This window comes from Pinus tabuliformis, chromosome 9 (genome assembly GCF_031772625.1).
Source record: "Pinus tabuliformis cultivar Carrire ecotype Pingquan chromosome 9, CPIR1, whole genome shotgun sequence".
Classification (NCBI taxonomy): Eukaryota; Viridiplantae; Streptophyta; class Pinopsida; order Pinales; family Pinaceae; genus Pinus; species Pinus tabuliformis.
Window position 1 is genome coordinate 307,907,649 of NC_142307.1, and position 144,179 is coordinate 308,051,827.

The 144,179-nt window shown below is 39.5% G+C and overlaps 1 protein-coding gene across 1 annotated transcript; it reads right to left on the bottom strand.

Moving 5' to 3' along the window:
• Window positions 1–10,700: 10,700 nt before the first annotated feature.
• LOC149148456 (transmembrane 9 superfamily member 1-like) lies at window positions 10,701–106,828 on the bottom strand. Its single transcript, XM_089440780.1, has 13 exons — window positions 106,522–106,828; window positions 104,914–105,106; window positions 104,468–104,572; window positions 104,304–104,321; window positions 104,104–104,198; window positions 103,815–103,967; window positions 85,177–85,311; window positions 84,487–84,653; window positions 12,540–12,634; window positions 12,261–12,391; window positions 11,930–12,172; window positions 11,335–11,608; window positions 10,701–11,226 (listed from the first exon to the last, which is right to left on the bottom strand). The coding sequence occupies exons 1-13, from the start codon at window positions 106,618–106,620 to the stop codon at window positions 11,159–11,161; spliced, it is 1,776 nt and encodes a 591-aa protein (XP_089296906.1). The 5' UTR covers window positions 106,621–106,828; the 3' UTR covers window positions 10,701–11,158.
• Window positions 106,829–144,179: the final 37,351 nt, after the last annotated feature.

The following is a 144,179-nucleotide window of genomic DNA, read 5'->3' on the forward strand; positions in this document are numbered from 1 at the left end:
CTCTGTTTCTCATGTTCTTTCATCGATTGATGTGATTGAACCCTCATCTCCTGTATCAATGATTCAATGCCCCCTCAGATCTGCTCCCTCTACCTCTGTGGATCCTATCACCACCACTCATCCCCTCTCGGATTGCCCTACCCCGTTTCCATCCTCCCCTCCGCACCCATACTTCCTTCGTCCTCGGCAACCTGCTAAGGACCCCCCTATTAAGTCATCCGGGTTGGGCATTGTTGTTTCAGAAGGGGGGGGGACGTGCACCAGGGGGAGGAAATCTCACCTATCTAAAGCCATTAAGATTGCTGGGGCCGAGGTAGTCTCTGGCAGACAATCGACCATAGATGGGGTCCTTAGAGCAGGGCACACCCCGAGAGGTGTCCCCCCATGAAGTGCCTCTCATTTAATTGTAGAGGACTGGCTAGTTCCTCCAAGAAACTAGCCTTGAAGAGGCTCATCGAATCAGAGCCCTGTGACATTATCATGCTTCAAGAAACGCTCTGTTCAGCTGATCAATGTTCTCTTATTCTGTTGTCTCTGATCCCTGGATGGATTATCTCTGCTAATGATGCCATTGGTCGATCTGGGGGAATAGCCATTGGCATAACCCCCGAACCATTAAAGTATCTGCTAGCTGGGGGGGGGCTGGCTTTATTGGACTGGACATCTTCTCGGCCGACCTTGGCTTGGACCTTAGAATTGTCAATATCTATGCTCCGTGTTCCCAGCGAGAAGCTTTCTGGCAGAACCTTCTTCATCTCCCCATGTTGAGCGAAGATCATATCATATTGGGAGGTGACCTAAACTTCTCGTTAGGCTTCAGGGAATCATGGGGTTCGGATGGCCATATTGACCCCATCACTGATTTCATGTTCAACCTGCTTGAGCAATCTAACTATATAGATGTCCCAATGCAGCGTCCCCTCCCCACCTGGAGGAATAGAAGAATAGGGGAAGCTGCTCTGGCTCGTAGACTTGACAGATTCCTTCTTAAAGGGTCTCTCATCCAGCGTGTCCATCTGTATCGTCAATGGGTTGGATCGGGGGGCAATCGGACCATAACCCCATTTATCTTGAGATTCAGGGCCTACTAAGAAGCCCAAAGCTCCCTTCAAATTCAATCATACCTGGCTGAAGGATCCCTCGTATATCAAGCTGGTGCAGGATTACTGGACAGCCCACCCCATCAATGATAATGAATCTTTTGCTAGGAGTTTCTGCAGAAATCTTGCAGAGCTAAAGCATCTCTCCATCCTGTGGGCCAAGGAAAAGCTCGAAAGGGAAAATTCGCAGCTTACCCAAATAGAAGCCGATATCTGTAACCTTACAGACGATCGGGGTTTGGGTTTCACCTCATTGGCTGAAAAGAGCAGACTTATTAACCTGGAAGGACAAAAAGCCAGGATCCTCAAAGAGAGGGAGGAGTCTATCCGGCTGAGAAGCAGAGCTCTATGGATTCAAGCGGGGGATGATAACACAAAGTTTTTCCATAGCTATGCTAAGAGCAGGAAGGTGTCTAATACTATATGGAAACTTCCCTTCCCAAATGGTGAGTCTGCAGACAACTTTCAAAAGCTTGCACACCTCGGCACCACCCACTTCAGGAATTTATACAAGAGTCCAAGGGAAGTCGGACTCCTGGACATCATCCATGTAGCTAACCACTTCCCTAGATTTGTGGAGGATGATGATGTGGCGGATCTCACTGGGCCTGTAACAGCTGATGAACTTGAAGGGGTTATGAAGTGGTTCAAGAAAGACAAAAGTCCCGGCCCAGATGGATGGACAATTGAATTCTATCTTGCTTTCTATGAGGTGCTGGGACAGGATCTGCTGAGGGTGGTGGAGGAGAGTCGTACATCTGGATCTATTTATCATGCTATTAACTCCACATTCATCGCCCTCATCCCCAAATCTGATTCCCCTGAATCCTTTGATGATTACCGACCCATATCGCTTTGCAACTGCTTGTATAAAATCATCTCCAAGACCATAGCAAATCGACTCAGACCTATCCTCTCCAAGGCTATTGCTCCCCAGCAATTTGCGTTCTTAGACTCTCATCAGATACATGAGGCCATTGGACTCGCCCAAGAGGCCCTTCATTCCATTTGGTCCAAAAATCTGAAAGCCATCCTTCTCAAAATTGACCTCTCCAAAGCTTTCGATCGGGTCAGTTGGCTCTATCTTAAGATGATTCTGATCCATCTGGGGTTTCCACACTCCTATATTACATGGATAATGGCTTGTATCACTTCTCCCTCGTTCAGTGTTCTCATCAATGGCTCGGCATCCTCTTTTTTTCACTCTGAGAGAGGTCTGCGACAGGGATGCCCTCTATCACCACTACTATTTCTCTTAGTTATGGAAGGACTCAGTCGTCTCATGGAAGCTGCAAAGAGGAATGGGGATATTGGTGGGCTTGGGATATCAGATTTGTGCTATCTTACACATCTACTATTTGTAGATGATGTTCTTATTCTGCTTGATGGAAGTGTCAGAGACTCCCGGAACTTCTTGAAAATCTTGCAAAGATTTTCTGCGGCCACAAGTATGATGCCTAACCAATCGAAATCCACCATCACATGTGCTCGCACCTCGGTCCAAGAGACCAGGATTGCACTACAGGCTTTTCCCTTCTTGGTGCACTCTTTGGATAGAGGTCTAAAATACCTCGGTTTCAATCTGAAACCCTCATGCCAAAGGATTGCTGATTGGGCCTGGTTGATTGCCAAACTTGAAAAGAGGCTACTGGGTTGGAGCCACAGATATCTATCTAGAGCTGGCAGACTGGTGCTCATAAAATCAGTGCTAGAAGCTACCCCAGTCTTCTGGATGGCACTAGCATGGATTCCTAGGACTATCCTGGGGAGGATACAGCAGCTTTGTAACCGTTATCTTTGGAATGGGAATCAGGAGAAACGTACTTTTGCTTGGATCAGCTGGAAGAAAATATCATTACCTAAGAAGTGGGGTGGATGGGGCCTCAAGGAGCTCCCTGACTTCGCTAAAGCACTTGCTGCCAAGATGGGATGGATCTTGCTCACTAGTCAAAATCTGTGGACTCATGTCACATACCACAAATACATCTGGCCTCAAAATATGATGGACTGGGCACGTCTTCCATCCTGGTCTTCGAAGGGGGGCTCATCTGTTTGGAAGGCCTTGATTGACTCCCTCCCTCTCATTCGGGACAACTTGGCATGGCGAATCAATGATGGAATGACAGGCAGGATTGGCCTGGACCCTTGGAGCAACAGTGGAGGCAGACATATATTAAACCAGGAGATTATAGATTATTTACAAGGCCGGGGGATACTACATTTTGCACAGATCGCTGATCCACTTCACACTGATATTTTTTCACAGGCGTGGAAAACTGCCCACTCTTTGGATCTACCTAACCAATGGCACCAGGAATGGGATCAATACATCATGGCACTATCTGAATCCCATATTCGTATTAAGCAAGGGCCTGATGAATTGATCTGGTGCCCGGCCGACCATGGTACATATGTCCCAAAACAAGGCTACTGTGCCCTCATTGCTCACAGATCTCCGGATCAGGTTCACCCTTGGTGGCACTCCATTTGGAAGTTAAGGGCCACTCCTCGATCTAAGCTTTTCTTCTGGTGTGCGCTTCATGGTATCGTTCCTACCGGTGAACAGTTAACCCGCAGAGCCATCCAGGGACCCTCATGGTGCATATTCTGCAAAAATGCATCTGAATACACAGACCACATATTCTTGTTTTGCCCGACGTTTCAAAGCATTTGGAGGAATATCTGTCAACAGTTGGGAATTACGGGAGATTGGAGCGGCGCTGACCTTCAGGAGGCTTGGTGCTCATGGGCCCGTAGCCACCCGGAATCCAAACTATTAAACCTCCCCCCTGTGGCCATTTGGTATGCATGGCTTGCTCGAAACAGAGCCATTTTCGATGATAAACCTTTCTCGGGAAGCCACATTGAAATAGCAGTCATAGCAGCATACCAGGAACTCCCAGAACCGACCCCAACCAGAACCCGTGTTATACAGCCTATGCCTGAGATTGACAGATCAATCCCTTGGGCTTTTTTCGATGGTGCATCGAATCAAACAGGGTGTGGCGGTGGATTTGTCTTGCACATTAACGGAAATCATAGATATCTAGCAAAATTGGGTTTTGGTTTTGGAACGAACAATTTTGCTGAGCTCTCTGCATTATATAATCTACTTCATTTTGCTTTATCTCATCATATTACACAGCTCAACATATTCGGGGACTCAATGGTGGTTGTAAATTGGATTAATAATGTGACAAATTGCCATGTACACATGCTCAGCAATTTATTTCAAAATACTCTTACTCTCAAAGCAGCATTTGAACATTTTACATGTGTGCATATTTACAGAGAACACAATAGCGAGGCTGACAAACTATCCAAAGAGGCCTCGTCACTTCCCCGAGGCAATGGACAAATAGTGGAGCAGAATGGGTCGGAGGAACATCAGTTTTACCACCGGCCATATATAGATCAGAGGATGCAGCGGGACAACAGTCCCAACAGCTAAATAGTGAACAGAGAACAATATGAACTGCTGATATATTTATGAACAGAAACTTTTTGTAATAGTAAATAGGCTGTAAAGCACAGATCATGGATGTAACTAGAATTTTTATTATGACTCTGAGAACTACCTGAAAAGGTGAATTTTGTATGAACTATGACAGTAATGCCGCGGCATCTGCTTATGTAATTTTCAAAATATTAATGAAAGTTACTGATTTTCCCAGGGGAAAAAAATAGCTTGCTTAAAATTTTGCATCTCTTTTTAAAACCCTAAAATTGTTCTTCTCACATAATGATATGTATAGCTACTAGCCTCAACACAACCATTTTGATAATACAAATTTTGTGGTAAAATCAAAAAAAAAAATCCACTTATACTCTACATAATTAAAAGATCATATACTAATGATAACATAGGAATGTTTCATTTGGTTGATAAATGTAAACCATGCAAAAGTCTGTGTGTGGTAATCATATACAAGTGATCTTTAAATGTGGTTTATAGCTACGAAACATAAAATGATTGAACAACTAATGTTAATCATGAGATCAGATATAATATGTAACCATTTATGAATCTTCAATTCAAACATGATTGTAACTAGTTGCAACAGAATTGATAAGGTAGTCATATATATTATGTAACTAATTATTAAGTCTTCATTTAAACATTATTATATAAAATTGATGTTTGAATGTTTAAATGTAATTACATGTCATTGATCTTTGAATGTTTAAACATAATTATAAATTGATTTTCAAATGCAATTTAAAGTTATTTAACATAGGACCTTCAAGCAACAAATATATGTTTAGGGATGTAATACATAATGTAATTAAAATAAGTCTTCATTCATATATAATTGCTCTAAGAGGTGTTTTCCAAATGTTGTAATGTTACGTAAATATTTTGACTCGATCAAATTACTAATGGTTTTCGAACTCCAAGTTTTGACAATATATGTACGATAAAATAATTATAATTTTGGTTTATAATAAAATAATTATAATTTTATGTACGATAAAATAATTATAAATAATAAATTATGTTGACTTGGTCAAATTAAAAAATAATTATAATTATTCTTTTTATTAATAATTGTTGGGTAGTTGGGGGAGGTTGGAGTGGGAGGGATCATTTTTTATCTTGAAGGAAAAATGGTGTCAGTTTGCGTGGGGATTGGGGAGAACCACCAACAATCAAGTAGAGATTTTGGCATTCTGGAAAGGTGTCGAGATTGCAAGGGTCATAAAATTCCTAAACTAAATGTTTTCGAATACTCTATTGGTCATCCAACAATTTACAAAAAGAACTTTAATCGTCAATTTGAAGGCATGCATTTTTTCCATATCCTACACCTCTTGAACTCGGAGATTGATTCACTAGCAAAAAAAGGTTCCTTTGTGGCTCAAGGAACAATTAATTTGAATCAAAGGACCTTCCATATCCCAATCCCTTAACATACAAATATCCCAATCACTTAACATGCAAAGAAGGAACATCTCATACTCCAAGACTAACGGGATGCAAATGTTAACACCAGTTGACAAAATGAGTCATCAGGATCCTCCTATCGGGATCCGCTCTCTCCTTTCCTAACAATGCAATTCAATCCTAGTATACAAGTGTTTAATGATCAAGGACATGTGGTTGCCTTGTGTTTAATGTACTACCTTCAGACAGGGGCACCAAGAGATGGATTGATACCAGTACGTATCCAGAGTCTAGATCAGTGAGGATCCATGGGACCTCACCGTGCCACACGAAATCTCAGCAACAGTGTCGTCTCAGATCCGTTCCTAGGAGACAGACTAAGTCCTCCAGCGTTCAGCAGCGTGTGAACCCTCTCTAGGATACGATTTAGTAGACAATCTGCACTTGCCATTGGCTCTTTATCGGACCAACAGACTTTGTTGAGTTTCTTCAGTGTTATTCATTCAGCCTCAGATGTTAGGAGAGATGGGTCTGATCCTCAAACCTATTAGCTCCCGAATTTTCTCCGCTAGGGCCAGATGTTGATTTACTTCATGCATTGTATCTTTGATTTACTTCATGCATTGCATCTTTTATAGGAGACCGTTTAGTTCTCCCACTTTGTATATACATCAGTGTACTCAACAATCCCTTTGACCTACTTTGTGGTCATTAGTTGGACATAAATATAATTATCTTATCTTATCTTATAACCACCTTAGTCGCATCTTAATCAAGGAAAGCCAAATTTTAATCATATTTCACTAGAACAGTGGGGAGGTTGGAGCTTCCTGGCTGGGCAAGAATTTATTTCCCTCACTTCAATCCGCCCCAAATGCTTAGAGACAAAGTAAGTGACTTCAATATGGGGAAGGCAGTCATTTCATTGCAGGGTGACTCATGCAAGGCTCAACATCGACTTGATTTATCAATGGCCCTACTCATCAGTTTGTGGATGGATTTTAGAGAAATCTCTTTGTAAGAGTCGCGGGTTTCTCTTGGGTCGTTGCAATTTCAGTTTCCCTTCTCTCCACAAGATGGTAAATCCTCAGGACATTTTGGACATTACTGAGGTTATAGAAATAAATTTTAATGCAACTCACACTTTGTTAGCCTCCATTGAAGGGATCGAAGTTTTGGTGGAACGACGGTGACACTCATTTCAACTTTTCCTGGAGACGAAAATTCTCATGCACCGCGTAAATACAAAGGACTCACTAGATGATATAAGGGAAGAAGTTCTCTCGAAGAGGGTGGCAGCTCCATAGGTCTTTGCATCAACGTTTGGAGGCAGCTTGAGTAGAGCAAGTTGTGGGTACTTAACCCCTAGGTGTGAAAAGAGTTCGTCGTCCCCGTGGCCCTGGTGAAGGCAGTCCCAGTGTCTGTTGACTATGGAAAACTTCACGTTTTTTTGCAGCAAGCTTGGTTGTTCTCCTTCCTTAGTTTATAATGAATTTTTGTGGATGCATGACTTAGGGACTTTTTGTAAGATATACAGTTGTAAAATGTTATGTATTAACTAGTTTACTCCTCTCCCCCGAAGTGAACTCTCAGTTTACTTGGACAAATCTACACATCATGTATCCCACTTCCTATGAAGTGAACTCTCAGTTTACTTGGACAAATCTACACATGATGTATCTCAGTTCCTATGTAAGGGTGTTGGCCCTCTCCAGATTTTGTTTTTTCTAATATAAATATATATATATTCGCTCCTTAAAAAAAATGTTGGGTAGTTCAGGTTTATTAAATATTCGTTACTTCAAAAAAAAATTGTTGGGAAATATTCATTCCATAAAAAAAAATTATTGGGTAGTTCAAGTAAATTTGTATTGGTCACTTGACCAACCATTGTTATATGTTTTGGTGGATAATCTTTTAACAATAATAATTTTTTCCATGTCATATATTTAAATACAAAAATTATTGTTTTAACTTTACACTTTATTTATAGAAATTAAATCAGCCTAAATCCATCTTAACCCCAAAACTATCAAGTGCATAGAGGTATCAAATATTTCCACAAGTTTTGCATTCAAAAAAAAGGTGCAAATATTTCCTCAAGTTTTGCATTCAAAAAAGAGTTTCACAACTTGAAAGGTTTGATCTCTCTTTGCATTCAAAAAAGAGGTGCAAATATTTCCTCATTTTACATTCAAAAAAAGGTTTACAACTTGAAAGGTTTGATGTCTCTTTGAGCTTGATAGATCTAGAGCTAAAATGGATCTAGGCTCATTATATAAGAACCTAATCTTCAAATGTTTAAACCTAATTAATACCACTGATTTGCAAATGTAATTTGCAAATGTAATTCACAATTATTAAACACAATTATATATGACTGATCTTCAAATGTTTAAACATAATTACATACAACTGACTTTCAAATATAATTTATAGTTACTAAATATATGATTAATGATATAATGCACAATGTAAACAAGTACATGTCAAAAAGGATTCATGACATGATAGAGGTATTTGCCAACAAGTTTTCAACAATGCCAGATCTAAAGAATGGAAACCTGGAATTTGGAATGGAAACTCATAAGGTATCTATGAAATCAAGAAGGAAAGTTGTTACCCACAAAGTTCGCTGATGGAAGCAATTTCTTTGCATTAGGTCAAATTTCTCAACATTTCTTTCCTAGTATCATGCTTCACAATACTTAATTGCTTAAATTGTGGCATCTTGATTCTTGGTCATATGATCTTAGGTTGTGAATAAGTAAATCCAGCTTACTTCTTTCTATGAACTTCAGAGCATCTCATGTTTTAGCCACTCGAATAGAGTCCAATTTATAATGTGTAGAAGTTGTTATTTACAATGATTAAATTTACATTATATTTGGTGATACTAAACAATATTTTTATGTCTTAACTACTTTAGAGTCTAGACCAAGATACGTTGCAACATACTATTTAGAAAGTCAAATTCACTATGTTCATATGTGTTAGTGTTGTCAAATTCATTAGAAAAATATATAATTTCATAAAGTATGATGTGACTATGAAACTGATCTCATATTCCTTTAAACTGTGAGTGGGTATTGAAATTTTAATAAAGATGCCAAATTGAATGTTATAATAATCATTGATGATGATGATGATGATGACAATGTTTATACTGAATTGATGATGATGATTTGTATATGTTGATTTCATGACGATGATTATAACAATGTTTATACTGAATTGATGATGATGATTTGTTTATGTTGAATTCATGATGATGATTATGTATTTTTAAATATAGAATCTAGATTCTAAACACTAAAAGATGAATGATAATATGAAATTTTTATTTTATCATATGTGTGTGTGTGTGTGTGTCATTTCTTTGTCGTATTGTATCTAGATTTTTTGAAAATTTGTTGTATCCGTTTCAACCCTATATCCCTATCCATATCCATTTCAGTGCAACTTAGGGGCATGTAGGTCATTAGCAACTATACCAAAACATGGGCTTGATTCCTAGCCTAGTATCACAACAAGGTAGGCTCAATGTTGGGTGGCTTGGGCTAAATTGTGGCTAATTGTGGTTTGGGAGGGCAGTTGGAGGTAGAAATCCACAATTTTAAATTATACCGTTGAGGGTGTGATTTTGGAGGTAGCAATCCACACCTTTGGACTCTACTGTTAAGGGTGCCCGGTATGAAGAGGCATGTAGCTCAGTGACATCTATACCAAGTCCTGGGTGCCGGTATGAAGAGGCATGTAGCTCAGTGACATCTATACCAAGTCCTGGGCTTGATTCCTAACATGGTATCACAACAAAGTAGGCTCAATGTGGTTGGGTGGCTTGGGCCAAATTGTGGTTAATTTTGGTTTGTGAGGACAGTTGGGGGTAGCAATCCACAAATTTTAAATTATACCGTTAAGGGTGTGCATCATGAAGCCTGGGATTTTTGAGGTAACAACCCACACCTTTAGACTTATTTTAATTACATTATGTATTACATCCCTAAACATATATTTGTTGCTTAAAGGTCCTATGTTAAATAACTATAAATTGCATTTGCAAAGCAATTTATATTTATGTTTAAACAATCAAAGATCAGTGATATGTAATTACATTTAAGCATTCAGCTCAGTGGCAATGATACCAAGTCCTGGGTTTAATTCCTACGCTAGATTTTGGAGGTAGCAATCCACACCTTTAGATTGTTATGTTAAGGGTCCTGTCAAAAAGGGGCACATAAGTCAGTGACAACTACACCAAATCCTGGTTTTGACTCCTAGCCTGGTATCACAACAAAGTAGGCCAATGTGGTTGGGTGGCTTAGGCCAAATTGTGGTTAATCATGGTTTGAGGGGGCTGTTGGGGGTAGCAATCCACTATTTTTAATTATACCATTTAGGGTGCGCATCATGAATTGGACACGTAGCTTAGCCGTAGAGAAGCCCATTGGCCAGGGACCTTGTCCTGGTTTCAATCCAGTTTTCAACAAATACAGATCCACAGAACAAGGGTTTTGTTCCAACAAATCGTTTATGGAACCCAAAGTATATATTGATGCATTAAAACATATGAACCTGGGATTTCAAATCAATGCTAGATGAATCAGAAAAATACTAAAGAATTTGTAGAGTACACGACAGTTAACAAGAACTCACTTGCGAATTCTAAGCTGCAAAGAAGTGAATACTGTGAACAGATCCACTAACAGAACACATGCTCAAATAAATGGTCATTCATTTGTGTGAAAAATATTTCTTAGATGAATATTTTTTACCATTATCCTCCCATATTTGAGGATGAACGGAACATGCATTGAGGTCACCATTGCCCACTGATTAAAACTGGGTAATTGATTTCAAGGAATGAGAACTTGACCAGCTAAGAAGTCACTCCAGATTCTGTGAAAGAATTCATTTTCTACTAGCTGTTAAAGCATTCAAAGCATTCAAATTCCAATAACTACTCCAGAGTCCAAATACAGCATTGAAATAATTATACCTTGAATGCAAATGTAGACTACAATAATTAGGAAGGCTGTAAAAGATCCTGCAAAAACTATAATAAATTGGAACTCCACACGGAGAATTTTGACCTTTCTACCATCGGCTCAGGATGACATCATTGTGCAACTTGATGAAATTTGTTTGTCGTTCGAACTCTACCATCTTATCCTCAGTCACATTTGATGTTAGTATAAATTCTTCTAACAAACAATGAGGAGCCCAAATAACCAACAGCTCCTGCAAGTTCCAAAAGAAGATTCACAAAATTATTTTCCATTAAGAAGTGCAGAAGAACATTCAGTTTTCTGATTTGAAAATTCAAACAAAGGAGAAATGTACACTCACCACAGAGTATTCCCAAACCAAGACAGAACATAAGTGTGTAGCCAAAATAGAAAGTTGTCTGGAAAAATCCCGACATCTTTGTTTTCATATAGTAGTAATATATGGAATAGAGATACACATAGGCAGCTGTTGATGCGGCAGAGAAAAATGATGTCCATTGCCAATGATAGTTTTCAGCATTTAGCAAGAAGTATGTTCCAACTATAGTGACGCAAATGGTGACAATAAGGAGAATCACAACAACCAGCAACATAAATCCATATACATAGTAAACCTTCAGGATAAAACCACAGGAGTCACATTAGATAGTTGTGGCTAAAACCTCGAAGCAATCAAAAAGGTAAACAAAAAATAATACAGTTCACTGTCAGTCGAAAAGGAAGAACTTAAAGCGATCAACTAGTTCTTAGAATGCTAAGCCACCCCTCGTTTATTAGCTAAGCTACCCCACTTTTATTAGTATGCAATTGGAACAGCACCACCCAACATTATGATACAGCCAGAGACAGATGTCCAATGAAATAATGGAAAACAATAATGATTAATCTGCACCTTTAAAATGCACAGAATATCATATTCACCAATAATCTCTTACCTTGTAGTTCCAAAATGAGGTAAAAACAAAATACATCTCGATGAAAATACTCCCAAATGGAAGCAGACCCCCCATCACTGACACTACCGATGGAGTAAGATACCACTTTTTCTCAGGAATTGGCCGAGGAATACTCTTCACACGGCATGGATTATCTGAAGCCCTACTCCAGTTCCTTCCAACAACTGTTCCCAAAAGTGCTAAAGGGAATGAAATAAAAGCCCATATTATAAATACCACCACCTGCATTAGATGAAGGAAAATAAAAATCAACCAAAAAACTCAAAGAACACAACCATTTTAAATTGTTCTTGATAGAAGGGTACTGTACCATAGTGCCAAAAGGGATAGCAGCCAGGGATCGATAAAATATAGCCACTATGTTCAAAGTGAAGCCAATTCCAAAGCATAAAAATGGAAAGAGTGAGGCTGTAAGTATCATTGACTTGACCCAATGCTTACCTGTAAAAGATGCATATAAAGAAAGAAAGTTGAACATCACAAAACTCCTGCAAATGCTTGAAAAATGTTCCACAATCCACCTGAAATCATAATATTGAACTTGAAATTTGCATATCAAAATATAGTTCAGTGTCAGAATAACATTTACCATCATTGCGTGAGTACAGCCCTCCACTCACGTAACCAGAGATAAATGACGTAAGGGCATAGCAGACAATAAATGTTGTGACAATTGCTCCACGACTGAACCAACATCAACAGATAAAGTGTAGAGATTAAATTTAGGGCCTTGAAAACAAGAAGCATGAACAAAATCAAAGTTCAGCTCCACACCAAACCCAGACTTTACATCAGCTGTGGTAGACGCACAAATACAAAGGCAAGCAGAACCCATACCTAAAAAAACATATCCTGGAAAGTTCCAGACCATTTTAATTCAGTTATTAAAACAAAATTTTGTTTCCACCTTGGATAGTTTAGCAGCTTCAAACTATACTAGAGGCATACCTCAAAAGATCATATTTTTGCAACACAAATTATAAAGGGAGATATTACTCCAATGTTGTTATTGAGTCTTGATTCTATTCTGTCTCCATATTCAAATTTATTAGGCACTTTAACTAACCACCTTGTCACAAAAGATATCAAACTCTCCCAATTTCATCTATAATATAGCTTTGGAAAAGATGTATGATATATTTATTTTGAGAAATGTATCATATATCACTTCACGAAACAAAGAGTTACATCAACCTAACAAGGTTACCAGGAAATTCCCCTTCTTAAAAGAGCCAGGAATGCCAACATACAAACCTGTGCCCTTGCATAAAAAACTGCATTTGGCTTTTACAAGAAAAGCCAATTTCTGCTAATTAGCTTCAACCGCCCAAGTTAAGAGGAGATGATTCCTCATGAAAGTAGTCTTATATTTGACCCACAGAAATCCACTAACGAGCAGCTGAACTGTGCGCCACAAAAATTTGCAACTGTCCCTAATCATCCAAGTATCTCCAAGGAGAGGATCTTTTCATGAACATGAAACTGTGAAAATATAGTTAAATTCAGCCCGAAATCATAACCCAAAAAGTCATGGCAGATAGGCATCTTCAAATGACATGCATATGAACCTGTGCCCTTACCAGAAAAACAGAATTTGGATTTTACAAGCAATCCAATTCCTGCTTAAAAATCCTCAGTCTCCCACCAGCCCCCTCCAAGCTAGGAGGGGATGCTTCCTCATGAAATTAGCTTTACATTTGCATTTCCACAAAAAACCAGTAGCAGCCAGCTGAACTGTCCACCGCAAAACTTTGCAGTTGTCCCTAATCATCGAAGTGTCTCCAAGGAAAGAGGATATTTCCATGAAAATGGCAGTGTGTTACTCCCAAGGGGTAACTGTTGATGTTTGTGCCCCGGGCAGCTACTTCTACACAGGCCTAAGTGTCTAGGCATGCAGAAATCACCGAGGATCTCCTTGGAACACTTGCTTTAGTGTTAGCAAGCTACTATTGTAACTTAGCCTAAGTTAGACTTAATAAAAGCACATAGTTGTTATGTTGGCTTACTGAGTTGAAGTAAACTTAGGAAAAATAAATTTACTTTAGGGAATATTTTTTATCTCGGCCCTTGATCTCAAGTGAGGCAAGATCTAATCTCAGCCATCAATCACTTTGGCAATTAGGGTTTGGGATTTAGCTCAATGTAAAGTTATAAAAGCACGGCTAGGGAGAAGGAGAAGACACAATACAACAGCACAAGATTGAGAGAAGCTTCTCAGTAAGTGTGTTGGGTCTGAGGAAGGGGCAGCAAGGAGATCCAGATCAACCAAGGAGGGTTGATCAGCTAGATCATATCTAGTGTTAAATGTAATTCCTCAGTTGGCCATTTTCCCAGGAAGGGAGCCCAAGCAAGCTTAGAGATTAATGAAAAGCTCAGATTGAGTAGAATCTGTGAGTCATTTATGTTATTGAGATTGGTATAATTTGCATTCCGCTGAATTTTTGAGTTAGGAACCTAGCTGTGCATTTAAATCAATAGATCATTTTTTCTGCTAGGAATCTAAGTGTCAGATGCTAAGTTTACATAAATCTAACAGTAACTACATGAAGAGGCACCCAAGGTGACAGTGGGTGGCTTGCCCGGTAGTTTCCCTCTTGGTTCTAGGACCAGCTTTCACTTAGCAAGAGTTTGAACAGAAACACAGTGAAATACAATTAAATTCAGCCCGAAACCATGCCCAAAAAGTCTTTCCCAGACAACCATCTCCAAAGACATGCTTAATCATTTCATCTCTACAACAGATCTTGCATGCAGCATTTGTAACACCAACTCTTTGAAGCTTTGTCTTGACAAAAAACCATGGTGGAGTATAAACCACCCTAATACTCTATGCTTGAAAGGAAATTGAGACTTCCAGATAGATTTGCACCTCCTTAGCCAGTGTGCTTCAGGTTTCCTCACCCCCCACCTTTTGTTCAAGCATGAAGCAAGTTCGGAGGTTTGTCTTATAAACATACATCCATCTTAATTCTAGATCTATTATGCACTAAGAGGGATCAGAAAGAAATTGTGATTCAAATCTCTTAGTGTGTAAAAAATCCAGAGTTAAGATGGATCTAAGTTGGGGAATGTATATTAATTAATGCTTGGTATTGTCTTTTTTATATTATGAGTTTTATTTTATTTTTTCTTTTGATTTATAAGCACAATTGTTACACTAATACATCACATCCATATGGGTTGCTTAGTTGCATTAAACACGGAAATGTGTACTAGTTTTTTAAACAGAAACCCCTGGAAATGATACATAAATGATATTTTAGAAGGAAAACCATGTCTACATTGGCTAATGTAATTTGGCTCAGCTAAGACTCACAAGCCTTGCGGATTCTTGGATGGGCAAGTACTCACTCTTGAAATTCGCCACTCAATGGACTCATTGGAAACTCTCCATACTCACCAAGACTCACCACAAACTCACCATCAAACTTGCCATATTGTGCACAAAACTTACTATAATTTAAGGTATTTTTGTATTTCTCGAGTCTTTCCTGAGTCACCAAGCCTTTCCAAGTCCTGTGCCGGCCGATTCTTTCTCAAGTCCCAGTCTGACAACATTGATATTAACTCCTGTAGATGATTACATGATGCAAAATCCAAAATCATCCTTTATGGATGAGGCTATACATCCAGGGTCAGCCTTTATATAGGAGGTTATATATGCTAAAAATGAAAAACAAACATGAGAAAAGACAAATACTATTACATATCCACACCATCTTCATCCTCATCAACGAGAATAAAACAAGATGCTTATTTAGCGGAATGGCAGCATGGATTGGAAGAAGAGGCAGCTCCATTTCTACTTGCATCACCACCAACATCAAGAGTGGCGAAAGCAATTTCCAAGTCTAGGCATTCTAGAACCACATCTCCATCTTTATGATGCCTAGTTGCAAGCTATTTTTTAAGGATTCAAATATTATACCTATGTATAGTATTATAGGCGACTATTCTAGTTTGAAAATCATGCATATAGAATGTAGGTGAATATTCAACAAAAAACATGTAATTTACTATTAAATTTGGATAATTTTTAGGCAAATATCATGAATTAATCATGTGTAAAAAATAGACACATTTTTAACCAAATGGGCAAAATATTTTTTCAAAAAAATGTCCAAAAATAGCCAATTGGTGAAATTTTGCCTATAAAAAATTCCCTGCTTAGTTGTATATTCTTCACCCCTACGAGACACACAAAGCATATGTCTGAATGCATATATACAAGATACTCAACCTTTTGTTATCCCAACCTATTGCACTTCATGGAAGGAATGAACCACAAGTGCTCCAATTCCTTTCCACTAATGAAGAGCTTGCCACTTTTCATATAGTATGAGTGGAAAGGTTTTGCAAAAATACAACGTTTGCCCCATGAAATGTCCACCATGTAAACAAGTCCATGGGCCCCCGCAATACATATGCAAAATCCTTCAATACAACAAAACAAGAAACAACCACACTTAGTTTCTATAGGAATTGGAAATTGTTGGAAACATAATCCTATTGGGTTGTGTAAACTTGGCTTATTCACTTGTGAGGAAGGTGAAAAGCCTCAAGTGAATGCCAATAGTCATAAGAAGTCCAAGAGACCTCTTGAAAGTTGAAAACCAAGGGTCACTAAAATGTATTTATAGGTATATCCTATGAATAAGAATGTATCTCGCCTTATTCAAATCTCTTGTCTATTTTTGTGAGTTTGACATGGTACCGGAGCTCAGTTGGTCCTACTCAGAAATCTAACTCTCCCAAGTGCAGACTAGTCCTCCTCAAGCTAGGCATTCCTCAACCTTGTATGCTCTACCATTTTGGGCACTCTCTACACATGTCTATGTTGTTATCCATCCCTACCATCCTTGTCAATCAAGGCTGCAACCAAGTCTACCATCCCTGACGTGCAATGAAATTGTCCCTTTGTCTGTGTCTTAGTGCCTACGTCAATCTTGGAACCCTAGCGCTCCCTAGCAGCCTAACACACCTAACACTCCTATCATCATCCTTCAGGAGTTGATAGTTGTGCTCATGTCCTATGCACTCTACCTATGACAAGCCATTCTCTTTTCCATCACGAGCTCAACCCTGCTTCTAGTCTAGTTGCCTTACAAGGTCATGCGTGTTGAATTTTGTAGTTATGGTCAGTCTCCTAATTATTATTTTAGTCATTGATGTATCTATAAAGCATGCCCTTCATGCTGTTCTCAAAAGATAAAATTCCAAAGGCGTGTTCTTCATGTCCTTTTTAAAAGAGGAAAATTTGAATTCTTGAAAAATAATTTTTGGCTCCAAAGAAGCCAAGTCGACCCCAATCTAAGAAGCACCCATTCGACTCAAAAAAAGACTATATAAAGCGTTCAACCTACAACTCCAACGTGTACTTTTATTTTGTTCATCTAGCGAAGAAATAAAGGAAGAAAGAAGGGCAAAGTTAGCCCAAAGAAGCAGTTCTCTCTCTCTCGCACGTGTGATCTTCTCCCTACTACAATCCTCGCACGTGTGGATCAGAAGGGCCAAACTTTTCTGAGTTATGATAGGCTACAGGACCAAAATCTCTAAGGAAAGGTGTAGGACCGAAATTTCTGAGGCCATGCTACAGGACCGAATTCTTAAGATGGTACAGGACCCAACCCAAAAGGAAAGGCAGCAAATCAGATCAAGATTGTTAGGCACCCTTATGACTTGACAAAGTAAAAGGTCAATCTTACACTTTGTAAAAGGTCAATCTTGTCTATGTAAAGTATCCTTCAAGAACTTGTCACCTATCCTCTTCAAGTCGGCCTACAATGATGAAATAACGTGCTAGAAGAAGTCGGCCTAACCTCCAACAGTCTTGTCGGCCTAAAGGACATGTGTGGAGGTGTATAAATAGTCACACTCGGCCTCCATTCGGAGAAAGAAACTCAACTTGCATTTAGACAAGAAGAAGTGCAAAGAAAAGGGCTAATAGAAGTCCAAAGAAGAGAAGAAGCAAAAGTGTGAAGAAGGAGAAGAACAAAAGTGTGAAGGAGGGAGAAAGAGGATTCTTCTGGGTAATGCAAAGTTAGGGTTTCTTCTGGATCAGCAAAAAGACTTTCGTCTGGGGCAACGAAGTTTCTTCTGGAACAAGAAAAGGGTTCTTCTGTGAGGACGAAATAAGAGATCTAGAGACCGAGTTTCTTTAGAGGAAACTAGTGGGAACCTTGAGACCGAGATTCTCTAGGGAAGTCGAAAAGTAGTGTGAAGGATAGAGACCGAGTTTCTATAGAAGGAACAGAGGAGAGCAGTTCAAGATCAAGAAGAAAGGCGAGGAAGAGAAGAGGCGAAGCATCAAAGTTAGTGACAAGGTTCTTGGGAGGATACTAGAGTCAAGGGTTTGTGTCATGGTCTTGGTACTTATCAATTGAAGATCTAGAAGAAGAATTTTGATCAGGTTTTTCTCTCAAAGGGAGAGATGTTTTGGCCCTGGCTGAGAAGCCTACATACTGTGTCACTTGTCTTTTATTGTGCATATTGGTAATTGTCTTGATGAATAGAACACAATAATAACATAACGAAGAAAAGATTACAAGCTAAGAAGTAAAAATGTATCACAAGCAATTATCACGCAAAGAAATTGTTAACTTTGAATGCCCTAGGTTTCTCAACATGGTTTCAGAGCTTAGGTGTTGAAGACAAGAATGGGCAATCAAAGCAAGTAGACACATGAGAATCAAACTTTAAAGAAGGATCAAAGCAAGTCAAAGAACACCAACCAAGAGATCTAGATCTTCATCAGACTGAAACCTGGGATCGAAGAATACTCCAAGCAAGAGTCTTGAAATTATCTTCAAGAAGGAAGCAGGAAGAAAGACCGAAACCCTAGAAGCACTCCAGAAATCATACATCACCAAGGAAGTGGAAGCTCAAAAGGCAATCTTCTCAAAGATCTCAAAGGAGGCAGTCCTCCCTCACCGAAGTAAGAATCTACTTAAAGATTCATAGTAAGAAGCAACAAGTTTGTCATCAAGTTGAAGATTTGATCTTCACAAGTAAGTACCTTTTTATTATAATCTAATCTAGTAAAAATGACTTCATGTTTCAAGGAGAACCAAAATTTGGTTGGGGTATCAAACTTCCTTGAATGGAAAATAAGGACAAACATAGTCCTCGAAGTGAATTAAGTCATTGATCATGTCCATGCAAAGGTCTCCAAGCCATCCGAAGAACAAGCATTATCTGATTACACGGAAAGGGATCACAAGGCTCAAAAGATTCTTAAGGAGTCTATCAAAGAACCACTCATTTCCTATGTAGCCAAGCCGAAGACATCTATGGGAGAACTTTTCTCTAAAAGCACGATAGAAAAGATCATATCACTTAGATCTGATCTACATAAATTGAAGGTGTGTTGACGGTGTTGGACCCACCAACATGTAAGGGGATCTCCCGGTAAGAAGTCCCAATTACGTCTCAGATCGTTTGGTGTAGGAGTCCCAGCAGTGGGTCGTACGGTAATGCCTTGACCGTGATTTCACACAGAAGCAAGTAAGATAACTCTATTGGTAGCAAGGGTGTGATAGTTGTAGTGAGGCAAGGAAGGTGCATGAGAGGTTCTAACACACGGGGGTTGAGATGAGTGCGCCCCTTGGAAACCTGTGATAGCACGCAGTTAAGAAGGGAACACACGAGCAAAGATGCATCACAACATGGAAGACAAGTTAGCTAGCAATCCAAAGTGATGGTTAAACCAACAGCACATTTCAAAAAGATTCATAGATACATACATAGATAGCTATACGTGCATGCATAAGTAAACAGATACATATCTCATTTAGAGTAAACCAAATAGCATAGAATACAATACAACATATGCATAAAACGTGTTGGCTCTTGTTGTATTAAGAAGTGTAGGTTCCAGTCCTACAATACATCCATATCAAACAACTAGTTCGATAGCAGAACTTTACAGCCACAATAGCCTGCTCCTCCAAAGAAATGTACTAGCTCTGTGCAGTGGAGAAGCCAAGGCTCGTTACAATACTGTCCAAGCTCTCTCCAAGATAGTCTTATTGGAAGCTTGGCTGACCAAATGCCTTTACAATGAGTTATGAGGTTCTATTTATAGTAAAGGGTGGGGTGACCCTTGACATTCCCCTTTGTGACAGTTCATCGACCCTCATGACTCTTCATCTACTCTATGATTGTTACATCCAATTATCAACACTTGAACTTCCACTTGACAAGACGTTACATTACAATGCACATGTGCCCATGTGAGACGAAATGGTTTGACAAAGCCATGCAAGGCATCACTGACACTCGGTCCATTGTGGTGAGACCAACTCTTTGTCCTGCTTGTGATGGTGAAGGTGGTGAGTTGATGCCAAGCTTCGTCGTCCATGATGGTGTGCATGCGCTCCATGGTGACATCTTGCTGAAGTGAACTCTTGCCTTCGTTGCATCTGGTTGCATTGGTGTGGCTCCTCCATCCAACTCGTCTGCTAGCATGCGCATGGTCATCTTGGGTGCAGTCGAACCGGCAAGACAGCTGCAGTGAGGCAAGGAAGGTGCATGAGAGGTTTGAACAGTACATATTTTCCATTGATGTATCATCGACTGAAGACAACAAGTTCTTGCATAAGAGAGCGAACAACAGATAACCAAATGTTGATAGTTGTACAAGTCCTCTTGTACTTTACCCAGCTTGTTTCAAGAGTCATACATGGTTTCATGCGAAACTAACCTACAAACAAAACAAGCAAACAAACAACAAAGCAAACTAGAAGTGAAAGCAAAGCGAGTAAGCAAACAAGCAAGCAGACAAACAAATCAACAAAGCAAGTAAGCAAATAAACATGCAAGCAAACAAACTAAAAGCAAACACTATTCCTACTCCTAGGTTAATGATACATGGGCCTGATCACGTGAGGTGATACTTCCAATGCAGCCATCGGCGCATTGATTGACCCATGTTGGTAAAGGCACGATCCATGAGCAACACGGTCGTGCGGACCAATAGCTATGAAAGATACAACAATGAAGACAGACACACTCCGAGCTTACAAGCGTCCACAGAACAAAAATGAGTGAAAGTGCATGACATGCAGTCTGTGGACATACCATGATGCTGTGTGACACTACGTGCAGATGTTAAGCATACACACACTCTTGACTGTGATATGCAAGCATACGTGAGGAAGGTAGACCACCTATGTTGCGCAAGTGTGCTTGCTGAGTAAGATTCCTCCAATGCATGAGCAATGGGATCATGTAGTTCGAGTGGAGGAAGTGAAATCTGAGTGTTAGATTGATCTTCAATGCATACAGATGAGTGATGAGGAGCCTTGCATGTTTGAACAATTTCCTAATCAGAAGTGAAACCAACCTCAGGACAGCGAGGGCCTAACATAACCATCAGCTCGGGCTGAAGTGCCTCGACAATCTGGGGGGTTTCATCTTTGTTGACAGATGGATCATCGTAGACCAGTTGTCTTAGACAGATTAACAACGATTGAATCAACATCGTGATCAGATGAAGAAGTGAAGAGTTCATGACAACTAAGATCAGAAACTGTAGGATGTTGGTTGGCATCATCATGATTCGATGAATCGCACAGAGGGGTAGATGAGAAGCAAGAATGCTCATAAATTCATCCTCTGCATTTCCGGAAAAGATAGATGAAAAACCAAGTGAATGTTCAAAGAATGATCGGTCCTCTCCGTTGTCAGATGATGGACTGACATCCGGTGTGTCCTGGGAATGATCAACAATAGGTGCTTCCATGGACGGAAATACACATGAAAAATCAAGGATGGCAAGATCGCCAAGGAGGTCAGGAAAAAACGGAGGAGGTACGATAGGCAGGGATGGTCCTCTGTTGTTAGTGGATGTTCAAGCTCCCAATCATGCTCTTCGTGAATGTCAGCGCATATTGGTTGTGCAACACCAACTCCGTCGATAGATCGATCCTTGTTCAAAATAGGTGTAGAGTCCAGAACGGAAGAACACAAGACAATGTCATCCGGAGGATTATCCCAGTTCGAAGATGGAGGTTGAGGTACAAAATACATGTGACGAGGTATGGGACTCACAACCAAATCTGCGCAAAAATTGGAAGGAGCGATGTCGAGAGGATGTGATGGTTGAACAGATGTGTGTGCATGCTCTCCCACATCACTCTGCGATGGTGGAGTTATTTGATGAGGGGACAGTGAACAGTCACTTGTGACAACGACCATGTTCGTCTGTGATTGCGCAGCGCCATCGCCGAAGTATGCTAAGCGGGGTTTAAGCTTGAACTTCTTCTTAGTATTGACAGATTGGACAAGGTAATATTTGAATCTGTCCATGAGATACTGAAATTTCATCTGACTTTTCGAGGCTTCAAACATGAATAGATGGAAGCACTCCGAAAACTCCATAAGTGATTCGTGCGGGGCCTTCCATTGTTTTAACAATTTTTTATCAAACACTTCAGGATCAAAATGGTGGAAAACAGATCCAATTAGATCGTTGAACTGCTTGAATGAGTGCACAGAGTTATGAGGTAATGTGCCACACCATTGTGATGGGTGGTCGCGAAGTATGTGTGCGAGCAGCGAACAGACCTCTATTTCCCTAAAATCTTCCATGCCCAGCATGAGCGCATGCAAGTCATCTAAGTGCTCAGGCCAGGCCACTTCGCCTTCACCATCATAAGTGAGTTGTGATAAGTGATCCCAGAACTCCCTCTCAACGTGAAAGATATGTCCGTTGGACAGACAATTCGGAGGGCGAACTGTAACAAACTCCATGATAGATGTGTGAAAATTCAAAACAGATGATAAGGGCACAGCTCGTCATCTGGCCCTCCTAGCGCCAAAATGTTGATAGTGTTGGACCCGCCAACATGTAAGGGGATCTCCCCGGTAAGAAGTCCCAATTAGACCTCAGACCGTTTGGTGTAGGAGTCCCAGCAGTGGGTCGTACGGTAATGCCTTGACCGCGATTTCACACAGAGGCAAGTAAGATAACTCTATTGGTAGCAAGGGTGTGACAATTGCAGTGAGCCAAGGAAGGTGCATGAGAGGTTCTAACACACAGGGGTTGAGATGAGTGCGCCCCTTGGAAACCTGTGATAGCACACAGTTAAGAAGGGAACACACAAGCAAAGATGCATCACAACATGGAAGGCAAGTTAGCTAGCAATCCAAAGTGATGGTTAAACCAACAGCACATTTCAGAAAGATTCATACATACATACACAGATAGCTATACATGCATGCGTAAGTAAACAGATACATATATCATTTAGAGTAAACCAAATAGCATAAAATACAATACAACATATGCATGAAACGTGTTGGCTCTTGTTATATTAAGAAGTGTAAGTTCCAGTCATACAATACATCCATGTCCAACCACTAGTTCCGATAGCAGAACGTTACAACCACAACCGCCTGCTCCTCCAAAGAGATGTACTAGCTCTGCATAGTGGAGAAGCCAAGGGTCGTCCAAGCTCTCTCCAAGATAGTCTTATTGAAAGCTTGGCTGACCAAAAGCCTTTACAATGAGTTATGAGGTTCTATTTATAGCAAAGGGTGGGGTGACCCTTGACATTCCCCTTTGTGACAGTTCATCTACCCTCATGACTCTTCATCTACTCTATGACTGTTACATCCAACTATTGACACTTGAACTTCCACTTGACAAGACGTTACATTACAATGCACATGTGCCCATGTGAGACAAAATGGCTTGAGAAATCCATGCAAGACATCACTGACACTTAGTCCGTTGTGGTGAGACCAACTCTTTGACATGCTTGTGATGGTGAAGGTGGTGAGTTGATGCCAAGCTTGGTCGTCCGTGATGGTGTGCATGCGCTCCATGGTGACATCTTGCTGAAGTGAACTCTTGCCTCCATTACATCCGGGTGCATTAGTGTGGCTCCTCCATCCAACTCGTCTGCTAGAATGCGCATGGTCTTCTTGGGTGCAGCCGTACCGGCAACACTGATGCATAGTGTCCGTGTTGATCTTCCAGTGTGTGCTAGTGGTCATGCGCATCAACTGTCAACTACATGTTCAGCTCCAGTTGGACTTGCTTCTTGTCTTTGCCTCGGTGAGTGTGCCAAATGGGTTAGATCGCATGCATGCACATAATGACATGCATGCTACTGAATTCCATTGCATGCGATCAACAACACCACTCACCATGTCTACTCCGTGCCAGATGCTGGGATGAATCTATAACTTGTACGAGCGCAGTTTCATCTGTCTGTGCATGTTGCACCCCCTATTGTACCTATTCATGTTGCAACTCATTCTCTCGTTTGTGCAGCTCTTGTTCTTCCTTGAGTTGTTGCTTGAGCACATGCAACTCCTTCTCTGTTCCGTTCTCTACCTTTGTGTGATCTTCATGTCGCATCGTCACCTCATAGCCTGAGTCTCCAAAGTTGCTTTCACCACAAGTAGATCTGCTTGAGCTTGCAACTTTGTTCCGCCTCTGTGTTGTCAACAACCTTCCTCTTGCATTCGTTGCATCCGGTATGCTGCCTTCAGCTGTTGTTCATGGTGTTGCTTGTTGTGATGTTGTTGTCGTCATATCTTGATGTCCTTGTCTACGAACAACTTGATGTCTTCGTGGGTAGGCAAGTTCATAGACACTTGATCGACTGCATCCCCAAGTGTGCTCTGAACAGTGTCTTCGACTCTGCTCTCTTGGAAACCATTGTACCTGTGTTGCTGAGAGGCAAATGAACACCTGTGATACCTGGAGACATGGCAACACTCATGGAAAGAAATCTGTCAGTCGAAAACCAAAATGAACTTGAGAACTGACTTGCAACATACCTGTGTGACTGATCATGAAGGTTGCGCAATTTCCACCGGGAGGTCGGGAGACTAACTGCCAAGACTGCGCAAGGCACAATCTGAACTGTCAAGATGCTGACTGCTTGCTGGAACTGCACAATGCACAGTCTAGCGCGGCTACTGACTGCTGGAATAGCGCAATGCGCAATCTCAGCTAGCAATGGTTGCAGGCCCATTGATTGCATTGCGCAATTTTCTGGGCCAGCAGTCACTATCCCTCATAATTGCGCAATGCAAGACTGGAGGACAGTCACTGGGTAGAAATGCACATTTCCTGAGAGGAAGACAGAGCCTTCCCTTTCAGGATTGCGCAATGCTGTCTTGGTGAGGTAGAGTCCGGGCCAAGGCTGCCCAGACCCGCCGACGGGCAACTAAAAGCGAATGTGAATGTGAATGCATGGTGATACTGAGTGTAAGCATAAGTGAATGATCATGCATGCAAACGGTGAATGACAGATTCAGAAAATGGAACAACATGCATGTGGGTGTTCGGCGACCATTCATGAAAACAGTTTCATGCATGCGACAGTAATGAGATGTTAATGAAAACTAAAACGGTGCTCGTACAAGCTAGTATGTATCAAAACGACGACAAGCGCTCACTGAAATCAAGCAGACCGCATTCATATGAAGCGAAACACAAAAAGCGCCAGAAATGCAACACAAGACATGGAAGGCGAGCTTACCCCAAAATAGTTGAGTTGAATGTGCCGACGACTCCTAGATGCAATGTGGGATGTCAAAGCTACAAGGTTGATGTGAGGAATGAGATCTACAACGTCCAATTCATGAGTTTTGATAAAATCGAAGATGTGACGTGCATGCCACAAATCTAGGAAGAGCGACACTTGGTGGGAGGTTTCCGAAATGATCTTTGCCTGCAACCTCTAGCTGCTAAAAGTAGATCCCTGAATCAAGGGATGCCTTTGCATGCTACCTTGGGAGAAGCAGCCCGTGCATGCAAATCAGTTTTGCTCGGTCCCGGAGGGAACCGGTCAACTCAACTGCACATGCAACAATCTGCTCAGCTAGAAGGAAAAAATGTGCATTTCTGAAAGGGAGTTGGGTTGGCTGCCCAGAGGGATTGCGCAATTTTTGGGCAGAACAGCTGACTGTTGCCAAGAATTACGCAATTTCTGGGCTGAGTTGCCCTGCTAGGAGGAATTGCGCAATTTTCTATGTGAACCTTGGCTGGCCAATTTGCGCAATTCTGGAGCCTAGCAAGCTGCTAGACAGAATTGCGCAATTTCTTGAGGGAGCTGCTCAGCCTGCAGCTGGACCAAGTCTGGAAGAACAGCCTGTGAGGGGAATGTAACAAGCTCTGATGGGCAAGCTCTCATTCTACAAGAAAAACACTGAAGCTTGTGTACTTGACGAAGCAAGACATGCTCCTGTAAAAGGTTGGTTGGGAGGCTTCTAAATGAAGCTAAGGCAAAATTTTGGAGGGTGCTTGTAGCCGCTACAACAAGGTGTCAAAGGATGAAGGGATATCGTCATGCCTCTCAAAGGCATCTCAAATAAAAGGTCAATTACAGGTTCGAGGAGAGATAGTACCTAATAACGAAATGATCTTCGTTATTCTGAATGAATTCACTGATGAACAAGGTAATCTCATATCTACCAGTGAAGAGGAAGCTATCCCATTCATCAAATTATGGTCTCTCTGCAAGGCAGAGGAAGACAGATGAAGAAATAAAGTGACAAAAGATCAGATAGAAGGGAACAATTAGTGACAAGACGAAAAGGAAAATTTGGAAAGTTTGGTATTCCAAAGAAGAAAAGGAAGAACATGGCTAAGGAAAGATGTTATGGTTGTCAAAATCTTGGGCACTATAGAAGAGATTGTCCTAAACATAAGAGGGATAGGGAAGAAGACTATACGACTAAGGAAGTGAAAGAACCTGAGTCAAAGAAGCTTAAGAAGGAAGAAGCAAAAATATCTCTACTATGACTGAGATGATCTTCTTCACTAGGAGGTACCTTTCACTTGTAAAGTTATAGATAGGATGCAGTACAAATAAGATAGAATGCATCAGATTAGAAATAGCATTGTGATAGTAGCATTAGAAGTAAGAGCTCGTGACATGGGAAGCAGAAAATATGTCTAGTACAAATTCTACTGATTACAAAGAATGGGAGCTCTTGGAAACCTCATTAAATACTTATAGAAAGAAGCAGAGGTCATCATCGACTGGGATCATCATAGTCAATAAAGGAAACATTTACCAGGTGAGGATATGAAAGATCCTCAAGTTTCTCTAATGGAATCCTTGTCAAAGGATTCATCGATCTAGAAAGGAAGCAAATGTTTCATCAAGAATTCCAACTCATGGGATTCAAGGGATGATGGTATGATGACATAACAGGAAAGCATGTCTAAAGGATAAAGTTCTTTCGAATGAAGCTGCTACAGGAAGTCTGGATGACCGAAAGAAAGATGAGGTATGTATGCTTACATGGATATTATGAAATTCATGTCATATGGTTGCAAATAATATGGATCACTATTTCCATCTTGGGAAATATGATCAAGAGAAGAAAGGATCTCCTCCTCTAAAAGATTGCAAAAAGGCATAAGTCACACTAGATGAAATCAACATAATATGTTCTCATATGAATCATAAGGAAGTTGACTACAATTAAAGAACTTTGATTGGAAGCTCCTGGGAATGAAGTGTGAAAAGATAGGAAGAGATCGTGATAATATGCAACGAAAGTAGAAGGCATTCAACATTCGAAGTCCAAGAAGATTTGACTAGAAGATCTCCCGGAAAGATGTGAAGGCTCTGACGGAAGTCGGAAAAGGAAAGAGACCCTTGACAATGGATATTAGTAGGAGATGTGTCAATCTGCATGTAGGATGTTGATACCTACAAGATGTCATGATGAAAGACCATCACAAAGGGAATTTTGATTTAAGAGTTCATTGCTTTTTTTTGAACTAACATCTGCATGGGCTTATGTAGGACTACCAAAGGGAATATTTGTGGATGACTTCCAAGAAGACCATATTGAAGGACATAAGACCCTTTCGAAAATATGGCATGAAGAAAGCAGTGTGATATAAAGCAAAGTCAGATGGAAACCTAATGGATCACTTTCTAATGAGTTGAGGACATGACTAACTCATGGATGAAAGTGATGGATGGTTTGTGCCCTATGATAAAGGTTCCCAAAAGATGAAGACTCCTTAACAGAGAAGAAATTCATGACATCGAAGGAAGGAGCTCTTCAAGCAGCTAATTGTTCCAGGATCTGAACATGGGAGCTGCAGTAGGTCCCTAGTTAAGAAGAAGCCTGAAAAAAAGTTTCTTACTTTGAAGAAACTTGGAAAATTCCTAAGGGAGCTTAGTTACATTCCTTTATGATAGGAATGAGTACATTCCTTTAATGGAATATGTCCTCCAGGGTTGAAAATGAGCGATAGACATGTTGTTCTGGTCTTCACTTGGGAAGACAGAATGCAGGTTTGTGTAATCATTTGGCATCTGAAACTTTTTGGGGATGAGATAGGGCATCCCATGAAAGAGTAGTCATGGACGACTGATATTCTTTGAGGACGAGGGAGTCCAAGATAAAATAGTCCTCATGGAACACATCCTAAGAGAACCCAGGAGAGACAACGATGAGTGTGTCTATAAATCATTGGTCTTGCCAGCATTGAGCTCAGACCTTGTGGAGAGATGGAGTTGTTACTCAAGCCCTTCCTATGTAACATTCTTGGTGGATATGATGCTATACAAATGAGTTACAAATCCGAATTCTTCTTATGAGGGATTCTTCAAATTGAGAAATTCCAAGTACTATTATGATTACCTCCCTAGTTAAGAGGGAGTGTTGAAAAGTGTAACTAGGTTCGGTCTTCATAATGACATGTAAATATGATTTTATGTAATGAAATGTAAATAAGAAAAATAAAATTATTTTATTGACTTGCTTCATGGATTTCATGAGCAAGGGACTTTGTTTTTGAGTCAAGACTCCCATTTTGAGTCTTTAGGATTTATTTGCCATCTAGTCATAAAATGTTAGATTCATTCTCATGTAATGAAGTCATGTTACACTTTGTAAAAGGTCAATCTTGTCTATGTAAAGTATCCTCCAAGAACTTGTCACCTATCCTCTTCAAGTCGGCCTACAACGATGAAGGAACATGCTAGAAGAAATCGGCCTAACGTCCAATAGTCATGTCAGCCTAAAGGACATGTGTGGAGGTGTATAAATAGTCACACTCGGCCTCCATTCGGAGAAAGAAACTCGACTTGCATTTAGACAAGAAGAAGTGCGAAGAAAAGGGCTAATAGAAGTGCGTAGAAGAGAAGCAGTAGAAGTGTGAAGAAGGGAGAAAGAGGATTCTTCTGGGTAATGCGAAGTTAGGGTTTCTTCTGGATCAACGAAAAGACTTTCTTCTAGGGCAACAAAGTTTCTTATGGGTAATCGAAGGTGAAATTTCTTTTGTAGCAAGAAAAGGGTTCTTCTGTGAGGACGAAATAAGAGATCTAGAGACCAAGTTTCTCTAGAGGAAACTAGTGGGAACCTAGAGACCGAGATTCCCTAGGGAATTCGAAAAGAAGCAGTGTGAAGGATAGAGACCGAGTTTCTCTAGAAGGAATCAAGGAGAGTAGTTCAAAATCAAGGCGAAAGGCGAGGAAGGGAAGAGGCAAAACATCAAGGTTAGTGACAAGGTTCTTGGGAGGATACTAGAGTCAAGGGTATGTGTCATGGTCTTCGTACTTATCAATTGAAGATCTAGAACAAGAATTTTGATCGGGTTTTTCTCTCAAAAGGTGAGAGGTTTTGGCCCTGGCTGAGAAGCCTGCATACTGTGTCACTTGTCTTTTATTGTGCATATTGGTAATTGTCTTGATGAATAGAACACAATAATAAGATAACGAAGAAAAGATAATAAGCTAAGAAGTAAGTGTATCACAAACAATTATCAAGCAAAGAAATTGTTAACTTTAAACGCCCTAGATTTCTCAACATTTTCTAGCAACTTCGACTATGTAGCAGCTTCTGGCATCAGGCAGCAATGAAACTTGGAAGACTTCTATCTCCCAAACTAGGGCACGAAACATAGAGAGAGAAGCACCAAAAGTTCGATTTTTCTTCTTCTCTTTAGACTCCACACAACTCGCACTTCCTTTAGCTTTCTTAGACCCACTTCGCACTTCTCCAACTTCCTTAGAGATATTGAACTAGCTTGAGATACGATGTTCGAAATAAATTCGACTTGCTTCTATTTATAGGCTTCAAGGGACGTCAAATTGGTGTCCTTAGGCCAGCTTGGTGTGGAGAACACATAAATTATATTTGACTCTATACTAAACCTTTTTACATGATTCAAAAGCCCAAGAAGGATCTCTTTGAATATACAATGACTCTATAAACTCGATATTAATCCTAGGAGTCCACAATGGGGACTTTGACTAATATAATGATGACCCAAGCATGAAACCCATGCTTTAATAAGTCATGGTTACAATGATAGAAATTATTTTCTTTATTCTTTTGACAAGCACATTTCATGATGACTCAATACATTCATGAAGACCGAATCTAGTTACATTTTCCAACAACTATGGGACAATGGACCAGGTTTGACCAAGCATTCTTAATGACTAGATGATCCAGGTGTGCCTCTTGTTGAACTAAAGAATTTCTCTAAGAAAAAGGTTGTTGGCTTTTTCCCCTGTGTGGGTTTTCCTAGGGTAAATGTTTGTGTTCTTGTGGGGTTATCCCTTTATGATCTTATTGGTATTTTTGTTCTAATGTCGATATCCTCGATGCAATTGCTTTTTGATGAATAAGAATGCATCAAAGAATTAACCTAAGAAGAAATCATAAGAAGTAATTATCAGTTTAGAGGATACTTGAAAAATCAACATGGTATCATAGTGTGGGTGAATGAGCGGCCTCAAGAAGAAGCCTAGATCTGCCCTATTGTCTATGATTTGAAAGTTAAGAAAAAAGACCTAACCTCAGATGGACTGAGTTTCATCTATAATATCCCTACCGATGAAGCCAGGATTCATATTGATATAAGGTAGAAGCCCTAGTCTGAAACTCTCAAGAGGTCGAAAGGCCTCAGTCCCAATTTCAACAAGGTTGAAAGGGCCTCAAAAACTAGTCGCAGGGGGGTGGAAGTCTTGGAAAGCCTGATCAAGAATCGAAGCCCTAATTTAAGAATGAATTTCGTCAAACTACCTCAAGAAGGTTGGATAGAACTTTAAGGAACAGGTTCAAGGCCTGTGAAGGCTAAAGAAGACCAGTGTTCCACGGGGACGCATCCCCCAGGGTCGGGTGCACGCAACCCTCGCACCCCCACGCACTTGGGACAGGGGACGTCTGGGGAAACGTTTCCCCACGTCCCCCTTTTGGGGAGACGCGGGGGGGACATTTCCCTAGTGTGGGGGACGTGACTCCCCAAAAGGGGGACGCCTGGGTGTCCCCCTCAAAATGGGTTATGCATCCCCCCTTAAATTTGCTTGTAAACAATGATTTATGACAGGGAAAACCTAGTATTTGACCATAATTACCTACTAATGCTATGCAATTCATGGTCCTTTTACTTAAATTTTTAACATTACAATGAAATGACTCTGAATGTTTGACAGTGGTTCCGACCTCATTGGATTTCATATGGAGAAAGTAGAAATTTAGATCTCACTCAAAATCCAACAGACTTAGTAGTTTTTCAGGAATTCAGGATTGCAATGTTTCCATTGCATTTTGTCATGTACAAGGGTACGGAATTAGTCTCTAATCAAGCGCACCAAGCCCTCTGTGTATTTTAGAGTGACTTTTAGACTCATCGCTCCACTGTTTTTGAGTTTTATATATATCAATTTACTATTCCAAACTTTAGATTTCAGTATATATTATAGTCTATTTTTCTTAGTACTAATTAGATTCTAGAATGATGAATGATGAATTTAAATTTTAAATCAATTTAGAATCTAGAATGATGAATTTAATTTTTAAATCAATGTAGATTCTAGAATGGTGAATAATGAATAATGAATATGGATCAGAGTATTTCATTATTGAATCTCGTGGTCTATGGATGAATCATGTATGTATTAGTAAGGATGATGAGTATGGATCAATGTATTTCATTATTTAATTCAAATATGTATGTATTATTGTATTTATGCTTTCATTATAGAATATGAATTTGATATATATATATATATATATATATAGATAGATAGATATATATATATTAAAAAGGAAAAAAAGTATATAACCCGACGTCCCCCCGTCCCCCCTAAATTTCCCTAAAATTTGAGGGTACTCTCACATGTCCCCTTTTGTGCGTCTCCCCACACCCGAGTCTCCCCGTCCCGAAGTCTTGGTGGAACATTGAAGAAGACAAATAGAGTATCTAGATTGTGTCAAAAAAAGTAACTAAGACTTTGCAAAAGGAGAACTTAACACTAAGAACCTTGAAAAACATTTTAAAGATCATTAAAGTCACCTATAATGAACATTGGATACATTTTGACATCATTGGAGTAATCTCTAAAATGAAAAGTCTCAATTGTGTTATGCTTTGAGATCAAAGATAAAAACCTAAATTTTGAAGATCTTTGAGCTAGAGAGATCAATCTGTTGTTTTCAAACAAGTACAGATAGAAGATGCTAATGACCATTGCAAAGAAAGATTACTTCTCACAAGCCAAGGTTATTTGGTCTGCTACAAGGTCGAAAAGACTTCGGGGGAAAGGTTCCAAGATCGAGGAATCTCATAAAATAATTCAAAAATGGTATAAAATTGCCTCAGTCAATGTCAAAGCAGGGAAGGTGTCTTTCAAGAAATCTTCTAATATCTGCTTGCATTACAAGGTATCTATTATGCTCTGAGTGATTTTGGTCAAAGTCAAAATTCTTTTGGGCAACAATTACAAGGTTGAAAATACAAAATATATCTCCATCAAGTTTGTGAATACAAACTCAAGATAAGAATGTGCCAAAGTATTGTTCCTCTACTCACAAATCAAAGACAATATAGTTGAACCTGTTTGAGCTTATCCTAAAAATTCATTCAAAAGGGATGAATAGAGACAGGTTCAAAGTATTACCTGAAAAGGACCTTGATTGCTTGCCTCGATCAATAGAGTAAAGACCTCTATGAAAACTATTGAAACATCGCATTTTATTAACATGATACTAGTCAACAAAAGGGTAGTATTCATTAAGCTCTTATGCTCTGTATGACTACAATAAAAAATTCTACAATTAGCTAACCCTTGAAGACCTAAACGATATGTGTAAAAGTAAGTTCTTTGCTAGAGATTGAACATCTGCCAACATATAAATTGTCCTAAGATAACTTCTTTACAATATGGTTCAAGATTCATAAGCTTAAAAGGAAAAATAAGAAGGATGGACCAAATGCACTTGTGACAAAAATGTTTGTCATCCTGAAATCGAATTGAATTAAAGTTTTGTACAGACTTGTATAACATACAAAATCTAAGAATATGTCACATTTGTAGTATGCAGAGGATGTCTTGCAAAGGAAGTTAAGAAAATAATTTGCAAGTTATTAGTTATCAGATCTGAAGCAAATTCCTTGAAGGCTCTTATTAAGGTAGAATGCATCCGAGATGGTAAAATGATATTTTGGAATTAGGTAATTCAAGGGGAAGAAACGATGGAGCTCTGCAGCCCTAGTCCTACTCCCGTCGATGACCCTGGATAATCCTGAGCAGCAACCGTAGCGGTCAACCCGACAGCCCTCAACACCGGTCCTTACCTGCACCTGTCATTTTCCACAGTTAACCATGGACGATATGGACCTCGATGTTGTTGATTATTCGCCGGATCCTTTTGTCGATTAGGTAATTTTCCACAACCCTGCACAAAACCCGGCTACCGCAACAACTGCCCCGTCCAGCGCGCAAACGGCGCCGATTGTCTCCTTGCTAGGGCATATTGACAGCTCTCCCCGCCTCAGAACCCTCTCCATAGACTCTCCCGGTCTGGACTGCCCACCCCTATCACCCTCTACCCTCAACCTCCTTGCCTCCTGCTCATCCCCGCTCTTCGATCCCACTCCACCCGCCGACCTCTGCTACCAACAAAACCCTAAACCTAACTCCTGACCAAGTACGAACAAATCCACACCCTCGCAGCAAGCAATTAATACTCCAGGAACTGGTGGCACACCTCAGGAATCTGTGATCCCTTCGGGATGTTTTGACACACCAGTGGTTAGGGTAAGAACAGAAGATACATCTGCAGCGACAAACACCCTGGTTGATCACCTGCATTCACACCCCACAGCATCGCGGACGGGGAAGAAGAAGACCAAGTGTATCAAGGCCTCTGGAAAATATTACACTATAAAGTTCGGTGAAGGCCTCAAAGTTCGGTGAAGGCCTCGCCATGGGGGATATTGCAGACAACGCTAGCAAGGTTTTAGTGGATAGGGTTCGCGGCCGAACCTACACTACAGAGCGTTTAGGGCTTTGGGTAAAGGAGATTTGGGGGTAGACCTTCCAGCAACTGCCAGAGGTCCAAACCCTGGCTCGCGGATGGTTCGCACTCCATTTTGCACATGAAGAATACACAAATTTGGCCCTGGCACGTTTCTGGCACATTGAAATGGCACCTGTCTTACTCAAGCGATGGAGTCCTCTCTTTGACCCTGAGAGAGAGCACATTGGAGCAGGGCCACTATGGGTGAGGCTGCCAGGGTTACCCTTGCAGTACTGGTCAGAAGAGGTGTTTATAAAAATTGGTAACACCCTTGGCACATTCCTGGACTACGACAAAACCATTGTACAATCCAAAAATCGCTCATTAGCTCGCATATTGGTGCACCTGGACACGAGGGAGGGATTGGAAGAAAGGATTACACTACAGTGGAGGAATTTTACCCGGGTACAGATCCTGGATTATGAAGGAGTGCCATTTCGATGTCGCAGATACCACAAGGTTGGGCATATCTTCAAAGAATGCCCTCTGGTAACAAAACCACAGGAGACAGCAGCAGTGCAAGGCTCGGCCAAAGATAAAGGAACTCTGGTCCACAACAGGAAGATCACAGAATCAGGCCCTGATCCTCCTCACAAGGCGACTCCGTCCAAGCCAGTGAAACATGCAGTTAATACATCCTCTGGTTCTCCATCCCCACCACTGACTCAAGCATGAACAGCAGCGGAAGCGGCTCGATCAACGGGCACTCCTCTTCCCTCATCTCCATCACTTTCTTATGTTACTATATCTTTTGCACTTCATCAATTTATGTTTCATTCTCATAACAGCTCCATCTCGGCATCCATTTTTTGCACATCTCCCCCCCATCATCTGGTCGACTCCACCACCCCCCCTCCATCTACCCTGTGATTCTCCCTTCCCCCCCCCCCATCTCCATTGGAACCCCCACACCCCTACAATCTCAGATCGAGAACTCCATCTGGGGTTACACTACCCCTCTTAGGACTGGGTCTGATTCCCTCCACTTCCTCGGCTAGACCACCTAGAGGTCGCAAATCATACCTCACCCATGCTATCCTTCGTGCAGGGGCAAAGGTCCTCTCGGGTAGACAATCATCTATTGAACGGGTTCTTAGAGCAAAGCCAACCCCTGCTATGGTTCCCCCATGAAATGCCTCTCTTTCAATTGTAGGGGACTGGCTAGTTCTCCCAAAAAACTAGCCCTTCGCAGACTATTCTTTGTGGAACCGATTGACATAATCCTACTACAAGAAATCCTGGGGGAAGCTCAGCGTGTCTCTAAAACGTTACAGACTACAGTGTTTCTGCCCTGGATGGGGGTTTGGCTATTGGCTATAATCCCCTCGGCTTGGCTATTGGCTATAATCCCCTCACTATTAAATCCCTGGCAACCTGGGGCGGCAAGGGTTATATGGGAATAGATCTCTACTCTACTGATTTGGGCATGGAGCTCAGGGTCTTGAATGTTTATGGGCCATGCCATGGAAGAGAGGCCTTCTGGCAACACCTCCTTAATCTATCTCTGTCCTCGGTCGACAATCTTATATTAGGAGGGGATCTCAATTTCTCAATTGGATACAGTGAGTCGTGGGGCTCTGCAGCTCAGGTTGATCCCCTCTCAGAAGTTATGGAAACCCTTCTTGACCAGGCACAGCTTCTTGATGTTCCTATGAACAAGCCCCTACCTACTTGGAGGAATAGAAGAGTTGGGGAGGCAGCTTTAGCTAGAAGACTAGACAAGTTTGTCATTAAGACCCAATTACACTAGCTCCTATCTCATTATAAGCAATGGGTCGGGTCGGGAGGCATATCCGACCACTCTCCTATCTACCTGGAAGTCACTGGTCCTCCCATCAAACCTCGGGCACCCTTCAAATTCAACTTTGTTTGGTTAAAGGACCCGGGATTCATTGAGATGGTAAAGATTCACTGGGCACATAATCCACCCTCTCAACACCATTCTAAGGCAAAAGGCTTCTGCCAAAAGCTTCTACAGCTTAAGAAGCTCACCATCAAGTGGGCCAAAGACAAAAATATGAAGGATAACCGGACCCTCTTAGCTGTGGAAGCTACCCTTGTTGGCCTTAATGATGACAATAATAGGGGATATCTGAGTCTAAAGACAAAGCCCACTTGATTGAACTAGAGAACAAAAGAGCAAAGATCTTAAAGGAACGGGAGGAAACATGGAGGCTAAAGAGCCGGGCCATTTGGCTCAAAGCTGGAGATGACAACACTAAGTACTTCCAAAATTTCGCCAAAGGAAGGAAAGTTGCCAACACCATCTGGCAAATGCCCACTCTGGAGGGAGGCACTGCTCATACCTTCCACCAACTCTCACAGATGGGCATTGCACATTTTCAACACCTCTTCAAAGAACCTCCTGGATGTAATTTGGCAGAGATCATCTGTGTTGCAGGGCACTTCCCCTAATTTGTAGACCAAGATACTGCAGACGAGATCACAACCCCTGTCTCTCTTGAAGAGTTGGAAGGAACACTCAAGTGGTTCCAAAAGGACAAGAGCCCTGGGCCGGACGGATGGCCTATTGAATTTTATCTTGCCTTCTTTGACATCATTGGAAATGACCTCCTCAGCGTTGTTGAAGAGTGCAGACTGTCAGGAAGAATGTATGAGGCCATCAACACCACATTCATTGCTCTTATCCCGAAATCGGACTCCCCGAGCTCCTTCAATGATTTTCGGCCTATATCCCTCTGCAATACTCTATACAAAATCATTGCCAAAATAATAGCTAACCGGCTCCGCCCCATCCTATCCCATCACATCTCCCCTGAACAGTTTGCCTTCCTCCATAAAAGGTAGATTCATGAAGCTATTGGAATAGCTCAGGAAGCCATCCACTCTATTAAATCAAAAGCCCTGAAATGCATTATTCTCAAGATTGACCTTGCAAAATCTTTTGACCGTGTATCATGGCTCTTCATTAAGATGATCCTCATTCACTTAGGCTTTCCTATAGAATTCATTAACTAGATCATCTGCTGTATCAACACCGTCACCTATAGCATTCTAATCAATGGATCAGCATCACACTTCTTTCATGCTGAGCGAGGACTGAGGCAGGGTTGTCCTTTGTCTCCCCTCTTATTCCTCTTGGTGATGGAGGGCCTCAGCAGACTCATCGCCTCGGCAAAGAGAGGGGGTAGATTAAAGGGCCTTAAAATGACTGATCTCTTATACATCACCCACCTGCTCTTCGTCGACAATGTTCTGAACTTCTTAGATGGCAGTATCAAGGACTCGGCCACTTTCCAAGAGATCAACCTCTTTGAAACAGCAACTGGAATGATAGTGAATCAAACCAAGTCCACTATCACTTTGTCTCACACCACTCCTCTTGAAGCTAGATCTGCCAATCTTCATTTTCAGTACTCCCCCCACAATCTCTCGGATGGACTCAAATATCTGGGTTTCCGGATCAAACCAAACAGCTATAGGATCGCTGACTGGATCTGGCTAGTAGTCAAATTGGAAAAGAGATTAAAAAGCTGAAATCACAGGCTGCTCTCAAGAGCAGGGCGACTTGTCATGATCAAATCAGTCCTGTAAGCCACCCCGGTATACTGGTTGTCCCTTGGTTAGATTCCCCGGGGAATACTTAGCTGATTACAACAGTTCTACAGCCGATACCTTTGGAACGGGCACAAGGAAGGTAAAACATTTGCTTGGGTGTCCTGGAAAAACATTGCCTTACCTAAGAAATGGGGGGGTTGGGGGATTAAAGAGTTGCCTTACTTTGCAAAAGCACTAGCAGCAAAGATGAGTTGGACTCTCCTCACTGCTAGCAATCTCTGGACAACTGTGTCGTTTCATAAGTACATCTGGCCGCTCCAAATCATGGACTGGGCTCAGCAACAAACCTGGCCTAGTGGAGGAATTTCCATTGTCTGGAAATCCATTTTACAAACAATGCCTTTCATCAGAGCAGATCTGGCTTGGCGCATTAATAATGGTCTTTCGGTAAGAATTGGTATCGACCCGTGGATAGGGGGGGGCAAACGATACATTCTTCCTCCGGAGCTCATACAATTCCTTAATCGCAGAGAGGTCAAGATGATAGCCCACATTGCAGATCAAGACTTTCGAACCTATCTCATACAGAACTGGAGATCAACACATGATCTGGATATCCCTGTACAGTGGCAGCAATCATGGGATTTATACATAAGGGCTCTACAGGAGGTGCATATCATCCTTAATCAGGAACCTGATGCCCTCATTTGGACCCCTGCTGAGCATGGGATATACAGCCCTAAGCTTGGATACTTGCACCTTATGCAGGCCCGAAAGCCCCATCATCCCCATAACTGGTGGCAGCAACTATGGAGGCTTAAAGCTCCCCCTCGAACCCGGTTATTCATGTGGTCTATCCTAAATAGCAAAACCCCCACGGGAGAGGCGCTCATGCATAGATCTGTATATGGGCCGAGCAGGTGCGTCCTCTGCCAACAGGCATCCGAATCAAACGAACATCTGTTCCTGCACTGTCCACAAGTCTCTCATTTCTGGCAAGCCATCACTCAGCAGCTCTCTATCAAGAACACATGGCAGGGACCTTCTCTTATACAAGCCTGGAATAGCTGGACCTCTGCCCATCAAAAGCAAAAAGAACAGAGCCTTCCTCTTATACTCTGTTGGACTATTTGGCTTGGGCACAACCACTACATCTTCAAAAACCAGCCAGCCAATTGGCCACTGCTCTTTGTTCAGGCACTGTCTGCCTTCCATGATGTTCCTGAGGATGTGCCTCCTCGCACCCACACTATATCAAGCCCTGGAAATATTGATAAATCCCGGCCATGGGCCTTCTTCGACGGGGCAGCACAGCCTCATGGATGTGGGGGGGGGGGGGGGGGGATTCTGCCTATATATCACCGAACAACACTTCTACAATGTCAAGCTTGGCCTGGGCGAAGGAACTAACAATTTTGTTGAGCTCCTTACACTCAGACACTTGTTGCATTTTACCCTTGAACACATATTTCATTAAAATTGGAAAATTTTTATTACAAGGACATCAGTAGAAATGAGTTTTGTAGTTATTTTGAAATTTTAAATCCACTATTTAATTCCAAATTTAATGAAACATGTGTTCTTGCGCATAACTGCATTTCTGTTCAGATCTTTGGAGACTCACAAATCATCATAAACTGGTTCAATGCATAAATCAATGCCATGCCATTTCTCTTCAAAATATTCTAAATGACATGCTCAATCTCAAGTCAGGTTTTAATTTGATCTCTTGTCAACATATTCACAGGGAATACAATGAGGACGCTGACAAGCTTTCCAAGGAGGGTTGGTTACTTCCCAGAGGCATGTGGATAATCAGTGAACAGGTGGACACAGAGGTCTATCAATAACACCACAGACCGTACATAGACCAGGACTATCACAGGGTGGATCGGCCATAGACTACTATGTAGATATAGCCAATGTTTTTTGTTTTATATATAGAATCTGAACTTGTATATTTATTTTTTGCCATGACAAAGCAGACAGTATTTTTCTGAAAATGACCGACAAGGTCAAGTTTTTGCAAACGCGAAATATGTATAAAGCACTTGAATGATCATATAGATAACGCATATGCCACAGGCATCTACTACATGTAATTTTTCTCACATAAATGAAAGATTATGATTTTCTCTTCGGAAAAAAAAAAAAAAAAAAAAAAAAAAAAAGGTAGAATGCATCCTTAATACACTTACTTTAAGTGTCATGAACAGACAAGACAGTTGGATGATTTGAATGCTCAAGGAAGTCAAGTTACTTGATTTAGAAAAATCGAGACATGAAGACCTTATGGCCTCAAACATTTTGTTACTAATGTTGCTATTGTTTGGGTGAAACTTTTGAGCTCACAATAACAAAAAAAAGAGGCCAAGTTCCTTTTTAAGATTGGAGATCGAAGAAAAATGAGTCATTTGCAAAACCTCTTATTATTATCACTGGCAGGCTACTTAGGTTGAAAGGATAGCAATCAATGTTTATCTGAGAATATTAAAACACTAACTAAGTATGTTGTGGCAATTCTGACCTTGTCTGGAATATTCTTGATTGTTTGCTAAAGCATGGGGATTGTATGGATTTTGGAATATAACAATTTGTTGGGCTTGTAAGAGGTGCAAAATGGATCTTTGAAAAACTAGGGTTTGGAACACTAAAAGTCTTGGGTATGAAAAATGCTAGGGTTTTAGACATTTGGATATCTAGGGTCTGTAAACCCTAGCAAGCAAAAAGGGATTGAATAAGAAATCTCTATAGCTTATGTTCAAAACCCTAGGATTGGATGTAGATCAATGTTTATGTTGAAAGTAGAAACCCTAATTCACGCAAGGAAGGAATGACATAATGACGACGATATGTATAAGGTTAATAAAGTCGGAAGATGGATGCAAGGAAGCTAATACCAAGAGGGAGCTAACATTCCCTATAATCCTCAAAAGATAAGTATTCCATGTCTCTCTTGTCTGTGTATCCTTTGTTTGGTTGTAATTGTTCTTCCATGGCCTCCTAGTGAGAATTATATGTACATAGTAAACGTTATCAAGAATCTAGCAAGCAGATGGAAGAAGTGGAAGAACAAAGCAAAGCAAGAGGACTTTCCCAAAATCATTATTTGTGTTGAGAGATATTGTACTAGATGAGATCAAGCTGAGAGACAGTAGGCAGACCAGCTAGTTTGAAGTATACCTTGATTGTGCCAAAGAGAAGTCAATGGACTAGCATGCAGCAGTTAACATTATAGACAAGCACAAAGCGAGAGTTGAGAATAGAAGGTTCTCCTAGAAAGGGGGAGAGGATCATGAAAATATGTTTGCTCTAGTTACCAGGTACACTTTTGTTAGAACTATTATCATTGCTTTGAAATTGCACCAGGTGGATGCAGAGATCATTTTTCTTAATGAAATAATTGAAGAGGAAGTGTACATAAAGCTACCTCAAGGCTTTGAGGTACATGAGAAGAAGTCTCATGATTGAAGAAGGCTTTTTACGAATCACAAGTAGACACATTGGGCTTGATATTCTTGGATTGATGAATATTTGATGAGTCTTGGTTGATCCTATTTGATTTGTCTCTAACAGAAGCAGAAAGACTCGAGTGTCAGAGGAAGCAGCTATGGTAGAATGAATTGCTTTTGTAACAGAGGGAGCAGTCAAAGACCCATTGTTTTTAGATTAAGAGGGAGTTGACCTCTGAATTCGAGATGATGATCTAACAAGCTAAGGGAGCAACAAGGATTACCAAAGTAGGATATGTTTTAGTGAGAGGGCACACCCAGTTAGGGTGACAAGAAAGCAGTTGTGGTGATGGACCCAGTAGATCAATTTATGGTTGAGCCAAGGCATGTTGCTCAACATGGGTTGGAGTACCAGCATCATACAGTTGGTCATGGCAAAGTCAGTTATGATTTGAAATTTGTCTCAAACAGTGAAGTACAACTACAGATACAAATTGGGCAGAGAGTGTTGAAGACAGAAAAAGTTCATCTAAATAATGCTTCAGTTTGGGCTCCATTATAATTTCTTGGATGAGCATGAAGTAAACATCTATCGCACTCAGTGTTGCAGAAGTCAAGTATATTGCAGCGGGATTAATAAGTTGAGTAGTATGGCTTCAAAGACTACTTGCAGAACGGTCCTGATCAGGTGCACGTGATGACCATGATGACAAGTCGAAGCACAACGATATCCAATATCAAGACACAGTACAGAAGGACGCAGTATGGCTCCAATATTATTCTAAAGAATATCAAATTGTTGTCAAAGCCTCTGTCCCAAGGTGAAGTTTGTATACTTCAAGGACAAGCTTCGACTTGTTGAGAATGCCTCTCTCAGTAAGAGGGAGCGCCAATGAGATAGCATCGTGGATTTACATTCTCCTTGTGCCAAACATATTGCCCTGAACTAGGGAGAATGATCCAGCAGAGAACAGTCATTCTTCTTGTGTCTAATATGTTGTCCCGAATGAGGAAGAATGGTCCTAGAGCATCAGATTTGTTTTGCATCATGCCCCAATTTACTTGGTTAGAGTGTGGATTTTGGAGATTCACCATGTGTTATAGATATTAACTCGAATGATGGTGAACCAAGACTAGTTTGGATACCATGTGTTAGTTACCAACCCAAATTATGGTGACTAGTTGATGCTAAATGATGTACCATGTGTCTAAAGTACTAATCCGGATTATGGTGAGGATATACCATAGGTCTGAGGTACCAACTCGAATTACGGTAACTTGTTGATGTTGTTGGTTTACCATGTGTCATAGTTGTTGACCATATTATGGTAACCTGTGGATGCAATTGATTTACCATGTGTAACAATTGTTGACCAAATTATAGTAACTTATTTTACCATGTGTCACAATTGTTGACCCGATTATGGTAATTGGATTTGTGTTGAAATTGGCAACTAGGGCCAACACATTTGATGAAGATGATTATTGCACTGAATTCCTCTCTTCGAGAGGACCAAAATCAACCAAAAGATCATCAAATATGGATAAGCAGAAATGTGTTTTTGAATTTATACCCACTCATATGCAAATTATGAAGGTCGGCCTCAACTCCATTAAGCCCAATGGTCATGTCACTTCACCCACACAAATTTGTATGTAAAGAGGTGTCCTCCTACCTCATTACTCACATCAAAGGGGCTTAAATGTATGTCTGAGGTAGCCAAGTTCTAGAAGGAAGCCAAGGGTTGTTTTGTTATGAGTTTTTCTTTTGCAACAGGGTCAAGATTCTTCTAAGAGACAGTCGCAGATCTTAAAGGAAATTTTGGACAGTTTGTATGGGTGATTTGTCACTACATAAACAAATTCAAGAGCAGAATTTCAGGTTGAGTCTAAGTAACTATTTCTGGGTTGGTTTGTGATCAACTCAAGGTAGAAACTCTCTCCTAGTAAAGTCTCACATCTGAACTGTTGTCTTGGGTGGGGCCACAGTAGCCTAGACCAAGAGGTCGAAATGCCTAATCCAGGTTCAGCCCAGCCCTAAGGGCCAGCGAAGGGCAGCACCTTCCATATCAAGCAAAGTCACAGCTAAGAGGAGCTTTGGTGCAGTTCGAAGCATCTACCGTGATCTGAAAGCAACCCTAACCAAACCAACCTACTTCAGTGTTACATCACCAGCTCATGCTAGGATTGCAGTTTTGAATAGACCATCTATTCGTCCAAGGGTTGTGATGTTAGATCTTCAAATTGGCAAGTCATTTTTGACTTCGAATCATTGTACCTTATCTCTCTCTCTGCTAATCATTTGATAATTGATAATAAGAAGATTTGTTCAAGGGTTTTCCCCATCTTGGAGTTTTTCCCTGGCTTGAGCCAATTTCATGTGTTCTCTTGTCTTGACTTGTCTTATGCATCTTTTGTTTATGTTCTTTCTTCAATTACTATCAAGGTGATTAAGATTCATGTGATTGCTAATGGAAATAAATGGACTGGACTTGTAAATGGGCTAATGTTGAACTCTGAAGTAATTGTTCTAAGCAAAGAACATGCTCACCTAAAATTAACATGGTATTAGAGCTTAGGTGAGGAGAAGCCCAAGCAAGAGAAGAAAGCAATCACTAAGAAACTTGTTGACAAGTCTCCATTCAATGCTTAATCTCTTCAAAAAAATCAGAAGCATTCTCAGGACCGAGCTCCTTGAGGCCTTAAATCAAATTTTGGGCATGATCTCTATGTCTATGTTGAAACCCTAGTCCAGCGGTTCATATCAACAGTTTTGTGCTTATTTTGGAGGTTTAATTCTCTTTTCTTTTGCCCGAGTTTATAAAGGGAGTTATAGACAAGGTCTAATCTGTGCACATAAGAAATCTGAGTCTTGTGTGTCAAAGAATCCAAGATCATCTTCAGAAATCTCTGTGTGTTTTGTGAACCAACAAAGAGTCTTCTTGAAGAACTAAGAACGGCCCTAGACAACATTATCTTTGTGGTATGAATTGACAAGGTTTTGTGTATATATATATAAGAGATCTAAGCCACATCAATAACCTAGAAGCCGACTTTGAAAGATAAAAGGATCTTTATGCATATAGGTATAGTGTGAAAGTTCTACTTCATTGATTAAAGAAACCCTATTCAAGGGAACATACTCAAGACTGTGTATATCTATGACAAGCCCTGTAGCAGCCTCTCTATCACACAAGTTGTGACACCTTGAGAGAAAATCTACTCCTCATCTATTGAAAGAGAATTAAATCTGCATGAGAAACATTTCTTGTGTTTGATGAAAGCCCTAGTTTATGCCAAGTTTGCAAAGAGAAAACCTGCATGTGTCTTAGCAACATAAGGAGAATACTAAGAATCGTAGTCCAAATAAAAAGTGACATCCTGAAGGAATTCAAGTTCTTGATTCTTGAACAAGTCCTATTACACACCATTTTGTGGGTGGTATCCCTAGGAGAAAAAATTTCTCAAAGATGGTCCTCACCTGGCAGCTAGTAGCCCATCAGCTAGTTCATTATAGCTTTTCTCTATCACCTAAGCCAGCCATGTGGTCCCTCGCCATCTGCCATGATCGTATGTTTGAAGGTGGGCCTTGTCAATTGGTAATTAAGTATTGTAGTTTACTTATCATGGACACTTTTGGGCATGGATTAATGGAGGGATTCGGTGGAAATAATGGGTTAGGTATGTGCCCTTGTCCCCTAGCCTCCTTTTGGATATTAACCTTGCATCCTAGACCCATGGGATCTCCTTTACTGACCGTTTGGCTTTAGGGATGGTATTTCATGGGAAACCCCGATTTTGGTTGTGTGGTCCTGCTCCCTTATCCGCTTATATTACCCTCTTTCCACTCATTATTACCACATTCATCATTTCTCCCACCTGGATCCACATTCCTCCATTGGGTCCACATAGGGTTAGCTTGCCCCTTCCCCTTAATCATACCTTGGGTCATGGCCTAGAATGAAGCCCAGAGGTTGATGCAGCTAAAAAGAAAGATAAAAGCATATTTGGCCACATTCAACAGGAAAATGTACCACAAAATGCAAAAGATGGTCAGGACAAACACATTTAGCACGTGAGCAAAAGCCAATACATGAGCTCTACCCCATCCTCATGGCCATCACCCTGGTTCCTACAGGTTTTATGAACCTCCTTCATCATATAGGAACCCATGGTTGTACCAACCCCTGGTGGCCATGAACTACCCTACCTTTTAAAAGGGGTATTCATTGTTATATCTTATACATCATGCTCTTACCCCTTGAGCCCCAAGCAGTTAATCAAATAAAATCATAAAAAGACAAAAAGAATATAAAGAAGGGTGGAAAAATCGAGGCCAAGGCACCTCATGTACCATGATTGCTCTCTCCTATACATTATAAATCCAAGTGTGGGCTTCCCTCTTAATAGCTACCCTTGTACCCCAGCGCGTGACCTAGGGCTGCCCCTTCTCATTCCTTGCTTCATTCACCTATCAGTCACATGCCACCACCTTTTAAAGGATGTACCTTGAATATATTATCCCCTTTAGAAGTAGAAACCACCTAACATGATTCTTGGTTAACCCCATTTGGAGTTTAGGAGACCTTGGCACATGTCGAAGCCCATTATGTAAGGGCAGGCCATTATGAAGTCCCCACCCGTGGTCCATGATTGGTAAGCTCATTTACTCGATTTCTTTAATGACTTCTTGTACTGGAAGGCTAGGGGGTACATTGGATCTTATGCAAGATTGCAGATCGTCTCCATCTTGGGTTTGGTCTCCCTATATGGGGTCCTAATCCTCCAGAGGGCTACATTGGCACATGTAGGGTGTGCGTTGAGAGCCATGGGCCTCCACAGCAGCAGATAGCACTCTGTGGATGTTGAAAAGTGTAACTATGTTTGGTCTTTTTGAAGCATAAAAAATATGGCTAAAGCAAGAACACTGATAGCTTAGAAACTTGAATGTAAAAATACGCACAGTTATTTAATAATAATAATTTATTAATATATATAATTGTAAGACGATTTGAATGTTACAATAAGGCCCTGCTTTTATACCTCAGCAGGTGACCCTTTTCACCTAACTTAATGACTATTTAACCTAATTAGTATTTAATTATTTAATATTTATATTTATTTTATTTATTTAATTGTTATGAATTATATTCATAACATAGCCTCTTCCTTTGGAAGCTTTGTCCTCAAAGCTTTAACGCTGGGGGTTTTCTTCTCTTAGTGTCTGTCGTCTCGTCATCGATTCGTCATGTAGCTTATCAGTACTCTTTCCTTGTATTTTTTTTGTTTTAAATAATAATTTAATTAATTAAAATATATTAATTAATTAAATTATAATTATAATATATATGTTATATAATTATGTGATATATAAATAACTATACATATATATATAAATATATTTATATAATTATGTTATATATATAAATAACTATAATGTATATATATATATATATAGATATATATATATATATATGGGCCAAAAACTCTAACGCAACAGTTTGATTGTTGACACGCCTACTGAGCGAGATGTCTGTTGATCGAGGGGTTATGCCTCTTGGCAGCGGAGCACATATAAGTGAATTTTTTGTTGGCCGACAGAGAGAATGGGGATGAACGGGGAAAGTTGAGGTAGCGTCGGGCGGAAATGGAGAGTGGGTCGAGGCCTGCCTGTTGACTTGCGGCAACACAAAAGTTGCTGGCACTTGCGTGGTGACGCGGACGAGGTCGAACAATGGCATGAGGGCGTTGATAGGGCATTGACGTGGGATGTCAACGAGGAAGTTCCTAAGTTTGAAAACGACAGCACTGGCGAGGATGGAATTGATCCAGATGCCCGTCTTTGCCACCCTACCGTCGCCATCATCATCATCGAGCAAGTGATGCACAGGTGGCCAATGGCCTAAAGGTTGAAGGAAAAATTGAGGTGGCCAATGCCACCAAGGGACAGCAGTTTCTCCATATGGCCACAAGCAGAAAGTAAAGTGTTTGCCAATGACAATGTCGTCATCATCAGAGTGTCCTTCCTCAATAGGACTCATGTGAGATTTGTCACTGCTGCTGCATACGAGGCCTTCGGTTGTCTCGTCTCTTGCAGATTCAATAAATTTACTGCAACAACATCCTCGTCCAACTCGTCCCATCCACAGTCCTCGTCTTGAGCATGTGACAGTTGTGCTCCACATGTTTTGATATCAATTACTTCTCCAACATATTCCATCAAGAATTCTCTAGCCATAATATCTTCGCTTGCATTCACTTCCCAGCCACATTTTTCAGTCTTTGACAGTTTCAAGCTTTTAGGTTTTCGAAGCCGAAATGGCTTATTTACGCAGGAATTCCCACAATGACAGCTTGAGGAACAGATGACATTTGTCATTCTGCAATGACAATTTTCATAACAGACTCCTTCCAAACCAGAGGAAGATGGCCTACAAGAGCACTCTGCAGCATCATCTTCTACACGCTTTTCCTTGGTCGAATAAACATTGCGCTTGATACGAGTATATTGTGGCACCTTCCTCTTCTCCAAGGAATCTGGATGTTGACAATCAGGTGGGGCCTCACGTACAGACAACTTTTCCTTACTTTTTCTGCTCTCGGTCTCCTCCTTGATTTTTTTTTCCATTATCAATTTTCATAGTTTTTTCATCGTATGCAAATGCCCACGGTACCAGAAATCTCAGTGCCAACTTTCTTATATCAGAACAATTAGAAGCACCAGTTGTAATCTTTGTGATGCATTTGCCCGTAAAAATGCTACTGATATTGATCGTCAACATTTCTGATCGTGACGGCTCATACATATTTACTTGGTCATGGCAAACAGATATAACAATATCCTGCGCATTTGTAATGTACGAACCGAAGTAGAGGTTGGGCATACATATTCGGTGGTCTTGAAATGTGAGCAAAATCTCACCTTCTAAATTAAAAACATTAAGGCTTATCACGCCTCTCATCTGGGTGTGGCAAATGAACAACTTTCTCTTGTATAAATAATAAGGGCAACCCAATATTTCAATATTGGTTGTTTTTATTATTTTGGCTACTTCACCAGATATATCCAGGATCTGCATTCCGGAATTCAATTGTTGCCAAATAATTCTATCAGTGCCGCAGAGTTCCACGCAGCCAATTAGCTGTCGTGGATAAACATGTATGTAAATTCGCTTGCGTAGCTTTCCCGTGTGTTTGGAATAAATTCTCAATAATGCTTCTTCCCTTGCCATGCTTGCACATCCCCTTGTCATGAAGTTGTTGCTTTCATCTTCCATGTCGCTGTCCACATCACTCGTTACATGATCAAGATTAATGCTACCCACATCACTATCCTCATCACTGTCACCGTCATCACTATACTCATGACAATCTCCACCGAAGACATAACTTTCAAACTTCTCATTTCCAGTTTTCATATAACTACTTTTACTATCTTCCTCATCACAACCGTTGTTGAGATTTTCTTCATGTGGATCTCTGTCACTACGACCAAGTTTATTTTCACCTTTATTAAAAGTAGTGTTTTGTGCCTTATTCTCATCATTTTGATCATGGTTTTCTTTAATGTTCCACCAAGACTCCAGGACGGGGAGACACAGGTGCGGGGAGACGCACAAGGGGGATGTGTGGGAGTACCCTCAAATTTGGGGAAATTTAGGGGGGACGGGGGGACATTGGGGTATGCAATTTTTTTCCTTTTTAATATAAATATATATATATAGAAAGCATAAATACAATAATACATACATATTTGAATTAAATAATGAAATGCATTGATCCATACTCATCACCCATACTAATACATACATGATTCATCCATAGACCACGAGATTCAATAATGAAATACTCTTATCCATATTCACTATTCACCATTCTAGAATCTACATTGATTTAAAAATTAAATTCATCGTTATAGATTCTAAATTGATTTAAAATGAAAATTCATCATTCATCATTCTAGAATCTAATTAGTACTAAGAAAAATAGACTATAATAGATACTGAAATCTAAAGTCTGGAATAGTAAATTGATATAGCTAAAACTCAAAAACAGTGGAGTGATGAGTCTAAAAGTCACTCTAAAGTACACAGAGCGCTTGGTGCTCTTGATTAAATACTAATTCCATACCCTTGTACATGACAAAATGCAATGGAAACATTGCAATCCATCGAATCCTGAATTCCTGAAAAACTGTTAAGTCTGCTGAATTTTGAGTTAAATCAAAAATTCTACTTTCTCCATATGAAATCCAATGAGGTCGGAACCACTCCCAAACATCCTGAGTCATTTCATGGTAATGTTAAAAATTTAAGTAAAAGGATGAAAATGAAAGATAAAGGAGAATGTCACTTTTACTTTAAGAATTTAACATTACCATGAATTACATAGCATTAGTAGGGAAATATGGTCAAATACTAGGTTTCCCCTGTCATAAATCATTGTTTACAAGCAAATTTAAGGGGGGACGCATAGCCCATTTCGAGGGGGACGCCCAAGCGTCCCCCTTTTGGGGAGTCATGTCCCCCACATTTGGGAAACGCCCCCCCCTGCGTCTCCCCACGTCTCCCCAAAAGGGGAACGTGGAGAAACGTTTCCCCAGACGTCCCCCCCGTCCCGAGTGCGTGGGGTGCGAGGGGTACGCGCACCTGACCCTCGGGGACGTGTCCCTGTGGAACACTGGTTTTCTTCCTTATTATTGATTTCCTTTCGACATTCTTTAACTTCTGCAATTGATTTTTCTAATCACTAAAATACTTCTTGAATTTCACTAAAATGTTCAATGCATTCAGGACATGAACGTAATGGCATATTGTGTACGAACAACGTTCAAAGACTCACATGATTATATCGTGTGCCATGACTCTGATACCACTGAAGCATAAAAACTATGGCTGAAGCAAGAAAACTGATAGCTTGGAAACTTGAATGTAAAAATACACATAGGTCTTTAATAATAATAATTTATCAATATATATAATTGTATGAGATGATATAAGATGATTTGAATGTTACAATGAGGCCCTGCTTTTATCAGTGTTCCACAGGGATGCGTCCCCGAGGGTCGAGTGCGTGCACCCCTCGCACCCCACACACTTGGGACGGGGGGACGGGGGGACGTCTGGGGAAACGTTTCCCTTTATCTTTCATTTTCATCCTTTTACTTAAATTTTTAACATTACCATGAAATGACTCAGGATGTTTGAGAGTGGTTCCGACCTCATTGGATTTCATATGGAGAGTAGAATTTTAAATTTCACTCAAAATTCAGCATACTTAACAGTTTTTCAGAAATTCAAGATTCGATGGATTGCAATGTTTCCATTGCATTTTGTCATGTACAAGGGTATGGAATTAGTATTTAATCAAGAGCACCAAGCCCTTTGTGTACTTTAGAGTGACTTTTAGACTCATCACTCCATTGTTTTTGAATTTTAGCTATATCAATTTACTATTCCAGACTTCAGATTTCAGTGTCTATTATAGTCTATTTTTCTTAGTACTAATTAGATTCTAGAATGATGAATGATGAATTTTCATTTTAAATCAATTTAGAAGCTAGAATGATGAATTTAATTTTTAAATCAATGTAGATTCTAGAATGGTGAATAATGAATAGTGAATATCGATCAGAGTATTTCATTATTGAATCTCGTGGTCTATGGATGAATCATGTATGTATTAGTATGGGTGATGAGTATGGATCAATGTATTTCATTATTTAATTCAAATATGTAAGTATTATTGTATTTGTGCTTTCTATATATATATATATATATTAAAAAGGAAAAAAATTGTATAGCCCGATGTCCCCCCGTCCCCCCTAAATTTCCCCAAAATTTGAGGGTACTCCCACACGTCCCCCTTGTGCGTCTCCCCGTCCTGGAGTCTTGGTGGAACACTGGCTTGTATAGCTCAGCAGGTGACCTTTCGTGAATGGGCATGTCTTTTAGACATGCTTTTTCACCTAACTTAATGACTATTTAACCTAATTATTATTTAATTATTTAATATTTATATTTATTTTATTTATTTAATAGTTATGAATTATATTCATAACACTTTTCATAATGACATGTAAATATGATTTTATATAACGAGATGTAAATAAGAAAAATGAAATTATTTTACTGACTTGCTTCATGGGTTTCATGAGCAAGGATTTTGTTTTTAAGTCAAGACTCCCATTGAGAGTATTTAGGATTTATTTGTCATCTAATCATAAAATGTAAGAGTCCTTGTCATGTAATGAAGTCATGTTACACTTCGTAAAATGTCATCTTGTCTATGTAAAAGTATCCCCCAAGAACTTGTCACCTAGCCTCTTCAAGTCGGCCTAAAACGATGAAGGAATATGCTAGAACAAGTCGGCCAAAACTCCAGTGGTCAAGTCGGCCTATAGACACAGTGAGGAGGTGTATATATAGGAGAACTCGGCCTCCATTCAAGGTAACCAATTCGATCTGATTTCGGTCTAAGAGAAGTGTGAAGAAGGGTGCATAAGAAAGTGCGAAGTAAAGGCAGTGAAAGGGTTTCCTCTAGAGTTACGAAAGTCACTCTTCTGGGGTAGTGAAGAAGGATCTTCTGGATCAGTGAAAGAGGCAGTAAATAGGATTCTTCTGGGCATACGAAGAAGGATTCTTCTGGGACCTGCGAAGTGGAGTTTCTTATGGGATAGCGAAGGAAGGTATCTTCTGGGTGATCAAAGTAGAGACCGAGTTCATCTATAGAAGACCTAGAGACCGAGATTCTCTAAGGAAGTTGTGAAGGTGCAATAGACCGAGTTTCTCTACAAGGAGCCGAGGTGAAGGAGTTCAAGGTCAAGAAGAAAGGCGAGAAAAGGAAGAGGCAGAGCATCAATGTTAGTGACAAGGTTCTTGGGAGGATACTAGAGTCAAGGGTTTGTGTCGTGGTCTTGGTACTTATCAATTGAAAATCTAGAAGAATAATTTTGATCGGGTTTTGCTCTCAAGAGGTGAGAGGTTTTGGCCCTAGCTACAGAAGCCTACATAATGTGTCACTTGTCTTTTATTATGCATTTTAATAATTGTCTTGATGAAAGAACACATTAATAAGCTAACGAAGAAAAGACTATAAGATAAGAAGTAAAAGTGCATTACAAGCAATTATCAAGCAGCGCAATTGTTAACTTTGAGTGCCCTAGATTTATCAACAATGGATCCCCACAGCCATTCAGAGATTGCTCGTGGTTCACTTATTGGACAAGAAAGATGCACCTGATCCATCATACCCAGCTGGCCCTAGATTTGCACCATACACTTGGTAGATGATCCAGGACTTTCACGATGATGTCGCATCACCTACACCATCATCCTAGCCCTTGCATGTGATCTACAAGCATCTTCAATTTGTTTGGAGACCTATGAGGACACTTGTGTGCCCCCACATGTCATTTGAAGCACCACAGGTTAGTACAAGGGGCCAACCCCTTGTCAACTGCTTTTGAGGGTCGTACTCTTCATTATGGCACCCATGGACCTAGAAGTACGACATTAGGCCTCTTAGAGGGCCCTACGACAAGCATAAAAAATTATTTGACCTCTTGACAGGCTTATTCTTTCATTTATGACCTAGTTTGGCGGGCTTGTCAACAAAAGTTGGATTATTAGAAACATTATTTTATTTTTGGAGCTTATGTAGGCCAAGGAGGCTAATTCGAACTCTTCATTAGTGTATAAATACAAGTGAGATGAGTTCAATCTCATCATCACTTTGGATTGGATCTCTTCTCTCTCATGAGAATTTTGCACTTTTTCTTAGTGGATGAATTGGAGCTTTATGGATAAATTTTGATGTGTGGATATTGGTCTATCTTATCTTGGAGCTTCTCTTTTGTCAATTGTGGATCGTTGGATATATTATGTTACATGTAAGTACATGTTTTTTATTTTATTCTTGTTTTACTTTGTCATATACATTGGACTGGGATTTTCGCTATTTTTAGGGCTAATTGTTGCACGCAGTTACTGCTTTAAATTGTGGAATTTTGTCTCTATTATAGCATCTCTCAATGTATGGGCCATGTAATATGAACGAAATCTCCTAGGGGTAATTCTATCAAAGAATTTGACCTTGATAAGCCATTCCCTTTGTGCATCGAAGTATAAAAGTTGCAAGATTGCTTCTCCTTGACCTAGAAGGCTAGCGAAGTGGTCTTGAGGCCTCCTTGACTGGGAACCAAGAAATCTTACTCATATTCATCATAGACTCCATTCTCCCAAAGACTAAGGCACTGATGAAGGAAGTTATATGAATGATGATGATTAAGAAGGATGGAAGCCATGAAAGATTCTTCGATGTCATAGAAAAGAAGTCGATAAAGAGTATATCTCCTGAGTTGAGAGGGAGGGCATATTATAGTCATTATAGATATCTTGAAGAAATTGGAGAATGCATATTGAGATGTTACTAAATGAACGAAAGCAAGTTTTGGTTGTTACATGAGAAGTAGGAAAGGAAGTTGAATGATTGAGGGATCTTTTGCCAAGGTTTGTTTGGGAAGCCTCAAAGTCCTACTGTAATGAATTATGAGGCAGCATCAAGAATTCAGAAGACCCCAAAGGTTTGTGTTTACTCAAGAGTATTTGAAAGGTTGTTATTGATTAAGGGGTTGTGATTGTTCAGGGAAATCTCTCAAGGTTTTTGAAAATCATGCTTGAGGTCAGAGAGATTTGATGTGTAGAGGCAATGAGTGTGTAAAATGCCTGGGAGGCCATCCGGTCGGCATATGTGTCAATGTCTAGTTCTCTAAGTAGTAGCAAGAAATCTTGATTGTACCTAGAGAGGCTGAAATCTTTAGTCCATCTTAGTCCCACCTGGATAGATTTCCCTAGTCAGGAATCTAGTCTGTGGCACCATAAGTGCCTAAACTCTTCATGATTCATGTGTTTTAAGATCTTCCATGTACTTGTATATGTAAGTGTGAATACCTCCCTAGTTAAGAGGGAGTGTTCAAGAATGTAACTAGGTTCGGTCTTCATAAACTGTATTTGAGTCACAATGAAATGTATTTATCAGAAGAATGAAAAAGAAATTTGTATTTTTCTTAATATGACTTATTAAAGCATGGGGTTCATGCTTGGGTCATTATGTTTTAGGTCAAAGTCCCCATTGATGACTTCTAGGATTTATTCTGAGTCATTAGAGTCATTGTCCATTTAAAGAGACCCTTCTTGGGTTTTTGAATCATGTAAAAAGATTTAGTGTTGAGTCAAATAAGTCATTTGTCACCTCCACGCCAAGTTGGCCTCAAACAGAGTAATTCTGATTTGACCTCACCAGAAGCCTATATATTGAAGTAGTTCGAATTCATTTGGAGCATTCTCACTCACTCAAGTTCGATACTCAAGGAGGCAGAAAAAGTGTGAAATTGCAGAAGGAGGAGGAGATTTGTTGGAAGAAAGAAGATCAAAATTTCTGGGTTTGTCTCTCTCTCACTTGTGTGGATTTACTAGACTATTTGCTGGAAGAATGGAGTTTTGTTGATGGGTTGAATTATTTTCTGGGCTAAATGATAGGTCGAAATACTGTTGGGTCGAAGTTGTTGCTGCTAGGTCGAAGTTGTTGCTGCTAAGTCAAAGTTGTTGTTGAAAGGGTTATCATCTACAGAAGGAAGAAAGCGCTGACTTGGTGTGGAGGAAATATGTGTCTAGGTTAAGAGTCTTGGATTATCTCGTGAAGTTATTAAGGAAGAGTTGTTGATTAGGTTTTCTCCTAGACAGGGGTTTTGCCCTGGCTGTCTGCCTACATCTGGTGTTTGTGATCTATGTGTTATTGTTTTGGTAATAGCTTGATGAAGTAAAGTTAAAAGCAGTGTTGCGAAAATCGTTATCGGGAGTAAATCGGCGAGGGGAAAAAATTAGAAATATAATAATAAAAAAAACAGAAAAATTGGGATAAACTTCATGGAAGTCGGCAAAATTAAAAATTAAAAATTAAAAATTAAACAAAGAATAAAAAATAAAAAAATCAAATCAAATTTTTTTTTCGAAAAAATCGGGATCACGATATTATTGGGAAAATGAAAAAATTGCGATTTTCGCAACACTGGTTAAAAGAAAGACATAAGAAAACATAAGAATATCACAAGTAGTTATCAATATAAACAAAATCTTTCTACCTTTCTAATTTTCTAAAATGGTATCAGAGCTAAGGTGAAGAAGGAAAAAAGGGAGCTCAAAGATCAGGAGAATAAGGAGTTCTAAGAAGCTTTGAACAAGGGTCATCAAAAGGTACATATAAGAAGTCAAGTATATCATCTTCAAGGACAATGTCTAATTCAATGAACAGAGAAAACAAGCTAGAACGAGCATCTACTACAGGGCTTGAAAGAAAAGGATAAACCTCATCCTCGAAAAGAATAAAGTTTTGGATCTAGTCAAAGGAAAGATGAAGAAGCCTACAAATAGGTCAAGTGATGCAGAAAAGGCAAAATTCAAGGAAACAGAAATATTGGCCATGACACTTATGGTGGATGGAATAAAGGATAACCTCATCCCCTATATATCCAACATAGACTCTGCTCAAGAGACGTATGAGGCATTATCAAAATTATTCACTATCAAGAATCTTGGTCAAATAGCAAGTGCTAAGAATGAACTGAGATCTATAAAGATGACAAAGGACACAATGGCATCCTTTTTTGTAAGAATAGTTATATTAAGAGATGAACTCCAAGCAATTGATGAGATAGTACCAGAGAAGGAGCTTGTAATCATTGCACTTCTATGTTTACCAACATCATGGAGTGTCTTCTCATCATGTCTCAACAGTTGGAAGGAGACTCTTACATTCGAGCAACTATGGAAAGCATGCAGTCAGGACGAAGTCAGAATTTCTCTAGTATCCAAGAGGGAGAATGAAGAAGAAAAAGTTTCAAATGTCTACTCCGTTCATCACAAGAACAAAGAATCATTCAAGAAATCTAAAGGGCCTAGAAGGAAGATAGACATATCCAAAATCGAATGCTACAATTGTCACAAGATGGGTCACTACAAAAGTGATTGTCCTGAGAATCCGAGAAATTAAAAGAGAGAAAGGGAATATGCAACTATTATTGATGAAGGACAACCAAAGAAGAACAAGAAAGAAAAATCTGAAATCAAAGACTTATTTGCTAGGGATTCCTAGAGACTTTATCCTTCTACTCTAAGTTCTTTTTGAATTATTTTGTACTTTGATTTCTAGCACTTACAGGTTTAACATTCTTTGGAAAGACATTGCTGAATTGTTTTGTTAAAATTATATGTATCCCTCGAGAATGGATTAAGAGGGAGCCCTCACCATTTTCCAAAGATAAGTATCTTACTCCTTGTCTTATCTTTTATATTTGGTTTTCCTTTTCTTATCTAGATGTGTTTACACTAGATGCTAATCATATTTCGTTTATATTTTCCTTGTTTAGGAAAAGTTGGCTGATATGCTCATGGGCTTTGTAGAAGACCTCACAAGACAAAAGCATAGAAGTTCTATGGGAATTGATGACCTATAAGGTTTGTATAGAAAACAACTCAAAGGTATGTTTTAGATCATAAGTTTTGTTTCTCTTCGTTATAAAGGTATACTCATTCATTTTAAGGAATATGAATTACATTAGTAACAAGTGTTATGTCAAGGTTTGAATCATAGAGATTCTTGTTTGAGAGATTAATCATTAGATCGAATCTACCCTCATTAAAATGTTTGTGGAACCCTAATAGGTTCTTTAACCCTTATGTATCGAGAGTAAGCTCCTAGGAATGAAATCCTAGGTGTATGTTTGTTTGTCTGATCAAAACCCTAACTTAATCAAGATTGTTATGTCTGACTTTAAATGTATTAATATTTGTGTCTTAGGTTTACCTAATGGATATTATTGTGATATGCTTGTGCATGATTATGAAATCCTAGATATATGTGCTAATCAAAATTGTTGATAAAGCTCTAGGGTTTGTAACTAAGCCATAGTTGTAGTTTGATATTCTAGGATATGGTGATGTTGTTTCCATTATGATGATAACTAGGGTTTACAACAAACCTAGTAGAAGTTGGTCACATTGTTGAAACCATGTTATGATTGTTTTTTATTATTGTCATCCAAGGCTTAGTGTCTCATGTATGGAATCTGAGGTTTGCATTAAATCCTAGTAGAAGTCTAACATGTGAATTTTAAAGTTGTTGGATGCACTGTAGAACTATACTTGTTTGAATTGCTTCTAGGGTTTGCAATATATTATAGTAGAGTATGTCATATCTCTAAAAGGAACATTGAAACCCTATATATAATGAAGATTGTTATCCCGATTAAGTTGCTCAAACGTCTTGATGATGAAGTCTAGGGTTTATGACAAAACCTTAGCAAATAGTTGAAGTATAAAAGTATGTGTCTCTTGTTGTTTGTCAACCTAAGTTTAGGTATTGTGATATCTAAAGTCTAATTCTTCCATTGCTATATGATTCTGTTATAGTTAACTTCGTGCTTTTATATATATTTGGTTGTACTTGTTGTCTAAGTTGTGTAGGTACATAATCTTCAAGATGAAGAAGATGTTCGTAATTTGATAAGCATGATGAAGGAAGTTATATGAATGATGATGATCAAGAAGGATGGAAGCCATGAAAGGTTCTCCAATGTCATAGAAAAGAAATTGATAAAGAGTATATCAACCGAGTTGAGAGGGAGGGCATATTATAGTCATAATGGATATCTTGAAGAAATTGGAGAATGCATATTGAGGTGTTGCTAAAAGAAGGAAAGCAAGTTTTGGTTGTTGCATGACAAATAGGAAAGAAAGTTGAATGATTGAGGAATCTTTTGCCAAGGTTTGTTTTGGAAGCCTCGAAGTCCTACTGTAATGAATTATAAGGCAGCATCAAGAAGTCATAAGACCCAAAGGTTTGTGTTTGCTCATGAGTATTTGAAAGGTTGTTATTGATTAAGGGGTTGTCACTGTTCAAGTAAATCTCTCCAGGTTTTTGAAAAGCGTGCTTGAGGTTAGAGAGATGTGATGTGTTGAGGCATTGAGTGCGTACAATGTCTGGGAGGACATCTGGCCAACATATGTCTTGATGTCTAGTTCCCGAAGTAGTAGGGAGGGTGGCGTTGGTCATAAAGCTTTGACCTTGCATTACGCACCTAGATCCCTCGGTTTATGGTTATCAAGTAAGCATGATGGTACCTACAGAGGCTGAAAGCTTTAGTCCATCTAAGTCCCACCCGAATAGATTGCACTGGATAGGTATCTAGTCTGTGGCACCGTAAGTGCCTAAACTCTTCATGATTCATGTGTTTTGAGATCTTTCATGTACTTGTATAAGTATGAATACCTTTGTAGTTAGGAGGGAGTGTTCAAGAATGTAACTAGGTTCAGTCTTCATGAATTGTATTTGAGTCATAATGAAATGTATTTATCAAAAGAATGAAAAAAAAAATTATATAAATATATTATTATTATTATTATTGTTATGACTTATTAAAGCATGGGTTTCATGCTTGGGTCATCATGTTTTAGATCAATGTCACCATTGAGGACTTCTAGGATTTATTCTGAGTCATTAGAGTCATTGTCCATTTTAAGAGACCCTTCTTGGGCTTTTGAATCATGTAAAAAGATTTATTATTGAGTCAAATAAGTCATTTGTCACCTCCACACCAAGCTGGCTTCAAGGAGATCAAGTCGGCCTCAAACAGAGTAATTCGACCTCCCTAGAAGCCTATATATTGAAGCAATTTGAATTCATTTGGAGCATTCTCACTCACTCAAGTTCGATACTCAAGAAGGAGGCAGAAAAAGTGTGAAATTGCAGAAGGAGAAGATTTGTTAGACGAAAGAAGATTGAAGTTTCTATGTTTGTCTCTCTCTCACTCGTGTGGATTTACTAGGCAATTTGTTGGAAGGATGAAGTGTTGCTGCTGGGTCAAAGTATTTGTTGGACTAACTATTGGGTCAAAGTTGCTACTGCTAGGTCAAGGTTGTTGTTGCTAGGTCGAAGTTGTTGTCGCTTGTTCTTGTTGCTAAGTTGAAGTTGTTGTTTAAAGGGTTATCATCTATAGAAGGAAGAAAGGGCTGACTTGGTGTGGAGGGAGTCTGTCTCTAGGTCAAGAGTCTTGGATTATCTCGTGAAGTTATTAAGGAAGAGTTGTTGACTGGGTTTTCCCCTAGATAAGGGTTTTTCCCTGGTTGTCTGCCTACATGTAGTGTATGTGATCTTTGTGCTATTGTTTTGGTAACTGCTTGATGAACTAAAGTTAAAAGAGGAACATAAGAATATCACAAGTAATTATCAATATCAAGAAAATTTGTCTGCCTTTCTAATTTTCTAACACTAATGAAGATTCCAATGGAGGATCTTATTATCCTCATCTTGCAAATGCTCCTTATTGGTAATGGTGTATGATGAATTCTATGCTAGATGACTTTCTTCATGCACACTTCTTATGCTTTCATTGAGTTTACCAAGAGCTACTTCCTTTCTATGTGGACCGCTACCACCATGTAGACTTCTTCATCAACTATTCTTTCAAGCTTCTATAATGATCTCATGAGCTCTTGCTTCAATCGTATGTTTCTAATATGATGCCATCTCCTAATATGGTGCATCCTATCATAATTACAGTAATCTTTTAATCATGGTAGATGTCTTTTCACCTCCTACTTCTCTTTGCTATGTACTTGAGAAAGTTAGAAACCTTAATAGTGGAGGTCTATCCCTTCCTTCTTGTGTTTCTTCTCATCAAGATTTTATGCTTCTTCGATGATATTGGCTTCAATTCTTTCTTTTCTTTTCTTGTTTTCCTTCTTGAGTTTTGGACAATCTCTCTTGAAATGCCCATATTCCCGACATTCATAGCATTGGATCTTTGACATATCAATCTTCTTATTTTTTTGAGGACCAAACTTTCCAAACTTTCCCTTTCTCTTATCCACCGCAACAAATGCTTGAACTTTTTCGCTAGGTTCTACGTCGCTTCTTGCCTTCAACCAGATTTCTTCAATCTTACACAATGACCAGAGTTCGTTGACTAGGGTGGCTTCTTTCTTTCCATAGATGCTTGATACAAAATTGCCCCATTCATCTGGTAGTGCATTGAGCACTACGATGGTCATCTCTATGTCGGGCATTATTTCCCCCAACTCTTGTAGTTGGTCTCTTATTTGTGACAACCTCATAAAGTATGAGGCTATTCCTTCTTCCTTTGGTAACACCATCTTGTATAGCTCAATTCTCAATGATATGACTTCTCCAGCAGTGTTTACAGAGAATAGTTCCACTAGCTTATCATAGATTTATTTTGATGTTTCCAACTTTGCTATATAAGACATGAGGGGATCCTTGGATTCTATAAGAATCCTTTGAGCCCTTATCTCCCCCTTCATATACTTTGATAATGCTTGCTCTTCAAATGGTTTGGAGAGTTTACCATTGACATGACCAATAACTTCATTATCTATGAGGATTAGGTCTATCCTCTTTTTCCATGCAAGGAAGTTTGATCACCCAACCAATTTATTGCTTTCCTTGCAAAGTGATGTCATTTTGATAGATCCAGACATAGATATAAAGATACTTACTCGTCAAGTGAAGATGCTCCTTAATGATGAAATCTTCAACTTCATGCCTTTCGTGATGATGATGATAATTGAAGATGTCTTCTTGATGAAGATGTTTTCCATAAGTATGCTTTTGAAATGTGATCCTTTCTTCAAGGAGATCACCTAGATGATGGAAATGCTTCTTCTTACTTCCTTGGGATGGAGACTTCAAGATGCTTCAAGCGTATAGTCCTTCTTTGAGTGGACGTAAGGTCCTTGAGGTCTTCTTTTCCTTGTGATGAAGATGATTGTGTGAGCATCCCAAGAATGCTTCTAGTGTTGGACCCTTTTTTGAATAAGCTAGGATTTTGAGGTCTCCTTCTTGATGTTGCTTCTAGATTAAGAGATGAGTAGTCTTTCTTAACGCTCATTAGTCCTTCTTAATGACGTACTCGACCCTTGATGTTTTGAATTTCTTGATACTCCTTTTGATGATCCTTCTTCAAGTTGCCTTCTCTTGTCTTGTCACCTTAGCTCTAATTCTTGTTGATTTGGGGTAGCATCGAATGTGCTCTAGCGACAAAAATTGGTGGAGAGGCTAAAGCACATGAGATCTCCAATACCCAGAAATGGTTTGGGCAAAATCTAACTAGTTTGGGAGATATTAAAATAATTAATATTTTTAATAAAGTCCCTAAGTCCAAACTTAGGGAAAATAAAATATTAATGTGAATTAATATAAAATTGAGTTAGAATGGTCCAAAAGTCATGGATCAAGCCAAATCTACTCTTAGCGGTTGATTAAGGACTTAATCTCGATTGTTGAATTGTCAACAAGAAAAGTATAAGAGGAGGCTTGAGGGTCACTTGGAGAACACACCGAGTTGATCAAGAATTCGATTTTCTAGGGCAGGGCTTGCTGAGGAAATCAAAGGAGTGATCAGAGTTGCAGCTGAGGGGCAGTGAATGCAGTAGCAGAGAGGCAGAGATAGTACCGGGAGCATCAGCACAGAAGCTGGGAGAGGGTTGACGCAGAGCTAGCTAGAGGCCACGCAGAAGCAACGAGAGGCCACGCAGAGGCAACCAGAGGCCACGCAGAGGCAACCAGGAGCTGCGCAAAGCCTGAGGAGGGTCAGCGTGGGAGACATAGAGGCTACAGAGGCTGACACAGGGCCCAGAGACGCTGACGCTATGCAGACATTGGGCCAGAGATGCTGACGCAGACCCTAGAGGTTAACGCTAGGAGATTTTGTGGGGCAGATTGGGGTTGATATTTGTCTCCGACTGAAACATGCTACTGTCGAGGGCATTCTCTGTTCGGTGAGCCATTTCTGGCACCCAAATTGTATTCTGAAACTGCTTAATAATAAAAACCTGAGATAGCTGCATCGGTTTTCCCGCATTGAGTTTTTCTGGGGACATTAGTCCAAAAATAACGGTGTCACTTGTGTGCTTTTCTTTCCTTCAGTTGATGATCTGTATGTGTTGAGACTGTACTTGTATTTATTTTCAGTATTTACATGTTAAATAACTTGTTAATTAATAGAACAAGTAGGAAGAAATAAATCAGAAAGTACAGGAAGGATTTATAACAGATAGACTTAGAAATTCCAACAATTACATGTTGAGAAATTTGGGGGCAGCTCTCTTAATTTCATAGCTACTTGTGATGTATTTTTACTTTGATTAGCTTCTTCTTTCACTTGATTATTATTAGAGTTATTTATTATCAAACAGCTACCAAACAATAAAATCAATGAGACAATACGACACAAGATGTAGGCGATCAGCCAGGGCCAAAACCTCTCCTCTTGAGAGGAAAACCCACAAGAATTCCTCTCTTCTTATAGAACTTCAAGTGACGAATTCCAAGTCCTATGACCCTTGACCAAGACCCTCCAAGACCAAGTCAAATCTTTTCTTGATGAAGTCCTGTTTCACAAAGTCAATGCTAGTTGTTGTCGCCTATCATGCACACCTAAGTTAGTGAGAAAAGCCCCTAACCCCACAAGGTGTGGTTGGTGGCAAATTAAAGAGATGGGGCTATCATCAATTCCCAACTCTCTTCGTTTAAGCTCTCTCCTAGGTCAGCTAAGGGGGGTGATCCCTAAAGGAAAACTAAGTTAAAAGGTTTCTAGGAGATGTTAGAGTGAAATAGATTATTTTTAATATTATGAGAAAATATAATAATGTGAGCAATATGAAATAAAATGAACTTCAATAACCATCAACACATGAGATAACTATGAGCATATATAAAACTAGTGCCTTCAAATATTGCTTTAAGAATAAATAATACTTGCTCAAAATAAAATGAAGTGTTTCAAATTGAAACACAAGCAATCTTGTCAGTCAAACAAAAGATGTTAGCACAATATGATACCAATGCAAGCTATAAAATATGCTTTCAAGAAACATTTTTAAAATATATGATCATCCATAAATTCAAAGCATGCAAGGAAGCAATATGGAAATGAGTTGCAAAGGAAACAAGTTAGAACTTTTCTTGCAAAAATAAATAAGATGATACTTGCCCAAATAAAGTACTCAATTCAAAACAAATTCATCAATGACAAGTACATAGATAATTTGCAAGCAAAATATTAAAATGCATTAGCATGAAATGCACCTATACTAAAATTAAATGCAATTATCTTGGTTACTTTTAATCTAAATGTTTATTCTAGATGTGATCTTTCTTCTTACTATTTTGAAACAAGTCTCTTATGTGAGTTGTGGAAGGGGTCCAAGAGAAAGACAACGACGACTATATTAACGATAACTTCTTTGGATTACTCAACGCACTCGATGCCTTCGGCACTGCAAAGAATGTGGCTTTGATGACTGCAAGGTCATCATGTTAGCCACATAAGAGGGTCTATGTCCCTCAAGCTGATGGAAGAAAGGGGTCCCTAAAAATGTCTTTCAACCAAGCTTATGCGTGGAGGTAAATTAAGTTAAGATGCAACTACACTAAAATGTCTAATATGATATGCAAGTAAGTTTTCCAAATAAATATTTGCAATGCTTTTAATATAATGGAAATAGCCCTCAAAGTAAATTGCAAAATGTAAACTCAATTGGAAAAGTAAATTAGCTTGCACATGAAGTAAGTAAGATTACTAAATGTTTTGCTTCAAGTAAATGGAATTGTGCCCAAAGAAAGATAGTTGTTCAAGATAATGCAAGATACATAAGCTTCATGAACATATAAGATTTGTGAGTTGCTCAAAATAATTGCTTTGACAAAGGATAAACTAATAACAAACTAAAGCAATGAAGCTTGAAATTTATATGCTTGTAAAATGAGCAAATAACATAAATGAGCATATAAATAATGAGTCTGTTGTCAGGCCAACATGAAGCAAATTGTTAGAGTAACTAAATCGACTTTGCTACTTGAAATGAGATGCCTTGCATAAAATAAATTGCTTCCAAAAGTAAGATCTAGAATTGTGTTTGAAAAGTAAACTTGAAATGGCAAAGTATGAAAAATAGTAACAAAAGCAAATTCAAAAAATTAAATTGTGAAAGTGATGTTGTGTTAATTTTAAGGCATGCAAGATGAAAAACTAAGAAAACTAGCTCAAAATCAAACCACCCACATGTTCCTCATTTTGCAAAAGGAGAAAATGATGCCTTGGGTGAAAACCCAAGCTCCCACAAGAAAAACTAAACTTTTATTAGATGTTACAAGATGAGGAACCTTCAAGAGGTCTCAAGTAAATCTTCAAGAGGAGTCTTTACAATTCAATGATGCTTCTCAAGCTCTAGATCTCCTTCTTGAAAGTCAAATTCAGAAAATGAAGTAAGTACAATGAGAAAAACTCTCAAGATTGAAGAAGTTAAGTGTCTCTTGATGCCCCAAGGCTTGGCCTCCAAAGGTGAATGCAATGTTGCACAAAACAAGGAGCCAATCCTCTTCAAAAAATATCACGGCCTTGTCAAATAGCAGCCCTCCTCTTTATCCACGACCTCCTCAAAAAATTCGACTTTGAAAGGGGTTGAGAGGTCCTACAAGAAAAATGTTAGAGTTTGTGTGATCCTTTCTTGATGCTCTTATCACCAACACTCTACCTATGGGCTGCAAGATCAAGAAACAAATTAGTGTAGAGAGAATATGAAAACAATTAAATAAAATATAAATAATATACAAGAAACCAAATCAAGTGATGGGAGTGAACCCCATCACTTGGTTTAGCTTAGAAAAGCTCTCAAATAGCTAATATGAATCAATGAAGCAATATTTTAAAGATTTTAAATTTTAAAATAATTGTTTGTATACAAGTTATGCCCAAATGAATCCCTGCAAGAAACTTTTCGTAAGATAAATTAATTGAATCCAAATAACAAATGAGAGTTTCTTTGAAGGTACTCCAAGGGTGGGTTGTTCTCCCAAAGAATTCCCCTCGCGCTTGATCCAACAAAAATTCTTCTACAATACTCAAATCAAACATTAGTCTATATAGATTTAGATAAGAAAACAATGAATTGAAACTTGTAGAAATTTATTTGAAAATAAACTAGAACTTTCAAACTCTAGAACCTACTTTCAAATCAAATGTTAATACAAGATAGCTTTGCACTAGCAAGTTTACAAAAATATATGAAAATAAAATGATTCAAAGCATAAAGAAGATTATACCAATAGCTCACAATGCACCATGCTCCAAAGGAAGAACACCCATGAATGGACCCCCAAAGTCCTTTTATTGATATTCTTGAAAAGTATACAAAGTAGCAGCGCTTCCGCAAGCACAATAGCTAGTAAACAATGGATCTATAAGTGAGAGCACAAAGCTCTTATTATATAGAAGCTTGAGAGCCAATCCCAAGGCAAATGGTGACAATCCCAAAGCAAATGGGTGACAATCCCAAAGCACCTTCATGCAAATTCGAATTTCCCAAGTGGCATCAAGAATCCCTCAAGCAAAATCGAATTCCATGATGAAATGACAAGTGTATATGGGTGGGAACCAATGTGGGGACAATTTCCCATAAAAATCTCTGCCAAATATTCTCCCAAATCCTCCCAAATGTGCATTAACTCCACAAATTCGAATTTCTCAGTCAAAAGTTGTTGCATTTATGTCAAGAAATTTGATTTCCTTGAGTGGGCTATGCATTTATGATATAGCGTGCCAAATCATCCTCCAACTTGTCCTTTGACTCATTTCTTTGACTTGGGATAATTTGCAAGTCAATCCCATGCCATTTTGTCACATGGAGCAATTTATTTCTCTACATTTGATTTATCTTTGGTTTAATTTATTAACAGATTTCCACCTAAACTTGGGAAAAGTGGGTTTTGAGGGTCTAGAACACATTTTTAACCCCTCAAAGTGTGTCATAGTAGAAAGTTGAGGGTGAGAGGTGTAATTTTTATTACTCATACCCCATACAACTTCTCTAGACATCACTTATTACATTTCATATACAAATTTTATTCCAATTTCCGCCCTGCAGGAAATTTTAAAAATTAAAAAATGACCCCCTAGACCTAACCAAATTCCACGAAATTTTACAATGATCTAGTATGGTAATATACAATGACTCTAGACACTAGGACTCACCTAAGGCCTCGCCATCAAATCGTACACTGGCTTTGGGGGTATGCTTGGAGGAAAAAACTCAATTAATTATTAAACACTTTGAGGAAAATGATAATTAACTAAGTGAAAAAAACCTCCCATAGTAGACTCACTTGATGACAAGGTCTCAAGCTACCTAGGGCTGTTGCATGACTCAAATTCATCATACAAGCATCACTTTACATCATCCTCATAGGGCTTGTGGAATTTGGGTACAATGGAAGAAGTAGAGCTGAAAAAATATAGTGATATGATGATTTCTGATGGAACAAGCAGCCTTTGGTACATCCTTGGGCATGGAGTCTTCGGAAAAACTTTAAGTACAACTCCAGTGGTCAACACTAGTCAAACTTGCCTTCCAATAGCAGTAGCTTCTTCTTTGACCTCCTTTTCGGACTTGCAACTTCTTGACTGCAACTAGGCCTTACTGAAGAAACCCTACGCCACACGTGTGAGAGAGAATATGGAGGAATAGTCCTTTCTTCTTTGCTTGGTGAGAAGCTTTTTCTCCAACAATTCAGCTTGAACTTTGATCTCTTTAAAGACAAATTTGGTCTCTTGTGTGACTACAATTTTGGTCTCTACTGCAGCAAAATGATGCCCTAATCATCGCATACGAGGAATATAGCCCAAAAATAGACCCAACAGTACTTCGCTCTTCTTTCTTTTATCTCTTATTTATTTCGCTAGGTATAAGGCTTCTTCTTCTTGGCTTGATTGAACTTCTTGTGTGTTGAATGAATGATCTCCTCAAGTGAGGTCAATTGATTTATATATAGGCTTCTTAAGAGACTAATAGGCCGACTTGTCCTTCTAGATAGGCCAACTGCTCGTTTTGAAGGCCGGCTTGATTGCTAGCACATGACAAGGTCTTAGAGGGTCTTTTGACTCTAAATTTGACTCACATAATTTTCTTTATAACATGCAACATGCCCAAATGGGTCTTCAATACATGACAATGACTCATTTGACTTGTACACTAAATGACAAGCTGTAGAAGCACTCAATGGGTACTTTGACCTAAAAATAAATTTCCCTTGAGCTTGAGACCCATGCCTCAAGAATAACGATAATAAATTTATTTTTCACTTCACATCAAAATCATGATTACATATGTCATTATGAAGACTGAACCTAGTTACATATTTCAACACGTACCACCAGAAACATCTCGTCGAGGAGAATCTATCTAGAAGGATCCTAACATGAGATTCCATGAATTGCCACATCATATTGAGTGACAAAGGCCGTAGAAACATCGGTGTTGCTTGGGTTGACATCAATGACAACCACTTATCAACAATTGATTTGCTACGTAAAATCTTTTTTGGGGGTAAAATAGCTGCAAAAAAAGAAAAATCTAAAACCAGTACTTAAAAATTAACATGGTATCAAAGCTCTATATACTATGAAGAAGAGAAAATCAGTAGTGTAAGGGCTATAACAACAAAGTTTATTCAGCAAACTTTTATTTTCAGCAAGGGTTTTGTAGCTAAAAGTTTGATATGGACAAAATGACCTCAAGCAGGTTGACATTTGAAGACCAGCTAAAAGGGGCTTCTAATTTCAGTCCATGGAAGGAGAGGATCATGCTAATTCTAATTGAGAACAGCTTGTGGGAGTTTGTTAGGACTGGTATCCTACCTCCTTTAGATGTTACAGCACAAGCCACCATAACTTGAAGGATGTGAAGGTTAGACAAATCATTTTGGATGTTGGGAAGGATCATGTCATCCCTCACATATTAGAGATGAAGAAAACCCATAGCATGGGCATAGCTTTGACAACGTTCTACCAAAGCAATAACCAAAATCAAAAGATGGTGTTAAGAGAGAAGTTGAGAAACACTAAAATGAATAGATCAGACACAGTGGCTTCATACTGCACCAGGATTTAGTGAGTTCGAGATGAATTTGCAATTGTTGACGAAGTTGTGCAAGAGCATGAGCTTGTTAAGATAGCCTTAAGTTGTTTCTCTAAACAATCCACTACTTTTGTGACAAGAATCCTCGCACGCGACAAGCTTCCAGATTGGACTAAGGGAAGAATTCACCCAAAAGGAGATTAGGGAGGAGTCATTAATTGTGGACAACATAAGGGTGGGGATGAGGAGAACCTTGCTCTTGTTGGGAAAGCAAAGAAGGGCAAGGCGAAGGCCAAGCAGAACTCAAGTGGAGATGCATCTTCAAACAAGGACATGAGCAAAGTCAAGTGCTTTGCATGTCATAAATATGGACATTATGCGAGTCAATGTCCAAACAAGAAGAAGGGCAAGGGGAAGAAACTTATAGTTGCACCTACGCAAAATGTAAATGGATGAGTAGCCAATAAGTTTGAAAGGAGTTTGTTAATTTTAGCTAACAATGGTATTTTCTATTGTTAGCACAATTACTTCGATGTACTTTAAGCAGCCCAATGACAATTTCCAAACTAGTTTCCAATAGCAATCACATTAACCATAAATCACATTGACAATAGCTATAGATAGAACATAAAATAAAACGCAGAAGACAAGCCAAGACAAGAGGGCACCAGATTTGGTGGATGCCAGGGAAAAACCCCAATGTGGGGAAGACCCTTTAATCAATTCTTCTTATTATTATATCAAATGTTCGGCAGAGAGAGAGTACAAAAAGTCAAAATTGACCTACCAAATCAAAGACAAAACAGCACTGTAAAATCTATAGTGAAATTCAGCCCTAACCAGAATGTCAACGATGGTCAATGCAACAATCAAATTTGCCTCCTTGAGCTCAGTGAACCTTAGTCAAACTAAACCTTACTAGTTGGTCAAAGTCATCCCAAAACAGCCCTTCAAAGTCTAGTCAAATTCAGTGAAAAGAGGGAGAGTCTACTGTGATTTTCTGTGGTCAAAGTTGTAGTCAACGCTGGTCAAAGTGCCCAAATTTCTTGATTTCTATGCCCAATAATGTGGCCTAGAGAAACAAAAATAATCCTAAGAAAAATGCAGTCAAACACAGTCAAATACTCCTTGGTCAATGCTAGTCAAAACCCTGCAACAATCCTGAAATTCAACACTGCAATCTAGCCACAGAAAATTCGTCCTCCTTGCCACACGTGTGAGAGGGAAGATTTGCCCAATAATTGTACAAATCAATGAGAAAAGGAGAGAGAAGAATGTGTGAGTGATGATGATGCCAAATGAGGTGAGAGGTCACTTGTATTTATACAATTCGTTGAGGGTGAAGTGACATGTCTCTTGGGCTTCATGAGCCTACATGATGATGTGGCCGACCTGAACAATTTACACATGTGGGGGCATAAATTCAAAAACACATTTTTGCTATTCCAAATTTGATGATCTTTAGATCAAATTTGGTCCTCTCGAAAATAGGAATTCAATGCAATCATCGTCTCCATCAAATGAGCTGCCCAAAGTGGAAATTGGCCCTAGTTGCCAATTTTAACAATCCCTCTCAACTAGAGAGAATTCCACCTATCAATCCATCCATCATCATCGATCATCATGCCATCCTGTCGCCATGAACCATCTTTGTATCTCATCTCATCTCAGCTCTGCTGAACACTGATATGAATAATGAAGAAGAATCGATCGAGAGTGAGTCACAAGACGTTACCACCCTCCACTAACAAAAGTCAGTCCAGATGTAGAACTTCAATCAGACTTGATCCCAGATCAAGTTGTTAAACACTATGCATCCTAGACATAGGGAGTACGGCAGTACACAATGCATCCATCGATAGTGCTATGGTCCCTATCCACTTTTCCCAACTCATTGGCCAGATATGTTGGGGCATTAGCGGGAGAAGGTGAACCACTCATCCTGCTCATATACCATAGTAGAAGGTGAACCACTCATCCTATGCATATGTCAATCGCAGAGAAAGGTCAACCATTCACCCTACACGTGTCATCAATCGTAGGGGAAGGTGAACCACTCATCCTATGCACATGTCAACCATCATGGGGTATCACAGAGGAAGGTGAACCACTCACCCTATGCACATGTCAACCATCATCGGGTATCACAGAGGAAGGTGAACCACTCACCCTACGGTCGCTCATAGCTCTAAGAAGTACCCCAAGCCCCCAGTTGCTCCCAGAGCTCAATGTCCAACTCAAGCGGGACCCTCATGGGAGGGTCTTTCCACGACTCCAAGTCTCTCTCGGGAGGCTCAGTATTTCACCTTCTCTCAGGGATCCGTGAGAATGCCTATGACCTACTCATCAATCTTGATGTGTTGGAGCCTTAATGCTCCCCGTTGTACCATATCCCGAATAAAGTGGTACCTGATATCAATGTGCTTGGAGCGGTTGTGGAACACGAGATTCTCTGAAAGGCGAATCCCACTCTGGTTGTCCCAAAAATTCACAGTGGTATCCAGCACGTGCTCAAATAGCTCACTAAATAGCTTCCTCAACCAAACAGCCTCACAACAGGCCATACTAGATGTAATGTATTCGGTCTCAACGGTGCTTAGCGCAACCGATTTCTGCTTCCTAATCATCCAAGAAATTGAAGCAGACCCCAATGAAAAGTGTTGTCGCACAGAATGTCTAGGCACCGCAACAACGACTCAAATCAGGGGTTGCCACATTGATCCCCAATCACTCTATTTGAGTTGTCTCCCAATAGCAGATTAAGGGGCTAGACCCTATGGAAATGGAAAGAGGAAATATTAGTTGGGAACCAACCAACCTAGGAGACACAGCTAAGCAACCAATACTTGTTTTAGATTGTGCAAGATTTTGAAGATTCAAAATGATTTGAGGAAAGTGATACCAGTGCCTTGTGGAGTCAACTATCTTGCGGAGGAAATAAAGTCCAAGTAAAGGATGTGAAACTGCTGCTAAATGACTTGACTGTCTCATATGCAAATGCAAAACTTAAAGCTATGTGAAATGCAGGGACTTGGTTAATTTTAGTTAAATGAGGGCCTAAAATTATTTCTGGAATATGTCTTAAATGTTATTTAACTTAAGGCTCAGAAAAATGGTGATCTTAATGTGAAAACAGGTACTTATACCAACAATGTAAAATGTAAAATCTGCACAAGTAATTACTGAAATGTAAAATTTTGGGAATAAAACACTTTAAATTCAAAAATCCATTTGCATGAAGTACTCAATCAAAGATCATTGGATACATAAGTACAACTAAATTAGTCCTACTTGCATGAGCATGTAAAAACAAATGTACTTTAGAATTTAGACTAAGTGCTTAAACTCATATTACATCAATAAAATATTAATCTAGTAATCTGATCTTAAATCAAGTGTTAATGCGAGCAATATATTCTAAAACAACAGTCTTGTAACCATGCAATATTCAGATTTTTCTATGTATAACAGCAGAAACTTCTATATGACAAACTGGTAACTACAATTCAGAAAATTTCTCTTTAATTATTTCTGATCTACTGATGTATTTGATCTAAAAACTCGTAAATAAATTACTGAACAGCAGTGAAACAATTTTTATAAATTTGTATGCAAAAAGTTACTTTAGATAACTTCTATTTCTGCAATTGTATAGCACTATAAATATAAATTAAATTTGTTGTTGAACTTCAACTAATTGCAAATCTATGTCAATATTAACCTTGCTTTCAAAATGAAATGATGAAAGGCTAGAGGGTGTGCACCAATCAGCCCTTAGGGGCTTGAAGACACCTTGAAGATATGTTATCTGAATCACTGAAAACCCTCAACTCGGAATTTTTTTGTGAAAAACTTTGTTAAAAATTTGTTAAAATCTTTTGGGAAATTTTTAGAAAAAAATTGTGAGAGGATTTTAGTGAAAGAGGGAAGGCCACAAGGCTGAAAGGGATGTCGAGAAAGAGGTTGGAGATGACCAGCACAAGGCCTCAAGGCCCTAAAAAAAATTGTCCACGATCTTCTTGACATTTATCTTCAACGTGCAAACAAAATGGAGATGCCCTCCGAGGCTTAGATCTCTCTCCAGAATCCACAAAAATCACCTAGAATCTTCAAATATGTTCTTGCACAAACAAAAGACGGAAAAAATCATAACCATAGAGCGTGTATATACAAAAATATGAAATACCCAAAATCCCAATAAATTAAAAAATTGATATTTACAAATCTACAATAATATTCTACATATCTAACAGATCTGCAGATCAAAGCCCTCTATTTGCCAAATTTAAACAATTTTGCACAAATTTAGAAATAAATTAGAAATTTTAAAGAGGCACAAGCCCAAGAAAAACCCTGCAAGTAAAATATTTTATAAAATGACTTCATAAATTAAAAATTGTGGGCTCTTTATATTTTGCAAACTAAGGGTCAGTCAGTCCAGCTGAGGACTTCCCCAAACACCCAAATCCTGAATGATAACTTCTGCACATTTAGATCTGATTGTTAGATTAATAGAGATTCAAAAAGGATCATAAAATCATCAAGAAATAGAGATACCTGCTACTTCTATCAAATAAAAATGATATTATAAAAACCCAGAAATTTGTGCAAGATATATGTACACAAATCAATCCTCAAAGGCTATTAACCAAAAATGCAAATAAAAACAGCAGAGTATTAAGAACAATATTATCACATAAATCTGAAAGAGGAACACCACGGTCTGAAACCCAAAAGTCTTTGTGTTTTATTAACCAGAAAAGGTTACAAGAGCTTTCTAAGAGCAAGTACACAATTCAAAAATCGGATCCAAATAATGGAGAGAGGCCTCTAATTTATAGAAAAAATTTCCAACAGCTAATTGGCTTGATCCTCGTCAAAGCAATCTCAACCGTTAATGAAGATCAAATGATCTTTTAATCATTACCGTTGAAATAAAGTTATTTTTTGAAGAAATTCGAATTTCACATTTTTCCTTTTAATCAACTCAAAAATGATTATTTTGATTTAATTGCCACAAAAAGTTGACTTTGACTTAATTACTATGGCCCAAGGGTTCAAAATATCTTAAAATTTTTAATATTCCTTTGGCCAGGGACCTCCAAAAATTAAAAACTTTAAAACCCACGAATTTTAAATGCTGGAGAATTTAAATTTTCTTAGGACCTAAATTAATTAAATTCCTGCCTTTAGCATTTTAATTTATTTTACCCAGAAATTTTAATTAATTGACTCATGAAGGGATTATTAATTTTTCCAACCCTCTAGTACTTAGCCATGGTGTCTAACTATGAGGGACCATGCACTAAATATTTTTTACATGAACTATTACATTTCTAACCCATGAAAGGGGAACATCAATTCATTATAGACCATCAACATTTATCCATTTCTGCGACACAAAATATGATCTAGTAGACTAAGTGACTTGTAATAAAATAATCTAACCAAATAGTTAGAATTATTCTGTACTCCCTTTTACAAAGACTCGATAGATAACACTAGGACTCATTTAAAATCCTGACGACAAAATCCACCCTAGCTTTGGGGTGAGGCTGGAGGGAAAACTTTGCCGATCATCTGTGTTTAGAAACACACATGAATCGGTGAGACTAAAAACCTCCTAGGATAGAAATCATCATCAGAAAAAATAAATTCACCTAGGTTGTTACATACATTTGTCTTACTAGGATCATTTATATTACAAAATGCAGAATGGGTTTACAAAAACTCCAATGTACATATAGCTAATAATGATGAATCTGTGGATCATCTGATTGCTCGGACATGATAGAAATCCATGCGCGAAAAAAATGTACAGCTATGGGGTAGTTGACATGGAGTAGTCAACAAGAAGCAACATCCAAACGTGCTTTTTTGATCCACCACACTGCCAACCCAGTCAACATCAGTATATCCATGTAGCCTCAAATTTCTGGTTGTGTATCTTAGTCCCATGTTGATTGTGCCACGGAGATATCTCGAGATTCTTAGCAGTAATCCAATGTATGTGATGAGGCTCGACCATAAATTGACTCAACGTATTTACAGCGAAGCATGTCTTGATGGGAGTTTACCAAGAACATCAGGGCCCCCACAAGTTGTCTATATTCAAAGGGGTTGTCAATTCAAGCCCAACAACACTACCACATAGCTTCTTGTAGTTGAGTTCCATCAGAGTAGACGCAAACTTGCAGTCCACCATTTCCCATCTCTCGAGTAGCTTCACAATGTATTTTCCTTGAGAAAGGAAAATCTCACCTGGCTTTTGCCAAACCTCCAAGCCTAGGAAGTAGTGCATCAGCCCTAGGTTCTTTATCTCTAACTCAGAAGCCAACTCCCTCTTGCATTGATAAATGAGAGGGTATGCACCTATCAGAAAGAGATCATCTACATAAAAGACCAAAATGAGAGGCATGTCTTTTTCAACCTTGAAGTATAGGTTAAGATCACCATCGCTCCTCGTAAATCCCAGCTTCATAAGATAGCTATCAATCCTCTCATCCCAGGCCTTAGAGGCTTGCTTCAATCCATAGAGTGCTTTCTTCAACCTGAATACGTGTGTCCTTCGATCTTGTACTTCGAACCCCTAAATTTGTTCGAAGTAGACTTCCCCCTTAAGAGAGCGATGCAAGAAAGCAGTATTAACGTCCCTCTGATGTAGGCTCCATCCTTGAGTGGCAGCAAGAGCAATAATAGATCGGATAGTGGTATATTAGGCAACTGGTGCAAATACATCATCATAGTCCACTCCTTCCTTTTGAGTGAAGCCTCGAGCAACGAACCTGGCCTTTTATTTCTTAGCATTCCCATCTGCTCCATGTTTGATTTTGTATAGCCATTTTGAGATGAATACGGACTTGTCCTTCCTTAGAATGGGGAGATCTTTGGCTTTCCCAAGGGCAGTGTCTTTATCGAAGATGATATCATGGCTTACTTCCACATCTCTTCGACCAGGCACATAGATTCTATATGCCTTTGAATTTTCACTGTAGCCCACAAATATATCTTTCTTCCCAGATGTTTCCAACTTGTTTCATTTCTCTTTATGCACATGAAAATAAATGGGACAACCAAAAATTCTAAAATGAGCAACATCAGGTTTCTTACCAAAGAAGACCTCTCTTTAAATTCAGTGCTTGATGCAAGCTCCTATTTTGAACATACACAGCAGTGTTGGCGGCTTCTCCCCATCAAAACTTCGATAGACCTTGATCATGGAGCATGGCACGGGTGGCTTCCATAATTGTTTGATTCTTCCTTTGAGCAACTCCATTTTGCTCAAGGGTGTATGGAACGGTTCTCTCTTAATGCCAACCTCTCTGCAAAAATCATTGAATTCATTTGATTCATTTTCGGTTCCATTTTCGGTCCTCAATATTTTGATCTTCTTCCATGTTTGATTCTCCACCAAGGCTTTGAAAGAACAAAACCATTTGAACACTTCATCCTTCTTCAAGAAATAGATCCATGTTTGTGAGAGAAGTCATCCACAAAAACTGCATAGTATAAGTATCCTCCCAATGATGTTACGAGAATATACCAGAGAGGTCAGAATGGACCAATTGAAGAATATCGGTAGTTTGGCTTTCACTTGAAGGGAATGGTCCCCTTGTAAGTTTCCCATCTGCACAACCCCAACAAACTCCTTCATGATTCATGTTGAAAGCAGACATAATGTGACCATCTTCCTTACCCCAGGTAAGGCTTTGTAATGTAAGTGGGTGAACCTTCGGTGCCATCGCTCAAATTGACATGAAGCATCACAAGACAAGGCTCCTAAAGGACTTCCTCCAACTTGATAGAAACCATCAACCCTAAATCCAAATGTGAATGCATCTTTAGGGTTTCTTTACCAAATATGTACCTTTCCATCAATGCATGCTACCTTGAAGCCTTTATTTTCCATCGCAGAAATAGACACTAGGTTCTTCTTCAAATCGGGCACATACAATACTTATTGTAGATGAATGATTTGACCTTGACTTAAGTGAAGGGTGACAGTACCTATCCCTTTCACGGGGCAGGTGGCATTATCTCCAAGTATGATCTCCAAATTAGTCTTCTTTTCAATCAAATTTCAGAGGGCCTCTTTGTACCCAATGAAGTGCCTTGAGGCTCCATTATCAATCAACCAATGATCCAAAGTATCCAAAGAAGAGGCAGTAGATAGAGCGGAAATATGATAAAAGTCCTTTTGTTTTTCTACAACATTACTTTCCTCATACCTGGAATTTCTCGTCCTTTTGGAAGGTCGACCATTTCCCAATCGAGCAGCGGGAGCATTCCTCCTTCCTTTATTGTTGAACTTGTTGTTCCTTTGATTACCATTGCCTTTGAAATTGTTGTTGTTGCTGTCGTCACCCCTTGGAGAATTCTTCTTGTGAGGACATTTTCTAGCATCGTAGCCAAACTTGTTACAATTGTAGCACCTTCATTTCCTTCCTTCTTTGAATCCTTGTTTGAATCCTTGACCCTGTCTCCTTGGACCAGCATTATTTTTCCTCTTAGCATGAGTGGAGAAAATAGTAGGTTTATTTCCTTTTGAAGGCTTGTCTCTCTCCATCATCCTCGTCTCCCCTTGAGTGCATCTAGCCAATAATTCATTGAAACTAGGCTTTGTCTTCACCTGGGCTCTGATACCATGTTAATTTTAGTTAAAAATGTTATGTTCTATGCCTAGCATAATTACTTCAATGTACTTTAAGCAGTCCAATGACAATTTTCAAATTAGTTTTCAATAGCAATCACATTGACCATAAATCACATTGACAATAACTGCAGATAGAACATAAAATAAAATGCAAAAGAAAAGCCAAGACAAGAGGACACCAGATTTGGCGGATGCCATGGAAAAACCCCAATGGGGGGAAAACCCTTTGATCAATTCTTCTTATTATTATATCAAATGTTCAGTAGAGAGAGTACAAAAAGTCAAAATTGACTTGCCAAATCAAAGTCAAAACAACGCTGTCAAATCAGAAGTCAAATTCAGCCCTAACCAGAAAGCCAAAGATGGTCAACGCAGTGGTGAAACTTGCCTCCTTGAGCTTAGTCAACCTTAGTCAAACTCGGCCTTCCTTGTTGGTCAAAGTCGGCCCAAAACATTCATTCAAAGTCCAGTGAAATTCAGTCAAAAGAGAGAGAAAGTATGTTCTAATTTCTGCAATCAAAGTTACAGTCAACGCTGGTCAAAGTGCCCAGATTTTCTCAATTTTTGTGCCCAGCAATGCGGCCTAGAGAAACAAAAATAATCCCAACAAAAATGCAGTCAAACACTCTTTGGTCAATGCTGGTCAAACCCCTACAACAGTTCTAAAATTCAGCCCTGCAATCTGCTCAGAAAATTCATCCTCCTTGCCACACATGTTAGAGAGAAGATTTGCCCAATAGTTGTACAAATGAATGAGAGAAGGAGAGAGAAAAATGTGTGAGTGATGATGATGCCAAATGAGGTGAGAGGTCACCTGTATTTATACAATTCATTGAGGGTGAAGTGACATGTCACTTGGGCTTCATGAGCTTACATGATGATGTGGCCGACCCCATGTTACTTGGGAGCAGGAGCGGGAGTGGGGAGCGGGAGCGAAAACGGGAGCGGGAGCGACCATTTTCAGAAGCTCCCGGTTTGGGAGCGAATCCGGGAGCGATTTTTTAAAAATATATATATTTTTTATATTTTTAATTTTTGATACATATATGTCAACAAAAACATGTAGAATGATGAATTAGACATAAAAAACATAAAAAAACATAGATTGATCATTGAACCATATCACATCAATCATCTAGAAATTATAATCGTCATCAACCATGTCCACAAGTTAGTAAAATACATATTACAACTGCAACATATTGAGTCTTATAAATCATGATTCATCAAATTCAATATTAAAGTTTCAACTTCAAGCTTTCAGAATTGAAAATTCAATAACATTTATCATCATTGATCACCAAAGTTGTACTTGTAAGCTAAGTTTAACCATTACAAGAAGTAATATCGAAGATATTTCTAAGTCCTAATTTCTAACTGTTAACATGATATGAAATGTTAAAAATTTATAAAATGAAACATGAATAATGAGATGAAATGAAACAACTTTAGTCTTTCACAAAGCATCATATTCATAATTCACAATCATTACCAATGAGTTATAATTGCCAAGGCCCAACTTCAAACTTCAAATTTTCATTGTCACAGTGATATAATGTTTACAAAAAATATCATAATGATATGAAAGAGTCAAGAGTCAAGAGTCAAGAGTCAAGGACTCAAAACTCAACAGTTATGAAAACTAAAGTCTAATAGAAACTAAAAAAGACAAGTAAACTGTAAATCTACATGTGGCCCTTGCCACGAGAGTCTCCAGGAGTATAAGCAGGTCGTGGTGGTCTTCTAGGAGTCTCCCGCACAGACCGACGACCAGAACTAGAACCTCCACGCAAGGGTGTAGATGGAGGTGGCAACAGCAAAGGAACAAGACTCGGACCTCGAGCACTGCTACTGGATGGTGGAGGTGGAGGTGGAGGTGGCATGGCTGCTGCTTCATTTTCATCCCTTACAAGTTCCTCTTCTAGTTCTTCAATATGTACAATGCCATCCTCCAAATTGTCATCCTCTGGGTGATTGTCCCAAATTTTATATGTGGGATCCTCATTAGCCCGATCACAGTAATGACTCAACAACCTCAAGTTGTAGTGCACATAAACCAAGCTTTCTGCTCGGTTTTCATTGAGTCTGTTTCTTTTCACATTATGTATATAACTGTAGGTGCTCCAACACCTCTCTGCAGAAGAAGAATTTACAACCTGTGAAAGAACTTTTTTTGCCAATTTTGGCAAAAGTCCGTGGCCGCCATATGTTTCCCACCATGTGAGAGAATCAAATTTATCTTTGTCGTCCATTGCATGGAAGTTACCAAACAAACCAGTGCCACTGAAGTATTTGCCTATTTCAAGGCGCACAGCTGCACATTCCTCCCTGTCAGGTACCAACTTTTCTAATGCTTCCAAATATCCTTTAGTTACCTCTTGATCTAAATGGGGTTTGGTCGGTCCTAACCCCACCCCCCGCTGCATGTTGGCCCAACCAAGATGTAGAGTAGTATTTTGGCGTAAGGATATACGCCAAGCAATGTAGTGGAAGGTTAAGCCTATTCCACCATTCACACACACAATCATGAATCAGTTTGTACAAGTTGGGATCTCTATTATGAACAATGTCTTTTATTTCCCCTAACATGGTATCCATTTGCTCATATACCTCGCCAATCACTGGTTTGTCTGTATCTGCAAACCGAATCATGTGATAAATTGGCTTGATGAAATCCAATACCTGCCTCACACTTGTCCAAAACTGCCCATCAAGAGCGGCCTCCTCCACCATTTCAAAACCTGCCATGTCAGCTACATTTGTAGCCCTTTCGTTTAACACCTGCCAATGTGAACTTGATATCATGCTAGCTAATGCCTCTCTTACCTTCAAAAGGGGTCTGAAGGTGAGGTAATAGCTACCAAATCTAGTCCTCACAATCTTCAGCAACTCTAATCTCGAGTGACTGCGAAAAAGGCCATGGGTATTGCTATGATTTGTAATAAATTTTATCATTTGTTTTCCTTTCTTGTACAAATTACCAATCCATTGGTATTGTTCATTTTTGTTTTTGACAATATCATGCAACAGAAGGTTCAATGTGTGAACCAAACATCCAGACCAAAATATGTTCGGGTATTTATCCTCAATAATTGCTCCCGCTGCCTTACAATTAGGAGCATTATCAGTGATGACTTGGATAACATTGTATGGGCCAATACGCTCAATTGTTTCAAGTAATGCTTCTGCAATGTTGATGGCGGTCTTGAACTTGTCTGAGTAATCATGTGCAGCTAGAAAGATGGGACCACTAACAGACACAGCAAGAACACTTATCAATGGCTTGCCTTTTACATTTTTCCATCCATCAGATACAATGGACACCCCATTGTCAGTCCAAGAACTTGTCATTTTATTCAAAGAATGTGATATTTTTGCTTTTTCATGATCAAGGCCAACGGTTCTTGCCTTGTCATACCCAGGGCTCTTGTATCCTTTAGGGGCATCATTTATGGCAGAAACCATTTCGTGCCAATAAGGTGAGCATAGAACATTGAATGGTATCCCACATGCATAGAGAAACCTGTAAACTTTTGAATCCACATCATTCCTACACCCCTCATCAAGGAAATCTGATATGGTTCTACGCCTTAAAGATGATGACCCTGTGCCTCCATGTCCATATCCACTGCCTTGGGAGGATGCTGAAGGAGTTCTTTGTGATTGTGAGCTTGGTTCAAAGAAACCCCTTGATTTTTTTGTTTTGTATTGGGCTTCCTCCTCTTCCCTTATGTATTTGGCTCTATCTGCTGTTGACACCGCTGTACAAGTTTTGATTCCTATTTGTTTCTCTCCATCCCATGCCCTTTTCCCGCAGAGGTGTCTTCTAGCACGGGTGTGTTGTATGAACCTGTGTAATCAGTGTTGCAATGGGGGCAATGAAATTTAGTGGTTCCACCCCCTCTCCCTGTTTCAGCCCTGTGAACATATTCCACAATGGAGTTTGGTCTTGTTTAGTTTTTTGAGGGTCATGTTCACCCTCCTCCAGCTCCTCCTCACTAGGGTTTTCACCCATTTGACTTTCTCCGGCTTCTTCATCCCCCTCTTCAGTTTGGGGCCCCCTCCGTTTCCTACTCTCCAGCACCATAATAACCATAAAAGGGACCAGGAAGAGGAAAATGCCAATAAATATAGCCAGGTCCATGGTGTTTGATGTTTGTAGGGTTTTGATTCTTGAATCTGCAAATTAATTTAATTTATTGGGATTAATTAATTTAATTTAAATACATGATCTTTAAACTCAAACAACTAAATTAAATTAACTAAATTAACTACCTAACCAGCTAAACTAACTAAATTACTAAGTTACTTACCTCTGCAGGCTTGCTCCTCGCTCCTTGGCACTTGCTCCTCGCTCCTCAGCACTTGCTCTTCGCTCCTTTGCTCTTGCTCCAGCTCCAAACTCAAGCTCAATGAAGTTATAATGAATTTTTTTTGGCCCATTGGGCTTATAAAACTAAAAAAAAATTCTAAATTTTTTATTTTTTTCGGGTCCGGCGGATTTTTTTTCCGCCGAACCGCTCCCGACCCGGCTCGAATCGCTCCCGGAGCGATTTTTAATGTCCGGGAGCGATCAGGGAGCGATCGCTCCCGGGCATTAAAAATCGCTCCGGGAGCGCCGGAGCGATCGCTCCCTGTGTCGCTCCCTAACAGACCAGGGAGCGCAAATATTTTTAAGGGAGCGATTTTGGGAGCACGCTCCCGAGCCGCTCTCGAGCCGCTCCCACCCGGAGCGCGATTCGAGAGCGGGTTCGAGGGGGGGGCGCTCCCCCGCAACACTGGGCCGACCTGAACAATTTACACATGTGAAAGCATAAATTTAAAAACACATTTTTCCTTGTCCAAATTTGATGATCTTTAGATCAATTTTGGTCCTCTCGAAAAGAGGAATTCAATGCAATCATCATCTCCATCAAATAAGCTATCCAAAGTGGAATTTGGCGTTAGTTTCCAATTTTAACAAGTTTTCATTGGTTTCTTGTCTTTTTGGCACCATTACACGTGGGGTCTGGTTTGTGGATAGTGGGGCATCTTGTCACATAACAAGATTTCATGACCTTCTAAAGCTACATGAGGTCTTTTACATAGATTTGTGTCTAGCATGAGGGAGCATTGATTTTGTAGCTTCAAGAGGTCTTTTGCATAGGGTTATGTCCAACATGTGTTGGATATTTGATAGCCATAGTTGGTATTTTCATCAAAAGAAAAAGAAAATTAAATTTGAATTTAATGAATCTCAAGTCGGCCTCCTCCTTGATCAAGTCGGCTAGGCCCCTTTAGAGGGCATCCTTTCAACCCCCTTTGAAGACTATATATAGAAGACCACTTCTCCTCATTTGGCATATGGACTTGTGTCTTGAATCTTGATCATCTATGTTCTAGCGAAAGAAGAAGAAGAAAGGGGAGCGCTTGGCACTTAATCTTGTTACTAGTTAGATGTTATCTTGATGTCTTATTTATGGTTGTATTGATGAACATTGAACTCTCTCTCTCATAAGGAAATCTTACTAGGTTTTCCCCCTTGTGGGGTTTTGCCCTAGCCATGGGCCTAAATTTTTGTGTCTTGTCTCATTGTCTCATGGTTATTTTTACTGCTCTTTCATGTTTAATGGTTGAATTTTTTTCTATATAAAGGCCTAATGATATTGGATGTTATATAAAATTAATGTTAATAAGTCAATGGAAAGAGTTCTGTTGAAGGATATTGTTTATAGTTTTTGTGAACCCTAGAAAAATCAACAGAATGCAGGAGAGGAAGTCCTCTTTCTGTGGTTGTTTGCGAAGAACAACTTATATGATTTATTTCCGAAGTCTAACTTAGGAAAAGCACATTAATTAATTTTACTGATTAAGGTTGGCTAATTGAGAAAAATTCTAAGGATAAATATTTAAGTGACTTAGATCTAATCTCAGCCATTGATGTAAGTGCATTAGGATTTAATCCTAGCCATCTATCACTTTGGAGATTGACGATTAAAGATTTTGCTCAGTTTTAAATTATAAAAGGATCATATGGGAGAGGATGAAGACGCAATTGTTTTTAGAGAAATTCCAACAAATTTGCATGAGCTAATTGCAAGTTTGTGAAGAGGCTAAAGAAATCAGAAAAGGATGCAGTTGGGAGTTCAAGTGAGAACAATTTTTACAGGTGTAGCACACATGCGGAGGGTTGAGATTCACTTAAGGATGAGGCCAAGGTGTGTTGCAAGTTTGGAGAGGCCGAGAGGATCAAGGCCGAGATTGGGGAGTGTTGCCATGAGTGTGGGGAGGCCAAGAAGGTTGATCCCACACTAGTGGAGGAGCCAAGCAGCTTCAAGGTGGCCTGAACTTGTGAGAGACAACCAGCAAAGTGCATGACGAATTTCTAGGGACCAATTTTGCCAGGTTCCATTAGTTGTATTTTCTATGTATTTTCAGAAATTTACGAACCCTTAATTTTCTGAGAAGAATTTAGTGAAGAGAAATTTGGAGGGCAAAATTTGTGTTGTTTGTGTGTGATTTTTACCAAGTATTTCCACTGCAAAATTATTGAGTAAAAAAAAAACAGAGTATTCCTATTTTGTAGTTTTCAGAATTCATTTACTACCAAAAAATAATTTCTTGGGTAAAATATTTTCTGTGGATAAAATAGCTGCAAAGAAACAAAAATCTGAAACTGTTACTTAAAAATTAACATCATCAAAGAACCATTCTGTTGCTATGAATGCACCCAAAACTTTTCCATAGATGGTGAATAGCTCATTGAACAAAGTGTAATGATCCTTAAAGATGGCTTACAATGCCACATGTCCTCATTATATGAAGGGCATCCCATAAAAGAGCCATATAAAAAATGCCAACATGTCAAATCATGCCTCCAAATATGTAGAATATGTCTCATGAGGTATGGAAAGTGCCCATGAAGATAATCATGCCTCAAGGAATGTGAAACATGCAAAAAAGCACAAGTCAAGGTAAGAATATGCATCAACATGCGTAGAAGATGCCCCCAAAGGTGAATCACTCACAGATGTGCAAGATTGCCTCCAAATGTGCAACGTCAATACTCAAGCATGCCTCAAAACACTTGAGCATCTCTAGTCATGTGGAATAAATACAAATCCAAGCGACCAACATAGATATGTCCTGTGCAATGCTTGCCAAAAGTGTTAATGAAAATGCAAATTTGATTTTGCATGTTCTGGTGGTAACACTACTTATATTACTCAAAGCAACAAGTATTAAGAACACAGCCAGAAAATAATATGTAGAGACAATAGAATGTAGAGTCAAGATTCAAAAGGCAGTTACTTTATTGCAGTCAAGACTACAATAAGGTATAAGGATGCAGTCATAGGAACATTTAAATATTAAAAAATATATATGTAAACATTTAAATATTACAAAACAATGCCTGTCTCATAGAGTAAAAACCATAAACAAATAGATGTGAGAAATTATATAAATGGCAACCAAACGCAATGATAACAGTTGAAAGTCCGCATGCAGTATGTCGCACTTCAACACTAAAGACAAGAATGAAGCAACAGATTATTTGTAATTTACATGGTTGTGAATATAACATTGTAATGAAGTATGTTGCTTAGTGTGCAGATAAATCAATAGAAAGAAAGTGTATTAGCGTACCCAACATATAGCATGCCAACCATTGCCAGCACGATGACAAGAAGCACAAGCATAGCAAGTTGTGCACCAGTACCCACCAATGCTGACAGCAAGACCAGATTTTGAGGTGACCGGAAAACATCTCCATGAACAAGCTTCCAGCCTGATTCTTCACTGCCATCTCTTTCCTGTATAAACGAAAGTACTCATTAAACTATAAAGTATGCATGTGGATCTAAGTGACATCCAGGCCAAGAAATTTAACAAAGCTAATATTATGCATGCTTTATAAAAATTCATATTGGACTTTATTTAATGCTGGTTGGCAGAATTTGGTAGCCACAATACATCCATCTCTACACTCGAGTTTCAACAGTGCCCTGTGCAAAGAAACTTCCACTTACTGCTCCTATTTTATATCTCCATCAATTCGAACAACTCGAATATTATTAAACTGAAATTAATATAGAGATAACAAAATTCCAAAGGCTACAATCTAGATGATCATATCAATTAAAATCTTCAGCATGTCAAGGATGCATTCATTATCCCTTCCACAATTCCCACATCAATCCTTAACCAAGTTGAGCCACATGGACTCAAGACCATTATCAAACCCAAAAGTACTAACTATATGGTAGAAATGAATGCGAACCACTGAAGTAAATATCTAAAAAATACAGCATATAACAGAAACAACAAAAAGCTCACCAGGGTTTCTAGATCATCATCTTCACGGGCATATTTTGCATAGTCATTCCTCAAAGTGCGCATCATGATCATTGAGACTAAACCAGCGAGGAAAATAACCATCATAAAGGAATTGAAGATTGAAAACCAATGAATCTGTTTACAATAACAAGAATTACTAATTAGTATCCTTGAAATTATTTTAATTAAGATGAAAATAGGCCATATAGACCCAGTTGGTTGAACTTGCAGCTACATTTTCTTACTGATCGTTGTGTAAAATGCCGCTTTAGATTGTCTTATTATTGTATCACCTACAACAAGAGCTACCAGAATTGCCAAGATGGGGCACCAAACCTGTAATTGATGCAGATCAGAACTGCGGAAGTGGGAATTCATTTCAGAAACACAAGATTTTGAGGGGTTTTGGGTCAGAACCTAAACAGTTTCAATAGGTTGAAATCTATTTCCTGTAACTGTAAATGACTCCCCAAAATCAGGAACCATTTCCAGTTACAGGAAACAAATCCGACCTGTACACAAAAACTCAAAAGGAAAAAAATAAAAAATAAAAACGTAGAATACAGTATTCACAATTCATGAAGCTCTTTTGAAGTCATTTTAAGTAAAAATTGGAAGTTTCTTACTCTGATTCATTTTTGAAGGTTTTGTTTGCTAATCATTGGCAGTTGATGTTTTGACGGTTGACCAATGTTGAGAATGGAACCTCTCATTGTGTGCTGAGTTAGGAATCTTCGATTGGCTGGAATTCATATATTGGTGACTATAATGGCCATGGTCAAGCAAAACAGTATATAAAATTTATCACATTATTAACCATTTTTCAGTGAGTCAATGTATCTTGGGAAGCTTCCTTTAACTCAGTATCCACCACCTATCAAAAGGTGGGAAACCATTTACACAATTTTTGTGGGCAGCCAACCAGTCAGACTTAATGGCCATGACAACTCAACAGCTTATCAACAGCTCCCTTGTGGAAACACACCAGCAACTGTTTTTGAGAATCAAAACCTGCCAGGGGCTTTGATACTGCCCCTCTTTCAGAGACCTGGTTGTCCTTTCGTGGCTAACTTGAGTTCATAAGAAAGAATTTACATTTCACTGGAGAGTAAAAGATGCCCTTATTGGGAAGATTTCTACACAAAGGTGATATCTGGATTGTCATCATTTTACAATAGCTACAGGAGATATCAATAATGATGGTCTTGATTTACATTATCAAAAATACAATGACAAGGTCAACTGTCTTGTGAAATACTTTTTGAATTGCACCGACTCACTGAAATATGGATGAGGTTAACCTACTGTTATATTTATGATGCTAGCAAAAAGGAAAATTATCAAAAGATAGAGAGAAACTGTGGAACTATTGCCAAAAATTGAATATAAATAGTAAATACAAAGTGAAATCTTTTGCTTTGCTTAGAATGTGTTGCCTTGCATTCAGGCAAGTTTATTTGGATCATCAATGCATTACTTCTTTAGACTTCAACATGTGAGTTGACTTTGTCACAAACGAGAGCTTCGAGGAAGGTGTTGGAAATAAACAGTGATACTGAGGGGGGGTTGAATTCGTATCACATAAATTTAGATTATTTTCACTTTATAAATCTTAAAACAGAAGTTATATCACACAATCAACCATTGACACAATGCATGAACATAGATTAAAATGGAAACCCAAACTGGGAGAAAACCACTTGAATGCTTTCTAACTGTCTTCAATTTCTTACAATGTTACAGGAAACCACCTGTGAGAACACCAATCCTTTGCAAGCACCAACTTACAATATTGCAAGCTCCAACCTGTCAAAAAGTTGATGACACAAATCCTCTGTAAGCATCAACTTACAATATTGCAGGCTCCAACATGTCAAGAATATGAGGACACCAATCTTCTATAAGCAACAACTTCAGCTGCTCAGGCTCCAACCTACTGCATAGATGACAACTGCAATTCAACTCAGCCTAGCACCTTGCTGTTAACTGTTCACGTGTCAAATTTTAGGCTTAAACTTAAAGGGAAGATCTGCCCACCTGGCAGCATGTAACACTGCACCCTTTTTTTTGCTATTCCAGCTATTACAAACTTCACAAGTCTGCTGTCACTTCTTTAATATGCCCTGCAGGCCTGCAGCCTAGATTAACTAGAGCTTGGCCCCCTCCAAGATCAACAGGGATAAAAACACAGAGTACCACAAAGGAATAACCAGAAAATTCACCTCTGCAATCCTCCCTTGCTCTCTGTCCCTCGGTTCGGCCCTGTCTCCCTCAGTTCGGCTCTGTCTCTCTTAGCTCAGCCCTGTCTCTTTCAGCTCGGCCCTGTCTCCCTTAGCTCAGCCCTGTCTCTTTCAGCTCGGCCTTGTCTCAGCTCGGCCCTTCGGCTCTGTCTCTTTCAGCTCAGCCCTGTCTCTTTCAGCTCAGCCCTGTCTCTTTCGGCTCGGCCCTGTTCTACCTCAGCTCGGCCCTGTGGACACCTCAGACCTTATTCCTTGCACAGAACTCCGAATTCGTTGATCAAATGACCCACACGAGTGGCATATATATACTAAACTAGGGGGGCTCTAGGGGCTGACATGTCCCCCAACAGTCACCTTAAAAATTGGAATCAGTTAGGCTTTCTGATAGGGACCGAATTGAGGCAGACTTTAGTTTATACATGTATATATTTAAAAAATTCATTTCATTTCAACCGTGAAGAGTTAGGAGACGTGCAACCTATCACCAGAAGGGTCTTTTAATGGGCCATTATTTATGAAGTTTACCCTTCCCATCTGAACTGCCTTTGACATCAATAACAACTTTTTGCAAGAGGGGGATAATTTGAAAAAAAAAAAAAAGTAATTGGCATCTAAATTTTAGAATATAGAATTCTGAACTTTCTGATTTTTCCCTAAATTTTATATTCTTTTGCATATAAAATTTAGATAATTTTAAAAGAGGGAGACACCCTGTTCTTAAAACAGTGACAGCTGACACCCATGCCATTCATGGTTTCTGTAACCTTGCCTACAAGTAATACAGGTTAGTCATTGTATCAGGCTCTTGTTCACTAGGGTTCATGATGGTGATTTTCCAAATTACGAGGAAAATTTGTGCTAAAAATTGGGCCTGAGCTCATAAAATCCATATTAACCTAAGCCATGAGAAGAGCATAAACTCAGGCATTCCCAAGCCATTTGGAATTTAATCTTTCTTTATAACGTTGGTGCTCTAATTGTGAAAAACATTAGATGCCAATGGTTGGGCACTTGGATATAATATTAGATTTCATATTGGCCTTACAGTAGAATATAAATTTACAACAGTTTACAACCATGCAGAATTCATGCTGAACTCCAGATTTTAGGTTGTATAAGTTGATTAATTAGATATTGTACTCCAATCACTAGTTTACTTAGATAACATGAAGAATATGGCACAGCTTCATACAAAGATAGGCATGTCGATTTAAAAGCCGTTACAAATATTTTAACTTGCATGCATTCTTACTAATTATCTCCTTTTTATAATATTATGTCTAAACCAGTGTTGATAATGTTGCCAACAAATTGGTGATGTGCCGAAAAAACATGATTTTTCAGCCTGAAAAAATCGTGATTTTTCCATCAAACTTAAAAGATCAATTTTACAAAAAAATTCCTCAAACTTAACGTCACAGTTTTTACAAAAAATCATAATTTTTCAGGATAAAAATTTCACAACCCAAAAAATCGGCTGCCAGCACAACCCATGACACTTGAAGATATTTTTTATTTTTATTTTCTTCATTTGTGTTTCTTGGCTGTTGAAGAAGGAAGGAGGAGGGCTTGTGGTCATCATCACTTAGTGTGGATATTGTGAAAATTCCACCACCAGGAATCCTATTGCAGCTACTGGAAATTATTCACATAATTGTTATTTTAATTAACAATTTATTTACTGTTTCTTACAGCAAATACTGAATAACTCACATTGCAACCTACACAAATAAAACTGCAGAAGAATAAATGTTGGAAGTAATGCTAGCACACACACATAAATTTATACAGTTATTTTTGGACCAATGTCCCCGGAAAAACCCAACATGGGAAAACCAAGTGCAGCAGTGAGGGTTTTATTTATTATGCAGAAGTGAAAACTGAGTACATCTATGGAAGCCCAACTGACGATCCAAACAGCAAGAAAATCTGAGCTAAATACTGAAAGGAATTACCCTTCTCCCACAGGCAATCTCTGGCATGACTTTCCCTATCAAAAACTCGGCCTCCTAGAGCACTGCGTCAGCGTCTACGCTGCTCTGTGTAACTGGCTGGACGACTTGCTTCAGACTGGGCTCTAATGAAGTCATTCTGCCTCTGAATACTCAGAAAATCATCTCTCATGCTATCTAGGACTCCTTCCCGGCCTCTGGAACTGAGAACGATTTTTCTTCTCTCCAAATCGAACTACCTGACTGAAGCAACTACGTTGCCCCATAGCGCTGCCTCTCTGGGATAATTCGGTCACTTGCTGCTGCATCTCCAGATCTGAAAAATATTTTCTCTGGATCAATGTCTCTGCCTCTCACTCACTGCTTCAATCTTACTGGCCCTCTCTCCAGCCACTAACTGTTGCTGCTCTGGAAATCAATCTGCTAGTAAAATTGAACTCTCCAAGTGTCTTCTCCAAGTGCCCATCAACTTCTTATAATTCTATGTTGGGACTCCAACGGCCAAGATTAAATCTTAATCGATGGCTAGGATTAACTTGAAGTCAATCCGTGTGAGTTTCTAGATCATTCACGCCTTGACTTAATTAATTCTAATTAATAAACCACATTCCCTAGGTTTAGACTTAGGAAATATTTAAAAATTGGTTAAAATTTTAAATTAAGTCATTTCTAGGTGGAATTTCCATAGACGATTTTTGGGTTTTGGAGATCTCCTATATTCTAGCCTCTACACAAAATTTCAAGGCTAGAACTCATCCAATGCTACAAAAACTAACAGATATAGCTAAACAAAGATCATCATCACCATCAAGGGCTTTTTTAGGAGCAAGGGTTCAATTTCATTTGCCAACAGCTGTTGAATCTTCCATTCATCGGTATGTATTTTAAATCCAACCATATTAATGCTATTTTCTTCATATATTTATGCATGTTTCCTTGCCTGGATTTTGCTTCCTTTTTATATCATATTGCCATGATTTTCATGCCCACAAAACAATGTCATGGTTTTTTTAATGGGATAGCAAGCTTGATTTCAAATTTTTATCCACCCCCTTATTGTCATCTTTTATTGCTAATAATCTAATCTAGAGGTCTGAATTTTTAAGCCAATAGGCTATTATTTTTTCCTAATGTTAGAAACACTGAGAGGGGGCGTGAATCAGTATTTCTTATCAATTAGCACTTTATTAATCTTTTCGTAGCATTAGTTAATCTTCGGTTATTATTATTATTGTTCAGTAAGAGCAATAAACAACAATGCAAAGATAGAGACAGTAGGCACAAGATTTTTAGGTGGAAAACCCCCTCCAGGTCAAAAACCACCAAACATTTTTCTAATAAGTTCTTTAATCTTCAACCCCAACTGAAAAGAAAACTACGACTTACTAGAACTCTAGAAAAGCATTCTTCTCCAGCTCCCACTAGAAGGACACCCCAACGCCCTGGTTTTATCAGCAGTCAATGTTTCCAACATTAGGCTGTTATTCTTTCCTAATGTTGAAAACACTGAGAGGGGCGTGAATCAGTGTTTCTTATCGATTAGCACTTTATTAATCTTTTCATAGCATTAGTTAATCTTCAGTTATTATTATTATTATTCAATAAGAGCAATAAACAGCAATGCAAAGATAGAGACAGTAGGCACAAGCTTTTTAGGTGGAAACCCCCTCCAGGTCAAAAACCATCAAGCGTTTTTCTAATAAGTTCTTTAATCTTCAACCCCAACTGAAAAGAAAACTACAACTTCCTAGAACTCTAGAAAAGCATTCTTCTCCAGCTCCCACTAGAAGGATGCCCCAATGCCCTGGTTTTATCAGCAGTCAATTGAATGGATGCCCCAACACCCTAGTGAGCCACAACTCACCCTAGCACCACCCTACCACCCTATAAAGACAAAAATTAAATACAAAAGTGTGGACTCTCATACTAGGGACAATGATCCATGTTACAATGACTTTCAATGACAATTCTTTTACAACAAAACTAAGACCTAAACATAAGTCCCAACAACCAAGAACTTTTGACCCGGACAAATTGCCCACTTCAACTCTAGGCAGTGTTATTGACTTTCCAAATTACAATGATATACAAGGCTTGACTTTAATTTACAAAAGGACTCTCTTGTCAAGAGATACAAGACTTAATACTGCTAGTACTACAGAAGTGATGATGAACTGCTTCTTCAAGGTTCAACTGCTTGAGGTTCTTTAACTTGTCCTTCAACGATGCTTCCCTTCTTTGATGATGAATTGCTCTTAATGATTTTAAATGCTTGGTTGTTTGTCTTTCAAGTTGTTGCCTTGTTGGTTTGTACCTGTAACACACACCATTGAATCTCTCTTTCCCAAACAAAACTGATAATGGTCACCCAAATAGTCACACCTTACCTTGTATACTCCTGCAAGTCAGTAAACATTAATAAAATAAACCAATGACCAAACTTACCTTGTCTTACCTGGGGATGTTGATGTGTTGCCTTATTTGGAATTTTGTAGTATGCTTGATCAACCAGGTGTTAAAATCTGATGACAGACTTTGAACACAACAACAGACCTCCCTTTTGACCTAACAGTTCAAACTCTGGACAGGCTTAACACAGACCTAGTCTCAACGCTTGACAAAAACTTAGACTCAACGTTGGACCTAACTAGACACAAAACTACGTAGAGCTAGACTTAACTAGATAACACTTGACACAAACACAGACAAACTTAGACAGTTCAAGCTCTAGACAGACTTAAGTAGACTAAACACTAGACTTGACGTAGGCTCTAATACAGTCCTGACTAGACATTGTTCTCAACCCAAGGACAACCACAAAGGACTTAGATGTATAGCCCTAAACGAAACAGATCTCAAGACAAATGTAACTACAACATTACCTAAATTTTTAACGTCATTGTTGCAGGTTAAAACTTGTAAATGTTGTCAAGGTGAAGCTGCATAAAAGACTGTAATAGATGTTGAATTCTTCTGTTGCTTGAATTTCCTTCAGTAGCTAGGGTATCTTCCTCAAATTACAGTCCTGTATTGACCAACGAACCACCCAAGGCAGACCACAACCTTCACAAATTTTGCATTGACTTGGCTGGAGTAATCTCGGTCAAATTACATACTAATGAATCATCCAAGGTAGACCACAACCTTCACAAATGCATTGACTTGGCTGGAGTAATTTTGCTCAAATTTCAAACCTGCATATTAAAAGACTGAACCCTAACCACTAGAATCCTACATTAACAAATCATAAGGGTGGCCGAAAAAAATTTAGATCAATTTCCAGATAATCTTTCATTAGAAGCACATGTTGAGGGGATAATATATCTCCTTTTATAAAGCAAGGAGGGGCTTCACAGTTTGAACTTTGAACGTTAGAGAACCTTATGAGGTAGACGTTAGGTAGGCATGTTAGGAATTTAAAAATATTATTTTAAATGTGCCATGTTATCCAAAGGTTTCATACTTTCATAACTTAGTGATTATTAATAAATACTAAGTACTTTAATAATAATAATAAAATTATTAATACCTAGTACTTTAATAATAATATATCCTTAATTTAATTACTACCCCTTATTAATATTTGTCTAGAAAAAATTTCAATTCCACTAAAATTTTAAAATCAATGATGGGTTTTGTGCATATGGTCCCACCTAGATTGTGAAGTCAATGATTAGTTTACTGCCTTTGGTTCTTGAATTTATTCAACTTGTACATGGTGAGATTACGGTGAGAATCCTTGTCATATATTGACAATTGTTGGTGAATAAGGTGTCATGTCTCTAACCCCTGGGGTTTTAGCCCACAAAACTGGGTCTTCAACTTCAACCTCAATTTTCTCTCAAACCAGGAGGAACCACGAGGCATACCATATATCAACAAAAACATCTCGTCGAGGAGAATCTATCTAGAAGGATCTTGACACAAGATTCCATGAATTTCCATGTCAAATTTTCCATGGAAGATTGGGGTAGCTCCTGGTGTTGCTTGGGTTGACATCAATGACAACCACCTATCAACAATCTCCCCCTTTGGCATTGATGGCAACACAAGTACTCCCCCCGTGATCATAACTCCCCCTAACATCATGCTTCTAACCTTCCTAACGCTTTCTCTCCCCCTTTGACATCAATGGCAAAGGGTAACTCCCCCTGACAAGTTGCCTCTCTTGCAGACCTATAACCTGCCTTAACTCCCCCTATCTACTTGACTAGAGAAAAGAATAGTCTAATGGGAACTTGGGAGAATCCCAAGCTTTTGGCGAAGATACTCAAATGCCTCACACGGTAAAGGTTTGGTAAAGATGTCAGCGATTTGTTCTTTCATCCCAATGTATTCAACCTTGATGTTTTTCTCGGCAACCTGTTCTCTAACAAAATGGTACTTGATCAGAATGTGTTTCGTTTTTTAATGCATCATAGGATTCTTGGAGATACTGATGGCATTGGTGTTATCACAGAAGATTGGAATGGGCTCATCAAACTTCACTTGAAGATCGTGCAAAGTTTGTTTCATCCAAAGGACTTGGGTACAACAAGTTGTTGCTGCTATGTATTTTGCTTCCGTTGTGGATAATGAGATTGAAGATTTCTTCTTGCTCAACCACGAAACAAGACAACCACCTAGATAGAAGGCTACTCCACTAGTGCTCTTACAATCATCAACACTTCCTGCCCAATCTGCATCAATATAAGCCTTGATGGTTAGCTCATTTCCTTTAGGATACCATAGTCCATATTCTGTTGTTCCCTTAAGATATCAAAAAATCCTTTTTACCGCAATGACATGGGATTCCTTTGGTGTTGCTTGGAATCTTGCAACTTGCCCAACTGCCTGCATCACATCTAGCCTAGAAGTTGTTACATATAGAAGACTACCAATCATAGATCTATACATCCTCTAATCCACATCTTTGGATGAGTCATCTATGCTCAACTTGCAACCTATCACCATTGGGGTGAGAACTGGCTTGCAATCTTCCATTTGAAATCTCTTCAACATTTCCTTGATATATTTGGTTTGACAGATAAATATTCCCTTGTCTTGCTGAGATATCTGAAGTCCCAAAAAGTATGTCAACTCACCAAGTAGTGACATCTCAAACTCACTCTGCATATTTGTAGCAAACTTTTTACTTAACATGTCATCATCACTCCCAAAGATTATATCATCCACATATACTTCAATAATCATCAGACTATCATGTTCAATCCTTACATAAAGGTTGTTATCCGCACTTCCCTTCTTGAATCCTTGTTGTTGCAAATACCTATCAAGACGGGCATACCATGCTCTGGGTGCCTATTTGAGACCATACAACGCCTTCTTTAACCTACAAACATAATCTTTCTTGTTAGTGAGCAAAAATCCCTCAGGTTGTTCTATATATACTTCTTCTTCTAATTCTCCATTTAGAAATGTTGATTTCACGTCCATTTGATAAACTTTGATCTTTCTCGAACATGCATAAGCCAAGAACATCCTGATAGCTTCCATTCTAGCAACTGTTTCTTCAAAATCAATTCCTTCAACCTGTGCATATCCTTTGCAAACCAACCTTGCCTTGTTCCTGGTAACATGTCCATCCTCATTTAACTTGTTCCTGAAAACCCATTTTGTCCTAATGACATTTTTATCTTTTGGTCGTGGGACCAATTCCCAAGTGTCATTCTTCTCAATTTGATCCAATTCTTCATTCATAGCAGCTACCCAATGTTCATCTTGACTGGCTTCTTCAAAATTGTTTGGCTCAAATGTAGCTAAGAGAGAAAGATGGGCTTGTTGTGGTACACGAAGTTGGTGATTTCTTCTAGTTCCTATTCCTTCATTGAGATCCCCAATGATCTGATTTGATGGATGATTCTTTTGATACCATTCTTTGGGGGCCTTTGGGGGTGTTTCTTGTTCAACCTGTTGTTCGTCTCTTATCTCTTCCTGGTTGGTAGTTGTTTCCTTATTCAATTGTGCTTGCTCTAGGACTTCTTCTTTGACCTTTTCTGGTTCTAACTCATGTATCTTTGGTTTTCTTGAAGAGGAGCTTTCCTCATTAACCTTTGAGCCATAATCTTCATTAAATGTTACATTGATGCTTTCAACTATTCGTTTAAGTCTTTGATTGTAACATTTATAAGCTTTTCTTTTGCGTGAATAACCAACAAAAATACCTTCGTCTACTCGAGAATCAAACTTTCTTGTTTCCTGATCTTCTCTTTTAATGTAGCATTTGCTTCCAAATACCCTAAAATATTTGACATTTGCTGGTCTTCCTTTCCAAAGTTTGTATGGAGTCATATCACAATTGTTTCTAAGCAAACTTCTGTTCAAAATAAATACAGTTGTATCAACTGCTTGAACCCAAAATTTGTCATCTAATTTTGAATCATTTAGCATTGTTCTGGCCATTTCTTGTACAGTTCTATTCTTCCTTTCAACAACTCCATTTTGTTGCGGTGTTCTCGCTGTTGAGAACTACCTTTTTATTCCATTTTCTTCACAAAAATGTTGAAATGCTTTGGAGGTAAATTCGTCGTCGTTATCAGATCTCAAACATTTAATCTTTAAATCAATTTCATTTTCAACCATTTCCTTGTAGATCTTGAAACATTCAAATGCCTCAGACTTTTTCTTCAAGAAACTAACAATCGTCATCCTGGTATAATCATCTATCATTAGCATAAAATATAATTCACCATTCAATCCTTTAGTCCTCATTGGTCCACATAGATTAGTATGTATTAATTCCAATGGTTGTGATGTGAAGTGTTCTTTTGTCTTGAATTCGACTTTTGTCTGCTTGCCATGCCGACAGTGTTCACATACAGCGTTGGTTGGTTTTGAAATCAATGGCATTTCTCTCACAGCTTCCTTTTTGCTAATTCTAACAAGGTTGTCAAAGTTTATATGTCCCATTCGTCTATGCCATAGCCAACTCTCATCTTCTTTTGCCAAGAAACATCCTTTAACGACCTCATCCAAGGTGTATATGTCATTCGGAGTCAAATAACATTGTGCTTCCTTGATCACACATTTGACCTACACTTAGCAAACTGTGATTCATATTTTCAACAAGAAGCACATCTTTTGCTATAGCATCCTTGCTTCCAAGCTTGATAGTACTTGTTCCTATGACATTTGAAGATCCATCATTTCCAAAGGATACTGTTCCATCTTTTCCTTCCTTTAAAGATATAAATTTATTCCTATCTCTAGTCATATGTGTAGAACAACCGCTATCGACATACCAAACATTATTTTTACTTTGAGCCTTTAATGCAAGAGCGCACCTTTCAGTTTTCTTCTTCCAGACTTGTTCATTCCGATTCTGTTGTGATTCCCTTGAGGGGAGCATAAACCTACAATCCTTAGCCAAATGTCCAAAGTTGTTGCATTTATAGCATTCTACTTCATTTCTTAACCAGTCAAATCTGTTATAATTTTGCCTAAAGTTTGCTTGTGGATTTTTGGAATAGATATTCCTAAAAGATCTTCCAAAGTTGCTTTCATAAGTATGACAATCTATAGCTTTATGCCCAAACTTTCTACATGAATAACAAAAACCATAAAAGGTGGGTTGATACCTGGGAGGAAAACTTCTTCGTGGAATCATTTTCCAAGAGCCTTCTTGTCTATCTTGAACCTTTGTTTTCGCTAGGAAACATCCTTGCTTGGTAGATCCTTCAGCATATAGGTTTTATATGCATTTTCCCTTTCGGAGTTTGACCCCTTTTCAAAGATTTCTTTGTAGCCTAGACTAGTCTTGTCATTGTATGACCTTTGGTTGTTGATGAGCTCGTCCAAAGTTTTAGAACTGTCAGCAAAATTTTGCAAAACATTTCCCTTTTTTTACTTCCTTTCAAAGAGATACTATTTGGGCTTCTAGTTCTTCCCTTGCCTTGATGCTTTCTTTTCACTCATCCCTGAGTGATTCTTCAATTCTTTTGGCTTCTTCTAACTTTACTCTGAGGTTGATGATTTCTTCTTCATTCCTTTTGTTGAGATTCTTTACCTCCTTCAATTCGGTTTCTAGAGAATTAACATTTTTCCCTTCTGCGTCGAGTTCTTTTATAATTCTGACAACTTTGTTTTGAAATTAGATTTTAGTCATTTCTTCTTCTTCATCTTCTTCTTTGTCAGATGCTTCCATCTTGTTATGCTTAGCCATAAATAATACTCTTTCTTTGTTTTCTTCATCATTGTCACTTTCTTCTTCAGATGAGGAACTATCTTCCTTGGAGAGGAAGTTTTTCTTAAACTCTTTCTTCTTACCTTGGTTGTTGAAATTTCTTTGACCTTTCTTTCCTTTTGTAAATGTTTTATTCTTATGAGGGCACTTAGCAGCAAAATGACCTATCTCACCACAATCAAAACATACTAATGGAAGTTTGCCTTTATATTTACCTGTTCCTCTTTTCATCTTCCTTGTAATGTACGCAAATTCTTCATCTGAAAGTCCTACTTCTTCTTCTGCTTCCTCTTTGCAACAACTACATCTAGGTTTGGATATATGTTTGCCCTTCCTGGTTTTCTTGTATGCTATGAATGCAGTTTCTATATTAGATGAGCCATCTTCTTCTACAATCCTCATTTCATAAGTTGTAAGTATACCATGTAGTCCGTCCATACTCAAGTTGCTTAAATCTGATATATCTTCTAATCTTAGGATTAAATCTTGATGGAAAAGTTCTGAGGACTTTCCAAACAATGACCTTCTTATCAATTAGTTCTCCTAATCCTTCCAAGGCATTTGTTATTTCATCTACACGTTGAAAGTAAGTTGCGATGTTCTCATCTTCTTTCATCCTTAATTGTTCAAATTGAGCTCTGTAAATTTGAAGTTTTGCTTCCTTGACCTTCAAGTCTTCTGCATATATATTCTGAAGCTTCTCCCATACCTCCTTAGTTGTTTTACAACCCAATACCTTAACATAGACAGATTGAATGAATCCACATATAATAAAATCCTTTGCTTTAGCATCATTTACGATATTTTTCTTACCTTGTTCATATTTTGTTGCTTGGTAGCCAATTTCCCAAACTTCATACCCTTGCGCAAGTAAATGAGCTTGCATCCTTCCACTCCAAAGTGCATAGTTATCTCCATTAAATAGAGGAACTATATTCTTGGTGTACTCCATGATCTCCTTCCAGTTGTTAAATTGTTACTGAAGGAACCAAGCTCTAATACCAATTGTTAGAAATACTGAGAAGGGGGGTGAATCAGTATTTATTAGCAATTAGCACTTTATTAATATTTTTAGAGCATTAGTTAATCTTCAGTTATTATTATTATTGTTCAGTAAGAACAGTAAACAACAATGCAAAGATAGAGAGAGTAGGCACAAGATTTTTAGGTGGAAAACCCCCTCCGACAAAAAATCACCGAATGTTTTTTTAATAAGTTCTTTAATCTTTAACGACAATTGAAAAGAAAGCTACAACTTCCTAAAACTCTAGAAAAGCATTCTTCTCCAGCTCCCACTGGAAGGACGCCCGAGCACCCTGGTTTTATTAGCAGTCAGTTGAATGGATGCCCCAACAACCTAGCGAGCCACAACTCGCCCTAGCACCACCCTACCACTCTGAAGTGTTTACAAGCCCCAACCTGTGATTTCATTCACCTACCTAGCACCACCCTACCACCCTATAAAAACAAAAATTAAATACAAAAGTGTGGACTCCCGTACTAGGGGCAATGATCCACGTTACAATGATTTTCAATGACAATTCTTTGACAACAAAACTAAGACCTAAACCCAAGTCCCAACAACCAAGAACTCTTGACCCGAACAAATTGCCCTCTTCAACTCTGGGTAGTGTTACTGATTTTCCAAATTACAATGATATACAAGGCTTGACTTGATTTACAAAAGGACTCTCTTGTCAAGAGAGACAAGACTTGATACTGCTGGTACTACAGAAGTGATGATGGACTGCTTCTTCACGGTTTAACTGCTCGAGGTTCTTTAACTTGTCCTTCAACGATGCTTCCCTTCTTTGATGATGAATTACTCTTAATGATTTTAAATGCTTGATTTTTTGTCTTTCAAGTTGTTGCCTTGTTGGTTTCTACCTGTAACACAATCTCTCTTTCCCAAACAAAACTGATAATGGTCACCCAAAAGTCACACCTTACCTTGTATACTCCTGCAAGTCAGTAAACATTAGTAAAAGAAATCAACGACCAAACTTACCTTGTCTTACCTAGTGATGCTGATGTGTTGCCTTATTTGGAATTTTCAGTATGCTTGATCAACCTGGTGTCAACATCTGATGACAGACTTTGAACACAACAACAGACCTCCCTTTTGACCTAACAGTTCAAGCTCTGGACAGACTTAACACAAACCTAGTCTCAAAGCTTGACAGAAACTTAGACTCAACGCTGGCCCTAACTAGACACAAAACCACGTAGAGCTAGACTTAACTAGACAACGCTTGACACAAACACAGACAAACTTAGACAGTTCAAGCTCTAGACAGACTTAAGTAGACTAAACACTAGACTTGATGTAGGCTCTAATACAGTCCTGACTAGACACTGTTCTCGACCCAAGGACAACCACAAAGGACTTAGATGTATAGCCCTGAATGAAACAGATCTCAAGACAAATGTAACTACAACATTACCTGGATTTTTAACGTCACTGCTGTAGGTTAAAACTTGTAAATGTTGCTGAGGTGAAGCTGCATAAAAGACTGTAATAGATGCTGAATTCTTCTGCTGCTTGAATTTCCTTTGTTAGCTGGGGTATCTTTGCTCAAATTACAGTCCTGTATTGACCAACGAATCACCCAAGGCAGACCACAACCTTCACAAATTCTGTGTTGACTTGGCTGGAGTAATCTCACTCAAATTACAGACTAATGAATCACCCAAGGCAGACCACAATCTTCACAAATTCTGTTTTGTCTTGGCTGGAATAATTTCACTCAAATTACAGACCTGCATATTAAAAGATGAACCCTAACCACTAGAATCCTGCGTTAACAAATCATAAGGGTGGCCAAAAAAAAATTAGATCAATTTCCTAATAATCTTTCATTAGAAACACACACGTTGAGGGGATAATGGGTCTCCTTTTATAGAGCGAGGAGGGGCTTCATAGTATGAACGTTAGAGAACTTTATGAGGTAGACGTTAGGGAAGCATGTTAGAAATTTAAAAAAATTATTTTAAATGTGCCATGTAAACCAAAGATCTCAGACTTTAATAACTTAGTGATTATTAATAAATATTAAGTACTTTAATAATAATATTATAATAATAATAATAAATTATTAATACTTAGTACTTTAATAATAATATATCCTTAATTTAATTAATTACTACCCCTTATTAATATTTTTCTAGAAAAAATTTCAATTCCACTAAAATTTTGAAATCAATGATTGGCTTAAGTGCATATGGTCCCACCTAGATTTTGAAGTCAATGATTGGCTTAAGTGCATATAGTCCCACTTCAATCTCCTGTCACTGCCCAATGCCCAGCTCTTGTGCCAAATTCAACTGATCTCTCCAACAACCCCTTTCCCTCTTTTATAATTTTATAACCTAATCTCCAAAGTGATGGAGGGATGAGATTGCATCTCCACACTTGAGATCAACAGTCACAATATAATCTTTCATTAACCTCTTAACATTATACAAAAGTGGCTAGTAAAATCAAAAATTTAATTACTGATTCTATACCTAAGGTCCAAACTTGGGAAATATTTAAATAACTCAACTATGAGAGAAAATTGATGATTTATTGCATGTCATAGAACTTGAGCAATGCAGAATCATCTTCCATGCTACATCTTCAACACTCCCTCTTAGCGACAGAAAGTGCTCTGCACCACCCCAAGCTTATCTCTAAAGAATATAAATTTGCCCTTCATCAAAGCCTTGGTCAAGATGTCTGGACTCTGTTGCCTACTCATCTGTTGGTACATAATGTAACTTTATTGTCCCCTTGTGCACACAATCTCAAATGAAGTGGTATATGATCTGATGGTGTTTCAACTTGTCATGAAACACCAGATTCTCTGAGAGCTTGATACAACTATGATTGTCACAGTGAATCAAAGTCGGCTCCATCTCTTGATCAAATAATCCCACGAGAAGTTTCCAAAGCCAGATTGCCTCACAAGTTACAAAGTTGACAACCATGTAGTCATCCTCCGCAGAACTTAGTGCAACTGACTTTTGCTCCTACTGAACCAAGAAACTACCCCTGATCCCAAGTTGAAATGGCACCCAAAATGCTTTTTCTGTCAGTTGTACTGCCTACCCAATCAGCATCGGTGTACCCCTTTAGCTTCACTCCATCGATCTGAGTATATCTCAGTCCATTATCAATTGTTCCTTGAAGGTATCTCAACACATGTTTTGCATCCACCTAAGTGAACTCACTTGGGCTCCACCATAAACTAACTGAGTGTATTAACAGCAAAACATATATCTGGTTTAGTATTGACCAAGTAAATGAGAGTAGGGTCCACTGCCTCTCATCTGGAAGCATCAATCTTTTTCCAATTAGTCACTAGTGGCGTAGACATGGGTCTATAGCCCATCATCCTAGATCGCTTTAAGACCTCAATTATATACTTCCCCTGCCCGAGGAATATCTCTCCATCCTTCTACCACGTCTACAAGCCTAGAAAATAATGAATCAACCCTAAATCCTTCATGTCGAACTTGACAGCTAGGTCCCTCTTGCATTCTTCTATGAGCCTCTCGCAACCTGTGATGAGTCATCGACATATAACACCAAAATGAGAGGCTCAGCCTTGACCTGTATGTAATATAGGTTTGGGTCTACCTCACTCTTGGTGAAGCCCGTGCCTTGCAAGTAGCTATCAATCATGGGATACCACACCTTGGGAACCTAATTGGGTCCATACAGTGGCTCTATTCGATCTGTACACAAGAGAATCCCTCACATGCACCTCAAAACCCTCTGGTTGCTCAATGTAAATCTCTTCCTCAGCCACACCATTGAGGAAAGTCTTCTTCACATCCATCTAGTGAATCCTCCAACCCATCTGCGCTACAATAAAAATTATTGCCCTGATGGATGAGCATCTGGCTACTGGGGTGAAGGTCTCATTGTAGTCAATCCCTTCCTTCTATGAAAACCCCTTAGCCACAAATTGAGCCTTAAACTTTTCCACAGTACCACTGCAGCATGCTTAATCTTGTAGACCCTTCTAAAGCCAGCCACATATTTGTCCTCTAGTCGTGGCACAACCTCCCAAACATTGTTCTTCATGATTGAAGAATACTTTTCCACCATAGCATCCATCAACACCTGATCCTCAAATGCCTCCTAGAAGTTGGAAGGCTCAACCTCAATCAGCTCACTCATCAAAGCCATATAGCCCGAATATCTTCGTGGTGCCTTGCTCTTTTTGATTGAATATCTAGGAGTACCCACATACCCCTGTGCATCTCTCAATGTTTGCTCCGCCCACTTGGCCCTCTTCCTTATGTGTTGGACGTTTGAGCTTGAGTGAGAGTAACCCTCTGCTCCTCATCCTGCTCCTCCTGCTTGGCTTACTCATTCAACTCACCACTCTATGTCACAATATCCATAGGAGTCTGCACTGCTTCTATCTTCGATGTCACCTACTTGTTGAAATTTCGACAGCTTCAGGATGAATTTCCCCAGAGGGAAACCCTCTTGCCCCAAAGGAAGCCCAATTGCCCCAAAGAAGATTTATTTTAGACAAAGGAAAATTCTATTGGATAAAAGAGAAGTATTATTTTGATTATTTAGAAAATATATTAATTCAATTTTTTATGTTTCCCGCCAAAGACCTCATGTCGACCTCAAGTCAGCCTAACCATAAGTCGTGACCATTCGTACAGGGAGACAACTATATATTGGTAATATTCCACCATTATTTGGTGTATCTATTCAATGCTCTGAGGCAAATTAGCCTGCATCTTTATGGTTCGCATATCTCTGTGGTTTGTTCTAATAATCAGTGGCTCATATTGTATTCAAGTTAGCACTCACATCTTTCTCTAGTTCATATATATGATGGTTTGCATGCATGACTAGGCTCACTATATATCTGTGGAATTATCCGTGGCTCAACCTTTATTATAGCTCGCATCTAATAACTACAACACCTCAATTTTTCTTGGCTTCAAAAATAAATGGCACCCACTTAAAGCAATATCATAAATCATAAGCACAAAAAGAATTTTGTCAATTGGATCTAGCTTGGGTGGTTAGGGAAGACAGATGTTATCCTCCCCCCCCCTCTCCCGAGTTCAAATCCCACTTGTAACGTATTTCATCCTTCTTGACCCAATTGTTTTTGACCCTCTAACCCTGAATATCTTACCCTTGCCTATGGGTAGAAGGGTGGGATGCTTGGTTACCTGGAATGAAAAAAAAAAGCACAAAAATAATCAAACAAAAGCCAGTACCATGCTTTTGTACTTGAATTATACCTGGTGCTCGAAAAAAGGATGATCCAAATATATATCAAAACGCCTGGGGAAGGTTATATTAGTCTCAACCCATTTGACAGAATATGTGAACTTCAACCTGCTTCCCGGTAAAAGCTGTTGAGGATTTTCCTGAGTAAGGTTGAGATGTATTATCTGCAATTCACATGTAACAGATTTGATGTCCACCACACCAAGGTAAGATGGTAAGGTTTTATGAAAGAAAAAATCAGTGTCATTTCCAAGTTGCCAAAGGAAATAAACATATTTATAAAGAACACAATTCACTAACCTGGTCCTTATTTGATTTCACAATAAGGTTCTTATGTGTGTAAAGCAAATGCCTTTGATCCTCTTTCCTGTCTGGATGCTGTTCTCCCACAAATCCTGCACATCCCAATCTGCATCAATGCCTTGAATACTTGAGATAACATGATACATATTGTGAAATACAAATCAGCAGATATACATCTTAGAGAAGGGAATGCTTACCCCAGAGTGGCAGATCATCTGAGACAATCCGTCCAACATGGCATACCATTGCCACCAAACCAAACTAAGTCAGTAACCATGGAATCTATTGCAAACACTATTACCATCTTTTTAAGCTTCATTATGGCACAAACAGCTCAATAATATAAACATGGAGAACATACCCATGAAGAATTCAGACCAATACATGTTCTCGATAGCATCCTTGAATTGCTGCACTTTCTCACTGTCAAGTTCGATGCTACAAATTTCGCTTTTATTAACATTTGCTGCCAAAGAATCAAATTGTTTAACACTGGCACAATTGGAGCTCACTTGTGATATAGCTTTAACTTCAGATTACTGTATTAAAGAACAATTATATATATTCCCCTCGTTGCACTCCACATTAGGTAATAGAACGTGTTAATTGTTCAATAATTATCATTATCTCATTGCATAAACAACATAGCCTTCCCCTTAAAGCCTGGATCAAGTTAAATACAGATTACAAAACTCAAAAGTTGGACCTGTGAACTCTGCATATCTTTCCTTTTGAATACTACCATTTATCAAAATCCAAAATCTGAGAATATGAACAGGAAAGAACATCTGAAAAAGTTCAGCTTACTTCCAAATTTAATATCAATCTGACTATCAATGAGCTCATTTCCCTCCAGAACTTCTCCAAGCCCACCCCACTTGTGGGTAGGGTTGTTTCCTGGATGACAGAAAGGTAGACTGTAGTAGTTATACGTTTCTTGAGGATTGTTGTAGGGACCAACCTTGTTCACCCAAAGAGTTACAGAGTCACCTACATTATACTGCCCACAACAGTAAAGATAAATTCAGCAAGTTTGAACAGAGGACACGGTCATAGAAAAAATTGAACTTCACAAAGCTAACAGCTGAAGCCTCAAATATGAAAAATAATAGCGCCTGGCACCAAAGAAAAAACAATGGCATTAAAATGCCTTCGTGTTTTTAGGGAAATAGAAAGGCAACAGTGCTGTTTGACATAAAAAATTGGCTAAAGCCGAATGGCTAGCTGCTACTGTTTTTAGATTACTAATCATATCTTGAAGCTCATGTGCACAGATTCTATAGAATATATAATAAATGCTAACAGTAGACTCTAAGCAGCAAACGGGCATCGGAGCCCCATACACTCCAGGATCTCCACCAATTTTAGCAGTTATATAAGATACATTTCTTGAGTATTATTTTATGACCAAGTAAGTTCTCCCACAGAGAGATGGGGCAGACTATATGATCCTAATTCATGGTTTCCTAGAGTGCAACATAAAATGTTTGAGTGACCTTCCATGCATCCAACATGCGAAATTGCATACATTCAATGCAAGGTATTTCGCCCAAACAGCAATTGCAAGAGATGAAATAGAAACTCCCTAGAGAATGACAAGCTTGGGAGGTAATCGATCGAGGCATTATCCTGTCACCTTGTATATCGGCTCAGGAAGATGAAGCTATGTAAGATAGATAATTGTCTTCATGGAGAGAACCAATTTCATTCTAGGTTTTCAACGGTAAAAGTAAGCCACGATAAGCTAAGCTCTCTATGTCAATGAGTTCCAATGCACCACAATGACTGAATCGACTCCAAAAAGGAAACTATACTAAACCCGTGCAAGTTCTATAGGCATCAACGGGATTGAGATCAATGTGACCTTATGAGCGGAAGCAGTGTGACTCTAGAGGAATTGAATTGGTTTCAAAACATCGGACATGAATCACAATCTTTTGAGATCTATCAGGATAAAAATTAACAGGTTGATTAAGGACCTAACATAATGCAGCAATTGGGTCTATGTAGTCCTATGGCGTAGGAGCAGCATCACTGTACAGCAAACTAACCTGTTACAATCCCATTAGCAAAACCCGGTCATAACCACTAGACACAACAAGTTTCACCGTAGATCTCCGCATCTTACATTGACCTATTTTGCAGATAAGGGCATGAATGTCAAACTTACAAAAAACCCAACTGAAGAAAAATACCCGAGTCCAAAATGTTGAAGTAAACCCATTGATCAACATAAAAACTACCCATATAAATAAATATATGGTCTACAATTCATATATATTTATACATATATATGATAAACCCATGATTGCAAGAAATGTTTACGGGAGAAGATAAACATTGGTAACGGAAGGCCTTAGTTTCATGGATCTGAATAATATAAATTGCGTGCGCTACTGTTTGTTAAATGTGCACCTTGTGGTCATACTCTGAAGCAAGAGATATGGGGAACACCATAGCCTGGAACAGCACCAGAAGCAGCCATGTATGCTGCATTGTGATGAGTTTTCTCATAATAATTCTCCCAACCGGATAATGCTCAGTTTGAATCTGTCAGTTCCGTGGATCCCTTCGCAGCTGATGATATATGAGAGCCCTAATAATATAAGGATAAAGTTTAGAGGTAGAGGTGTTGGTGATAATAAGAGATATCATTAGCAAAGTAGGGAACGGAAATTCTCAGCACATGTGACCACTACAAATGTGATTGCAAATGCCAGAACGAATTAATTGTGTTGAAGTGGATTATATGTATGGTTAGATTTGTTCGGGTATGAATGGGCGGATTTGTTTTTAAATGTAACCAAATTTTAATTATTTAAAAGTTAGTTATGGTTCATGCAATTACAGGGGATTATCAAGTTACTGCAAACAATTTTCTATTAAATTTATTTTGAAAGAAATAATAATAAGATTAAAAAATGCAAGAATGAGTATTTTTAAGTTAAAATTGCTTACGGAAACAAAAATTTTGGTGAAAATAACAAATAACATAATAATTGTTTGGGAGTGTTTGCGGTATTCTTTAAATTTTTATAATCAGAATAATATGTTGTGTTTAATGTTGAAGTATTTCATTCCCTACCAAGGAAAATATAATTGTTCATTTAATATAAATAAGTTATTAAAAAAAAAATGGAAATGGTAATGTTAATAGAACTTTGTTTTGTCAAGTGGGTATAGTTTGGGTAGTAAGGAGCATTGGTTTTTATCTTTCTCATCTGACCATCTGACTGCTCCTTAGATTGACATGATCGTTTCTTGGGAGTAATTTCTACGTGAAAATAAAAAAATATTTGAACATTACAAAATAAAATTTTCAAAAGATTATGAGAAAATTTATAAAACTTATAGGATTAATTTTTTTTTTAAGGAATAAAGGTCTTATCTAGTGCAACTCTCCAAAATTATAGTTGAACATTTTAAAATAGAGTACAATAGAGTAAGTTCATTAGTTAACAAGATTTTAACATATTTTTCATTGAATTATTGTAACAGCCTGTGAAAATTCTATGTAATAAAAGTTAATAAAGGTAAAATTAATAACCACAGTTGATGGAACACTTATTCCAACCTGAATGTTGGGTAAAATCTTAGTGATGGGGATAACTTGTGATTGATTAATGGCTAAGGAATTTGGCAAAGGCAATGGCTAAAGCTTTGGAAAGGCAAATGGCAATTTTGGCACATTTATTTATGAAAATAATGGAAATTAGGAGAAAATGGAGGTGAAAGGTCACAAGTTGCATGTGAAGAGGAAATTTAAGAAAAATAATGGAAAATGAATAAAATAGATGCCTCATTGCTAAAAAGGCTTTTGATGATCAATCGGTAACATTTTGTCAATTCAGTGTTGGAGGAGAGAGCTATCTCTCACTCATACTCTTGGATACTTAGAGTTTTCTTGGAGCACTCTTAGAGGGTGTTGGAATACTTGGATTTTTGGAGCAAGAAGGCAAAGGAAGAGTAGGAAAGCGCAAGAGGACAAAAGGATCAGTAGCTATAACGGGATTTGCTTGCAGGTACCGAGTTGCATGTATGTTTGCCTCACTAGTTTTGGCCTGCATGGCATATGCATGTGGATTATTGGTCATTATCTATCGGTGGCATGGAGGATTGCTTGGATTGACAGTGAATTGCCTAGCCTTGTCATTTCCTCGATAGTGATGGAGATTGTGGGTTTATTTCATTGTTTTGTTTTGGTTGGTTCTCATGTTTCCTTAGCTTGGGTTGAGTTATTAGTTCTTGGAAGCCCTGGTTGAACAAATGCTCTGAAAGCCCTGTAACAACTTGGGTTGAGTTACTAGTCCTGGAAGCCTTGGTTGGACAAATGCTCTAGAATCCCTTGGTGGGTTGAGTTACTAGTCCTAGAAGCCTTGATTGGACAAACGCTCTAGAAGGCCAGCGACAGTCGTGGGTTGAATTACTAGTCCTGGAAGCCTTGGTTGGAACAAATGCTCTGGAAGCTCAGCGACAATTGTGGGTTGAGTTACTAATCCTGGAAACCTTGGTTGAAACAAACGCCCTGGAAGCCCTGGAAGGCTTCAATAGAGACCAATTTGATGATGGTTTTGTGATGTCCGGTCGTGAGGTGGAATCATTGTTCGATGGGTTGAGGTGGATGGCCTATGGAAGCCCTTGATGGTTTTTTATTGATGTGTTCTATGAGATCCCACATGCATGCTTGGAATATGTCACAGGGATGAATGGATGAAGAGAGATTTGGCTCAACCATTCTACGATCGGGTGGAACATGGAAGTCTCATCCCAGGTTTGGATTTTGCGTCATCAATATGAGGTTATTTCTCCTTGTATTTCTATGAGTATTATATTGGTTTATATGTGGATCATATGGTTGTGATTTCATTGGTATTTATGTTGCTATTGTGTTGGTTATATATATGCTTTATGATAGAAGCTATGCATGGCTCTCATCATGTTTTTACTTGTAAATGAATGAACAATATATTCATGACCTAATGGATGAAACGACAGTTGATGTGTTGAGGCATCAATTTTTCTCAACGAGTCTCAGCTAAGTATGAGACACCTATGCTCAGATCTGTTATTTACGCCTGTAGATTACATATTCGTGATATGTTTGACGAAATGTTTATCATGGCTAGTAGGGGTCCAGTCAAGGTCTTATTCAAGTAGTTGTTTTTGCATTGTCATTTCCCTGTTATCTTATTGTTCTGAAGGTGTCATTCTATTCTAAGCAGTGACCTGGGCTTTGGGCCTAAAAAAGTGGCTCAAATCCCAAGGACGATGGCACAATACTCTGCAAAAAAGTCCCTGGACTCTGGCATGCCCATAACATGAGAGTGTCTAGAGGTCAAGTGGTCCAAAAACTCAGAGGGACCTAGGGGCTAGTTGGCAGAAAGGTTGGATTGGTTCCTGAGGGTCCTAATGCTAATGTTGAATGTTTGTATGGTGTGTTTCTGCCGGTTCCACTTCCTTAACGTGACTTACGAGGTCGAACCATATCATAGTGGCCTCTTGTCGCATGTTTACCCCGGTTGGTTGGTTGCTTGGGTAGATGTGTGAGGTGGGTCTTACAAAGTGGTATCAGAGCATGGTTCACCCCTCGGGTTGGATGGGCTATGTGTTGGTCATGCATGAATGTTAGTTGCACGTGTGTCTCTTACACTTGCATTCCATGTGCTTGTTGCATTTGCATAATGTTGATTGTGGTTGTAGTGATGTCACCATTTGGAAGTTGATGTTGTTATTGTGGAATCCATCGTCGTGAGTGTATGACTAGTTACATATTGTTATATGTCGGTTACATGTATCATTTTGTATGCTTGGTTACATTCCCGCATGTTTGCCTACATTCTTGTATGCTTGGTTACATGTTTCATTCTTGTAGGTTTGGTTACAAGTATTATCTGTTTATGCTTGATTACATGTGTTTATGCATGTGTATGGTTGGTTACACATTGCTTATGCATGTTAATGTTTGCATGTGTTCAAGTGTACAGTGATGTAGTGGTTGTTGTCATGCATGAGGTCGTGGTACGAGTTGTTGATAAGGTCATGCATGAGGTCGTGGTATGAGTTGTTGATAAGGTCATGCATTGATGACTGGACCCTAGCTAGAATGATGGTTGCATGGTTATATACTTATGTATCATGTTTCTATATGCTATCGTGATTATGTTATACATGTATCATGCTGATTTGTTTATCTTGCAGACAATGTATCCTCCCCGAGCTATATTAAGGTACGTTGGTTTATTATGATTTGGTTTAGCTGCCATGATATACCTTGCAAGAAGAAATATCAAATGGCTAGCAAGATGGTAGACTACAAGGACTCTCCTTATGAATCAAATGAGTAGTATGGCATTGGGAATTCTTCCAATTTGGCAGATACATTGAGAAGCTTAAAGGAAGAAATAAGGAATTGTAAGGCAGATAATGACAGAATCATGTAGGCACAAGAGAAACAAGCAGAGGTAAATATAGTGATACTTTAGAGTTTGTGAGATTTGTAGTGACAAGGACAATGTCGGATCAGCTATGAGCAGGAGGATAGAACTAATGGGGCATATGGTTATATGTCGCATAGGTAAATGTAGTGATACTTTAGAGTTTGTTAGATTTGCAGCGGCAGGGACCATGTCAGATCAAATATGAGCAGGAGGATAAAACTAATGGGGCATATGGTAATATGTCGCATGGTGGTCACAAGTCAGATAGAGATGACACGGTTAGAGATGACAGATTGTTGGACACTCCGGATAGGAAAGGGGATAGACACAAGTACTATTCTAGTTCTGATTCAGATAGGCACAATGATCGTCATCGTTATCATCCTTACAGGAGAAGTGATAGGGGATACTTTCCATATGAGTTTAAGAAAGCAAATCCACCTACTTTTGATGGAGAGATGAAGAACCACAAGATGCAGAAGCATGGTTGCTTGGCATGAGGAAGTTCTTCATGTTGCATGACTATTTAGAGAACATGGAAGCCAAAGTAGTTACATTCAGTCTCAAAGGTAAAGCAGACATTTGGTGGGAAGACATGAAGAATGTCAGATGTATTCATGAGGAAGACTTGACTTGGAGTGAGTTTGAGTCATTATTCAAGAAGAAGTATCTGTTAGAGAGATACTTTGATGACACGACAAAAGAATTCTATGAGCTAAAGATGGAATTGATGACAGGTGAGGAGTACAATAGCAAGTTCTTGGAGTTACTGAGGTATGTGCCTTATCTCACGGAGGAGAAAGCCAAGATTCAGAGGTTTATTTGTGGATTACCGGTTGCATTTAAAGACAGGATTGAGTTCGATGAGCCTAGATCATTAGAGGAGGCCATTCGAAAGCTAAGGCATTGTTATGAACAATTGAAGTGCAGATATGAGACTAAGCTAGACTAGAAAGGTAATGCAAAGAACAAAGGAAAATGGGACAGAAAGCGAGAAATACCTCAGGGTACAGGTAATAAAGAGAATGTTGCACCATCTAAGAAGTTCAATGCATCTGACAGAGGACAGGGACATCGATCTAAGGAGTAGAATAAGGATGTAGGTTGGAAGCCTATAAAGTGTTGGACTTGTGGCAAAGATCATCGCAAGAGAGATTGTCTGCATAATCAGGGTGGTAGGCCTCAGTGCATAGGACACACAGACTGTTGGGGATGTTGGTCAAGCATTCCTCATATTTATGCAGCATTGGATAACAAACATGCAGACGATCAAGCATATATTATTGATATGGACGGTAAGGTTTTTGATCAAGTTATTTCTATTTTGATTGATCTTGGATCTAATTATAGCTATGTTAGTCCTGACTTGGTGGATAAGTGTGTTTTGAGTAAGGAATTGCATGCAGAATCTTGGTTAGTGAAGTTGCTTACAGGTACAAAGAAGCGAGTTCATCATTGGATAAGATCTTGTGCATTTGATTTGAATGGTATGCCTACCGTAGCACATTTGAATGTATTACCGTTGGGATCATACATCATGTTATTGGGCATGGATTGGTTGTACCTTCATAGAACCAAGGCGGATTGTTATGACAAAGCCATTGAGTGTGTGGATGACAATGGAGAACCAAGAGTCTTGTAGGGCAAGAACAAAGCCACATCAGTTAGGGTGGTGGCAGCTATGCAAGCAAAGCGCAGTCGCAGAAAAGGGTGTATGTTATTTGCAGTGCACATTTCTCGTGACAAGGGTAAGGAAGTTGAGGATGCATATGTTTTGAGAAGGTACCCAGTTCTACAACAATTGAGGCTATTTCAGAGTTGCCACCTCATAGGGAGGTAGACTTTTCCATTGAATTAGTGCCAAGGGGTAGCTTTGGCATCAAAAGCACCTTACAGGATGAGCACACCTGAGTTGTTAGAGCTGAAGCTACGGTTGAAGGAAATGTTGGACAAGGGATACATTAGGCTAAGTGTGTGCGCATGGGGCACACCGATATTGTTTGTGAAGAAGAAAGGTGGAACTCTCATATTATGCATTGATTACATGCAATTGAACAAAGTGACCATCAAGAATAGGTATTTGTTACCAAGGATTGATGAATTGTTCGATCAGTTGAAGGTAGTAGCAGTGTTCTCGAAGATTGATCTGAGATCTGGATATCACCAGGTACGCATCAAAGAGGAATACATTTACAAGACAACCTTCTGAACCAGGTATGGGAATTATGAGTTTGTTGTAGTTCCATTTGGCTTAACTAATGCTCTAGCTACATTTATGTGCTTAATGGATAGTGTGTTGTGTCCGTACTTGGATAAATTTGTTATTATGTTCATTGATGACATATTGGTATATTCTAAAAATGAGGAAGAGCATGCCGAGCATTTAGCAACAGCGTTGAGATTGTTGAGAGAGCACCAGTGGTATGCTAAGTTCAACAAGTGTAGGTTATTTTAGATTGAGGTACACTACTTGGGGCATGTTGTCTCCAAGGAGGGCATTGTAGTAGATCCATAAAAGATAAGGGTCATCATGGAGTGAGTAGCTTCTAAGAATGTGGATGAGGTGGGATATTTCATGGGATTGGCAGGCTATTATAGGAGGTTCATGAGGAACTTCTCACAGATTGATTATCTTATTACATCATTGTAGATAAAAGGTAAGAAGTTTGAACGAACAACAGAGTGTGAGGCTAGTTTTGAGCAGCTTAAGCAGTTGTTGACACATGCACAAGTGTTAAAGATTGCAGATCCGGACAAAGAGTTTGTAGTATGCATAGATGATGAGCCCCAAAAATGGATAATTATTTGGGCTCATTCAACCTCCTAATTTGACTTAATCCACCATTCTCATTAGTTTATTGCATGTTTTTGATTATATTTATGCTAATAGAGTGAATTTGGTTAGTCATTATGCCAACAAGTCTAATGGGTGCTTTGTGTAGCCTTTTTGGTCAATTTGAAGACAAAATTGAAGGTCTTAATGAGCACTTGGCAGCCAAATTCGTGGGAGAACAAGGGAGAGGATTTGTAGGAAGGTGTCCCCTTCATTTATGGGCCCTTACCTCGAATTCTCCACCATCAGCTCGGAGTTCAAAGGCCACCAAATCAATGAGCACAAGGGCAGCCAAGCAAGTCAAGTAGGACTGCTGTTAACTACAAGTTTTGGGCAGCCGAGTCCCTAAATTTTAGGAGGACTGTTGGGGTCCTCAATTTGTATAAATAAGAAGGCTTAGGGCCTCATTTGGGGTTATCTAGTGGTTAGTCATTTTGTAGTTGGTAGTTAGTCATTTCATAGTCTTGTTGTAGTCATTTTGTAGTTCGATTTTTAGGCAATAGATTAGTTTTGCTGCAGCTCATTTTCAAGTTCTCCTTGTGGACAGTTTTGATGTAACTCTTCATTTCTTGATCAATAAAGATGAATCCAGCTTTGCACCAACTCTAAATCTCTCTTAGGAGGCTGTAGCTCTTGGGGTTGGGCCCATCTCAAGCGCCCAGTACCTCCTTTGTTTATCTTTATGTGTTTTTGCTGCATTCTTAGAATAAAATCTGCTATTTGTATTTAAATCTTGCTTTGTTATTTGGATTTCTTTTGATGGTTAAAGTAGCTTCTCATGGTTAGAATAGATTGGTAGGATAATAACAAGAAAAAGGCTACCAAACACCTTGGATCTCACCTCCCCCTCAGTGGAATCATGAGCTGGGACCAATGTGACTTTGCTGCCAACAAAAACGTTGTTTTGCTTTGCCATGCAATTCTTAGTGTTGGAATCCTCTTTTGTAGATGTTGATATTAGTAGTGTTTAAATGCTTCAGTTGATGATTTCTTAGTGGCATAAGTTAGTTCATGCATTTCATTTCGAATAAACTATTGTTCATTTCCTTTTGTTGTTACTTAGGTCAGAATAGAGTAAAGTAACTAGGTCAAGGTTTTATAAGTGTTTGTTTGTTCAGTTTGAAATACCACTTGCAGAGTACCTATTACCCTTCCTTACCTGCACATACCCCATCCAACCTACCTGTTTCATCCTTCACTCAGAACCCTTACCTTACATTTACCTCATTCGCTTACTTTGCCATGATTCTCATCTTCTTGTGCAACATCATTTCATCCCTCCTTGAACAAATCTCACCATCTACACCTTCTCCTCAACTCCATCCCCCAAGTCCTGGACCTCTTCACACCCCTATTTCACCTCCATATCCATTCATGCATCTACCCTCACTCACCCATCCTCCAAAATCCAATTTCGAAACATCCTGTAGAAGAATTACAGAACATCCTGTAGAAATCCTGAACATCCTGTAGAACCCCTGCAGACTTCCTGTAGAAGCTCATAAACACGGTTTCTTGGCAGCCAAACTTTGTGAGACTCTCTGGAAGGGTGTTAGCGACCCCTTAGACCCTCTATGAACCTTCCCAACATTTCCAAAGCATTTCTCATCCTCGATCCACCTCTGCACAGTCAAAAATAGTTAAAAGCACATGCATGATAATTCCAACAACTTAATCGAAAAATACAAAAAGATGTTTTCTTCAGGTAGAGGTAGTCTAGACACATGTATTTTACCTTCATAGAAGTAATGGTATCTCTTTCAGTAGTTTGCATGCTCTCCTTTGCGTCAGTAGGACTAGCTGGTAGAATTAGGGTTTGCTAGGGTTTGCGTTCCTTTTTGGCTCTCAGTTTCTTTTTGCAATTAGATTAACTTCCTTCGAGTTAGCTTCCATCCATCAATTAAAAAGCTTCTTCTAAGAGCTCATAGAAGTTGGCTTAAGCTCCTAGTGGACTTGTGCCAGCTGACCAAGTGACAGCTGCGGCAAGAGCTAGTACTTGTGCATACAGCACCGTCGCTTCCAAGTTTGTTACGAACTACCGGGTTGATAAAATTAGAGATAGGAAGCTCCAGGAGTTGTAGCATTATTGCTACAATACTGGAGCCCACCATCTTTTTGGCGCCGTTGCCGGGGAAGCGTCAGAGTATTGGTGATTGCTGCTATTCTTCTATTTTCCACTACAATCTTCTGCTAAGTAGTTTATTTCATTTCCATTATGCAATTTCGTTTATGCAAAAGTAGATTAGCATTTGCCGCTTTCATAGATTAGCATTTCAATTCCGCAATTTCATTTCTGCAATAGTAGATTAGCATTTCAATTCCGCAAGCGTAGACTAGCATTTCATTCCTGCAATTTCATTTGAGCAAAATAGATTAGTCCTTTCATGCTTTCATTTCAATTTCGCATTTTCATTTTAGCAAGATAGTTAGTTGCAGTTCAATCTATTCTAGTTTTGTAGGTACAAGAAGAAAAATGCAAAAATCAACCAAAAAGATTTCATTTCATGCCTTGTAGGAGTAGAGATAATTTAGAAAAATATTTGCACAGCCCCCCCCACTGCTTCACACAGCCAACCTTTTCTCTTCTTCGATGGCTGTGACTAAGAAGAATCCCTGGGTGGACATCAAGGCATATTTAAAGAACCTCTAGGGGAGAAGAAGAAGGAACCATTCCTCTAGAGCAAATGGCTACAAGCAGAAATGTTGGGAGCAGTCCCTTGTCCAAAGACGAATTTGAAGATCAGATAGAAGATTTCAAGAGTGATATGAGGCAGTTTCTTGCCATGCAATTGGATACCCTATGGATCCAAAAGAAGCTAGAGGAAGCCAAGAGGGCTTTGGTCATCTTTTGTCCTAGGTTCACTAGAAAGCATCCTAGGAACGAATGTCCAATGCACTCCCTAGAAGTGTGTTTTGTCTGTGAAGAATACCATCCTACGAATCAGTGCCCTTCCTTGCCTAGACTTAAAGTTGCATATCAAAGAGTTAAAGGAGCCACTGAACCACTCTATCATATGAACCAAAGGAAGCAGCCTGGACCTAGATCTTACCAGCAGGAACTGCAAGGGACATCCGAGACCTATTATGACCCTTATCAAGCCACTTTCATGCCTTCTTGGGGTCCCCCTGCTCATCCTTCCTGGTTCACACCTCCTCCTTGTTCCTTCATAGATCCATATTATGCCCAACCAGCTGCTCATTCATTTCACTCTTATGCTCAGCCACAACCTCAATGGAATGCACCTCATCAGGGGTGGAGGCCCCAATACAACACTCCTCTCGCTTCTTTTCCTCCACCACCTGCTCATCCGCAACCATCACCTCCTGCTCCACCAAGGCAACCCCAAATGCCTACCCAACCACAACCCCATCCACATCCATCTCAAATACACACCTCGACTCAACTACCCGTACCACCATTCCCAAAACCATACCATGGAGCAGCTCAACCCAATTGCAAAGTTGAGGCACAACATGTCCAAACAATTGCTCTTGAGCTCAATGATCTTCACCATAACTCAGGAAGAGTATTGCAAAAAAGAGACTATATTGAAAGCATTGAAGGACCACATCAGGCAAAAGAAGATTCAGAAGAGGAAATCAAAGAACCATGGGCTTTACTTGATGAAGAGAAGACATCAGAAGCAGAGATAAAGAAAAATCCTTCATGGTTACCATCAAATCTTCCATGTATTCAAGAGAAAGATCAGCAAAAAGAGGAAGATGAGGAAGTCATGTTAGAAGGTGACATGAAACATGATCCAGATCAACAAAAGAACCAAGGATATCAAAGCTATATTGAGATATGGTTTCAGAAGGTCACTAAGTTGCAGCAGTACTCTCTTCTTCAGCTACGTTTGATCCCTTCAAAGTCAAATCATTTGGTCTCTAAGATCCGGATAGCTGTCAAAGCATGCATTTCAAGCCTCCACATCAGTTTATCTCTAATCTCGATGTGCACATGGCTCCATTGGAAGTATTCTTATACTTGAGAACGATTTTGTTTTTCAAGTAGGGTAGGGTAGAAAAAAAAAAATGAAAAAAAGAGAAAAAAGAAAAAGAAAAAATGAAAAAAGAGAAAAATAAAAATCTAAGGTGAAAACCTCCTCGGAGGCACCTTAGATTGGCTCATTGATTGAAAACCTCCATGAGGCGGTCAATGGGTTGGAAAAAAGAGAAAAGAGAATAAGATCTATGGGTGAAAACCTCCCTTGGAGGCGCCCAGGGCAGGCAATTAGGGTGAAAACCTCCATGAGGCGCCCTAGTTGTTTTTCAAAAAAAAAAAGAGAAAAAGAAAAAAGAAAAATAAAACTAATTTCCATTGGCTAATTGCAGGTTGCAAGAAGGACATTTCAGGTCAGGAGGATCACTCAAAACCAGGTCAAAGGAATTTTTGTGCCTTCTACAGGAAGTTCTATATTTCTACAGGAAACATCCTGTAGAACCTTCAAGCGAGCCAGATTCAATTCTGGAAGGGAATCTAAAGCTTGGAATCTATTGGTTATGCCTGCAAGCATCCATGTTTCCATCCCTCACCCATTTTCCATCATTTTTTTTCATGTCATTGTGCTTCTTTCCTCAAAACTGTGTTTTCTACAGGAAGTTCCTGTAGGAACTACAAGAAGTTAAAAATGGATTGAAAAAAAGTGGTTTGGTGAACATGGTAGCTTCCTCAAGGGTTCAGAAGTCCTCATGCAATCTTCCAACTCCTCCTCCATCATCTCCATACCTGCATCACAGCCCAAATTCATTTTTCATACCATGCAACAAAAATGCAAAATGCCTTGAAGCAAAAATACCTAGAACAAAATTTGTTTTTTCCATAACTTGAAAACCATGCATCCATTTGAAAAACCGTTTTATGGGGAATTGTACAAGGGTGATGGCAACATGCCTGAGCAGTTTCAGCCAATTCCGGTGCACGGTTTCCAAGAAATTAGCCTCCATCGCCATCAGCCATTTTTGCATTTTCTCCATATCCGTGCATCCGTTTCAAAACCTGTTTCATGGGGATATGCATATGAGTGATGGTAACCTACCCAAGAAGTTTCATCCGATTCCGATGCACAGTTTCCGAGAAATCGATCTCTGAAATCTTCAGCCATTTTCCATTTTTCTCGAAATCCGTGCATCCATTGATCACGATTTTGCTATGGGAGGTGCATAATGATGATAGGGACATGCTCAGCAAGTTTCAGATCGATCCGGTTTACCGTTTGGGAGAAATGGCGAAAATAAGTTCTGGTCTGGTGAAAATTCAGCAGCAGCAGCTTCAAGGTGCAGATCTGAGCGTGGAAATGGACTCCTGCAGCATGCATCTGGCTAGAGGACACCTGCACAAGGAAAACAACCAAAAATTAGCAGCCAAGCCACATGCAACCAAAGGATCCAGGCATGCAGCAGCAGAACATGAGCATGCAGCAGCAAAAAGCACTTCACAGCAGCCATTTGACTTCAGGTACGTGACTAAAACCTTGTTCCTCTATTGCATGAATCTAATCTAAGCATTGCATGAACGAATGAGATGGTGAGATTCAGTTAGAAAGGTAGCAAGTCTGATTGCACTCATCCAGGGATCATCAGCACATGTGTTTAGTCAGTCACGGGAAATTAAAAAAAAAATCTAAAAAATAAAATAAAAAAACAGACAATGGTAGAGAGTTTAACTCCAGTGCAACTGATTAACGGGAAGAGGACATGCAGCTCATCACAGCACTTTCGTCTGCATGTGGCCATGTACGCTTGGCCACTGCACTCCCTCACCATGAATCACGCCAAAATTAAATGCCGCTCGGCTGACTCTCACACCCTCTGTTCAACTACGGTCACAACTGGAGCACGCATCCGCCACTTCCAGATCAGTTAACCAATGGTCCTCTACAAGTTTTCTTCCTGATTTCTTAGATTTTTGCCGTTTTTTAAAAAAAAATCTCCCACCTATCACACTCTACAGGCGTTTCTACAGGAAGCTGTTTTACAAGAAACCCAGCATACGAAGAGCTTGGACTGTTCACGTCGGGGGTGGCGATTCTTAATGAGGTAGGCCTGAACATAATTCTCCCACGCAACTGATTAAAAAGCTGGTGGAGTTGACGTGTTGAAGGGATAGGAAATTGTGAATAAAAGTCTGTTCATGAAATTACAAGCCATTTTCTTATCGCTGCATGAGAATTGTTGTCGTAGTATGTATGCGGGATTTTCTCCAGGGGTTGATTCATAATTGAGCCACTGTTAAGGCTCACTTGCAGAAAATTGTGAATTTTATATACTGTGTGCATAACAGAGGCATAGCTTTGCGCTCTCTCTAAGGAAATCCCAAAAATCCACTTTTGTATACAAGCAGGCCAACAAAGCAAGTTTTTACCATGTCGAGAGGGTTCATTAGAAAAGAGCCTACAGACTCAAAGAAGTTACGAGAAACCCCTGAGGTGGTGAACGGAACTATCTGGAGCAAGAGAATTAGAGACCAGTTTTCCTGTAAGTCAAAAATAGCAGTGTGATTGTGTGTGTTGCATGGAATTTCTCAGTTTTTCTGCATCTCTCCATGTTTCCGGTCTAAAATTCTCTTATAAGGAAGGCATATGCAGCTGTGAGAGCCAGCCTATGGATGAAAATTTTAAAATTTGCATATCTGAATGTGTCCTGAGAGGAAAACTTGGTCTCTTTCCTCTATCTGTAGAAGAAAAACTCTTCCTCTCATAACCAGATAGCTGAAGAATTCTTAATGTCCTTGAGATCTCTTTCTACCAAAAAAAGAAGAGAACCGAAGAAAAAACTTGGTTAGGGTCTTTTGCACGCATGAACATAATTGTTAAGACAACGTAAGGTATCATATCAAAATTTGATGCAGGTGATCCAGGATTGTAAAGGGATGGAAATCTTAAAGTTGGTAAGGGACTTGGAGAAGGGAATTAGAGTATCACATCAAAGGAGAGACATGAAGATTATGTCACAGATCCAAGCTAGCTTGAAGCTGTCTAAATCGAGAACAGGGGAACAATACTTTGAGAGTGCTTATAAAAGCGATCAGGCTGGGAACGCAAAATTTATTTACTGTGACGGATCAGGCTTGGCAGCTGACAGCCGGCTACAGCAAGAAGGATTAATTGAAGGTGCCCAAAATTGTACAAATGAAGGTTTAGCAAACATTGGTGCGACTTAAACCATAAGACTAATGAGATGAAATAAGTGTAAGGTGGAAATCATTCGTAGGTTGGACCATTCAAGGCATGTAATTAACCAACCAGGAACAGTAAGTTTGTGTCTTGTCATAGTACAGTCATACAATGAATAGGTGGGATCTTTTACATGATCAAGAGAAATACAAGGAGCCAAATAAAAGCGAGAGGGGGAGGACAAGGTTGGATACTCAAAGAACTAATGTTGATGAGTCAGTGGAAGTGCTGAAGAAAAATAAAGGATGGCAAGGAAGAAGAACACATTGAAAAACATGAGAAAACCAATGATGAAGAAACGCAAGACATTCAGGCAAGGCAAGAACAGAGAGGAAACGGGGCAAAGGCAAAATTGCTGAAGCCTAAAACTGTGGGAGGAACAATGGCACAAACACCCAAGAAAAAAGATTTCAGAATAGAGCAGAGAAGACTGAAAAAGGCCAAACAAGTAGGGGCACACCCAAGGCAACCACAACACAGGTCAAGGAGAAGGCATCTTCAGTCAAGCAGGCAAAAACATTGAAGACTGTTTCTACAGGAAGCCAGAACTCAGCTACAGGACTTTCTACAGGAAGTTTGGAAAAAGGGCAGCAAAAGGAGAAATCGGCCGAGGTTTTAGCTAAGGAGGCAACACCTGTGTTGGCCACCCTAAGCACATCCATCCCCTCCATGAACACTCATTCTTTTCAGGGTTCGGACACAATTTAGTCATGGTTCAACTTTCTACAGGAAGTTCTGTATTTTTACCAGAAACATCCTGTAGAAGCCTTTGGGTAGGCTAGAATCAATTATGGAGAGGGATTTGAAGCTTGAAGACTGTTGAGGAGACATGCAACCACTCTTTTCTTCCATCCTCCACTGGTTTCATCTCCTTTCGCCACCATTGCTGCCATCAGATTGAATATACTTGCACACTCATACCAAGGCTGAGAATTCACTAGGAAAAGGAACAGGCAGTGGGAAGAAGCAAAGAAGCATGGTTTCATGACAGAAAAGAGGACATCACTTTAGAAGCTTGGCATGACAAGGAGGCCACCAGGGCCATCAAAGATGAGGAGAGAGATTGGTTGCTCAGAGGATGAGCAACACTTTCAGTAGGGGGGTGATGATGAGCCCCAAAAATGGATAATTATTTGGGCTCATTCAACCTCCTAATTTGACTTAATCCACCATTCTCATTAGTTTATTGCATGTTTTTGATTATATTTATGCTAATAGAGTGAATTTGGTTAGTCATTATGCCAACAAGTCTAATGGGTGCTTTGGGAAGCCTTTTTGGTCAATTTGGAGACAAAATTGAAGGTCTTAATGAGCACTTGGCAGCCAAATTCGTGGGAGAACAAGGGAGAGGATTTGTAGGAAGGTGTCCCCTTCATTTATGGGCCCTTACCTCGAATTCTCCACCATCAGCTCGGAGTTCAAAGGCCACCAAATCAATTAGCACAAGGGCAGCCAAGCAAGTCAAGTAGGACTGCTGTTAACTACAAGTTTTGGGCAGCCGAGTCCCTAAATTTTAGGAGGACTGTTGGGGTCCTCAATTTGTATAAATAAGAAGGCTTAGGGCCTCATTTGGGGTTAGCTAGTGGTTAGTCATTTTGTAGTTGGTAGTTAGTCATTTCATAGTCTTGTTGTAGTCATTTTGTAGTTCGATTTTTAGGCAATAGATTAGTTTTGCTGCAGCTCATTTTCAAGTTCTCCTTGTGGACAGTTTTGATGTAACTCTTCATTTCTTGATCAATAAAGATGAATCCAGCTTTGCACCAGCTCTAAATCTCTCTTAGGAGGCTGTAGCTCTTGGGGTTGGGCCCATCTCAAGCGCCCAGTACCTCCTTTGTTTATCTTTATGTGTTTTTGCTGCATTCTTAGAATAAAATCTGCTATTTGTATTTAAATCTTGCTTTGTTATTTGGATTTCTTTTGATGGTTAAAGTAGCTTCTCATGGTTAGAATAGATTGGTAGGATAATAACAAGAAAAAGGCTACCAAACACCTTGGATCTCACCTCCCCCTCAGTGGAATCATGAGCTGGGACCAATGTGACTTTGCTGCCAACAAAAACGTTGTTTTGCTTTGCCATGCAATTCTTAGTGTTGGAATCCTCTTTTGTAGATGTTGATATTAGTAGTGTTTAAATGCTTCAGTTGATGATTTCTTAGTGGCATAAGTTAGTTCATGCATTTCATTTCGAATAAACTATTGTTCATTTCCTTTTGTTGTTACTTAGGTCAGAATAGAGTAAAGTAACTAGGTCATAGGTTTTATAAGTGTTTGTTTGTTCAGTTTGAAATACCACTTGCAGAGTACCTATTACCCTTCCTTACCTGCACATACCCCATCCAACCTACCTGTTTCATCCTTCACTCAGAACCCTTACCTTACATTTACCTCATTCGCTTACTTTGCCATGATTCTCATCTTCTTGTGCAACATCATTTCATCCCTCCTTGAACAAATCTCACCATCTACACCTTCTCCTCAACTCCATCCCCCAAGTCCTGGACCTCTTCACACCCCTATTTCACCTCCATATCCATTCATGCATCTACCCTCACTCACCCATCCTCCAAAATCCAATTTCGAAACATCCTGTAGAAGAATTACAGAACATCCTGTAGAAATCCTGAACATCTTGTAGAACCCATGCAAACTTCCTGTAGAAGCTCATAAACACGGTTTCTTGGCAGCCAAACTTTGTGAGACTCTCTGGAAGGGTGTTAGGGACCCCTTAGACCCTCTATGAACCTTCCCAACATTTCCCAAGCATTTCTCATCCTCGATCCACCTCTGCACAGTCAAAAATAGTTAAAATCACATGCATGATAATTCCAACAACTTAATCGAAAAATACAAAAAGATGTTTTCTTCAGGTAGAGGTAGTCTAGACACATGTATTTTACCTTCATAGAAGTAATGGTATCTCTTTCAGTAGTTTGCATGCTCTCCTTTGCGTCAGTAGGACTAGCTGGTAGAATTAGGGTTTGCTAGGGTTTGCGTTTCTTTTTTGCTCTCAGTTTCTTTTTGCAATTAGATTAACTTCCTTCGAGTTAGCTTCCATCCATCAATTAAAAAGCTTCTTCTAAGAGCTCATAGAAGTTGGCTTAAGCTCCTAGTGGACTTGTGCCAGCTGACCAAGTGACAGCTGCGGCAAGAGCTAGTACTTGTGCATACAGCACCGTCGCTTCCAAGTTTGTTACGAACTACCGGGTTGATAAAATTAAAGAAGGGAGTTCCAGGAGTTGTAGCATTATTGCTACAATACTGGGGCTCACCAATAGATGCTTGCAAGAAAGGACTTGGTGGAGTCCTTATGCAAGATGGATAGGTGGTATGTTATGAGTCACGAAAATTGAGTGAGCACGAGCAGAACTACCCCACACATGATCTTGAGTTGGCAGTGATTATACATGCGTTGAAGATGTAGAGACATTATCTTCTGGGCAGGAGGTTTACATTGATGAGTGATCACAGTGGGTTGTGGTATCTATTAGACCAACCAAATCTGAATGGTAGGCAGGCTCGGTGGTTGGCTACGATTAGTGAGTTCGATTTGAGATCAAGTACATAAAAGGCAAAGAGAACAGAGTGGCAATACATGTAAATTGCTTAGTAGCTATGAGCTCCTATGGGACATACTTACAAGATAGGATCTTGTAGGCAGGTTAGCAGGATGTCAGATTTATGGAGATTATGCACAGGTTGCAATAGAGTACATGTACATGTACAAGTACAGGTACAGGTGCAAGTGCACAGGATGTGGACTATTGCCTTACAACAGGTGGATTGGTTAGGTTTAGAGACACGATATATGTGCCAAACAGTAGTGAGCTCAAGAAGGTTATCTCAAGGGAGTTTCATGTGAAACCATATTCAGGTCACCCAGGTTATCAGAAGACATTGACAATAGTGAAGAGATATTATTATTGGTCAAACCTAAAGAGGGATGTAGCAGAGTTTGTGGCTAGTTGTTTTGATTATCAGTGTGTGAAGGTAGAGTGTAAACATCCAGGTGGACTGCTACAGCCGATTGTGATTCTAGAGTGAAAGTGGGAAGTCATTTCCATGGATTTCATCACAAGTTGTTGAGGATAGTGAGATAGCATGATTCCATCGTGGTTATTGTGGACAGGTTGACAAAGGTTGCACATTTCATTATGGTGAGGTCTACATTCTTATCTAGATATGTAGCACCGGTATTCATCAGAGATGTGATCAGATTGCATGGTGTTCCGAAGAAGATTGTGTCAGATAGGGTTGCAAAGTTCACTTCCAAGTTTTGGGAGTTGTTTGCAGGTTTGGGCACAGAGTTGGCCTTTAGTACAACTTATCATCCGCAGATAGATGGACGGACAAAGAGGGTCAACAAGATATTGGAGGACATGTTGAGGATGCATGTGATGCATCAACAGTGAAAGTGGGAAGAGTACCTTCCACTGGTAGAGTTCGATTATAACAATGGGTATTAGGAATATTTGAGGATGAGTCTGTTTGAGGCACTGTATGGGCGAAGTTGCAATACTCCTATCAGTTGGAGTGATCCATTTAACAAGGTGTTGAGTGGACTAGACATGTTGGCAGACATGGAACAGGAAATGCAGGTAATCAAGAAGAATTTGAAGGCAGAACAAGATAGACAAAAGAGCTCTGTAGATCAGAACATGTTGTTCAAGGAGTTGTAGGTTGGGGAATAAGTGTACTTGTGCATCAAACCGAAGAAGAGCTCCTTACGGATTCGATCATGTGTCAAGTTGGCACCACGGTTTTGTGGACCCTTCAGGATTGTTGAAAGGATTGGGTCAGTAGCCTATCGACTTGCACTGCCTTCGATAGTGAAAATCCATGATGTTTTCCATGTGTCATTGCTTAAGAAGTATGTTAGATATGTTGATCATGTGATTGATTGGTCTGTATTGCAAGTGGAACTAGATAGAGAATTCCAACTAGAGTCTTACTGTATATTGCAAAAAAAGGTGTTCATGCTTCGGAACTAAGCAATTGAGCTGGTTAAGGTGCAATGGAAGAACTTCATACTCGATGAAGCTACATGGGAGATGGCGGATCAGATGTGGGCTATGTATCCTTCCTTGTTTGTCGGTTGAGGCAAAGAAGTTTTGGTATGGTGTTTTGGTATATGTCTTGGTATATGTTTTGGTGATGTTTGGTATATGTACATATGTATATGGATGTAAATACCACCATGAGCTATGTTATAAAGCTCCAATAAGCGGTATGGGTGTCATGTAATTACGATGTTATGTTTGTTATGTTTTCATGTTGGTTTGCTTCTCAGTAAGGTGATCATTGTAAATACTGCAATGGGCTAAGTTATAAAGCTCCATTGGCAATATATTTTGCTTACAACAGTTTTGTGGTTATAGGTGTTGTTGAACACCGAGGACCATGTTCCCCCAAGGGAGATGGATCTATAACAACCCTGGTGAAAATTCCATGTAATAAAAGTTAATAAAGGAAAAAATAATAACCACGGTTGATGGGACACTTATTCCAAGCTGAATGTTGGGCAAAATCCTAGTGATGGGGATCACTTGTGATTGATTAATGGCTAAGGAAATTGGCAAATGCAATGACTAAGGCTTTGGAAAGGGAAATGGCATTTTTGGCACATTCATTTATTAAAATAATGGAAATTAGGAGAAAAGGGAGGTGAAAGATCACAGGTTGTAAGTGAGGAGGAAATTGAAGAAAATGGAAAATGAAGAAAATATAGGCCTCATTAATAAAAAGGCTTATGAGGATCAGTTGGTAACCTTTTGTCATTTCAGTGTTGGAGCTCTCTTCTCTCATACTCTTGGATACTTAGAGTTTCCTTGGAGCACTCTTGGAGGGTGTGGCATACTTGGATTTTTTGGAGCAAGAAGGCAAAGGAAGACCATCAAAGAGCAAGAGGACATCAGGATCAACAACTACAACGAGATTTTCTTGTAGGTACTAAGTTGCATGTATATTTTCCTCACTAATCTTAGCATGCATGACATATGCATGTGGATTATTGGTCATGGTCTATCACTGGCATGGAGGATTGCTTGGATTGATAATGGATTGCCAAGCCTTGTCATTTCCTGGATAGCCATGGAGATTGTGGGTTTATTTCATTGTTTTGTTTTGGTTGGTTCTCATGTTTCCTTAGCTTGGGTTGAGTTATTAGTTCCTAGAAGCCCTGGCTGGAAAAATGCTCTAGAAGCCCTATAACAACTCGGGTTGAGTTACTAGTCCTGGAAGCCTTGGTTGGACAAATGCTTTGGAATCCTGGTGAAAACTATGGGTTGAGTTACTAGTCCTAGAAGCCTTCATTGGAAAAATTCTCTAGAATCCCTTGGTGGGTTGAGTTACTAGTCCTACAAGCCTTGGTTGGACAAACACTCTAGAAGCTTGGTGACAACTATGGGTTGAGTTACTAGTCCTGGAAGCCTTAGTTGGAACAAAAGCTCTGGAAGGCTTGGATAGAGACCAATCTGATGATGGTTTTGTTATGTCTGATCATGAAGCAGGATCACCTCTGGAAGCCCTGTATGGTTTTTTATTGATGTGTTCTATGAGATCCCACATTCATGATTGGAATATGGCACAAGGGTGAATGGCTGAAGAGAGATTTGGCTCAACCATTCTACGGTCGGGTGGAACGTGGAAGTCATATCCCGAGTGTTGTGGAGGTAAATCCCCTATGCGGACAGAGGCGATCCCTACTAGCCCGAATGGGGTCTAGCAACAATCAAACAACGCTAACACGCAGGTTCCTAATTGCAAATCAAAGACCGATGATGAGGGCCTACCTGGATTCCAACGCTAATATTTGTAGAAGAGTCGTCGCTCCCATTCCTTTGCTCCGGCTGGTCACAATCCCCACGATCCTCGTGAACGGACACCTGCACATGTAAAGAACGACACAAACACAAGCATAAAATCCAATAGATGCAACTATATATCAGTAAAAAAGGATATAACTCAACATCATTACAAAGACAATAAGAGTGGAACCATAATGATAGTCGTCTATTATTGATAAACAAAGAAGAATACAACCATAGTTCTGACGTCAAATCCTCCTTTGGCTGGGTGATCAGCAGCTCATGCCTTACAAAGCTTTTTGGGAATGGGGGACTAAAGAATGATAATTGATCTATAGTCCTGGGCGATCCCTACTAGCCCGAATGGGGTCTAGCAACAATCAAACAACACTAACACGCAGGTTCCTAATTGCAAATCAAAGACCGATGATGAGGGCCTACCTGGATTCCAACGCTAATATTTGTAGAAGAGTCGTCGCTCCCGTTCCTTTGCTCTGGCTGGTCACAATCCCCACGATCCTCGTGAACGAACACCTGCACATGTAAATAACGACACAAACAAAAGCATAAAATCCAATAGATGCAACTATATATCAGTGAGAAAGGATATGTTATATACCTAGGGGGGATAATATGGGGTACCAAGGGAGGTACCCAAGGTAATAATGTAATAATGGTATGGGCCATAGTAATAAATAAGGTGGTTAACCCATATCATGTAAGGGACCACAAGTAGTTAATAATAATGTAATGGGCCCATGGTATTAGTTTGATGGTATGAGGGAACCATGGTAATGATCCATGGTATTGTATGTATGAGGCCTATATAGAGGCTAGAGACTCCACATGGAGAAATAGTCAAGGATTATTGTATGAACAGGCATATGGCTTGTGGAGTGTTCTCCTTCCTTAAGGAGTGAATGTATGGTGTTGCCCTACCTTAAGGGTTTGATCAATAAAGAAGCATTTCTATCTATTTCTATCTTGTTATTCTTGGGTTATTTCTATTATCATAATATCTTTGGGTTAGATCTATAACAGGATATAACTCAATCATCATTACAAAAGACAATAAGAGTGGAACCATAATGATAGTCGTCTATTATTGATAAACAACAAAGAAGAATACAACTATAGTTCTGACATCAAATCCTCCTTTGGCTGGGTGATCAGCAACACATGCCTTGCAAAGCTTGTTGGGAATGGGGAACAAGCCTCTCTCTCCTTGGTTACTTGGACAAGAATCTCCTCACTTAAGATTTAGCCTCATGGGAATGAATAAGGCTCCTTGTAGCATGATCTTGGCAATTCTCAGACTTTGAGACTTAGAATTTGGAACTTAGAGACTAACTAGTCAAAGGCAAAAGGACAAGCCTTTATAGATAGAGGAGAAGGAGTTAGGGTCATCCACAAGATTCATGGGATTGGCTTTATCACTAAGAAGCTTCCATGAGAGGTGGAGAACTACTTCCCTTCTATGGAGATTCGAAGCCCAACTGAACTAACTCAAGATGGAATCAGTTCATGAATAGGTTAGGAAGAACCTTCGTAAGTTTGTTTGTTAAAAACTTTACCCAACTGGGTTGGCGCGAGTGTGACTCTGAGACAGAGCACCAGCTGGCGCGCCCTCTTTGGAGGATTTCCCCCATTGGCGCGAGTGATACACAGTGGAACCGCGCCAATGGAAAAAGGGCTATTTTTATGGGTATTTTGCAGAAGGTGTCTTCAGGGCATATGAAGTACATACTAAAGGGGATACAATGCAAGTGTGTTTAGGTTATGTCACTTCTCACAAGTCTCGGAATAAGTCCTCCAAGGTGCAGGAGAAGGGGTAACAGGGACGGTGATAAATTACTGTGTAACAGGTGCCCCTTAAAGCATGAGGCCCGAGAGAGAGAGAGAGAGGGGTGAAATGCTTTACAAGAACATGGCCAACTGAAAACACTGCCGCCGGAGAACCTGCATGAAGAAGTACAACTGATATCTCAAGTACATGACGTATGTGGTATGGGCGCAGCCATCCATAGCAGAGTACATAAAAATACAGATCCAAGGTATGGGCGCAACCATCCAGTAAGGATCGATAAGTAGACTCAGGCATGGTCGCAGCCATCCAGTGAATGAGTCATGTAATGATCATAATAATCCATAAAATCGCAACATGGATCTCAACAGACAAAATCCAGGGTCTTGCGCTCCATCTCGACCCGAAGAAAGTACAAGTTCAAGCATGCGAATATGGGAGTCGAAGTCGAACATGCAAGAACAACGTTTGATTACCAGTTAATGATGAAAACTGTTAACAGATGCGAGAGGTACCACCAATAATGACAATGGTCCTCAAGGTACTATAGGTACAATCTACGGCGTGCGAATCAGTGAGCCGGCGTCGAACACCCGTAGAATCATTCGATCGGAGGCCAATGATGAAAACCTCGCGTCGAACACGAAGAACCTGCCATTGAGGCATGCAGGCTCCAAGGCACCTGAAGGGAGTCTCTAGGTCAACTTCCTGGATAATGAGCTGAAGTCGATAGGAAGTGACCTTGATCGAAGGTGGGCCATAATGTTTCCCACATCATCGACACGAGACAGAGAAGGATAAGATGTTTTGTGTGAGGTATCAGAGGGAGGTTGAGTATTCTGCAGAGGTCAACTTCTCTTGAACATATTGGTGGCATGACAGTGGACTTGGCAGTATTTGACATCAAATGATCAAGGGTCATGGTGACAAGGTAATGAGCAGATGAGAGGTCAAACAGGATAACCCAAACCCATGGAGGCAAGTGTAAAAACAAGATGAGATGTCCCCACCCAAACATGAAGGCAGACAAGTGACATGTTCAAGAGCGACATACTGCCGACACGATAATAATTGTGGTTCCAGTTTCCCCACCATTGCTGGCGAGTACCCCAGTTATTTTTATCAACAAGCTTGACAGGGATAGCATATGCTTGTGAGCGTCATTTCGACGGAATCCAATGTCATCAAGTTTTAATGAGCCTGACAGAGGAAGAACTCGGCGTCTTTTCATGTTTAGAGAGTTTGAAAAGACAGCAGAAAAGGAAACTCCAGGGGTGTCCTTTTTCGTAAAGTTGTGTCTCTCGAGCCCGAAAAAGTATAAAACAATGCTCGAAAGAACCGCCCGACCATTACGATCGAGGAGTACTTTTCATGAGTAGTGATTTCGATCTGAAAAAGTAAAAAAGCAATCGAAACCATGTCGCTTCGTAACCGTTAACGAGCCTGAAACGACAAGGGGCCCGACAAACTTTTCGTCTTTACACAGTCGGAAAAGAGTTTAAAGACGACCGCCTCTTATTTACGTTTAACGAGTCAAGAGGAATAACTCGGCAATCTTTTCATATTTAGACGGTCAGAAAAGAGCTAAAAGCAGACCTCCATTTTTATTCTCTTTAACGAGTCAAAAAGGGAAAAATACTCGGCAATCTTTTCATATTTTACGAGTCAGAAAAGAGCTTAAAGGTGACTCGTCCTAGAGGAACGAGTGGTATAAAGGGTAGCAACTGGTTCCGACAATGGTGGAACTGCTCAAAACATGTAATGGTCAAGAGGCTGGCTAATAAAACCACTCATCGCTGCGGTTCCTCAGGAAAGGAAAACAACCAAGTGAAAGCATATGATCGGCCAAAGAGATGGTGGCAATGGAATGAAACAACCAAGGCTCATCTAGCAGAATTTAGCGGATAGGCGGCAATCACAAGATGTGAATTAGGTATGGGTTCATTTTTACACAAGCTTGAACCATGGAGAACTCTGCTTGGATTCGGTTTCATGTTTACACAAGCTTGAAACGAAAAACTATGCTTGTTATGAGTTCGCATGCCCCCAGCATAATGACGCAAAACGAGGTACATGCCCCCCAAGCTTCATTTCATTCAACAAAGTGGATGGAATGAAGGTTCACTCTCAAGATCTATGAAAGACTCAACTTGGATTTTACGAGATCTTAATCAAAGAATCAATTTGGAAAGGGAGGTTGTTTCATTGTTTAGTGAGGTTGACACAGTAAAAGAACTATCCTCATAATCCTTGTTTCATTTTTTAATGAGGTTGACACAATATCAAGAACTTTCCTCGGGACTCCTTGTTTCATTTTTTAACGAGCTTGACACAAGACAAGGAACTGTGCTCGACACTCCTTGTTTCATTTTTTAACGAGGTTGACACAAGATCAAAACTATCCTCGTGACACCTGGTTTCATTTGTTAAGGAGCTTGACAAAAGAAAGGAACTATGCTCCGACTAGACCTAGTTTCATTTTTAAGGAGCTTGACATAGGAAAGGAACTATGCTCCGAATAGACCTAGTTTCATTTTTAAAGGAGCTTGACATAGGAAAGGAACTATGCTCCAAACAGACCTAGTTTCATTTTTTAAGGAGCTTGACATAGGAAAACGAACTATTCTCCACCCGAACTTCATCATAATGAACAGGAAGTTGGGGCTTCCAAGAGTGCCACTCCTGGTGGAAGGACGACATCTCGGAAGTCAGAACCCAATGCCCTAAGGACACTACGGACGACTTCGGCATCACTGGATACAGGCACAGGATAAGTGGCCACGTAGTTGATCTGTGGTGGGGCAGATACAACTGGTGGATAAAAACCAGGAGGGGATGACAACTGCGCAGGAGGCACCGGGGGACTAAAGAATGATAATTGATCTATAGTCACGATTCTTACGTCGTGTGGAAAACAAACCACACGGAAAAGTGAAGAGACGAGGGCCCCCATGGCATAAACATAGTCACGACCAAGGAGAAGACTCACATCTAAAGCACCTTGGACAACCAGCACGCCTATATAGACAATTTTGCCTTTGACAAGTGAGTCTCCAAGTTCCAAATTCTAAGTCCCAAAGTCTGAGAATTGCCAAGTTCATGCTACAAGGAGCCTTATTCATTCCCATGAGGCTAAATCTTAAGTGAGGAGATTCTTATCCAAGTGACCAAGGAGAGAGAGGCTTGTTCCCCATTCCCAACAAGCTTTGCAAGGCATGTGCTGCTGATCACCCAGCCAAAGGAGGATTTGACGTCAGAACTATGGTTGTATTCTTCTTTCCGCAGAGGGGATTTACCTCACACAAAATTGATTAATGCCCCCAGGACACTACAGACGATGGCGACATCACTGGATACAGGCACGGGATAAGTGGTCACGTAGTTGATCTGTGGTGGGGCAGATACAATTGGTGGATAAAAACCAGGAGGGGATGGCAACTGCGCAGGAGGCACCGGGGGACTAAAGAATGATAATTGATCTATAGTCACGATTCTTCTGTCGTGTGGAAAACAAACCACAAGGAAAAGTGAAGAGACGAGGGCCCCCATGGCATAAACATAGTCACGGCCAAGGAGAAGACTGAAATCTAAAGCACCTTGGACAACCAGCATGTCTATATAGACAGTTTTGCCCCCCAAAGTAATAGGAAACTTTGGGAGGACCCCTAGAGGTTGACTGGTTCCTCCGTCAAATCCTAACAGATTCTGCGTGACTGGCACAATCTATGGGGAGCCCAAAGCTTGCCAAGTAGTGGAAGACATAAGACTGATAGATGCACCCTCGTCCAAGACAGTGCCAGGTACTGCCTTATCATAGGCAAGTACTGTAATCTGGAAGGGCACATGGGATGGAAGGCGGAATGTAGTCAAATGACTCCAGTCGAAGGAGATGACCAAACTACTTGGTGGGGGAATCGTATGATTGCCCCCATGCTCTACAGGAGACGAAGAAGGACCCTCTTGATCAGCAAGGATAGGAGGGTCGTTCTGAGACTCAGGAGAATCTGACGAGACGAGAAGAACATGAGCAGTAGAATCATGATGCTCCTCTGGAACAGAGTAATCAACAGGTGGTGAACCCAAGTCAACACTCTCTCCGACCAATGGTTGGTCTAGAGCAGGCTTGGCACAACCAGGTTCGGAAGGAGGAGGACAGACAAGAGAAGAATCTAAGTTGATCTCTTTGTCCACAAGGAGGGGGTCAGAAGAGAGCCTCTGATAACCAACAAGAAGTTGGGGTGAAGAAGCTGTAAGACTTTCCAAAACAGCGGAAGCTTTATCCATGAGCGGACAAAGGTGAAGGGGATGGTTGCCTTCACATAGTCTACAGGGGATTCGAATCTTCCCTTTCTTCTGAATGTTGTCAGTTGATAGGGTGGCATCACCATGAGCTTCAGAGGACGATGAGGGACGAGCCAGATCGCAAGACCATACTTCTAGGATCCTGGGAATACCAGGACAATCACGAAGAAGGTGGTCATCCTTGCACAATCTACAAGGAAATTTGACCTTCCGCGGAGGAGAAGAAGGTGGCTCGACTTGAGTTGTACTTTTAACCTCTCGCTTAGGAGACTTATTCTTCTTCGTCTTCTTCTTCTTCTTCTTATCCACCTGGTTACTTGAATCCAGACTTTCACCAGGCGAAGTAGAAGATGAGGACGCACAAACAAGCGAAGAAGGGGAGAGGTCCACCTTAGAATCAACATGATGTTGTTTGGGTGGAGGAACTGATTGACCAGTAGTTGAGACGGTAGGGACCAGAGAGGTTGAGAACAACCAAACAATCAACCCAATAGTTAACCCAGGAAGGGACAACGTTGCCATGTAAGGAGCACCAACATTTCCATAAGGAGGGAAATGACCAGGATTCCCATCAGGGGGGATGCCTGGGTTGGTAAACTCCGAAAAAGTTGCCATCACGAACGAGAAAGAACCCTACTCAAGCTAACGCAAACAAGATCTAACCGGGTAAATGTGAATCGTGGCTGAATAAATTTGAAGGCACAGGAACAAAACTTGACCTTTTCATTTTTAAAGAGTCGAGAAAAGGACAAAAGATGACTCTAGTCGCCTTCGAATGTTTAGTGAGCCCGAAGTGACAAACACTCAGATGGACCTTTTCTTTTAGGGAGTCCGAAAAGGAACGAAAGTGACTACTCTGGAGAGCTAGGCAAAAGGGTTTACCAAACAAATCCATAAAATTGCATATACACCTTGACAGTCATATGAAAACCAAGGACTTTCTGTACGGCAGTCAATCTTCTCGAATGCTGTGTTCGGTGCATTACGGCTTGTAAGGCGGCAGACACGGCTTCCTATGGATAAAGGATGATAACCTAGTGGGGTCTCCCCATATACTCGACGGTACGTGGGAGCTCAAATCCGTACTAGACTACTATTGCGTCACGAAAGGAGGAATCACCCAACCTTGAGTGAAACAAAAGTGACTAGGTTTAACGACGCCAGAGCACGTCTCTAGCCTAGACCTCTAAATGTGTGCGTTATGTTCCAATGCGTTGTTAGATTCATTCAGTTCATTTTAAAGTTGATCTTGTATTAGGTTTCAATTTTCAGGCCTTACCGTATGTAATCTCTCAAAATTCCCTAAATGCAAACTATATGCCAAAATATGTCATTTCATTCGATGAATGCTAGTTACGAGAGGGTTTGAGAGCTTTCACGCAAACGAAATGATCACAAAACAACAAAGAACTTCCCTAATGCAGCTAATGGAAATTAACAAACTTTTCTTTAAGATCACTAATCACTAATCAAAATGAAAAGTTCTAATTCTCATTAACTAATACAAAGCAAAAGAGATTTTTTATTTTGTTGATGGCAAAGTGCATTAAACAAACTTTGAGAAATGACAACAAACAAATTCTATTCAATACAAGCACATTCAGTTCCCTAAATCACAAAGCAAACCTCCAAAGAACGAGAAAAGTCCCAAAGACACCAATGAGCCGTGTAATCTAGGCTCAAAGCGAAACAAAGCGGAATTCAAGTGAAAACAAAGAAAGTCACCCAAATAACACAATAAAACGATTAACAACCACTAAACGAGTGCAAGGGAGCAATCAGAAAGTTGACTGGACTAATAGAAGACCAAAACTCCTAAGGAAGGCTCGACACACAAAGCCACTAGATGCCCTAGGGCTAGAAATGTGAAATTGATAGAAAATGGCAAACATCCAAAGGGTAAAGGTAATCTATGCACAATTCACTTGAAAAATATGCAAATTTAATCTATGCACATTCTAAAAATGAGAATTCTAATTATGCAAGTGTGATCTATGCAAGAGAATTCTCAAACACAAGATGATTCTAATGTAATCCAAGAACCAATCAAGTGCAAATCAAGAAAATTGGGTGAGAGTTCCAAAGATCAAAAAATAAAAACACTCAAAAGCGAATGAGGGGGAAATTTTTTTGCAAAAACAAAAGCAAAAAGATGCAAAATTGTGAAAAGACTGGGACAAACCTCCAAGTAATGACCAAAGGAAATCAAATTAAGAATTTCACAAAAAAGATACTCAAAACCAGTCAAACACACTCCAACACACTCAAGTGGTCGAAAAAAGGTACCCAGAACAAAAACCAAGCTCAGAGGGCTCACAGCCAAGCAAACTTCAAAAGTTCCCAGTCCTGGCGCGACTGTCAGGCTGAAACTAGCGCCTTTCAGGGATTGGCGCGGGTTGTCAATGTGCAACTTGCGCCAACTGGCGCGACTGTAACGCTATAAAAGAGCACCAGCCGAGTTTGCTATGGAAAAATAAAAAACAAACGAGCCAAAGCTAAGTCAACAGTACCCAGGTACACCAAGGGGCAAGAAGCAACACAAGGACTCAACCCATAAAGCTAATCAAGCAGGAGAAACCAAGAAACAAGGCAAGTTCCAAGCTATTCAGTTCGTAAACCAAAGCGGAGATGGACTGAAGTGGCGTTGGTCTACTTTGCTAATGCGGAGCAATAGCATTTTGAAATCAAACAACAAGACAAAACAATCAACAAGACAAAAAGCCAACTCCCCAGCGGAATCGCCAAATTGTTGTAGAGGTAAATCCCCTCTACGGACAGAGGCGATCCCTACTAGCCCGATTGGGGTCTAGCAACAATCAAACAACGCTAACACGCAGGTTCCTAATTGCAAATCAAAGACCGATGATGAGGGCCTACCTGGATTCCAACGCTAATATTTGTAGAAGAGTCGTCGCTCTCGTTCCTTTGCTTCGGTTGGTCACAATCCCCACGATCCTCGTGAACGGACACCTGCACATGCAAAGAATGACACAAACACAAGCATAAAATCCAATAGATGCAACTATATATCAGTCAGAAAGGATATAACTCAACATCATTACAAAGACAATAAGAGTGGAACCATAATGATAGTCGTCTATTATTGATAAACAAAGAAGAATACAACCACAGTTCTGACGTCAAATCCTTCTTTGGTTGGGTGATCAATAGCACATGCCTTACAAAGCTTGTTGGGAATGGGGAACAAGCCTCTCTCTCCTTGGTCACTTGGACAAGAATCTCCTCAGTTAAGATTTAGCCTCATGGGAATGAATAAGGCTCCTTGTAGCATGAACTTGGCAATTCTCAGACTTTGAGACTTCGAATTTGGAACTTGGAGACTAACTTGTAAAAGGCAAAAGGACAAGCTTTTATAGATAGAGGAGAAGGAGTTAGGGTCATCCACAAGATTCATGGGATTGGCTTTATCACTAAGAAGCTTCCATGAGAGGTGGAGAACTACTTCCCTTCTATGGAGATTCGAAGCCCAACTGAACTAACTCAAGATGGAATCAGTTCATGAATAGGTTAGGAAGAACCTTCATAAGTTTGTTTGTTAAAAACTTTACCCAACTGTGCTGGCACGAGTGTGACTCTGAGACAGAGCGCCAGCTGGTGTGCCCTCTTTGGAGGATTTCCCCCATTGGTGCAAGTGATACACAGTGGAACCACGCCAATGGAAAAAGGGCTATTTTTATGGGTATTTTGCAGAAGGTGTCTTCAGGGCATATGAAGTACATACTCAAGGGGATATAATGCAAGTGTTTTAAGGTTATGTCACTTCTCACAAGTCCCGGAATAAGTCCTCCAAGGTGCGAGAGAAGGGGTAACAGGGACGGTGACAAATCACTGTGTAACACCGAGTTTGGATTTGCATCATCAATATGAGGTTATGTCTCCTTGTATTTCTATGAGTATTATACTGGTTTATATGTGGATCATATGGTTGTGATTTCATTGGTATTTCTATTGCTATTATCTTGGTTATATGTATGTTTTATGACAGAAGGTATGTATGGCTCTCATCATGTTTTTACTTATAAATGAATTAACAATGTATTTATGACCTAATGGATGAAATGGCAGTTGATGTGTTTAGGCATCAATGTTTCTTAATGATTCTCGGCTAATTATGAGACCCCTATGCTCAGATATGTTATTTACACCTGTAGATTACATATTCGTGATATGTTTGATGAAATGCTTGTCATGGCTAGTAGGGGTCCAGTCAAGGTCTTATTCAAGTAATTGTTTTTGCATTGTCATTTCCCTGTTATCTTATTGTTCTGAAGATGTCATTCTATTTTGGGTAGTGACCTAGGCTATGGGCCTGAAAGTGGCTCAAATCTAGGGGGGCGTTGGCACAACATTATGCAAAAAAGTCCCTGGACACTAGCTTGTAGGCCTATGAGAGCGTCCAGAGGTCAAGTGGTCCAAAAGTTTAGTGGTCCAAGTTGTGAGCTTACTATTAAACAATATTCATTTGAAGGTGAAGTAAAGTTGCCTTAAATATCAAGGAAGAGGCAATTTTAAACATGGATTATTTCATGGATAGAGAAGGGGAGTCCTCTTTACATGGAAATATACAGGAAAAATAAAGGGTGACAGGATTCAAGGGTGTTACTAATGATCCCCAAGGGTGTTACTAATGATCCCCAAAGAAAAATTCATTTCTCTTATTCTTGAATTTGGGTATCGCTTGAAACAACCAAATTGATGCATATGCTCTCTTAATGGGTCTCAAATTGGGCTCATCTCAAGGACTGCATAATTTGAAAATAGCGGGGACATTAAAAACACCATTCTCTGTCTTCATCGAGCCATTGATCCTAAAGACTCATTATTGAATTCCATATTTTCCTACGTAAGATTTCTCCTCCCTATCTTCTCCACAATGTGCTTTTATTTTACCCTGAGACCTAACAATGTATTTTCAAATCACTAAGAAAATAGGGCCCTTATGGGCGTTAGGGTATTAATGGACAAAGTCCTGATGCCCCCATCTTATGCTGGATGGTCAATTAGAGTGCCTTAATAACCCATGATTCACTTGCCGCTCTTGAACATCATGGAAGCCATGCAAAATTCACCCCCTTATCACATTGTCTTAGCTCATTAACTCCCATGTGTTGTCTATGTCCTTCCCACGCTGCTTTGTTTCTGAGGTGGGATTTTGCACACTCTTGTAGTCATGATAGTCTAGTTGGTCCACTAGTTTTCTCTATGTGCTCCATTTAATAAGGTATAAGTTGTTATGCAACTTGGTTCTCTCCTTTTGAGTTCATGGTTCCTCTAGCCCCCTCCATGGCCACAACCATTGCATGCTAGTCTCATTGTGTATTTTAATTACCCCACCATTGCTCTCAATTGCTCTAGATCTAGCTCCCTTTGTGGATGTCACACTTGTTTGCTCTTGTAGTTCCAGGTTGCCCTAATATTTACTCTTTGTTTCCATGGTTTCCTCTACACTTTATGTTGGGCTAACCCTACATAGCCTCCTAGAATTCAATATGGCCATCTCTCCCTTGAAAGATAAAACAATGGAAATATGCTCCTCCTCTCAATTTGCTTGCATATGCCTAGCGGTTGTTCAAGCACAATGATGGAGGTGTTGATCCAGCATCGAGAACTCATCAAATAGCTACAAGATGAGGTTGATGCTATTCATGGTATGCTCTTTGAATTCTGCACAATTTGTCATCAGGGATCTTCACAGAAGCAATCCTCTAGCAACTTTAGTTCTTCTCCCATGAATGCAGAACACAAGGTGCTCCCTGGCTTCATTGCCTTGATCCCTAATGGATTTTCTAGGCAACCTAATTTCACTATAAACTCTCCTCCTACTGGTCCATAACATATGTTTTGCTTCTGTTTTGGGTGGTAGGCATTTTCTTAGGCTTTATACTACAAGAAATGTTATAGCTTTCTTCAATATGCTTATTTGTGATAAGCCAAATAAGGATTTGGAGCCTACAACATAGGTTTGGTATTTTTTATTGATATGATGTAAATTTGCTTCTTTTTGGGTGGTAGGCATTTTCTTAGGCTTTATTATACAAGAAAGGTTATAGCTTTCTTTAGTATGCTTATTCATGATAAGCCAAATAAGGATTTGGAGCCTACCACTCGAAAAGAAGCAAATTTACATCATATCGATAAAAAAATACCAAACCCATATGACGTTCTTCAGTATGCTTATTCATGATAAGCCAAATAAGGGTTTGGAGCCTACCACATTGGTTCCAACTTTCGTTCATTGGATATAGATATTTTTGTTAATTAAGTTAGATTCTTAAAATCCTCCACAATCCCCATATATATTTTTCTATTTTAGTATTAAAAACTAAAAACTTCAAAAAGAACAATAGCTAATTAAATCACATTTTCCATATATCTTCCTCCTTGTTATGTGGAATTTTGCATCTACGGATAACATAATTTCCCTAGATGGGTAGCTACATCTAGAACAACAGATTTAAAGCGCTTAACCTTTTTCTATAGAAGATAAATAAGACAAGGGGCCTACTTGTTATCTTTCACTTCCCCTTTGTCTCCTTTGTTTGGCTCCCGTTGCTCCTTCTTGAACTTAATCTGCTCAACAAGTACCTGCAATCATGAACAGAAGACAAAAAACCAATCAAATCAAGAGATATATCTACTATAAGCAAATGGAATCAAAAGCATTTGCACATATAATCATCACACATGAAGACAAGAATATGGGAAAAGGTGTAAACAACTTTATTAAGTAGAAGGAAGAATTACAACCATGAAGTCCAATCCATTTTCACTCTTCCAGCTTGGGTTCCAACCAACATCACATCAATAGCACAACATTCTAGTAGCATAACGATACTTGCTTATAATCTCAATCTTCACACCAACAATATCTCCTTACAAATTCTCAAAGTCCAGCCCCTGATCACTTAGATGAGTGCTCAATTTATAGGAAAATGGAGGAGGTTTGGTCATAAATGAGGGTATTGAATGGCCTTCCAAACTTAGAGTTAGTTTCCATGGAGGAAGGGATGAGAGGATAGGAGGTTACTTAACTCATTCCCTATCGAATTTCGAGCTCGTAGGAGATGATAAGTGTGGGAATCTTCTAGATGGCTCCAGAAGATAAGAATATTCCTAGAACCCTATGATGATTTCACTCAATCTCGCCCAGCACAGTTCAAAGTGGGCCTAAATTCTCTGGAAAGCACCCTGACATGGGCCTACCTGCACTGAAGCACACTTACCCTTGTCCAAGGCTATGCTAGTCCCTCAAGGAGGCAATTCTGGAGGGCTTCAGGCCAAGAAACTCTCAGGGAAGGAGGCATTCAAAGTGATGACTTGTCTAGGGCATGTAGCAACTGAATTAGGGTTTGATGAGCCCTAATGGTACTGATCTGAATGATGGGAGTGATGTGCCCAAATGGATCTGTAATAGCTGCCCCCTAAAGCATGAAGTCGAAAATAATAATGTCGAGTGATATGCTTTACGATGTGATGAGGAGGTTCCGAAGTGGATGGTGACCTGCATCGATTACAATACATAATATCATGATATTTTGATTTTTTCTCATGAATTGCTGAGGGAAGGCATACCCATGCTCAACATATAAACTTTCATTACAAGTACATAGATAGTCGTCTACAGATATAGACCCATGATCAGATGACCATCAATGTAAAGCCATTGTATGGATGATTTGGTACTTTCCTGAAATTGCAGCTCGGATGGATGAAACTAGATCTGGGGTCTTCTATCTCATTCAATCGTTCGCTCAAGTACGAGTCTAACCATGCGAATATGTGATCTGAAGTTGAACATGGGAAGGCACCGTCTGATTACCAGCTAATGATGTAAGCCGTTAACAAACGCGAGAGAAATCACCGATGGTGATAATGATCCTCGAGGTACTGCAATACATTCTGCATGGTGTGAATAGATGTTTTGATGTCAAAAACCATACAAAGTCTTTCTGTCGAAGGCCAATGATGTCAACCTATCACCGGAAGCAAGAAACCTACCATTGATGTATGCAAGCCTCAAGGTACTGGAAAGGTGTTTCTAAGTCAACTTCTTGGATAATGTGTTGATGTCGACAAGAAGTGACTCGTCGTAGGAGGGCCTTGACGTATCCCACATCAATGACACGAAACGAGTGTAATGATTTTGGAGATGGAATTGGCTAAGGACACAAGGTTCAGGAATGGCGGTCATGAAAATGAAGGTTTATGAGTATTGCAAAGGATGAATTTTAACTGAGTGACTTCTCTTGAACATGTCGGCGACACTAAATGAATTGGCAACATTGATCCAAAACCAAAGTAATGGATGGTATGATAACCAAGGTATGATGACCATCAAGCAGATAACCCAACCCATGTAGTCACAACGATGAAGTGAAAATGTCATGTTCAAGAGCAACCTGCTGCCATAAAGTGGTTTACCCCTTTTCCCATTTTCTCCAGTCATTTCTAACCAATACCTCTTTATTTTTTATTAAGCTTGAGGAGGATAACATATGCTTGTTGTATAATTCCACCCTTCAGGGGAATCCATCGCTATGTGATGTTTTAACGAGTCTAGCGAATGTTATGAAACCAGCTCACAAAAGATAGAAAAGATAGATCAACACCTTAGAATTCAGCCTCTTCGAGGGGGCAACCTCCTTTACATTACATAAATGAACAATTCTAGGATGATTCAAATGACAAAACCTCCTTTCTATATATAGGAGTCTAAGGAGTCACAATATAACCCAGCCGACCTAACAATAATAATACAAAGCCACAAAAATAACAATAGAGAGATTCTATGGGGCACAGTAATAACAATACGGGGACAATAATATTAATAAGGGATACAACTATAATAGTAATGGGGTAATCACTAGTATTATAGGGACCTAACATGCCCCTCTCCTTCAAAAAAGTGTTGTCCTCAACGCTTGAGTAGTTTTAGATGCTTCTGTATAAATTTCTTATCCTCCCATGTGGAATCTTCAGCGGATAAGTTCTTCCACTTGATGAGATACTCCGAAATTGATCGATTTTGCAGCTATCGAGTTCTTGTTTCTGTGACTCCTTCCGGTTCCATTATAATTTTTCCTTCCTCATCAAGTTCTGGCAATATTGTTTGAACTGGGAGCTTGTCGCCTATAACCTTCTTTAAACATGAAACATGGAAAACTGGGTGCACTCGAGAAGCTACAGGAAGCTCCAATTTGTATGCCATAGTACCAATCTTTTGTAACACCTTGTACGGACCATAATACTTTGGTGATAATTTATTATCCTTCTTAGCTAGCTTGATGGATATTTGTTTATATGGTTGTAGCTGTAGGAATACCCAATCACCTACATCAAAACTTCTTTCGCTACGATGTTGATCTGCCTGTTGTTTCATTCTATTCTGTGCCAACAAGAGGTTTTTAAGAGTTGGAGGACTTGTTGTTTATGTTCGATGTGATGTTCCACTGCTTGAACCTTAGAATTTTCTCTTAAATATGATGTGATGGATGGTGGCTGATATCCATAAAGTGCCATAAATGGGGTCATTCTTGTTGTTGTATGGAAGGAAGTGTTATACCACCATTCAGCCAGAGGCAACCATTTGACCCATTGTGTCTGTTTATCATATACAAAGCAATGTAGATATCCTTTCAAACATTTGTTTACTATCCCAGTTTTCCCATCAAATTGAGGATGATAAGATGAGCTATGATCTAACTGAGTACCAAGACAAGAAAATAATTCTGTCCAAAAATTTCCAGTGAAAATGGGATCTTTGTCACTTACAATGATCTTTGGGTTTCCATGTAGCTTTTCAATTGTTTCCATAAATGCAGTAGAAACTGTACTGGCTTTAAATGGATGTGATAATGCACAAATGTGTGCATACTTGGTAAGTCTGTCAACTACCACCACGATGACACTCTTTCCCTCAGACTTGGGTAAACTTGTGATAAAATCCATTGAAACCTCCTCCCAATATTGTCTTGGAATGGATAAAGGTTGTAATAGGCCCGGGGTGTTAATTGTTTCAACTTTATTTTGTTGGCAAACCAAACATTCCGCCACAAACTTTTGAATATCCGATTTAAGGCCTTCCCAAAAAAATTCCTTCTTAACCCTGTGGTAAGTTTTTAAAAATCCTAAGTGCCCTCCTAAGGGAGAAGTGTGCAATTCCATAAGAATATTTTGTTTGAGTTGAGAATTCTTACAGAGGTATAAGTGATCTTTGTACCATAACGAATCATTTTGCCAGCTAAATGTATCAGATGTACTGGAATCTTGTTGTAGCTTTCGAATAAGTGCTCACACTTCTTCATCATTCTTCCATTCCTCCCTTGCTTCGTTTATCCAATCTGGTTGGATAATAGAAATGGCACACAACAATGCTTCCACATCCTCATCCTTTCTTGAGAGTGCATCTGCCACCACATTTTGCTTCCCTTTTTTGTAGATGATTTAAAAGTCATAATCCAACATCTTTGTGACCCACTTTTGTTGCTCTTCAGAGGATAATCTTTTTTCTAAAAAGTATTTAAGGCTATCATGATCCGTTTTTACCTTGAAGTGTCTTCCCATTAGGTAGGATCGTCATTTCTTAAGTGCATGTAGTATTGCCAACATTTCCTTCTCATAAATAGCTTTGTGTAAAGACTTTCCCTTGATTGGACAACTTTCAAAAGCAATGGGTCTTTCATCTTGCATTAAAACAAC

Excerpts from the sequence above, each read along its gene's own strand:
- LOC149148456 (XM_089440780.1), bottom strand. The coding sequence starts at position 106,620 with ATGAGAAAACTCATCACAATGCAGCATACATGGCTGCTTCTGGTGCTG. Across the intron at positions 105,107-106,521 it reads CTTCAGAGTATGACCACAAG|TATAATGTAGGTGACTCTGT; the intron begins GTGCACATTTAA and ends TGTTGTGGGCAG. Across the intron at positions 11,609-11,929 it reads CCTCATTTTGGAACTACAAG|GTTTACTATGTATATGGATT; the intron begins GTAAGAGATTAT and ends TTTATCCTGAAG.